The 143,163-nt window shown below is 38.2% G+C and overlaps 9 protein-coding genes and 1 long non-coding RNA gene across 54 annotated transcripts in view; 8 read left to right on the top strand and 2 right to left on the bottom strand.

Moving 5' to 3' along the window:
* The first annotated feature begins 2,224 nt into the window (after nt 1-2,224).
* Nucleotides 2,225-5,697, top strand: setb (SET nuclear proto-oncogene b). Of its 2 annotated transcripts, none has more exons than XM_077248612.1 (8): nt 2,225-2,549; nt 3,461-3,518; nt 3,608-3,750; nt 3,844-3,947; nt 4,038-4,151; nt 4,233-4,403; nt 4,499-4,634; nt 4,857-5,697. In XM_077248612.1, the coding sequence occupies exons 1-8, from the start codon at nt 2,477-2,479 to the stop codon at nt 4,859-4,861; spliced, it is 804 nt and encodes a 267-aa protein (XP_077104727.1). In that variant the 5' UTR covers nt 2,225-2,476; the 3' UTR covers nt 4,862-5,697. The 2 variants fall into 2 exon arrangements, with proteins under 2 accessions (XP_077104727.1, XP_077104726.1); XM_077248611.1 differs by having other exon boundaries at nt 2,228-2,549; nt 4,499-4,639.
* Nucleotides 5,698-7,338: 1,641 nt separating this feature from the next.
* Nucleotides 7,339-12,097, top strand: dync2i2 (dynein 2 intermediate chain 2). The gene is made up of 9 exons (XM_077248653.1): nt 7,339-7,722; nt 7,830-8,081; nt 9,115-9,224; nt 9,309-9,466; nt 10,541-10,650; nt 10,732-10,899; nt 11,081-11,313; nt 11,422-11,579; nt 11,758-12,097. The coding sequence occupies exons 1-9, from the start codon at nt 7,645-7,647 to the stop codon at nt 11,994-11,996; spliced, it is 1,506 nt and encodes a 501-aa protein (XP_077104768.1). The 5' UTR covers nt 7,339-7,644; the 3' UTR covers nt 11,997-12,097.
* A 2-nt stretch (nt 12,098-12,099) lies between these two features.
* sptan1 (spectrin alpha, non-erythrocytic 1) lies at nt 12,100-46,187 on the bottom strand. 37 transcript variants are annotated; one of them, XM_077248631.1, is made up of 57 exons: nt 46,039-46,158; nt 35,207-35,446; nt 34,553-34,678; nt 33,977-34,117; nt 33,585-33,865; nt 33,066-33,210; nt 32,743-32,897; nt 32,493-32,628; nt 32,167-32,268; nt 31,910-32,047; nt 31,683-31,793; nt 31,501-31,578; nt 31,211-31,366; nt 30,894-31,098; nt 30,497-30,678; nt 30,112-30,355; nt 29,856-29,978; nt 29,495-29,712; nt 29,153-29,245; nt 28,897-29,031; nt 28,651-28,799; nt 27,878-27,937; nt 27,247-27,445; nt 27,026-27,130; nt 26,214-26,246; nt 26,051-26,086; nt 25,750-25,797; nt 24,977-25,068; nt 24,708-24,852; nt 24,435-24,616; nt 24,213-24,312; nt 23,863-24,060; nt 23,618-23,764; nt 23,403-23,506; nt 23,142-23,304; nt 22,882-22,896; nt 21,217-21,348; nt 20,988-21,125; nt 20,788-20,892; nt 20,485-20,693; nt 20,264-20,384; nt 20,017-20,138; nt 19,686-19,818; nt 19,435-19,533; nt 19,136-19,295; nt 18,929-19,005; nt 18,597-18,806; nt 18,208-18,504; nt 17,537-17,649; nt 17,063-17,080; nt 16,677-16,739; nt 15,634-15,688; nt 15,114-15,310; nt 13,117-13,170; nt 12,895-13,041; nt 12,668-12,815; nt 12,100-12,559 (listed from the first exon to the last, which is right to left on the bottom strand). In XM_077248631.1, exons 2-57 carry the CDS (start codon nt 35,441-35,443, stop codon nt 12,434-12,436), a joined length of 7,506 nt encoding a protein of 2,501 aa, XP_077104746.1. In that variant the 5' UTR covers nt 35,444-35,446; nt 46,039-46,158; the 3' UTR covers nt 12,100-12,433. The 37 variants fall into 37 exon arrangements, with proteins under 37 accessions (XP_077104746.1, XP_077104743.1, XP_077104747.1 ...); XM_077248628.1 differs by lacking the exon at nt 46,039-46,158 and adding an exon at nt 43,032-43,079; XM_077248632.1 differs by lacking the exon at nt 46,039-46,158 and adding an exon at nt 42,526-42,667.
* Nucleotides 46,188-47,563: 1,376 nt separating this feature from the next.
* LOC143758674 (THAP domain-containing protein 1 B) lies at nt 47,564-48,442 on the top strand. The gene is made up of 3 exons (XM_077248659.1): nt 47,564-47,644; nt 47,716-47,899; nt 48,118-48,442. The coding sequence occupies exons 1-3, from the start codon at nt 47,580-47,582 to the stop codon at nt 48,421-48,423; spliced, it is 555 nt and encodes a 184-aa protein (XP_077104774.1). The 5' UTR covers nt 47,564-47,579; the 3' UTR covers nt 48,424-48,442.
* A 7-nt stretch (nt 48,443-48,449) lies between these two features.
* odf2a (outer dense fiber of sperm tails 2a) lies at nt 48,450-64,571 on the bottom strand. 6 transcript variants are annotated; one of them, XR_013211685.1, is made up of 20 exons: nt 64,102-64,571; nt 63,250-63,369; nt 62,994-63,098; nt 62,668-62,841; nt 61,055-61,242; nt 60,838-60,970; nt 60,573-60,704; nt 60,388-60,462; nt 60,235-60,306; nt 59,199-59,315; nt 58,868-59,053; nt 58,102-58,211; nt 57,844-57,979; nt 57,572-57,682; nt 51,754-52,017; nt 50,469-50,569; nt 50,071-50,233; nt 49,848-49,973; nt 49,470-49,766; nt 48,450-49,362 (listed from the first exon to the last, which is right to left on the bottom strand). XR_013211685.1 is itself a non-coding variant. In XM_077248657.1 (19 exons), the coding sequence occupies exons 1-19, from the start codon at nt 64,102-64,104 to the stop codon at nt 49,593-49,595; spliced, it is 2,469 nt and encodes an 822-aa protein (XP_077104772.1). In that variant the 5' UTR covers nt 64,105-64,571; the 3' UTR covers nt 48,450-49,592. The 6 variants fall into 6 exon arrangements, 5 of the variants coding, with proteins under 5 accessions (XP_077104772.1, XP_077104770.1, XP_077104769.1 ...); XM_077248657.1 differs by having other exon boundaries at nt 48,450-49,766; nt 62,689-62,841; XM_077248655.1 differs by having other exon boundaries at nt 48,450-49,766.
* Nucleotides 64,572-65,411: 840 nt separating this feature from the next.
* On the top strand, nt 65,412-85,024 carry fam219aa (family with sequence similarity 219 member Aa). Of its 2 annotated transcripts, none has more exons than XM_077248662.1 (6): nt 65,412-65,666; nt 73,123-73,222; nt 74,854-74,956; nt 76,679-76,759; nt 79,512-79,566; nt 80,348-85,024. In XM_077248662.1, exons 1-6 carry the CDS (start codon nt 65,607-65,609, stop codon nt 80,504-80,506), a joined length of 558 nt encoding a protein of 185 aa, XP_077104777.1. In that variant the 5' UTR covers nt 65,412-65,606; the 3' UTR covers nt 80,507-85,024. The 2 variants fall into 2 exon arrangements, with proteins under 2 accessions (XP_077104777.1, XP_077104776.1); XM_077248661.1 differs by having other exon boundaries at nt 65,467-65,666; nt 79,512-79,587.
* A 326-nt stretch (nt 85,025-85,350) lies between these two features.
* On the top strand, nt 85,351-95,119 carry LOC143758716 (BOS complex subunit ncln). Of its 2 annotated transcripts, XM_077248663.1 has the most exons (16): nt 85,354-85,600; nt 86,301-86,472; nt 87,729-87,919; nt 88,081-88,225; nt 89,063-89,160; nt 89,273-89,350; nt 90,246-90,349; nt 90,531-90,619; nt 91,432-91,571; nt 91,682-91,860; nt 92,444-92,531; nt 92,658-92,696; nt 92,963-93,135; nt 93,504-93,557; nt 94,643-94,721; nt 94,868-95,119. In XM_077248663.1, exons 2-16 carry the CDS (start codon nt 86,328-86,330, stop codon nt 94,922-94,924), a joined length of 1,659 nt encoding a protein of 552 aa, XP_077104778.1. In that variant the 5' UTR covers nt 85,354-85,600; nt 86,301-86,327; the 3' UTR covers nt 94,925-95,119. The 2 variants fall into 2 exon arrangements, 1 of the variants encoding a protein (XP_077104778.1); XR_013211776.1 differs by lacking the exon at nt 94,868-95,119 and having other exon boundaries at nt 85,351-85,600; nt 92,963-93,204.
* A 2,643-nt stretch (nt 95,120-97,762) lies between these two features.
* On the top strand, nt 97,763-99,531 carry LOC143757094 (uncharacterized). The gene is made up of 4 exons (XM_077248081.1): nt 97,763-98,013; nt 98,155-98,311; nt 98,592-98,726; nt 99,040-99,531. Exons 1-4 carry the CDS (start codon nt 97,908-97,910, stop codon nt 99,131-99,133), a joined length of 492 nt encoding a protein of 163 aa, XP_077104196.1. The 5' UTR covers nt 97,763-97,907; the 3' UTR covers nt 99,134-99,531.
* Nucleotides 99,532-100,356: 825 nt separating this feature from the next.
* Nucleotides 100,357-110,750, top strand: myorg (myogenesis regulating glycosidase). The gene is made up of 3 exons (XM_077248664.1): nt 100,357-100,489; nt 105,826-106,307; nt 106,946-110,750. Exons 2-3 carry the CDS (start codon nt 106,048-106,050, stop codon nt 108,738-108,740), a joined length of 2,055 nt encoding a protein of 684 aa, XP_077104779.1. The 5' UTR covers nt 100,357-100,489; nt 105,826-106,047; the 3' UTR covers nt 108,741-110,750.
* A 27,853-nt stretch (nt 110,751-138,603) lies between these two features.
* LOC143757108 (uncharacterized) overlaps nt 138,604-143,163 on the top strand; it is a 10,731-nt gene continuing 6,171 nt past the window's right edge. The window contains exons 1-2 of the long non-coding RNA XR_013210406.1: nt 138,604-138,741; nt 141,898-142,001. This is a non-coding gene — a long non-coding RNA (uncharacterized LOC143757108). The remainder of the gene's footprint in view (nt 138,742-141,897; nt 142,002-143,163) is intronic.

The raw sequence follows: 143,163 nt of genomic DNA on the forward strand, positions 1-143,163 counted from the left end.
TTCGTAAGAAAATTGTGAATACAATAATTCCAATAAATCAGCATTAGCTTTATTCTAATCAATAGATTAAGTTAACATGTTAACAAACGCTAATGGTAACGGTTACGGTAATGTAGGCTAGTATTTGAAGTTAATAGAGTGCACAAGCTGTGTTTCTATTAAAGGTGCAGTGTGTGACTTTTAGCGACATCTAGCGGTTCGGTTGCGAGTTTACACTAAGGCTCACCCCTCCCTTTCGAAGAAGCTACCGTGTCTCAAACGGGACAAACATCGTCGTCTGAGACTGCAGAGAATAACCAGAGTAAACCAAGTTTCTGTACCACAGTCCATTTTAAACCACATCATGGATAAAGTTTACAAAGCCATAGTCAGGTGAGGATCAAGGGTCTTAATACGTAATATAATAATAGTAATTAGTTGATTGTCTCACGAACGTAACCAGCACATTTCTCCCCACATAGCAAACCCATAATACAGCGAGGGAGAAGAACCACATGAAACTATGCAACTATATATTTTTTCTAACAGGGTAGTAAAAGTTTAGATGGCTAATATGAGCTGTTACTGTGGCTGAGCTGGTTAAAGCGTTAAGCCTTGTTTAAACTCGACGCGTCCGCATGAGCCCAAAGGTGCGTGCGGCAAAAATGACGTGATTGTAACAGCGCGCGGGCCTCGCATCCCCTAGACACCATTAACTACACACAATAGGCTTTTTTTCTCTGATTTTGGAAACTCGATCGACTTAAAATGCTTCCAAGATCGACGGGTTGGTGATTCCTGTAACTGTTTTACGGTCAATGACAAGAGTACTAATCAGCTGTCTCACAAACGTAACCAGCACATTTATCCCCACATGGCAAAGCCATAACACAGCGAGGGAGAAGAACTAAGTTACATGAAACAATTCAACTACATATTTTACACCACTGATAAGGGAAAAGTCACTACTCACGGTGTTTATGGCTAGCTTCTAGCTTTCTGCGGCTTCTCTTTCAAGGTAGTGACGAAACGCGCTGTGTGTTCGCTGTCGGCTACGGTAGAAACATGACGTCACAATATGTCGACCTTCATAGAAGGGGATTCCCGCGCCTATGTAGATATAAATCCCTCATTCTAAGGTAATAAAAACATTACGGTTTATTAAGTAAGTTCTTTATACACCACTGAACACATAGTTATGGATGTCATATTGCATTTCTGTTAAGATACTCAAAATTTTTACACATTGCACCTTTAACCAATTAAACTAAAGTAGGCACAGATACACTGTCTCTAACATAAAAGTTAAAACCCAATTTATAGAACAACAATTATTTATTAATCAGATAATTAATTTACGAATTTACCGCACCAAAAACCGACACCATTAGACACTAAAGATTCGCCGGCGCCACCATTGACCATTGGCTGCTGTCGCTTGACTTCCAGTTACATGTGATTGGTTCCTGCTACGTTGGACGATACTGATTGGCCCTCCTAATTTGGCATGGCTTCCGGTTGTCAATGGCAGCTACTACCTGCTGCCAGCTGCCGATTTTTTCGCTGAACCCCTACTGGTGTAGCCTGGCAAGCCAGAGCTACATCAAGATGCACTTTGCTGCAAAATAATTTTAGAAATAAAAAGAAATTAATACTTTTACTCAGCGAATACGCATTAAATTGACCATTGACAGTAAATGCATTTAGAATGTTTTAACAGATTGCTATTTCAAAAAGCCTAAATATGGTTCTTTTGATATTTCTATTCATCAAAGAATTCTGGGAGAAAGAAAGTATCGTGGTCTTCATGAAAATATTAGGAAATAAAACTGTCTTCAACATTGATAATAATAAGAAATGTTTAATGAGCAGCAAATCAACTGCAGCCCAGCTGGGCATCAGATTTCTGAAGGATCATGTGACTCAGAAGACTGGAGTAATGATGCTGAAAATTCAGCTTTGCTACCACATGAATAAATTACATTTTTAAATATAATAAAATAGAAAAACAATTGATTTTAAATTGTAATAATACTTTCGAATATTACTGTTTTTTAATTGTATTTTTCAAAAACAATGAAAAATCGTACCACTTTTGATTGATAGTTTCATAACCAATGTTCGATATTTAATTTCTATATCCAGAGCTGCATACTTCTATAAATCCTGTTCTGTGCACATATTATTTTATATATTGGAGGAGGCGTGGCTCTTAATTCTCCTAAAGCTCGTTCACGGCACGGCCAGAGGGGGCGCGCATGCGAGCACAGTGGCGGGTGTCAGAAAAGAGGAGGCGCGTGGTGTGATACGCATCTCTCATTTGAGTGTGTGTTGTATGTGTGGAGGGGAAGCGCAACACACGTTGTGATATTCGCACTTCTAAACTGAGCTAGAACCAACTTTATTTCTCCTTCTTTCGCTTTCCTCGAGCGGAGGACGACGTTCCGGAGTTTTTGTTTCAGGCGTAAGAAGGCAAATCCTCGGCTGTGGGGGAATAATGTCGGCGTCGGCGGCGAAAGTGAGCCGAAAGGAGCAGAACTCGAATCACGACGGAGCGGACGAGACCTCGGGTAAAGTAATGGCGGCCTCCTGCGCACCGCCATTTTCAGTAATTTACACCTATTGCGTTTAAAGAACGAATATTAATTTTAATTATTCGCCTAGTTTTTAAATTGATCTTTAATGAAAGCTCGAATATGTGACCCTTTAATCTAACATAAGTCGATTTTGCGTTGTAATTTAAGTAAAAGGATGCCGCGCGCACCGGAGGCCATGATGTTTTCTCGCGCGACGGCTTTATTGTGCCACGCGCGACGAACATTGCGCTTGCGAGCCTTTTGGTTTATCAAAACGCAAATTTCCTTATTGTTTCCACTCATGTGCTCGAGCGTGTCGTTTTAAACCCATAGTGACCCAAATAATGCGTGCGTTGTATTAAGCCCATGTTGTATGCTAATAAGCTAACTGGTTATTGTGTCTACCCGCCATCACGAGCCATTTACCCATGTGTTGCTAAACCACGCTGCATCACATATCGCCGTAGACGTGTTTCAATGACGTTTAAGTCGGTCGAAATTAGTTTCTGAACTGGTTTAACTTTTAATGCACGGCAGTAATGTGTATTCATTGTGAGAACGGTAAATGTGGCCCAGCGCGTGGCCTCCACCGTTTAAACCTCGCGGCCTCGCGCAGCTGCTGCTGAAACTACAGGATTGATCTGGTCGTCCGTTATTACACCTCGCTTTCACTAACTTTTCCATTGTGTTTTTTAATTAGTCCAAACTAGCATAAACATTTTTTTGTTTTATGATTTACGAAATACATCGTTTACTTTGTTCATTTTATATATAGTTGTATTTGAGAGTAAGTTATAAAGTCACGCTTTTGTCACAAGGACTGCATACGCGTGCTATTTTATCCCACTACATTTCATAACGCATTAAGAATATGGTTAATAAGTTATTACTTAATTGCATTTCAGAAAAAGAGCAACAGGAGGCAATTGAACACATCGATGAAGTACAGAATGAAATCGACAGGTAAGCTTGCCAGTGCTTCTGTCTGAAGTATAATTTGTAAGTGCACATATAATGCATTTGTTTAATGCTGCTTCTGTTGCTTTCCACAGATTGAACGAGCAGGCAAGTGAGGAGATTTTAAAAGTAGAGCAGAAGTACAACAAGCTACGTCAGCCATTCTTTCAGAAGAGATCAGAACTCATAGCCAAAATTCCAAACTTCTGGGTCACAACATTCGTCAACCATCCACAAGGTCCGATATTGAAACTCATTCTTGCTGTTATTAAATATGGTTGGTTTGTTTATATATTCAATTCTAATATATTGTTTTTGATTTGACTAATAGTCTCAGCCTTGCTCGGTGAGGAGGATGAAGAAGCACTTCATTACCTGACCAGAGTGGAGGTCACAGAGTTTGAGGACATCAAATCAGGTTACAGAATAGATTTTGTAAGTGAATAATTTCAACATTTCTTCTGGTCAAATTTAAAAGTAGTGCACAACTAAATTGTCTGACCTGTAATATTATATTCTCTCCAGTACTTTGATGAAAATCCATACTTTGAAAACAAAGTCCTCTCAAAAGAATTCCACTTGAATGAGAGTGGTGACCCATCTTCAAAATCCACTGAACTCAAATGGAAGACTGGAAAGGTGGGTTAGCATTTTTTGGGTTGGTTTTGGACTAATGCTGTTCCTGTTTGGATTACTATTAACCGATTATGTATGATGCAGGACCTGACGAAGCGTACTGGACAGACACCGAACAAGGCAGGGAAGAAAAGGCAACATGAAGAGCCAGAGAGCTTCTTCACCTGGTTTACCGATCACTCTGACGCGGGGGCTGATGAACTCGGAGAGGTCATTAAAGATGACATCTGGCCCAACCCCCTGCAGTACTACCTGGTAGGAAATATTATTATTATTATTATTGCTAAACGCTGATAAACACTTGCTGTAATGACAGTCAGAACTTGTATTTAACCTCTCTCTCTTCTTAGGTGCCTGATATGGATGATGAAGAGGGTGAAGGTGAGGATGATGATGATGAGGAAGAGGAGGAGGGTTTGGAGGACATTGATGAAGAGGGGGATGAGGATGAAGGAGAGGATGATGAAGAGGATGATGGAGAAGACGGTGAGGTGAGATACGCTATATTCAAAGCTTTGGCTTTAATATGAGGGCAAATTATACAATTATTTGTGGTGCATTAAAATGCATGTCTGTTAGTGTGGTTTAGGACATGGAAAATTGATGTAAAGTTTACTTGTATAGTGTTTGCATTTTATTATTTGCATAGAATTCAGAAATTGACATGGATCATAAGTCTTTTTCCCCCCCTCTACCTCCCCTTTTCAGGATGATGGTGAGGATGACTAAAGGCTGATAAGGACATATTCCATCTCTTGTACCTGTACTTTCCTTTTTGAAGTCATCCTCTAATCATGGGAGCAAAAAAGCTTTGTTTTTATTTTATTTTTTTTTTTTTGTGCTCCATGTTCTGTTCTACTGAAGCCTCTCCTGTCCTGACCATGTCTAAACCCAGTTAGTTCCCTGGACATTCAATACCTTCATTGGAAAACTAGTGGCATCTCGTTGCTCTGAAGCCTCTTGCGTCATCTTTAATTACAACCATCTCCAAAGACAAACACGAAATATTAACAATCTGCACGTCATCCTCTATAGACTAAACTGAAGTAAATAGCAGTTTATATATTAAGTATATAAGTGATTTTTTTTTTTCTGTGAATGGTTGTGAGTTGAAGTAATAAGCCATGGTGCAGTGATCTAATCATAGCGTACATACCTAGCCACATTTTTTTTTCCTTTTGTATATTTTCTTTTATGCAGAGGTGGGCCCCAAAGAGTTGACACTGTTTTTCCTATGTGATAATATTGGACAAAAGGAAAGCACCAGCTAGCTCCTGTCACCTCTTGTAAATGATTTGGGGTCAATATCAGGGTATGGCAGTTATTATTGTTGACAGTTCAATGGGGTCGGGTGGGGCAAGTGGGCATTTGACGCATCAACATTTGGGTTTATGTTGATTGACTTTTCATTGTAATGTTTTACAGACACCCATGAGGTTTGAAACATTTTTAATAAAAACAAAACACAAAAAAACTTCCTCTTGTAATTTTGAGCTTGGCTAATTAAAGGATTATTTAAATGAGATAATAAAGCCTGTAGAATCTTAAAGAACTCTATAACTTGTCTTTCCTCCACCTGTTTTCTTTATTGGAGATATACAAATGAACACGAGTACAAAGTGTTTTTATATAGTTTTATTTTTAACATTGTGTTTTGGTACATCTTTGAAAGTTTTTGTCTTTTATATCTAAACAGGTTTTTTCTAGACAATTTAGCGTAATTTTCATTGGTTTGTCACAGTGTAGTCATGACCGTAGGGTTAATGTTGGTACAAGTACTGAGTTATTGCAGACAGTTCATACAATTTATTGCCATTTAATTCTTTTATACATATAAATGCATCTGTTACATTTTAACTGCTTATATCTAAATTGCTTTGGGCCTAAAATTCAAATTTTTTGGATATTTAAATCATGATTATTATACTGAGTGATATATTAAGCACTATCATTACATTTTCATCAATGGCATGTGAAAATTTAAAAACTTTTAAATGTTCATAGTTTATAATTCTATTTTGTGTGTTGAGTTACTGTCCGCCTCAGTTTCCTGATATTTTGACTTAAGAATTATGTATTGATGACATGGATAAGACATCAGCCTTTAAGTAAAAAAAAAAAAATCTGATTTTGTGATGCCAATTATTTATGGGCAAGCAGAACATGTACTCCAGTTACAGGAAATACAGGGTGAACTAATTTTATCAATGTAAGTTTTATAACTAATTTGTAATAAGTATAACTATGGTGGCTTATTCACACAAATGTAATCAATGAGTCCACCATGTCACCTCAAATGAGAACTTCGGAGTTTGACTGTGAGGAGGAAGCAATCCATATCTACAATTAAACAGTCTACATCTGAATTTAAAGACTGAGTGAAATGTTACTTTGTGTGTCAATGAAAGTATCAAATTATTCATTTATGCAATGTTTTCAGCTGTTATGCTAAATCCTAAAGCTACAACAATTTTCATGGTCTTTTTTAACTTTGTAAAATGCATTCATTTTTGGTAAGATTTTTTAGAGGATAAAAAATAACTGAGAAGTAATCTAAAATGTGAAAAATCAATCATTTAAATGTTATTTATATAAGTTAAGCATGTATCACAATTCGGTGTCTTATCCAACCTCATGTATTGATGTTTTCTTATATATAAATCATAGTTTAATAATATCAGGAAAAATGTGTTTGTTGTCAATGAACTGATACAGAAATGTTTCTTTTAAAAACCACATTAGTTCTACTGGTTACGCAATTATTATTTTAACAGATCACATGACATTATAGATCGCAACATATGTGAAAATGTTCTGTGATCAGTAATGTAATATCAAATAAAAACAAAAAGAAAGAAAAAAGTATTAAGAAGTTTATATTACACGTTTGATACTATTGTTCATTATAGGGTTTGTGGCAGTCAGTTATTTACAATATATATTTTTATACAATATAATTTATTAGAAATTAACAGAGCAGTCGTTGACACGTTCATGTGTGTTTTTATGATGGAAAAAAAACCTTTATTAACCAGATTTCTTTCTTGGAAATGTTCAAAGACCGAAAGGCACCGAATTGAACTTATGAATTGAACGAATGAATGACCCAGTACAAAGGGGCTTCATTAAAATGAAAGTGCGGAAATTAGGTTGACCAATCAGAAGCTAACACCAGTGACGTTAGGCGCACAGACAGCCATTGATTTGCTCACGGTATCTATGGCAGCGCAGTCACGGATGTCACATCCAGCATAATCATGGAGGAAAGAACTGCTCTGTACAGTGGCCAAATACAATAAAATATCTTACAAAATTAGCGATGCGTTATTTCCCCCCATTATAGAGGCAGATTTGGATTCGGCGAACACATAACAGTCCTTCAATATGATGAAAAACCGTTTGCTTCATAAAAACAATCGCTAGCTCCCAGCTAACTGTAACGTCTTATTGATGAGACTAAGCATTTGGTACTCTAGCTTGCTGGCAAACTTTGATCATGTTTACGGATGAAACGCTTGACTTAATTGGCGCTGAATCGACATGGAGAAAGTCACATCAGCAAATACAAGAAACAGTAAGTTAACATGTTTGCTTAACTTCTCAAACCGGAATATTCATGCGCTTGATGAAATATCAGTCATTTTTTGTGATGTGTATCGTGTTCGTTTTATTCCTTCCCAGAGAAGCTGTCAAACTCTTCCAGTTCACACAGCAGAGGCTGAAACTCAAGCCAAAGAAGTGTTGGAAAACAGCACCCAGACACAAGACCAGACCATCCAGACACTCGCCCTAGATCGAGACATTTCGGACTTTCCTGGATTGGTGGAGTTCTTGCGTAGAGTTGAAGATGTGGTTATCAGAGAGCTGGTGAAAAACTCCAAGAGTCACGCTTTTGATGGGTTCGAGGTGAACTGGGAGGATCAGAATGAGTCGGTGAGACCATTGAATGCAGAATAGTATTAATAATGGATTATTAAAATAGTAAATTGTGGAAGCTTGTTTCCACCACAGAAATTTGCTATTGTGTGTTACAAAGTCGGAATTGTGAGATATAAACTCGTAATTCTGAGAAAAAAAGTCTAAACTGTAGGATATAAACTCGTAATTTTGAGGGAAAACAGTCCGAAATGTGAGATATAAACACACAATTGCTATTTATAAAGTCAAAACTGAGATATAAACTCATAATCGTAAAAAAAAAAAAGATTTGTTACGAAAAGTTGCAATTGCCAGTTATAAATTCAGAATTGTAAGATATAAACTTGAAATTGAGAGAAAAAAAGTATGAATTGTGAGATAAAATGTCGCAATTAGCCTACCTTTTTGAATTATCTCACAATTCTTACTTTTTTCTTGCAATTCCAAGTTTTTGTCACAATTCTGATAAAAAAGTCTGATTTGTGAGATAAAAAGTTCAAATACGTAGTCAGTTATAAACTCACAATGGCTAGCTATAAAGTTATAAAGTCAGAACTGATATATAAACTCACAATTACGAGAAAAAAGTAAGAATTTCCTAGTTAAATTATATCTCATTCCAATCTCACAATTCTGAGAAAAAGTCTGAATTGTGAGAAAAAAAACGTGCAATTGCGAGTTATAAAGTCAGAATTGCAAGATAGCCTATAAACTCACAATTGCTAGTTATAAAGTCTGAATTGTTAGAAAAAAAGTCAGTATTGTGAGATAAAAAAAATCACAGTTGTGAGTTATATAGTCTAAATTGCAAGATATACTTGCAAAAAGTCTCAATTACCTTTTTAAAATATATATCACAATCCAGACTTTTTTCTCGCAATTCCAATTTTTTCATCTCACAATTCTGAGAAAAAATGCAAGAATTGTGAGCTATAAACTCGGAACTGCAAGAAAAATATAGAGATAAAAAGTGTAAACAAGATTTCATAAATAGTAGTAATAATTGAGTTAGTTGAATTAGAGTTCATCGTGGTGATTTCTTGCACAGGTGTCATGCATGTACCGCCTTCAGCATGTTGATGCTCAGGAAAGGGGTCTGCAAGTCACCAGTGTGTCCTGGAACTGCACTGGCTCAGTCATAGCCTGTGGATTTGGCCGGTAACAGTCCTTTCCTCATACAAATACATTAAACCACCTGCAGTATTTCTAAAAGCAGTTTTAATGATGTATTTCTGGGGTTAGTGTGGATGATGGTGATTGGAGTAATGAGAAGGCTTCTGTGTGCACGTGGAACCTGGACCGGCAGAACCTGAACCCAATGCAGCCAGATGTGATCATTGATGTGGCCACTCCCATCATGTGTTTGTGCTTCCATCCTGTGAGGCCGTCTGTATTTGCTGGTACACATTAAATGAAACACATTTAAAAAATGCTTTTAAGATTTTCTTTTCTCTTAAAGGGTCAATGACACATACATGTATAAGTTTATATTTAATCTCAAATGGAAAATATAAAAACATAAAATGTGAAGTGTTTAACATAAAGACATTAAATCAAATTGAAGGACATTTTTGGCATTGTAAAATCATTTTTATCATGTTAGTTAAATAATACGGAATTAAAAATCTTGTCTGGGACACAATGCTTTTTTTTCTTGTAGCAATTTAGCAATATTAGAAGCAGTATAAAAATAGCACTATATATATATATATATATATATATATATATATATATATATATATATATATATATATATATATATATATATATATATACATACACACTAATGTTCAAAGGAGCAGCAATTCGGCATATTAGAATGATTTCTGAAGGATCATGTGACACTTAAGACTGGAGTGCTGAAAATTCAGCTGTCATCACAGAAATAAATTACATTTTATGAATACATTACATTTTACATTTTTTATAAATATATCACAATAGAAAAGTTATTTAAAATTGTATAAATATTCCATACTATTACAGTTTTTTCCCCTGTATTATTAATAAAATAAATGCAGCCTTGATGAGCACCAGAGACATTTAAAAATGATTAAAAGATCTTACCGACTCCAAGCTGTTGAACGACACTGTCTTTTTTTAATGTAAATTTAATTTTTGCAAAAGAAATTAACTTAATTGTCATGAGAATAATGCAACAATGGCAAACAATCTAAATAGGAAATAGACTTAATGTTTATATTCCAATAATTCTTAATTATAATTCATAAGCATTATTACTTCTTAAGCATCCTGAAAAGAGCCATAAGAACCAAACATTTGTCAATAAATAAGTCTGGAAATCAACCATCTCAAAAAAGTGATATTCTCTGAGTAGTTTCATACTGCATTATTTGACAATAATATTCCTAAGTGTTAAAATGGAAAGACACTCCGTTATTTATTAGGAACAAATACCTTTTAATGGCTCATATCATCAAAATAATTTCCCTTCTTCTTTATTGTGGCATTAGGGGGGCTGTACAGTGGCGAGGTGGTGGTCTGGGACACCAGCCGCTCACAGGACCTAATTTTGGCTCAGACAGGAATTTCTGCAGACACCCACCGTGAACCAGTTTATCAGGTATAGACACTTTTATGACTGAGGCATGATGAACAAGCATTCAATGATATATGAATGAATAGTATTTCTGTGTGTAAACAGGTAAACTGGGTCCCAGGAGCTCGCCGAGGGGAGTTTGTTGTTCTGAGCGCCGGTTCAGGAGGTAGAGTTTTGTTATGGACTATTGATGGAGCCGGAGCCAAACTCACTTTGAGTTCTGGATATGCCCTTGTCCCACAGCAAATGCCGCAGAGTGGAGCAGCAAGCAAAGTGGGTGTCATAATAAGGTCAAACTGTTTCAGTAAAATGATATCTGATCCTTGCTAAATCAGAAAAGATGCAGATTTAAAAAAAAGAAAAGTAATACAATTGTTCGATTTAAGGATTAAATATGACCTTGACTTTTTTTGTACAATTCAACCTAATAATGCTTTTGTTTCTCTCCCTGAAGACCCGAGGTGGCACCACTATAGGAGTAACCTCTGTTGCACTTTCCCCGTGGGACCTGGACACATTCTTGGTGGGCTCAGAAGGAGGCCTTGTGCTCAAATGTTCCTTCAGCAGTGGGACAGTAGCAGCAGTGCCCCCTGATGGTGAGAGCGTGACTCTGCGCAACCCAATGCAGTTCTCTTTCTCACCACGAGGGGGTCCTATACACTCAGTCCACTTCTCACCCTTCCACAGGTGAGCGCTGCTATATTTTCCTGTACTGTAAGTTTTCTACTTTGTGTAATATGTACTTTAAGGCTAGCCGGCACTAATTGTGACATCTCTGGGTGTTTCTGACTTTAGGAATCTGTTTGTAAGCGTTGGGACAGATGGTTTAGCTCATCTGCACAGTATGCTCCAGCCGCACCCCCTGCTGTCTATACGGGTGTCCGACTCATATGTGTTTTGGGTGAGGTGGTCACCTACACGCCCTCTAGTCTTTGCTGCAGTCACAGGACAAGGTGGGATGTTTGTAATTCTCCCATATATATATAATATATATATATATATATATATATATATATAATATATATATATATATACATATGTGTGTGTGTGTGTGTGAAATAAAAGCATGGTCTCTAATTTTTATTTCTAAAGTACATTTAATAATTTCAAATTTAATTTGAACTCCGGCAGGTTTGGTCCAAATGTTTGATTTGGGTAGAAGATCTTTAAGGCCAACCTCCACAATTGACCAGAACACAGGAGGCCAGCCAGCTTATTGCCTGGAGTTCAACCCCAAACACACAAATCTGATGGCAGTGGGCAATGCAGATGGTAGCGTCAACATCTGGCAGCTCAGTGCAGAGTTAACAGAACAAGGTGCAAAGGAAACGGCAGTACTGGAACAGCTGGCCAATGAGGTGACAGACTGAGACTGTTTAAGATTTTTTCTTAACTCATTTATTGTAACTTGTATATATGCATTTCATGTTAAAACTGTATTAATGCTCCAAATAAAAACACACCGACAACACGTTCCAGTTATAACCAGTAGCGTTTATTAAAGCACACTGCAGTCTTGTGGGTGATGTTACAGCATATCCTCTCTATAGGTGTGTTAAACAAAGCAAAGCACTTAACAGCTAAAACAATCACAATAAAATGCAGACAGATCCATTACACTATTGTCAGTGAAGCATGAGGAAGTGTCAGATAAATACGCAGGGTTAAGAGTGATAGCAAGATACAGATATTGCTATACTGGATGCTATAGAGAATTTTCATTTCAGATCCATGCAGTTTGGCCTTGTGTTATTGTGAGGGGCAAAACGCATCCCGATTGGTCACTGGCAGGCGGGGGGGCGGGGAATCAGTTGACGAAAAGCGAGCGGGTGAATTCCACAAAGTCGAAAGCTGATGGGATCTCGCGGCCCTTGCTGTCCAGGTACGGCTTCATATGGGAAATGCAGTAGTCTGCCTGTTCCTTCGTCAGGTTCTGTAAACACAGAAGGTCATAAAGTTCATCTTTCTAACACCAAACATGAAGCTGAGTCCAAAATTGTCCAATACCAGTTGTAAATAACATAGGTTTGTTATTTAGTACCTGGTAGAGTTCTTCCTTGGTGACGTAAGGTTTGTTCTCGGCGCTGAGAGCACGGAAAGCACTTTCGATCTCTTCGCTTGACTTCACATTCTCCGTTTCTCGGCTGATCATGAAGGCCATGTACTCCTGCAAGGACACGTTTCCATCCCTGAATAAAACAAAAATTATTTTAGCTCATCAACAGACAGAACACAATATTTATCACATCCATAGAAGAGGTTTCTCACCGGTTTGGATCCACTATGTCCAGGATGGACTCAAACTCTGGGTCTGGTTCTCCTTCTTCAACCATGGGCAGGTCGTATCCCAGAGACCGCAGGCAAGACTTGAACTCCTGATGGTTTAGACGTCCAGATTTTTCTTTGTCGAAGTGCCTGAGAAACAAACACTTGCATCACATTTTTTAAGTTTAGACTTGTAATGTTTTTTTATTTAAGTGGAGAACTCACTTGAACATCATGCTGAACTCCTTCAGGGCCTCCTCTGTTACTCCTGTAGTATTTCTAGAACAGAATTGCGAGAAAAGTCAGTCAAAGTAAATTGCTGGTTACTCAGGGAAAGTTATGGACTCGGAACTAATTAAAGTCCCTGTAAAGGCAATTAAAAAAAAAATTTCTAAACACATTATAAATGTATTGCTAAAACATATTACAAAGACTGTGAACTGTGAAGTACTGAATTGTGGAGTTAGACCGTTAAACAGTTTTTCACCATTGCTATTTTCCGGATTTTTCGGGCGGGTCTAAAACAGGACTCGATGAAGGACTGGAGCCCCTGAGCTCCTGGACACGCTAGGGGTGTGAACCTACACTGGTCTCACGGTTCGGTTCGATTACGATTATCATGTCATCGATTCAGTTCAATTCGATATCGCGATGCATCGCGGTGCACTGCATCTGCAATTTAAATTTTTACTCCAAAAGTGATGTGTGCGTGCGCGCGCACGTGTTCACCTGTTCGGGAAGTCGCACTGACAGAAACAGTGACATTCCAGTTTAAGTTTCAAGGGAGTAAAGCCTGTTTATGCCATTTAGTAAATGAAATTGTGTCAAATAAATTTTGTTGTAAAGAAATGTTCATTTAAAAGCAGCGCTCATTCATCAGTGTATAATGTTACCATAGAGATGCGCGCATCAACCGTCGCCGAGCCCGCTGTTGAAGGTAACGATCATCCATTTATAATCACGCGTAAAAACACAGAATAATTGTAATTTGACCATCGGGTTCGGATACTTAAATCAGCTCTATGTGTGGGTGACATGAGCGTGCACAGCGCGTGTCTTCTCCAGGTCGTGCTTACCAGGGTTGTTCATTAGAGCCGAAATGTGCCCAGAATAGATGTAGGCTTTTAAAGTATTCGGAGCATTTTTAATTACTCGCACTCGCCTCCAAAGCCATTGTATGCTACCGCGAAAAGCACAAACGCGACAAATGACGTCAGAAAAGCGTCAGTATAACCGGTTATGGTCTATTACTGAACCGATACCGAATCGTCCTCGTCTGCATCGCGATGCATCGTAGAAACGATTAATTTCGACACCCCTAGGACACGCCCCTACACGATGACGCACTAGAGCCACTGAGGCTGGCCGCTCCACTAACTAAATGGAGCACATTCGCATCATTTTGCCGCTCAATCGCGAGTTACTGTCAGTACTATTACAGTTACTACAGCGTACAGTTTGCTAGTTATGTCTTCGTCACGGAAATGCGTACTTCCTGGATGCGATCATGTACAAAACAGATCGGTGTCCTAATATAAATTTCCTAAAAACGATCACATCAAGAAGAGGTGGATTAATTTTGTGAAGAGTCACCTTGATGGAGAGCTGAGGATCACCACCAAAAACCCGCCTCTGTAGTGATTATTTTACACGGGATAGTTTTGTAAACTTTCGTCGGAGACAACTGGGATTCACTGATAATCCGCTGTTACTGGTGAATGGGGCCGAACCGAATATCTCCCCTCACGGCCTTCATCCTCCCGTCGCGCCGACAACTTGTGCCATCATCGGCAGTGCGTGCCCACCAATGAGTGTAAGTTTGTGTGCTTATGTTACAACGTTAATTAACCTAATAAGCTGCTAGGAGCATCCATTCCGGCTGTAGCGGGTGACAGTTGAGTGTGGCAACGGCAGCTTTACCGCGAGTGGACGTGGTTTCAGCGCAGCCAGCGGACATGCCCCCAGGGTTTGAGAGCAGAGACTACTGCTCATTTTTTCAAGATTTTAATAGCTTCTTTTATGTACTAGCCAGCTTTTTTAGCATTCAAATTTGGCTGGGTGGCTAATAACACATTTTTCTGTGATATGACCAACTCAGAACACATACTTAATTTTGACTTTACAGGGACTTTAAGTTAATCTCACTCTGATCTGATCTAAAGAGGATCATTAAAATATAATAATCTTAATATCGCATTGTAGACTGGTTTCTGAGGTGTCACCTGGCTTGGATCTGTTGTTCCAGGTTGTGTTGCATCCTCATGCCCAGCTGGTCGAGTTGGTCCCACTGTTGGGCCAGACCCACGGTGCTGTGTTCTGTGTATTTGTTATCCAGGATCAGCGCCTCCTCCATGGCTGCTCCCAGATCCTCGATCTTCTTCAGCTGACTGCGCATGGCACGAATCTCCTGGTGCTTGCGCTGCAGAGGAACCCAAAGGGAAAAGACATTTAGAACAGAGCAGGGTGTCCATTTATCTGTTACAGTCTCAGGTTTGAGGCTTATGCAAGTGTTTCAATGTCCTCTTTCCTGCAGGCTTAAACAGTGAAATTTAAAACACATTTTATGGAAAATGAAAAATGACTTTTATTTGTGATTATTTAACAATGAAAAAATTCTTACTGACCCAAACCGTTTGAACTGTAGTGTACTACTGATAAACTACAGCATGATTTAAAACACTAATACTAATTAATTTAGCGTTATTCAAAATTGAATTACCCATTCACTGCTCCCAAACTCACCTTGGTAGCCTCTAGCTGCGACTCTAGAGTTCCGGATTCTTCCACCATGCAGGACCTGCCCACACACCAAAGCAATGAAACCAACAGCAGAAGTCCGAGAACACATGACACATCCACCCAGAAACATCTCACTCACTCCACATGCCAGTCTACACCTTACAAGAGCGGCTCTCACTACACTAGGTCAGTTATAAGGTCAGCTATCATTAAACATATATAGTAATTTCCAGAGAGTTAAAAAGGTGTATTTTTATGACTGAGTTATACTATATTGTTTAAATGGGTTTGTACAACCTCTGTCATTACTTCTAGAGCTGTAACCTACATCTTCCTGGATTTCTTGTACATGACAATATGACTTACCAATTGTTTTGTAGTAGATACGGAGTACAAACTATAAGCCACCCCCAGAATGCAACTACAATAACCAAAGTCATGCTAACAAAGCCAACTTATATCCATGGTAATCCAGACCATGCTTGATTAGGGCTGCTGTCAACAGGGTTAGAAACTGCTATATTTGTACCACCGCTTAGCTTTAGTTTAAAGTACAGATCTTGCAAAATGTGCAAAATCAAGATTCAGAGTTCCTTGACTAGCCATATTATAAATGTAAGAGTCCAAAAATGTTAATGTACACCTGTTCAAATTCAGATCAGGATATTTAAAAAAGTCTAATCTTGGAAATCACATTGCAGTTTCCACCCTGAATCTGGTGCATGAACCTTTTCCCAAAAATGAAGAAAAAACTTAACTGAAACGGGGAAAAAATAATAAAAAAAGGTTAAATAATGAGATGAAGTGTTCACACTCCTCAACACTGGTGCTGAATGTAGCCAGGCTTGTTGGATTAAGAAGCTGGAAGGGTTCATCTAAAAAAAAGCCTCGCAACGCAGTGAATGTTAGTAAAAGGGATTGAACACACACACACACAGAGCCTTTACAGTGGGGATCAGACTCAAGTGCATGAGGAGAAGAAAAACCCAAAGAGTGTGGGGTGAAGGGTAAGAGGCCAATCAGAGGAGGGAAAAAAGGGAGAAGACCTTCCAGAAAGATCATCATCGACTTCATACTGATAGACACGGATTACCCTCCGATAGGCTATGCTATTCAGAGATGGGGGAGTTGGGAGATGAAGAGGGAATGGAAAAAGAGTGTGAAAAAACAAAGGAATACATCTGGAATTTTTTTTTTTTTAAACATACGGTAAAATATGCAAAATATATGTAAAGTGAGATTCTTCTTAATGGCACCCTGTATTAGTTCTAACCAATCATTGGTCTATTCTGCCCTGAAACTCCCAAAATTCTGATTTATTTTACACCACATGTGTGTTTCTATCATGACAGTCCCTAGACATCCATTTGCTGACAAGTAAATTCATGCACACTCACATACACACACACAATAGTAAAACTGTGATATTCACCCATCCAGAAGGTATGTCCTAATTAGAGAAATGATCCCAAGCATCAGGGTAGCAGCGAGTAAGTCAAAGGAATGGGGAGAAAAAGAAACAGTTAAAACATTGAGCCGTGACATTAATGCCACTACTCAATACTCGCATGAAAGCACATGTGACCAGCGCAAAGCACTGCTGTTGCATATGAAGCCCAGGTGGGTTTAACCATGTGTGACCATGTGAAGAGCTTCACCCAAACAGACAACATGGCAAAGCAGGCAATGATTTCAGACTATAAAAACAGTGGATGAAACAAATGAAAATGGCCGTCTACAAAAGTTACATGGAAATCAGGAAAGCTTGATTAAATTCAAACAGATGTGTGTGATGTCATGAAGTGGAGTCAGAGGTTTTGCATGCTATGTGTGTTTAATCCGCAAGCATAACTCAACTATAATGAAAGAACAGAACACTTAAGTGGTGCATGATGGTCCCCTGTACCTGGTCTCCTGCAGCCATTGGTGGAAGGCATTGGCATGTTGGGCAAACTCTTGTCTGAGTTTATCATTCTCTTCCTGTCTCCTCTGCTCCTTCTGTAGCTCCAACTCTCGCTCCTATAAAGAGACAAACTAAGTCAGTTATAAAATGTTAATTTCAACCTATAATAATAAATTTAGAAAATCTAATTGTTGCACATGTGATCTTGTTTATTGAACTGTTGTATAATATCAATAAGTAAATATTGTGTTACATTTTGGACACAATATTGTCAGTATCGTCCGTTTTTGCTCAATTTTGCCAATGAAAACAGTTCCAAACAAAGCCACAGCAGAACTGTTGTGTGCAATGCTTTTCTTATCTAACAAAAAAATGGCTTTTTTGGGGTATATTTTCCAGCCAAAATTGATGTGTGACGTCCCTAGTATTTATATTGACTAACATTAACAAAGATTAATAAATGCTGTAAAATACATTGTCAGTTCATGTTAACTACTAATGCATTAACTTATTGTACCTTATTGTACAGTGTTACCATACATTAAAATGTCACTGGCATCAGATATTTTCCGTTACAGATATTCAGCAATCATCTCAGAGTCAAATGTCATCCAAATAATATTGGTTTACTTCATATGCACAAACAATAGAAAGAAATTATGCTTCAGGATCACCTTGATGATCTTCTGAAGGTTCCTCCAGGTCTCCTCTAGAGCCTCCATGGTAAACCATGTGTATGGGTTGGATACCACTTGGTAACTCTTGATCTGGCGATCAAGTTCTGCCAGTTGGCTGAAGTCAGCCTCTGCGGAGCTGAGAGAGGAGCGGAAGGCATCATGGGCGTCCCGCAGGGCCCTGATTTCTTCCAGAGAGTTGCACCGTACAGGGTCTGTCAGATCTTCCTCAGCGTTCTCAAACCAGCTGTTGAAGGCAGAAGCCTTCTTGGCAAAGGTGAGGAAAAGATCCTCGACCTGGATTGAGTGGCGAACATAAGAACAAGCGTTACAGACATACAAAATATATTTTTATTTCCTCACTTTAGGCAAAATTCCATTCTTCACACCTTCCTAAAGTGCTCCTGGGCTTCCAAAAGCTTCTTCTTGCGTGAGGCTGAGTTGGACAGCAGCTGGTTCCAGCGCTTCATCAGGGTGGCATGACGAGCCTCGATGGCCTTGGACTGCACGTGTTTGGCTGCCAACAGCTGGTCTTTCAGGGCTGTGATGTTGGTGATGCCCTCCTGCTGGAAAGCCTGAAGCCCTGCATCAAAGGTTTCCTATGGGTAGAAGAAAGATGGTCAGATTTAACAGTAAAGCTTGAAAGGATTTGATGTGCTGAATGTAGAATATGGTTTACGAATGTGTTATGTTGATATGTTTGTCATATGCAATGTCACACCTGTTTGGTGAGCAGAGTCTGCACTGAGGAGAGATCCCGACCGTAGTCATCAGTCTTCAGGCTGTTTTCCTTCTCACCTGATCAACCCAAAGACACAAATAGGTTACAGATTACAAGGGTGAAAAGAGAAACTAACAGTTTATTTCTCGCCAATCATTCTTTTAAATGAAAGTTTCTTCTTATTTGCATGAAATATCAGTAACTCACCAATCCAGGACTCCACCACATCAGCCTTCCAGTTGAACTGCAGGAAAGCAGAGTTCTCATCCAGCTTGGCCTTCCTCTGAGCTGCGGCTCTCTCAAGCTCTGACACCTTCCCACGCAAGGCCTTAATTTTAGCCATGATGTTCTCCACATTGTGGTTCTCCTGCAAAAAAAGAAACAATATGACAATGATACTGCCATCAGCGCACTTTAAAATTCATTGACCCTTTAATGCTTAATCACAGACAAGTTTCTAAGGGCCAAATTTACAGAATATGGACTTTCTAATAGTTGAACTATACCTTTTTGATAAGTTCATCTCCATTGGAGCAGACATCATTCACTCGGTCCCTGTGCACGGTAAAATCGGTTTCAAATGCTTCATGTTTCTTCAGCAAGCCCTGAAAATGAAAAGCCAAATTAAGACAGTTATGACACAAAAAAGAAATAAAAAACCAGCAATATGAAGGTGTGTCCAAAACCAAGCTATAATCTTGTGTTTTTTTTATTTTTCCCATTAAGCTCATCTAATGAATACTATAGTTTTTCACACCTGCACAGCTGCCAGCGTATCACCGTAATCCTCACTTCCGACTAGGTTCAGTTTCTCATTAATCCAGGCTTCCTCTTCCTCCACATTCGCCACAAACTGCTGGTATTCCAGCGATTCCTCAAGCCTCTGGCCGCTAACAAATGGCAAATTAAACAACTTTCAAATTCCTGTCCAAGGCAATATACACTACCGTTCAAATGTTTGGGGGTTGATAAGATTTCACAGAGACTGAATTTATTTGATCGAAAATGAAGTAAAAACAGTAATATTGTTTAGAATATTACAGAAAAATTGACCATAAAAAAGTAAAATAGTGAAATACAGTTCTCACCGAGCAGCAGCCAGATCTTTCAGTTCCTTCCAATGCTCCACAAACTGGGCCAGCCTCTGCTGGATCTCCTCCTGTCCTATGGTGTTGTCGTCAGACAGCTTCTTCCCAGTCTCCAACACAGACTGCAAGGACAAAAAAAATACCGTTATCATTTAGAATAATGATTCACTTGACTTTAATACGCTCCAGTTAAGACCTTTTCATTTCTACAAATCGATATGCAACAATGTTGCAGGTTTCTCCTCACCTGAATGGCCGGCTCGTGTGCTCCCAGCTCAGCCTCCAGCCTCTTGTGCTTCTTCCTCAGATTCTGTACTCCTGTCAAATCACGTCCGTAGTCCTCCGAGCTCACCAACAACTTCTTTTCCCTAATGGAACAGAATGAGTTAGATCTAGTATACAGCCTCAAAAGAAAAAAAGGTTAGAGTGTGATCAAATTTAGACCACTCAGAATGATGTAAACCATACTTGATCCAAGATTCCTCATCGTCCAGATCCCTGAAGAACTGGTGCAGACGATGCGACTCGTTCAGCTTGGCACGGCGCCCAGCAGCCATGCTCTTGATTTTGACGAATCGTCCGTTAACGGCATCACGCTTGTCCTTGACCAGGGAAGTGTCGAAGGCATTGCTGGCCATCAGGCTGTCAGCCTGGCCATTAAGATCCTTCAGACGATCCTATAAGAGCACAACGACACCAAAGAGCCATCAGAATGTGCTAACTGCAAAAATAAAATTATGAGTTTGTCTGGAGTTATAGTCAGTGAGCTACCTCATGAGCAGAGATGTCAGCCTCCAAAAGCTGGTGCTTTTTAAGCAGATTGTTGACTGAGGCCAGATCTTTCCCATAATCCTCAGAAGCAAGAAGAGCCTCAACCTAGGAGCAGAGGAAGAACATCAGAATTTTTGGAATTATTCTAGTTAGAAATTGTACCAATAACTATCCTAAGTAGCTATTAAGTCACAAAATACCTCAGACAGCCAGAAGTCAAAGTCCTTGATGCCAGTGTTGAAGTTCTGCTGCTTGTTTGCCTCCTTTAGTTTCTGACTCTTCTCAGCAGATTTGTTGACGAGGAACTGCCACTGCTCATCCAGAGCGTTAAGACGAGCCTGTGAGCAAATATGAGCGCGGCCACAGCAAAATGAGCACAGACCATAACTCAGCAGCTGCCTATTTCTGAAACACTTCGGAAACTGTTACCTTGACAGCATCCTCACTTCCAGCACAGGCACCTCTCTGGATGAGAGCATTGCCCGTGTCGATCACCCCCCGGATACGATCAGCATTAGCGTGCAACTCAGCCTCAAAAGCCTGGTGCTTCTGGTGCTTGCTCTGAAAGTGGCAAGAAGGCGAAATACAGCTAAACTGAGCCACACTGTGATGTCGTGCAAGGGTGCAGGTGTAAAAAGAAATAGCTGTTTTTTTTTTTTAAATCTACCTCAGTAGATGTGTACAGGAAACTGATATAAACATCTGTGTAAAAACTCTATATCCATGAAAGCAGTGCATATTCAACGCTACTGTAACATACATGTGTGCGTTTTATGTGTTTGCCTTTGTTTAGACTGTCTGTGAAAAGTGATGTCTTATCTGTAAATCCCAAAAGTGCACAAATTTCAAAATAAAAATGAAAATGTGTACATTACACAAAAAAACTGAATGTGAAGTGACTGTGAATTTACAAATCACCAAACAAGGACCAAACACGTAACGTGGAACTCGTTCTATAAACATGACACATTCAAAGCCTGATGAAACATTCAATAAAATGAAGTGGATGCCATCCAGCACATAAATAACTCTGAGGAGAAATCTAGGAGTTGGGATGTTTTGTCTAAGATCATTCCACATTTTATATTTCCCAGAGAGATGGACAGAAGGAACCAAGCACTTCCAAACGGCTCATCTAAAGCATTTGCTGAGACGCTCAAAATAAGCCGGGCTGCTGGAACCATAACTGAATATGGATTTTGGTCGTAGCACACATGTAACTGATTTTGTTATTTTAGCACAGTATTCCACAAAAAGCAAAGCAAAATTAATAGTTTGAAAGCACTTCTCCTTTTTTGATACAGTATTGTGGCTATGTTCGGAATAACACCCTACCATACTATAACATACTACTATTGCAGCATGCATTTTAGTATTTTTTATGCATGTAATATTGTAATACTACATTTATCAAAAATGTGCAGTACAATTAGCACACTGTGTGGGATACTGTGGATAATGCACTCAACTAGACCTTTCATGTAATAAATAAATATGTTCAAATAAGAAAAAAAAATTATTTTAATATTTTATTTTAAAAATAAAATAATGAATATTCATGTCATACTTGTATTTTATAGTATACCTGTAAAATTAAAATACAAATAATATGTATGGCTGTCTTCAATTCTTCATTTTCAAATATTAAACCATCAAAATGAACAGAGCTGCACTTCACTGTAAAACACACAGCTTATATATTTACTTAATTAAAATCACATAATGAATAGTATGAAGTATTCTACTATGCTATTCCAAACACAGCCAAACATCTTGACTTACTTTTGTCAAAGTTTGCTTTTAGATCCAAAACTCTGTGAGAACCACAGGTTTTCTGTGAGGAATAAATTTAAATCAAAACATCCCAACTTCAATGACACAACATGAATATGGAGGCCACACCCAGCAATTAAAAATTAAGGCTCCAACGATGATGAGCCCTTAACAATGACAAACAGCTGATGATGCTATACAAAGCAAGACATTTAATAGACATACGGAACTCAAATACACATTTACAGACAAAACAATAAGACAATGGACAAGTGGAGAGACCCTACTGGGGTTAGTTAGCTTTGGCACTACTGCACTTACCAGCAGCTTGGACAGCTAGAAACAGACAATGGGAACACAGACAGAAGTTCAGTTTAATTTCCTTTATAATAAAACACTTGGGATTGGTTGAGGCGGGGATAACAAGAGCAATGCATTTTAATTTGCACTTGAATTTATTATGGTATTAATAGATTTACAAGGTTAGACTTAAGCGGGATACTGATCTTTAGAACTTTAGCATGTCTGAAAAAAGGTTGGCAGGATCTGTTCTGAGACTAGTGCCTGAAGTGTGATGTTACCTGAATGTTAGTGGGGTCCTTGTAAGACTCGTCGGTGGCGGTCTGTAGTTTCTCACTGATCCACGCTTCAATCTCATCTACGTCTCTGCTAAACTGCTGTAGAGTCTGCGACTCACCCAGCTTAGAGCGTTTCTCAATCATCTGAGCCTTGAGACGGCGCCACCTGGAGGTCAGAATTAAATAAAATCACATGAAACCCACAAATATTTACATGGTATGGATTCACTCAGTCTGAGCAGTATAAAACAGAAGGCGCCGGACCTGTCCAAGACTTCATTGCGGCGAGTGAAGATTTCAGGCTTAGCGTAGTGGTCAGCACTTATGAGCTGGTCAGCAAAAGACTGCAGTGCTGCAATCTTCTCTTCCTGCAAAGACAGACAAATCGAAATGATTAGCATAAAACAATTCCACATTCAAAAATCACTTCTTTTTTTTTAGATTGACTGCATTGTTATATCATAATGGCACTTGCTGACCTGCACATTGATAGCCTTGTCAAAGTCTTCGTGTTTCTTGATGAGGGCCTCCACACTGTCCAGGGAGTCTCCCTTGTCATCGCTGGCCAAGAAGGCCTCGCGAGCTGCCATCCAGTTCTCAGCCTGCTCGCAGTCACGGTTAAATAGCTGCAGAAGACAAAAAGTAAACATATAATGTCATTTGACTGTAACATTTCCTAATGTCAATGTTTTGTGTGTTAAAAGTAAACATGATCCCTGCTGACCTGCAGTTCCAGACACTGGTCCAGCATCATCCTGCGCTGAACCCAGGCCTTCTCCAGGTCAGCACGCTCCCGGTCAAGAGCCTCCAGCTTCTGTTGGATCTCAGGGCTGGCGTAGTGGCCACGGGCAAGAAGCTGCTGTCCAAATTGCTCAAAGGCCTGGAAGGTGCCTGCACGAGCATCGATCTCTGTACGGTGTTCCTACAGAATGGGAACGTGATTGTTTAAAAAAAAACAAAAGTTTCCTTTGCAAAACTGTTTTTAGTCCATGAATAACTAAATCGTATTATTAAAAGTAAAACAGTAATGTGACAAAATACAGATCACAGATGTTTTTTGGCAGCATTCAGTACCTGATGTCTCTCCAACAAGGCTTCAGCTCCAGTGACGTCTTTGGCCAGCTCGTCAGAAGACACGAGTCCTCTGATGCCATTGATCCAGGACATGAGATCCCTGTGAGAAAGAAGCACAGATTTATTTAGAGACTTCTATACTACTGCTTTGATACCATACAGTTTATCTAACTTGTTCCTTTTGGCACCTCTTTGCAATCTCTTTTTATTAATCCTTCTCACCTGAAGTCACTGAGGAAGCGCTGCAGGTCGTGAGAGTTGCCCAGTTTTTCTTTGCGTTGGTCAGCACGACCCACCAGGCTGCTCCAGGCTGTGTTCAGCTCGGTGCACTTCTCCTGGATGTCATCCACAGCCTCAGGATGAGACTGAATCAGACGCTCTGCAGTCTCACCCAGGGAGTTCACCTGCCACAGGGAGAAGAGGATATTTAGCTGATGTTTTAGGCAAGGAATGAACCAAGAGAACTCAAACTAAAACAATGAAGATGAATTTTACCTTGTCTCCTAGAGCGGCCAGGTCTCTCTCAAAGCCTTCGTGCTTCCGCTGCAGAGCCTGCACACTGGCGAGGTCATGGCCATAGTTATCGGTGTTCAGGGCTTGGTTCTTCTCTTCAATCCATTCCTTGGTCTCATCTGCATCCCTGTGAATCACAAACTAGCTGAATTTCTCTGCATTTCAGGTGGCTCGAATCGTACAAGTATAACAAGAACCTAACAGTATGAATGACAGATAGTTTTGATCTGTTCTATGAATGCCATATGTACCTGTGGAACCTCTGCACTTCATGAGCACTACCCAGCATGTTGCTTCTGTCTTCAGCCAGCTGCTGCAGGGCCCTCCAGCGGTTGTTCAGCTCCTATACAACATAAAACCCATTAACAGCCGATCAGACCTTACGTTATTGGTCTACATAAGACAATGATGTGATCCTTGACAGCAGGCAACAGATTTATCTTGAATGATATAAAACGACTGTTGAGAAACAAAAATGTTTTGGCAATGTATATTTAGAAATACGTTTTACAACCAATCCACTATCCAAAGCACTACATAAATGCTTCTAAATCCTTCGTGTCATACTTTGCTCTTCATTTCAGCAGCAGAAGCAACAGTATGGATTAGAGGAACAAACATAAAGGCTACAACATTTAAGCACATAGGATGAGTGATGGCAGTCAGCAAATATGGAAACTGGGGTGGATGCATCTGCCACAAACTGAAAAAAGAAGCGTTAATGCATTCTAGAATGGCTGTTATACCTCCACCAAAAATCAGATGGTGTCCAAAAATCAGATGGTGTCAAGACATAAAGGAGTTATTTCAAATGGGCAACATGTACTCATGAAAGGAAAAGGGGGGTGGGGGGATGCAACTGCACAGTTGGTTCAGGAATGAGACAAAGGGAATCAGAGACCATAGTAAAAGTACAAGACCACCACAATGAGGTAGTCCTCCAGGTACACAGGCAACAATGCAGATTTAGTGGGATGGGTTGTGGGACGATTTAAAGATTGCAACGAAGAACCTAGGATCTTACCTTAATAGTATTAAAGTTGGCCGTTGTTTGAACAGCCAAGCGAACAGACTATATTGAGTTGAAAAATTAGCAAAAGAACAGATAAGAAACACACTAATCAAGAGAGTATCACCATGTGAATTAAAAGAACCAGACAGTTCTTTTCTTTCTGTAACCACAGTCTACAAAGAACACTGTGGTTAACATACAGGTCAAACAAGACCCTGCATCAAAACTACACATGCATCAATCTCAAAGACCAAAGATTAGATGAAATAATAGATTATGTCTAAAGCATTTGTAATTCAACACGCTATATTACCTTCCATGGAGATGCACTTTTAGAGTCAGCTTCATCCTGTGAAATAAATTAGGAATACAATCAGTTCAACCCACAAAAACATCACATGATATTCTTGTTTTTGTTTCATGCAGACACTCCAACTGTTGTAGAGACAATATGAATGATATAAAATAATAATGACCTTGCCAGGAGCTGAGCCCAGCATCTCTAGTTGCTGATGGTAGGATGAAGGGATGGTGGGAGGAGGGAATGGAGGGTTGGAAGGAGAAAGGGGGACAAATAGGAAAGGTCAAAACAACACCACATCTATGATGCTCATAAATGCCAATCAGTCATACAAATAAGCATACTACTCTAATGTATGTATACTCCCACATTTCGATGTAAATGATGATGAGCGGAATGACTAATTTAGAAAATATCATGATTCACTCTACCATTCAAAAGTTTGAAAAAGTTTTTATTTTTTAATACTATTATTCTGTAAGGATGCGTTAAATTGATCAAAAGTGACTTGATAGACATTTATAATGTAACAAAAGATTTGCATTTCAAATAAATGCTGTTCTCTTAAACTTTCTATTGATCAAAGAATACTGAAAAAGAATGAATCAGTTTTGACAAAAATAATATAAGTGCAAATGTTTCCAACATTCATAATAATAAATGTTTCTTGAGCACCTAAGCAGCATCTTAGTATGATTTCTGAAGGATCATGTGACACTTATGACTGGAGTAAAGATGCTGAAAATTCAACTTTGATAATAAAAAATAAATAACATTTTAAAATAAATGAAAATAGAAAACAGCTATTTAAAATTGTAACAATATTCCAAAATTTTACTGTTTTTACTATATTTTGATTAAATAAATGCAGCTTCTGTGAGAATAAGAGGGAAAAAAAATCTTACCAATCCCAAACTTTTGAACAGTAGTGTATGTATGTGTATGTATAATCAAATTCACTGTGTGTATAAAGTGTTTTCCTCTCACCTGGGCCTGCACAACCGGAGCTTCTTCCGCCATCAGTCCTTCAGACTCCAGCTCAGACGCCACCTTATTTATGTCCCTCAGCCGAGACTCATTTGCTTTCAGATCCTAGTAAACAATAAAACAAAAAAAGACAAAACAAAGAGTTTATAATTAGGAAATATGTACAAGCCAATGCTAGTGTCCGATGATAAATGTGTCACATATGTGTAGCAGAAACATACCTTCTGGAAGTCATCAAACTTCTTCTGCAGCACTTCCACTTGCTCCAGGTCAGAGCCGACCTCCTCATTAGTAAGCGCTGACTCTTTCTCATTGATCCACTGCTGCAGTTCGTTCGCCTCACGGAAAAGCATGAACTTCTTGCAGCTCTTCTCCAGCATGTCCTTCCTTTTCTCTCCCAAGTCTTGCAGTGTACCATACCTGATAGAGAAGGAGAGAGGGATAAAGAGAAAAGTCAGAACCTTAAAATGCAACTCCCACCTCAACACAGGGACTGAAACATCTCCCTCTAGGAGAGGAAATGAGTGGTGGAAACACAGACGGGGGTTCATCTACTGACGAGAAATCTGCATAGTCAGCTACTGAAAATGCAGAATGAATTCTAGACACCAATTCTATGAATGGAAAAAGCTCAGAAGAGATGTGAACTTCTATCCCTTGATGAAATAGAAGAGTTGAGAAGGAATGAGAATTATCTGGACAGAGGGATATATAATAGGAAGGATAGAATGTTAGAGGACTTAAAGTGTGACAGAAATCCCATATGGATGAGCGGAATGAGGATAAAGGTTTTGCAACGATTGATCAAAGGCTTCTTTGATCAAAGGAATGACATGGGTTAGGCCTACTCACAGTTCCTCCACCTGCTTCATGCGCATAGATACGCTGCACACCTCCTTGGTGACCACAGTCCTGCCACAGGGCAGGGCAAGCAGACACATGCAAGCATTTAAATGAAGAAAGAAAGAAAACAAGAAAGAAAATAAAGGATAAAGAGGAGTAACGAGGGGTCAGAAACATTATTGAGAGTTAGTTTTTAACAGATGCCCTTTTTGAGCTACATGAAGAATAAAGATGCAAAGATCTTAAGAGGCTTTGTGTTAAAAAGAAATGATTTTATTGGAATGTAAGATGTGAGGTATAAAAGCAAGTACACATACATGTTCACATTAGGGCTTTCAATCGATTAAAATTGTTTAGTGAATTACACGCTATGCGGATTAATTAGTTGAATGAAACCGCATGTAGCAATTGTACTGTTTTCCAGTTTAATATATTTTAAAATGTAATTTATTCCTGTGATGGCAAAGCTGAATTTTCAGCAGCCTTTACTCCAATCTTCAGTCACATGATCCTTTAGAAAACATTTCTTCTTGTCAATGCTGAAAACTATTTTTTTAGGATTCTTTCATGAGTACATGAATTTATCCTGATGAATAAGTTCTTTACTGTGACTTTTGATCGATTTAATGCATCCTTGCTGAATAAAATAATTTTTTTTTTTTTTTTTTGATTCAAAAGAATCTTACTGACTTACATTGACAGCACTAATGCATATTACAAATACAGTGAGAAATCTGCCCACAATCATTTGATAAGAAAACTGAAAGCAGAATGACTCTTACTGGTTGTCAATCTGATCCTGTCGCAGAGCGATGCTGCCCTGTTCATCTAGCAGATTCTCGCGAGAGGAAGATTGAGTCGGGTCCAACTTCTTCACGTACGCCGCGGGAACAAAGCCCTGTCTGTCATTCACTTCCACTTTCCACCAGTCCTGAGGACAAGATAAATATATTACTTAAATGAGTTCAAACTTTCATTTAGATCCAAACTGTCATGCTAAGTAACATTTAGCATGCCCTATTAGTTACCTTGTTGGTGCTGTTGAGCAGAGTGAGGATGTCGCCCTTCTTCATGGTGACCTCACGTGGACTCTTCTCCTGGTAGTCATACAGAGCAAGAACCAGCTCCTTACCGGTCTCATCATCAGTGGGGGCCACTTGTTGCTGTTGATGAAATCCATGAAAAAGGAACACATTTTCATTGACATGAAATGAACAAAGGGTGCGCATGTAGTCCATGTTATTTCCTTTTGGTCAATGTAGTAGTGTTGTTATGTGGTCTTACTCTGCAGCCCTGAGCTTGTTCTTTTAAGGCCTGGATGCTGCTGCCATATGCACTCAGATCAGACATCAGTGCCTCATGCTTCTTCAGCAGAGCCTGTAAATGATAACAATGAGACATAAAACTGCAATATGAGACATTACAAAGCAAATTAATTTTAGTTCTGCCAATTAAAGATCTTGTGAATGAGAGATGCTATATGAAACAAACACCAGAACAGTAAATTAATTACTTTTCTCCCTTAATTTGCAAGTTTTGCTTAAATATGAGGTTATAACTAATTTCAGGCCTCTAAACCCAAAATAGGTCCATTCTAGATAAATTCCAGTCCCCATCCTCGTTTACCTCTGCAGAGTCCTCGTCTTTGCCATAGTCAGTGCTTCCTACAATGGGCTCCTTCTCTCTCATCCAGGACTCGGCCTCGTTGGCATCAGCGAAGTACTGCTGAGCCTGAAGGGAGTCCTCCAGATCCTGTCTACGCTGGGTTGCTTTTCCCTTTAGTCCATCCCAGCGATTGTGCAGCTCTTGGAGCTTAGCTTTCACATCCTCCCCTGCAAAGTGACCTGAAACGGTGGGGAAAAAAGCATTTTTAAATTTCATAAATACTTCAAATTTATTGTTTCTACATTGACTAAAGGTGTTTAATTCTGAAACAAAGCCTAATACAAAGTCAATGTCTAATGAAAATGCTAGACATAAATCATACCCTCATCAACCATGGCCTCCCCCTTCTGAGAAACAGCCTTGATTCTGGGCTCATGACCAGAGATTTCTGCCTGCAGAGCCTGGTGTTTCTTCAGAAGGTTCTGCACTCCAATAAGGTCTTTTCCTGAGAGGGTACAAGACGATCATTGTTATATGAATGTCAACACTTTATAGTTATTTTAGATAGTCTGTAGAATGCCAACTTCTTTTGACTAAGACCTCATTTCATGTAATATGTCATGTTTAATTACACTGACCCCTGTTGGTGGAGGAAGCAATAGGTTCCTTCTCTCGGATCCAGGTCTCCTCATCTTCTACATCCCTGAAAAGTTGCTGAAGGCGCAGAGAGTCTGAAAGCTTCTGTTTACGGGCGGACATGGGCTCCTTTAGGGCCTCGTAGCGTGCCACCAGAGCCTCTTGTTTCTTGCGGATGTTATCAGCATCAAAATGGCCGGCCTCCTGGAACTGCCTGGCCTGGATGGTTATGCCATCAATACGGTCCTGTCAAGAGGAGAGAAACAAACTGTCAGTTAAGATGAAAGAAGTTTAGATGTTTAGCAAAACAGCCAATTGTATAGAATCATACATGAAAGTCTACATATCTTATATCAGTTATTTTCAAAATCATTCAGACATTGTTACCTGGTGGGCAGCCACATCAGCCTCTAGCAGAGCATGTTTCTTCTGAAGGTTCTGGACGCTGGTTAGGTCTTTTCCAAAGTCATCGGAGGCCAGGTGTCCCTCCACCTCATACAGCCACAGCTCGATGTCCTCCACATTACGATTGAACTGCTGCTGCTGGTTTGCTTCACGCAACTTAATCCCTACAATGGTAAATGATGTGATATCATTAAAAAATATATATTTTTACTTGTGTTATGTTTGCCACAGTTTTGAACTAGAGGCAAGAAAAAGTTATGGTTTCATAACACACTGGTAGAAATAAATGAACAGTGGTTGTTACATTAATTGTCAGTCAGATAGTCTCCTCCAGTAATTCTTGTCCACGCTATATTCAAACTCTTGAGCATTTTCTCACCTTTGAGCTCAGTTGCCTCTAGAAGTTTCTTCCACTGAGAGCTGACCTCATCCATTCGGGTGGACACCTCACTGGAGGCATAGTGTTTCCTATCAACCAGCTCCTGGCCTGACTTCTGCAGAGCATCAATGCGGCTCTGATTAGCAGAAAGCTCGGCCTCGAAGGCCTGGTGCTTCTGTACCTTCCCCTGCAGGTTGGATGGGTCCTAAAAAAAAGAGGGAACAGAGATGGGAAGGAAAATAGGATGAGAAAAAGAAGGAAATATAGACTGAATCCAAATGTGCAAAACAACTTGTATTAATTCTAGGACATCATACCTTGTAGGCCTCGTCAGTGGCGGTCTTCATCTTCTCATTGATCCAGCTCTTGAGCTCATCTGAGTCCCGGAAGAACTGCTGCAGATGGAAGGAGTCCTCCAGGGCGGCACGGCGAAACTGAGCACGCTCATGAAGAGCGTTACGCCTGCTCAGCAGCTGAAGTAGAAAAAAAGGCGTTTAAAAATATAGTATTACCCGTGATTCAGCACTTCTGTCAGCAATAATTGAGAGGAGGAAAGTGCTTGCGAGGGTGAAATGAGGGACATTTCAGGGTGCTAATCTCCACTTACTGCATCTCTGCGGGTGGCCACATCCTCCTTGGCGTAATGATTGTTCTGGATCAGTTTGGTGGCAAACTCATCCAGGGCCTGTACATTTCAATAGAGAATTAAAAGAATTAAAAATTCTAAGATTTATTTTAAATAAATTGTACCAGGCCTTGATTTGTACATCAGAATGTGTGATTCCTTACGGTGATTTTCTCTTCCTGGGCACTGAGGGATTTCTCAAAGTCTTCGTGTTTCTTCAGAAGAGCTTCAACGCTGTCCAGAGAGTCACCTAAATCTTCATTCAGCAGGAAAGCCTTGAGGAAGACAGATTGTGACATTTAAAATCTTTAAAACTAAATTTTTGTTAAATGTTTGAGAGAAAGTGTGATCTTCACAATATAAGATGAATGATTTCTACACAAATTCGTACCTCTTGCTTGCTCATCCAGTTGTCAACCTGCTCGGTGTCCCTGTAAAAGAGCTGCAGGTCCATGCACTGCTCATATTGCTGCCTGCGTAGCTCCCACAGCTCCAGAAGAGACACTTTTTCTTCAGAGAGTATGCCCAGCTACACCGACGAACACAAAATGGGGGGTCATTCAGGTGCTGCTCACTTTAGATTTACAAAGGCTTCAATTATGAGTTTGCAAATAGTCTACAAAAACACAGATCTGTGGTCAGACATACCTTTTCCTTGACTTCCTCTGAAGCATAATGCCCAGTGTTCAGCAGAGCTTGCCCAGCCTCATCAGTAGATTTGAAACTGTCCTCATGAGCATCAATCTCGCCCTGATAAAACATTATGGACACAATCAGTCTTTCAATGCCAATCATCCTTGGTAGAACAACACTGTAAGAGCAATTACAATTGCAATACTTAATTAGTAAATCACACTCAAATATGTTTGTTTCTATAAAAACAAATTTTAATAGAAAGAAAGGTTGTAGATCCAATTTTCAATCCACACTTAATTTCCCCATGTTGCTCTACTTGTTTAGATTTAGGATAATACCTTATGTTCCTGGTGGCGGTCAAGCAGGGCCTCAGCTCCAGCCACATCGTTGGCCAGCTCATCTGCGTTGATCAGAGCCTTCATCTCGGTCACCCAGCTGGTCAGATCACGGAAATCTGCAGTGAAGCGCTGCAACCTAAAAAAAAACAAAAAAAAACATAACATCACAAGCTAGCAGTGTGTAAGCTAAGCGTAACATTAAAATCTCAATTTGAAGCGATCAAAAGCAAAAAGGAGTGTATTAATCCACCTGTATGAGTCATTGAGGCGAGCGTGTCGCTCAGCCGCCAGGGTACGGATTTGCTCCCAGTTGGTAATGAGTTCGTCTCTTTTCAAGTGGATCTGAGTGGCGTTTTGGGGGTGTGTCTGCTGCAGACGGTCAGCCTCACCACCAAGAGTGTTTACCTGAAGATAGGAGAGCATGTCTATATCATACACAAAGAATGATTGCATATAACAGAGAATGAATTAAATTGAACGTACATAAAAAAAAGAGAGAATAAATGTATAAATTTGATTTGGCCTGTATTGTGAAATAGAAAAAAAAAAGTTGTTGGATAGGCTGACACTGACCTTGTCCTCTAAGGCTGCCAAGTCTCTTTCCAGCCCTTCGTGTTTCCGGAGCAGGGCTTGAACGCTGGCGAGGTCACGACCAAAGTCATCGGACGCCATCAGCTGCTCCTTCTCCTTAATCCAGCTGATTGTCTCATCCACATCCCTGTAGGTAAGAACAGAAAATTTCAGTAATTAAAGACAATTTTTTATAAAAAGTAGTGATTTCATCAGGAAATCCCATAGAAAGATGCATAAAATACAGCCGAATACTGTACAAATGTCTTGAAAAACAAAATCTATATTAGCATCCACATCAAAGCATTATAACCTTACATTTACTATAAGCACGTTCTGCAGTTACATCATCTGCCGTGCAATTTAAATGCTCAAACTCTTTAAAGTATGTTATTGGCTGTCAATGTTTTTATTGTTCATCATGTGGAAAAAAAAATTTCAAAGTGGTGTGGACTTCCCTATTCTCAGGGAAATAGAAAGATTATTAGAACTTTATAGTTGTCGTCGTTGGTGTGAACTTACCGATTGAAACGCTGCACCTCAGCAGCTCCAAACAGCTTGCCCTGCCTCTGCTGAGCCAAGCCCTTCAGCCTCTGCCAGGCAGCGTTCACCTCCTCCTGCTTCTTCAAGATGAGCTCAGCTTCTGGGTGGTTCTCCTGGGTTAGCTTACCAGCTGCCTGGTTCACCTCATTCACACGCTCCTCATGGGCTGCCAGGTCTGTCTGGAACTCCTCAAACTTCTTCTGTAGAACTTCCACATGCTCCAGGTCCTGTCCAAGCTCCTCTGAGGTGGCAATCGCTTCCTGCAAGAAAGTTTTGTCAGTGGGTCTTCAAATATCTTGGGTGAATTTTTTTTTCAGAATTGACCAAACACGCCTATAGCACAATATATGACGCCTACTATTGTTTCTCACCTTGTCACTGATCCAGTCCAGAGCATCCTCGCACTCACGGAGATACTGCACCAATTTCTGGGCCTGCAGGAGACGCACTCCCTTCTCTTTAGTCTTCTGCAGCAGCAGGTCCCACAGACGGTGAAGCTCCTCTAGACGGGTCTGAGTTTAAAGAGGGGACAAAGACAGAGAGTTAGGATCAAAACAAAATGCTGTCACACAGCATCACACATATTTTTTCTAGGACAGCTCAGGTGAAGTCTAGAAATGTTGTTTTCTGAAATAGAAAGTCAGCTTGGACTGATATAGAAAGACTGAGTAAGGAAGTTGAGGTACACTGAAAAAAAACACTTCACGTAGTTCTTTCAAGGGACATGCACTGTTAAAAGAAGCAGAAGAAATTCAAATTAAACATGTTTCACTGCACTCAAGCACCTACTTGAATGAAAGCGCCATAATTGACACTTTTTACTATTGGTCGCTGAGAGGTCCGGTAAGGCGTGAAAGACTGATCCATTTAGGTTAAAAAACAATAAATTACACTTTTCATCGTTATGGAAATGTAGCATGTGGTATTAAAAAGAAAGAGTCTCTTACTCGGATTGTTTCAGATGCAAAGTGGCTCTCAGATATCATGAGGTTGCCAGTGTCGTCCAGTTTGATAATGGCCCCAGCGTTAGCCTGCACCTCTGCCTCAAAGGCTTGATGTTTCTGGAGCTTTCCCTAACAGATGGCAAAAAGAAACCTCCGTAAGAAGAAAAAAATGGTAAAGTCGATGCATACTATGCAGCTTTTAACTTCTCGTTTTTAAACAATTTATTTTGTGAAGACACATTTCTTTAGAGAGCTTTGCGACTCTGTAACGCCTAATTTCAACCAACTCCATAATCATATGCATATGTCACAATATACTTTTAATAAAAGTCATTGTATGTTATGTGCTCAATATGTATACAAGCTATTATAATCTGATGACTCAACACATAAATTTACTGTTGATTACAGCAGATACCCAATCAAGGAATTTACAGCTTAAGGGAGGAGTCACTTCAGGAACAGTGGTGATAACACATTTTAGTACTTTATTTTTTATTTGTTTCCCTGATTGATTTACAAGTTGTTCATATATTTGAATATATATATATATATATATATATATATATATATATATATATATATATATATATATATATATGTATGTATATGAGTAGAAGAGTCACTTTGGGAACTTCTAAATTGCTTTTCTCAAACCTGTAGGTTACTGGGGTCCTTGTAGTTCTCATCAGAAGCAATCTGTAGCTTCTCTTGGATCCATTTCTCGAGCTCATCTGCATCTCGACGGAAGAACTGGAACCGGTAAGAGTCCTCGAGTTTCTGTCTTCGCACAGTAGACAGCTCCTTGAAGCGACGGTACCGGTCCAAAACCTGCTGTCGGCGCTCCTGAATGTCGTCTGCCGACTCTAGAACTTTGACTCCACTGACATCCATTTTCTAAAAGAGGGCAAAGACTTTAATAAATAAATCTCCAAGTGCCAAATGCCCTTCCACATGAATTTGGGCTTAGTAAGCAAAAAATAAATTTTTGAAGAACCTCAGTGTGTTTATCTGATCAGAAAAGAACAAGAGTACAGCAAAAGAGTTCTAGGAAACAATGGGAATAACTTCCAGGTAATAGCAATAAAAGGACCAATTAAAAAATATTTCACTGTAAAATTGCAACAAAGTTTTCATTAAACTACAGTAGTCAACATTTGAAGTGGATCAAAACCTTTCATCAAAGTTATACATGAATTTTGAACAATACCCGTTCTTGTCTTAGGACAACTTTGATGTACTTGTTTTGATCAACTTCAAATGTTGACTACTGTATATTATATTTATGCAAATTAATTAAAAAAATGACAACACTAAGTCTTTATGAAACAAACACTTAATCGAGGGAGGTACCTAAAACCAAGTGGATATTTGATGAGTTAAAAGACACAACTCTCCCCAGCAATGGTCAACAGCTGAGCACATGGGGGGCCAGGCGGACATTCCTCACGCTTCTGAGCAAACCAGCACAAAGAGAGTGCTGCCATCAGCCCCCCACTGATCCACAATCCAACTGCAACTGTCAGTAGGGTGGGGGCGGTGTGATTTCAGCTGCATTTGAGGGTGGAGGGGATGTTAGAGTCCAGAATGACTGAACCAAAGATGGGTCCCACCCAGGTTACAGCAAATGTCTTTAAAATGTTTCCACAGCAGAAAAAAAGAGAAACTGGCTCCAATACCGGCTTGCAAAACTGCTGTTCTTGAACCAGGATCCATTAATGTTATAGGTGGTGTGGGGGGGCTTGTTTGACATCACTGTTTTGGCGCTTTTCCATTACCAGTACCAGCTCGACTCGACTCGACTCGCCTTGGCTCGCCTCGACTCGGCTCGCTTTTCGTTCCGTTTTCCATTGCAGAAAGTATCGCCACAAATAGTACCCGGTCGTCATAGCGACGCCTTTCGTTCCTCGTTGCCCCATCAAGCTCTCGCTGGATCCTCTCTTCGGCAACCAAACAAAGGAATGTCTGCACCTCCTCGTTTGACTTCTTCCGAGTTGCCATAATAATAGTAGTAAGTTTAGTAACTATCTCTGGCTAAACTATTTTAAAAAGGCGGGGTTATTCTGGATACTCAATCTGGCGCGTGCAATGATGACGCAGTGAATAGTGACGATTCTCTCTGACCAATCAGCAGTCGGCATTGTTTTCACGTCACATTTTAGTATCGCCTTAGCTCGCCTCAGCTCGCTTAGAACCTCGCCGGAGGTGGTACGAAAAAAAGTACCCGAAAGCAGATACAGGTACAACTTTTACACAGTGGAAAACCAAACAAAGGCGAGTCGAGTCGAGTCGAGCCGAGCCGAGGCGAGCTGGTACTGTGTAGTGGAAAAGCGCCATTAGATGTGAAACAAAACTAGGTTGTTGTTGACACTGGAAACATTATCTCAAATATTTTCTTAGAAATCTTTATACTCATAAATAAAGACCATGATGTGTCATGTTTATTTCTAGTAAGGTAATATGATGATGAAAGCTGTTATGAGCTGATTTTCAGAGAGGTTCAATCTCGATCTCCAGACTGACTGGGTTTCTTGGAATGCAGGGTCTGCTGCTGAGCCACTTAAGAAGAGTCTGAAATGAGGACAAAGAGTAGACGAATTCACTTCACACACAGGTGTGAACATCTGGAGTCATTCCACACAGATGTGTGAACAAATGAACATTCTTCATCTGTTTCAGTAATAGCATGGCAAAATATTAACCCTTTCTGTGTGTTTTCATTTATTAATTTATTTTAAGGCTAAATGCTATTTTCATGTGTGATGTCGCCACACATGATTGGTCACTTGTTTGTTGCCTGGCTGCCAGTTTCTCTGTAAATGGCCAAGCGCACTATTTGAGCGAAGTTAAGGATAAAAGTAAAATAAATATTTGATCAGCGTCCATAACACGGTCGCTAATTACATCTCTTATCGTCTGTAAAGCAATGATTTTGTTCAATTTTGTATTCACAGTGGAAAATTAAACCATATCTGTAGCGGCAGGGCCGGATCGGCACGGAATGGAACGGTTAAGCAATAGGCCTATGTCACACTTCCTGCTTCCGGAACGCGGAGTAGGGATACAGAACTTCCGGTCAACAATATTTCTAGATAAGGATTTAGATTATCAGCCATAATGTCTAAACCATCCTAAGTAGACTGACCACAAGCTATGAGGTTGTGAAACGAAGGTTTTTGCTCCTGTAGAAGCTATAAGTTCGTATGAAATCAACCTTGTTTTAAGAAAAACATGTTTTATCCGCGATCTTATGAAAAAAAAACTACACTACCCACAATCCTAAGCGTAGCAGCAACGTCTGCTGATTGGTCCAACTCGCTGTTACCATAGAAACGTTTACCTTACTGGCGAACGGCTAGACCCGCAGCTGTTGTTGTAGTGTACCAGGTTGCTCTGCATCAGGACGTAGACAGCCATACCTCAGCTTTCACGCTTTCCTGAAGGACGAAACACTCCGCAAGTCTTGGGTTAGGTTAATAAGGAGGGATGAGGGGCCTTCTTTTAATATTCTCCGGGCAGCACTTTCGTTTGCAGTTTGCATTTTGCATTTTGAAGAGGAGAGCATCTACGTCTAGGAAAGTGGTCGGAATAGACTTAAAGCCAATACTATACCAACCCGGTTTCCCTGGAATAACTGGGGGGATAATCAGCCCCGTCATCGGTCAGTTTTTGACCGTGTTAGGCAGGTTGCGGAGAGATTTGGTCCAGCGGTATCTATCGGACTCCGTCATTGTAAAAAGCTAACCGGAAGAGCTGTATCCCTACTAAAAGACGTACTTCCGGTCTTCAATTTTTTCGTGACATAGACCTATAAGAAAGGTTTGGCCCGATGGAGGAAAAGCAGCTATTATGTTCTAAAATCGCTCAAAATATCAAACCTGTTTTATATCTCCAACTGGATGGAATCAAAGTGTGGCCATCGTACACAATATGATTTTCTGTGAAATCTGTCAATTCCAACTGCCCAATATCTTCAGACTGGTGATGACTTTAGACAACTAGCTCATCCAGACAGCAAATCGGGACAAAAATCTGTGCAAAAGTCATGTAGTGTATTCCAGTCTTTGCAAGACTATAAAAAACAACTTCATTCAATTTCTAAATTTGACAAAAGCATTGTTGTGTGACTGCATGTGGATGTTGTCGGGCATCACATGCTAAGATCATTTGAGGACCGTGTGCTCCATTTGCTGAAGCTAATCCATTATAGGATGTGTTTGGGGAGGGTTCAAGCTAACCCAAGGCCAGAGAAACTAACAAAACAGCATTTTTAACAATGTGAAGAGTGGCCAGACTATGGAGTGAGCCATATAATGCACTGTCAGCCTGGATCAATACAGTCTTTTGTTATGCTGGCCAGAACTGCCATCTTTCCATTATAACACATGTAGATAGAAGAAATGAGGGAAATAAAGGAAAATATGGTGGAACGGGGGGGGCCGAATGGGAGGAGAGAGAAGATGGCGGTCATCATGCTAAATATGAAAGAGACAGAAACAGCAAAGGTTTATGAAGAGAATGAAGAGAATTAACCACAGGAGATCAGCCCAATCAGTGGCTGCTATGTACAAAACATCCGCTTGATATAATGACAGGAGAGTAGAAAAGAGAAAGCAGATAAGAACGTGATTAGCTAATGGCTGATCCATTAGTGAGGTCCTTGATTTAATCATAACTTCAACCCATCCAGATGAGAAATGTGATGAACGACCGAAGATCTAATGCACAGCTTGTGCTTTACTGTGGAAACATTAAGTTTTTGTCCAGATCAGCTGGACGCATGCCACCCTCCCTCCCCCCCAGCCTCTCCCAAAACAATCCCATCTCAATGTCCGCTCAGACAGGAGATTACGACCAGCTCAGCCTGGTTTCAGTCCGACAGCTCTGTGGGGTTAGGTGTCATGACCACAAATCTCTACCATTAAATTAAGCCGGCAACTGTGCGTTGGAAAAAACGCAATAGGCCACACCCATGTGCAGATCAAAAGTCAGCAGACGTGCACACTCAACCCGTGATATGTCTTTAAAAACCATGCAATCTCAGTATTCATTTTGTGACATTGTATTCAAAATACTTAAACATGAAATAAGAGTTACAAAGTTAAATACACAAACAATGTAATAAAAACTCACTGTAATACAAAGCTGCACGCTCACGAGTGCCTCACTGCAGTCCAGCTGTAGCAACAGATAGCACTTCTCAACACGACTGCGTACTAGTGATAATACAAACTCACACGTTCTTCTCCCTCCTCGTTCCCTCCTCGCACAGCACTTCAGTAACTGCCTCTTACATTCCCAACACATGATGACACAGCACAGAGGCAAAGTCCAACCTCTCGCCCTTCTATGATACAGTGGCCATTTATGATTTATGAACAGGCAACCATTACAAGAGCTTTAGAACATGACATGTTGAAAACCATTTCATCTTCTGAGGTTTGTATAATAAAAAAACAACAACCATCTTTGCTGTTTTACAACCATAATGGTCAGAACCACAAACCAAAAAAGGAAGTATGAGCAGTCAATGTAATATTAAAAAACCTATGGGAAAAAATACTATGGAAGTCAATGGGGTCCATCAACTGTTTGGTTACCGACATTCTTCAAAATATCTTCTTTTGTGTTCAGCAGAAGAAAGAAATTCATACAGGTTTAAAACAACTTGAGGATGGTAAGTGATGACAGAATTTTCATCATTTTCTGTAAGGATATTCCCACTCCACCCAGACAATCAGGATTCTCTAATAGCGACAAGACTGTTATTCCCATTTTCCTGATAATGAGGTTGTCCTCTGATAGACATTCTTAAGATTCTCTCAGAGAAGGGCTGTGATATAAATAACCACAAGCCTGAAGGTGACACAGATTTCCAAAGCAGTATACATATGACAGTAACAATGTGTGAGACTGAACCAATCAGGTAAAACTAGATCATAAAAAAAGTCAATTATAAAGCCCCGTTCACACCGTCAGGACACACAGTGAGTTTGAATCATACATTGATAATTTGTGTTAATTGTGTCATCAATTAAGCAGCGAGCAGTTTAGCATATTAGTAGTTCATATAATAGTTTCCCCTGCATTATGTTTATTATTAGGGACAAGAAAATGTATTATTTGTCGGTTTCGAATGATGTCATTCGAAACTCGATGATGTCATCGAGAGAAAGTCATTTTTGGCAGAATGAGTGAGTTTAAGGGGGCTTTTCCACTGGGCTCGTTTGCTGCGGTCCGAGCCCGGGCGCGATTGTTCCCGGCGCCCCCCGCAGCGTTGGTCTGGTTTCACACTCAACTTGATTCTATCGAACTCTGGTGCGTTTGCGTGCATCTTACGTCATTGCAAACGTGCACGGCGCATGATAGAAAACACGACGCGGGTCAATATATTGTGTTTTTTATTAATTTGGTGCCATTATTCATAGCTGAGTAAACAACCCAGGTTAACTGTGTGTGTGTGTGTGTTTCGCATAAGCTGTTTTTCCGCTGCTTGCAAATGGACTCTTTTGAGGAGACAGTGGATTTCCATTAATTTGTTGCCCTGATTGCACGCACTATGCGCGAATACACTGCAGACTCACTCTTGCTCGTATCCAGGGTAAATCTTCATCCCTTACGTGTGTTTTATTTAACTAAATACATCATAATCGACTAAAACGCATGCGCAGGATACTTTACTTCCTGAACAAGTGCGCACCCGAGTCCGTGTAGTTTTCACATACACGCGAATCGCAGCACGGTTCGGGAGCAACCGAACTCAGACCACCTCCTCCAGGTAGTCTCGGGTTCGGTACCCCAGTGCGCACCCGGGTCCCATGACAGGGTTCACATTAGCGATTTTTCATGCGAACAGTGCCCCGTTCCGAACTAAACTGCCAGTGTGAAAGCCCCCTAATTCGTTGATTGATCGATCGTTAATCTAGTTAATGATTTAATGAACCGAGCACTGCTTCAGTTTATATCACAACACTCTCTAACAGCAAAACGCTACTTTTAATTCTTTCAAATCTAATTCGTAGTCAAATTAGAATGATAGCTAAGTTTTATATAAAATTTGTGATTGCATTTTCTAAAGATATATGGACAGACGTGCAGTCTACCAATAACATTAGAGCGACAGCACTGGGAACGCCCACCACAAGAGTCTTCACAGAACAGAGACTAGCAACATATAACGACAAAGTCGCTGGTGGTGTGAACACGGCTAAAGGTAACACTGCTAGGACAACAAGATTCTTATCAGATCACAAGGTAAAAAAATGCAGTGATGTAATACGACACCCATTTCCTCAAGCTTTCATTTCTCATAACACGGATGGATACCATACTCCAAACATCAGTGTGCAGCAAGAGTGAAGCACTTATAATCATTAAACTCACTCCCACTATCAATCTGGGAATACTGAGAACTAAGTAAGGTCACGCTGAAAGCCTGGAAGTTTCCATGGTAACACATCTGTTTCTGAGGGGCGCTGACGTCTAAATGGGAGGATGCAGGCCTAAGGAATTTAGAACAAACGGTCGGGATGTCTCCAAGGATTTAGTTTGGCTAATAGTAACTGTTCGAAGAGTCCAAAAAGCTGAAATAATAGCTGTTTGAAAAGGCTTCTTTATTGATTGAGATTTGAAAGCTCCACGAACTTTCCCGAGAATGATGATGCACTCAAATTGAGCCCATCCTAAACATGAAATATTTATGATTATAAAAAATATTTATGATTATATTGAGCTGCAGGGAAAAAAAAGGTTCACTTGCAGCCTTTCACAGCTGCCCAGGGATCAAAACATCACACGCAGGCGGATTTCAAGAGATTTAATCCGTGGCAGCTACATCATGCAGAACACACCCACTCAAACCATGCAACAAACACACACAACCTATAATAAACCAGCACTTCCATGCATTAAATATAAAAAAAGAACCCAAAGAACTCACAAATTCATAATATCCTGTCACATATCCTGTTACTTACTTTAAGCCCAGGTTCTATGTGTTTCTTAAGATGAAGATGAGTGCATGAGTATGCAGAAAACAAAACCTCACTCTCACTGCATTTGTCTAACCATCTCCTCTCCCTCTCGCTGCAGTGCTGACAAAAGCATCAGCGCTGCAGTGACGGCCTCTGTGGGGAGACAGCCAAGGTACAGCCCAACCCATGCGTCTCCCCCTTTTTGATAGAATAAGGAGAAGAAAAAAACTTTCACTTTCTTCCTTTCTGCACTGACAATGCAAACACTTTACATTTATTTTCTCATTGCTACTTCACAGCAAATCAGGGCAGAACACAAAGATACCAACACAATCTCATGGCAATTTGTGACTATTTTACATTTTGCCAAATTGGTGGCTAATCCGTGGGGTGGACCTTCATGCTTGCTTTTTTCCGAATAATCATACATTTTTGAACGATTCACAAATAGTAAAATAGTCACGTATTCCTGTGAGATCAGGTTGGAGATGCAAACTCACATATTTTACCTTCAGTTTGGGTTTAAGAAACGTGGACATGGTAACAGGTGTCTTGGGGATGGCTACAAGGCGTAATGTAAAACATTATTATTCATTAAGACATTGAGACTGGTTAATAAAAATAGAACCGGGACAAATGCACATGAACCATTTAATATATTCAAAATTCACTAATTATGTGAGTCAAAGTAGAGCATCTTATAGCGGTCTTATAGCAGCTCATGCAACACAATAACACAACACAGACCACAAAAAAAGAGGCCATCTGATACATCAAAGAGACAACATAGACCACTTCAGGTCTGTGTTACACCAGGATGCAACCTGAAACCAGAACAATAGCACAACACACAGGCTTTGGTCTGTTTTCTATCATGTGCAGCCTTACAAGACGCCATCCATGTTTAAATATGCACCAATAATGTGATTATTTCCAAAAAACAGATTATGGACTTAATCGAGGAAGATGTTTACACGAGCAAACCTTTTGACTCCCATTTACATGCAATTTTCATTATTCTGATTATACACACCGATTTGTTCGCCGGCTCTTTGGTATCCGGTTTAGTGACGCTCCTAAAAATGTCTCCATTTCAATGTTTTTAATCATCAATATACTACATTTTATTGGTGACATGCAACGTTTTCAACATGAATTCATTTTCTTTAGCACCCCGAAAATACACATGCGCACTATGGTCAGAGTGGATTAAATGTGATTAAAGTGTTTGCATGCCTAAATAACATAATAAACGTTTTACTACGATTATGGTTGCTACAATTATGAGTGTCGTTATAGTACTACAGTGTAGTTTAATCTAAATATTGCCTAAATGTGAGTGTGTATGATGTAAACATAGTCAGTGACTGGTCACTGCATCATTATGAACACAGAGCTGCTATAAATTTAATAATAAAGTATTGTTCCAGTTACACCTTAATGACCTGCACCAACTGTCTCTTAAGTAGTCATAAGGGGAAAAAAAAAACATATTAAACCAAGATCTCTATAATATTGTGGTGTCAAACAATTATTTGCCTCATTTATTTTCAATAAGCAGCACAGACAAAGTATGGGACCCTGACAGTTGGGAGGGGTCAACCAAAATAGTTATGCAGCTGCACTTACAATGGCAAAACGTCCCAGAGGACACCGACCCCCACCCTTACGAAGACCCTGCGTGTTATGGGTTACGTTACGTTATGAGACAGGAGACCACACCCTTTGAAAGAATCTCAACAATTTCAGCATGCATGCCATCAGCCTCTGAGGAAACAGATTGGGGAGTGAACACTGGTGTTTGTTTCCACTAGACAGTCTACACGGTTAAACAGAGACCGACAAAAGTGCTAAATTCCAGACGCTGACAGGCAGTGCAAGGTTATTTCATAATGCTTAATTTCACTAAGGCATCAGATCTGAAAACAGAAACTAGGCCTGAGGTGCTGATTAAAGGTAACTAAAAATCTGACTTGAAAAGTCATTATTGGAGATTGACGTTATAGCTTTTTATGACCGATATAGATTAGTTATGTGCAAGTGTCTGATAAAAGATATTCGTAACAAAATTTCAACTACTGTTTTTTTCTGCTTTTTGGCACAATAATTAATCATTACACCAAAACAACCAATGCTTAAATATCAGTAAAAAATAAAATACTGATCAAACCAATTGTTGGTATATCTATCTCTAAATATTACAATGAATAAGGGGCCCAGTGTGAAACTGTGAATATTGGACAGCTTATAAGCAATGCATGCTAATGTCTGAACACAAAAAAACATTCATCTTTTTGGCTTCAGGGGCTTTTTCATGAGCTCAGCAGTGCTGTCGGCATGTCAGCAGTTGGCATGCATTTTAAGTCACTCACTGCTTCACCATAAAAGTCTATGGGTTCAAAAAGCAATGTTACAAATCGTTAAAAACCTTGCAGGCATATTCAGAGGCTGTAATATTTTTTTCCAAAGAGTTAACATAAACCAGAAGACAATGAAGTGGAGAATTTAATATACTGACAATATAACAAAGACTACACTTTTCCTGCTTATATCCATTCACACGATTAAGCCTGATATGTGCAATTTTAAAATAATTATGACTTTACTTGACAGAATTTATATAGCACACTTAGTTTATTAATAATAATTTAAACATTGTTGTTATTAACGGTTTTCCAACAGTTCAAAGTAACCATCATCCACTTAAAAACACAGTTATGGTTAAGTTAAGTATGCAACTGTGTTAATAATAAACAATGTGCATGGTAAGAAGACATCAGAACACAATAAAAAGCAGAGCCAAAGCCCAGGCCTCATATCAGAGCAATAATCCAATATAAGACCGGGAGAGAAAAAGGCACTGGGCGGATCCTCTCTAGCCTGAATGTATATATGTCTATAAATGTACATTAACCCAATGAAAATACACAAACTGCGTAGAAAAATTCTGTATCGGTAGAACATGATACGTTGTTGAAATAAATGTCTTTCTTTGGGAGAGCATTTGGAATTGGAGGAGGTTGCTGGTTTATTTGCATGTACAAATGCCTTCCATATAAACCCAATTGATGTAATTAAATAAGGTTTTTATGTAATAGTTTAAAACGTCTCCGTAGTCCTAAAGATTTAAATGAATATTGTTGCACATTGCACTGTAACCGTGCAACTTATAATGTTTAATTTTATAATCTAGCCGTGTAAAATGGGTTAGCTCTGCAGCTAACGTTAACGACTCCATTGGGCTGGGCAATGAAAGCTTGTCGGAGAAATGGTTAACGCGTGATGTTCGCACAACAATGTAATAACAGTATATTTATAACACAATGAGAGAAATGTGCCGTTCTAGATAACATTAAACAGATGGAAATGGTCGCTAAAACGCCCAGCACGGCCCTCGGCATAGCAAACGCGACATACAACAAACCATTGTTTTAGTTTGGAATAAAACGTCCTGTAATTGTGTTTTGTTTGTAAAAATGAAAAATTGCACAAATGAAATGTTCTGTAATAGCCTACCTTGCTGGAGGTTTTGCTCTATTTTTCTGAGGCTGGGTGGCAACGGGTGGCGACCTGAACGAATGAAATAGCAGCGTAGCCCGAGCTATCGAATGAAACGAGCTTCTCGAGACAGTGACATCATGCACTGCAGCAACCAGCCGAACGCTAACGGAAAAAGCCGAAGCGGTCTAGTGCGCCCCATAGTGCTCCCCTTCCAGTCAAATTAGATTTCAAACCTCTGTGTTCTAGGGTACATTAAACAAAATACATTTATTTATAGTCACATATATATAACAGATATAAATGTTGGCTCAAATGATTTTGCAATTTGCTGCTGAAAGTCAATTTGGCATATTTGATAAATAGCTATCATTTGGTGAATTTCCTGACTGTACCTAATTTATTTAATTGATTCTGCGTCTTTTTTTAAATTCCTGGCACTGCAGTTATCCCGGTCCGGAAAAATGCTGCTATGATAAATTTGGTCTCTAGGGTTTCTGCTGTACCACAGTGTCTTGGCACATCCAGATGAAAGTTTTGAGAAATGGCTATAAATAAAACAAGGGTGATAGTAAAATAAAATAAAAATCGGAGATCCATTGGAACAGTTTCTGAGGCAAAAACAGCTCTAGTCAGAAGTGAGCACAGATGACAATTTTCGTTCCTGAGTCTGACAAAGCACAATGTTAAAGTAGAACCTTGTTGAAGGGAGTACTGTAGGCTAATTAAATGAGAAAATTTTGTAAAAAATAATTATCTTCCGAGGAGGGAAACGGAACAAAGAATTCAAAAGAGCCAGAAATATCATAAAGAAGGCTAGAAGCAAGAAGAGCTTTGGCTTGTAAAAAGAATTTGTAATGACACACAATAATTAGAATAGCCTATACATGTTTGAAGTTAAATGCAGTCCTCTTTTTTTGTAAGGCCTGTATTCACACATCTTTTGCAACCTTAAATTGCAAATCACTCAAGTCTGGAGCCGTTCAAAGTTGTAAGGTTCCCGGTTTCTTTCATGGCCCAATTTTGTCTATTGTTTTGGAGACTTATGCTGTTTTGTTTTATGTCAGAGACATGAGGGGGGTAGGCCAACAGAGAATGTAGCAAGGAGAAGCAAAATAGTTGCAACATCTGCCTTGAGAAAACAATGTAATTTTGAACAAAGTTAAAAATAAATGGAATCATTAAAGACACAAGTTTAAATCAATTCAGGGCAATTTATATTTTAAATGTTAAGTTAAGACTAAGTTAAGTTTCCCTAACAAAAAAATAACCCATATTCGCCTACATACATATGATACTTAGACTTTTAGTTTTAAAAAAAATATATTTTATCTGTTGATTTGTGGTGCCGAAGTGTTGCAAACAAAGGCCCAATCCTTCAACAATTACATGTAAATACAACACAAATGTCTCTATTCACGTTTTTTTTTGTGTAGATCGCCCATTACCACCTCTTACATGAACGAGAACCATCAATAGCCTCCCAGTGTATAAAGCACAAGATTCCTCAGCAGGCCTTCATTACTCTGATCTCTTATTCTGTAAACAGAGTTGAGAAGATGCCATCGTGTGATTTCTGCGGATACGGCCTAGAGGAGAGTATCGACGGTATCTCATTCTACAAGTAAGCATGTGATCAGTTTGTCTGATGGTAAAACAACACCTTTCTGTTACTGATGATCCTGTTTCTCTCAGATTCCCATTACAAGAAGAGCATCTCCGCCATTGGCTAGTTAATATGAGGAGGGATGCTGAATGGACTCCATCTGAATCCTCTTCTCTGTGCTCCGCTCATTTCACTCCGGATTGTTTTGAATCTGGATCTGCCCGTTTACACTCAGACGCGATTCCGACTATATTTAATTTCACACAGTACACGGTAAGTCTACCTATGTATTTATGGAGGACAGTTTTTGTTATAGGCCTAATCGAGTAATGTATGTGTTTATTGACACTGAAATATTGTGACTAGTCCCTGCCTTACCTATGTGTAATATTTTATCCACGAAGAACCTTATAGCCTACAGAAGGTTCTGGTTTAACAAACAATAATGTCAACATTATATTTGATAAATTATAACACTCTTTGTGTTTCAGAATCAGATTCTAGAAACTATCCTTCCACACCAAGGAGCATCTGAGTCAACCAACTCATCCAGATCACCCTGCTGTGGCTGTTATAAACGTCTGCAGGCCACAGAAAGAAATTACCAGCTGAAATTAGCTGCTGCTCAACTTCAGATAAAAGAGTACAAAAAGAATCTAGTGGAGGAGTCACGGAAAGCAACGCAATGGCAGAAGAGAGCAATAGTTTTGCAGAGTGCAATCAGAGCAATGAAACAAAGGGGGACAATACCTGCAACAAGAAAAACGTCTACACCTAAAACTAATAATTTGGACTGAAACATATTTGGACATTGATGATTACATGGAGAAACAAAGCATTATATTTTGTTTTGGTAGAAATTGCAATAGAATCAGTTTTCTTCAATCACACAAAGTGGGTTAATAAAGCACATAACATCTTTCAAAAGACTATACACTTCAGTACAGTGTAATACACTTGATATGTATATAAAATATTGTTACCAATTAAAAAATGCATACCATTGCATTTCATACAAGCATGAACATTGAAGTATTACTGTTTGGTTATTTTTACATGATGGTACATCAGATAAATAAAACAAAAATACAAAAAAGAACAAGTATGACCTTAAACAAAAAAACAAACAAAAAAATGGATCATTACAGTAATATAAAAATGTATAGCACCAATAAACATTTTATTACTGGAATTTTATGCTCTAAGCCTGAGGAAGACAACAATTTAACATACGTCTTGACTCAAAAGATGCTTTCTACATTGTTATTATATAGAAGGACTCACATAATGACCCTGTAGTAAACAAAAACTTTGGCTAAAAAAAAAGATAAATCCTGAGTTTGTTGTCATTTTGTCTCTTAAACCAATTCAAGTACTAAGCAAATTCAGATATGAGCAGGTGATCATGACGGTTTAAATGGCATTTTATGGATATAAGAGATTATGATTAAGACTCTTACTATGCCTCTCACAACCATCATCACACTGTAGATACTGATATTATTTAAGCTGAAAGCAATTAGATAGTACAGAGGATCAAATCAGATTCTACAATTAAAAAGCAACTTGTATTATAACCAGATGAAAGTAAAAAAAGATCAAAGAAGACTAAATCGACAATAGACATATTACTGTAAATGCAGTAAAGCCTTCCTTATTGCCGTGGAGATTAAGGAAGAAGAGTTATCCATGAAGATAATAATAGCTTGAAGTCTGTTTTATCACATAACGACCACCTTGAGACAGAGCAAAATAAGACAAGATAAGAATGTGTCTATAAGAACACTGTTCTCATTCTAGGATGGATATGTAATACTAAAGAGAACTCCGTCTTAGAACTCACCAGAATGACCATGTCCAATAAATAAGCATTTTAAGAGTAAAGTACAAAGCACAGCAAAGTCAATAGGTCATCAGTTGTGACAAGTAGACTAATACATGTCTTAAAAGATTTCTGAAAGAATTTTCAGATTGGTGATGGCGTACGGAACGAGGACCCAGTGAGAGCAGGATCTCCAAACACATTGACGTAAGAAGATTTAAGGAACTGGACGTAGTTCTGGAGGCTACGGTTTGTGCAGTCGGACTGCTCCAGTCTGTCCTTTACGTCTTGTAAACGGCTCTGGTATCTCCGTTCAGCCTGTAAGGAAGTTCATGGATGTTTTGATGAATTTGACAAAAATATTTGAAAGTAATTCACAAATGGGGAAATTTCACTGACCTCCTCTTTGGCTCGTTGTAACTGGTTCAGTTCTGTTTTTATTCGGCTCAGTTGAGTCTCTAGGTCGACAATTTTGGACTGAGTAACTCGCTCTTTAGAGACTGCTCGCTCCCTGGTCTGGGTAACCTGACAATCAACAGGGAATACTCAATGAAACAAACAAAAACTTTGCAAGATGAAAACATAGATTGAATCCATGAGTTCATTGCAGTTAGGGCCAGACCTGCCGACGAGCATCTTCCAGGGCCTCCTCCAGCTGTCGAGTCAGAATACTGCACTCCCGAGACTTTTCTTCCAGACGCACCTGGTTGCTGTGAATAGTCTCTTCACGTTTTGAAATCACCTGTATGAGGTCTCGATTTTGTGAGCTAGCCTCCTCTAGCCTCCTGTTGACAACATGGGATAGAGCATGTTAAAGGGAAATTGAAAATTGTGTCATTTCCTCACCTTCATTTCGTTCAAATCCAAACCTGTATAACTTTGTTGGGAACCAAACATTGGAACTAAAGAAAGTCATACAGTTTTTGAACGACATGAGTAAATGTTGACAGAACTATACATTTAAGAGATTAAAATAAATGACAGAAAATTAACAAGGGATAAAATGACGAAGTGACAGACCGTTCAAGGCCCTCTGCTTTGTGCTGAAGCTGCTTGTTTTCCTCCAGTAACAACATGTTCTTGTGTCTCAACATCTCTGCCAGACTTCCCTGTTGCTCCGCCTACACACAATCACCAAAATAACACAACATTCTACCAATAAAAACATAATTTATGTACCAATGAAGGTCACTAAAAATACAATTCTTTTACAGATTGTTTTTCTCTATTACTTCATTTTTTTATTGAAAAAATAACACCAAAATTAAACCTTCAAAAATGTTAACGGACCATATTCTACCCTTTCGAAGGAACTCATTTTGCCCCACTTATGTTAGACAAGGTTTCTTGCAACAGAAACTTCATAATTTAGCTATACACAATTCTTTCCCACCATTTTCCTTTTCACTGACCCTTTAGAATCAAATGGGCTCTTCCTGCTACTGTACTTAGTACTTATGTATTTAAATTTTACAGCCTGTGAGGAATGACTAACCTATTTGCATATGAAATCAGAAATAACAGCCCTGCCAAGTTGCTAAAAACTGAATAGCCATTGATATGGTAAATGTAAGCAGTCACATGCAGTGTTGAGGAAAGCTACTTTTAAAAGTAATAAGTGATAATTTTGCATTTCTCCCTAAAAGTAACTAATTGCTAGGTACTTTTTATACAATATAATGTATTGTTACTTTTGCACTACTTTTTCTAACCTTACTGAGGCCATGCAGGGGTTTGTCAGTGTTTAACACAGTAATGCATTTAACAACATAGCCTTTTTTTAAAAAACACATTTAAAATATTATTATATTCTGAACAAATTTCTGAACATATTTCCTGTCCGTTAGTGGTATGCATGCCATACAAAAGATCTCTTTTTAAAAGATTAATGATTATATTACCTACTGTACAATTCTTTTTATTGAAAGTTATGTGGTGTTACTTTTGTACATCTGTTCCCACGAACACATGAGTGTGCATGTCTAACTGACAAAGTCATGGCAAAGAGAGAGAATATTATACAATTTCAGTAGTTTAAAAAATGTACTGAAAAGTGAAATGTAAAATGCATTATTTATTTTAAAAAGTAACTAAAATATTAATGTCAATTAAAAGTAATGAGTTACTTTACACATTACATCTCATAGTGTTGTCGATACCATGCAGAACATTTGTAGCTTTTTCAGTTAAGATATTTTTGTTGCACCACCAACAATGTTCTTCCAGTATTTTTTTCTGGAATAACTGGCCGTGTTTTTAATATTTAATGCAAACTGCTTTCAAGGACTTAAGCCGAACAACACACCTTGATGCGTAGCTCTGCAAGAGAGGTGCTGAGCTCTGCATTTCTTCTCTCTTGCAAGCGTTCTTTCTCGTGAGCTTCCTGCAACTGGAGTTCGGCATGTCTCAGAGCTTCAGGAAGTGGCTCCAGATCTGCCAGACGACCGTGAAGCTGCTTCCTGACCTGCTGGATCTCCTGGTCTAGCTCGTCTCTTACAGTCTGAGCTTCACTTTCAGCCACCTGCAGGCGTGCAGAGTACTCGTCTGCTTCGGCACGGGTCTTCTGAACCTATGAATTTCAAAGAAACAGAGCAGACTTTATAGACGGACACACACACACACACACACAAAAACGTACACATACACAGAGTGTTAAGAATTAAACAACTCATTTTTCTGAAGATATTTACAATTTAAAAGAACTGTTTTCAATTTTAATATGTTTGAAAATTTACTTTATTCTTGTGATGACAAAGCTGAATTTTCAGTTGCATTACTCCAATTATAAGGGTCACATGATCCTTCAGAAACCATTCTAATATGATAATTTGGTGTTAAATTATTATTATAATTTAATATTTGTTAATAATTGTTCTCCCCAGTATTTTGATTATTTTGATGATTAGAAAGCTCAAAAGAACAGCATTTATTTGAAATAGAAATCTACTGTCACTTTTGATCAATTTAAAGCGTCCTTGTTGAATAAAAAGTATTCATTTCTTTCTTTTCCTTTTTTTTAATGAAAGTTTACCATGGTTTCTACAAAATTAAGCATTAAACATTTTTTTCAACATTAAATAATATTAAGAAATGTTTTCTGAGCAAACAAGCATAATTATACAGGTCCTTCTCAAAAAAATAGCATATTGTGATAAAGTTCATTATTTTCCATAATGTAATGATAAAAATTAAACTTTCATATATTTTAGATTCATTGCACACCAACTGAAATATTTCAGGTCTTTTATTGTTTTAATAATGATGAGTTTGGCATACAGCTCATGAAAACCCAAAATTCCTATCTCAAAAAATTAGCATATTTCATCCGACCAATAAAATAAGTGTTTTTAATACAAAAAAAGTCAGTAGTAGTAGTAGGCCTCCTTCGGTCGTTTGTCGACCATGGGTATTGCGCCCTAAGAGTTCGTAGTGTTGCGACTAAAACAGCATCGTCGGTGGCTGGTGAGTCCAATGCGGGAATGACAGTCTCTGCTGCACAAAGTGCAGATGTAGTTGGTCGTGGCTTGATGTCCGTGTGTGCGTGTCTTCCGACTAGTTCTTCTCTCCTCTGCTAGCTTCAGATCTTCTCCTCGCCTGTATTTAGCTGTTTCTTGAGCATACAGCGCCAGCTGCTGCGGTTAGCTGCAATGTCCTCCCAGATATCTGTATTGATGTCCAAGGCTTTCATGTCTCGCTTGCAGACATCTTTGTATCTCAACTGGGGGCGACCTTTGGGTCTTTTGCTGTATGCGAGTTCACCATAGAGGATGTCCTTGGGGATCCGCCCATCTTCCATACGGCGTATGTGGCCAAGCCAGCGCAGTCTGCGTTGTCTGAGCAGCGTGTACATGGTGGGGAGGCCGGCACGGGCGAGCACCTGGGCGTTGGGCACTTTGTCGTTCCAGCTGATATCAAGGATGCGGCGAAGACATCGCATGTGGTAGCTGTTCAGCTTTTGCTCTTGCTTGGCATATGTTGTCCAGGATTCACTCCCGTACAGGAGGGTGCTGACTATGCAGGCTTTGTACACTGCCATCTTGGTTTGGGTGGTCAGCTTGGGGTTTTCCCAGACGCGAGTGGTCAGTCGTCCTAGAGTTGTTGTAGCCTTGCCGATACGTTTGCTGATTTCGACATCTAAGGACAAGTTGTCGCTGATGGTGGAACCCAGGTAGGTGAACTGGTGGACCACTTCAAGTTCGTAATTGTCGATGGTAATGATAGGTGGTGTGTCCACATCTTGGCCCAGCACATTCGTCTTCTTCAGGTTGATAGTTAAACCGAAGTCTTTACAGGCCCTGGAGAATCTGTCCATCAGACACTGTAGATCTTGTTCAGTGTGAGAGCTGACTGCTGCGTCATCGGCAAAGAGCATGTCTCTAATGATGATCTCACGCACCTTGGTTTTTGCTCTGAGTCTTGCGATGTTGTAGAGTTTGCCGTCTGATCTTGTGTGCATGTACACCCCTTCGGTTGAATTCCCAAAAGCATGTTTTAGGAGAAGGGAGAAGAGGATTCCGAAGAGGGTTGGGGCAAGGACACAACCTTGCTTCACGCCGCTTTTGATGTCAAATGGTTCAGACATGCTGCCATCGTACTGGATGGTTGCCTTCATACCGTCGTGAAAAGATCTGATCATGCTATGAAGCTTCGGGGGGCATCCAATCTTCAGGAGGATGTTGAAGAGCCCATCCCGGCTAACTAGGTCGAAAGCCTTGGTCAGATCTATGAAGGCGACGTAAAGGGGCTTCTGCTGTTCCCTACACTTCTCCTGTAGTTGGCGAAGGGAGAAGATCATGTCCACTGTAGAACGATCTGTTAAGATGCTACAGATGCTAACGATCTGCTAGCATACAGTTTTCCCACAATGCACAAGAGGGAGATGCCTCTGTAGTTGTTGCAGTCACTCCTAGCGCCTTTGTTTTTGTAAAGGGTGACGATTTTGGCGTCTATCATGTCTTGCGGAACACCGCCTTCACTCCAACACTGACAAAGGATGTTAAATAGAGGCTGCAAAAGGGTGGCCTTGCAGTGCCTGATCAGGTCTGGGGGGATGCCATCATTCCCAGGGGCTTTGCCGCAGGCTAAGCTGTTGATGGCTTTGCTGAGTTCTGCCAGTGTTGGTTCAGCGTCTAACTCCTCCATGGTGGGCAGAGGATCGATGGCGTCCAGTGCTGAGTTGACAACAATGTTCTCTCTGGAGTAGAGCTCTGAATAGTATTCCACCCATCTCTCCATCTGCTTGGTTTTGTCGGTGATCACCTTTCCGCAGCTGGTTTTCAGGGATGCAGTTTTGCTCTGAGTTGGTCCGAGAGCTTTCTTGATGCCCTCGTACATGCCCCTGATGTTACCTGTTGCTGCTGCCTTCTGAATGACGTGACTGAGCTCCTGCAAGTACTCATTTGCGCAATTTCTTGCTGTCTTCTGTACTTTGCTCCTGGCTGATCTAAGTGCTTGAAGGTTTTTCCCACCTGGTCAGCGTTTATATTCAGCCAGGGCAGCACGCTTCGCTTCAATAACAGGGATCAACTCCGCAGACTTGGCATCAAACCAGTCACAGTTCTTGAAGGTCTTTCTCCCATAGGTAGCAAGAGCTGATTTCTGAATTGCCTCGCACAGGAGGTTCCATGATGCGGATGCGGTGTTGCATGGGTAGCCTGCAGACAGAGCATCCCCAAGAGACTTTGTGTCACGATTGATGAATTCACTGACTGTTCCTTGCGCTGTGTTTATGTGTGTGTATGTGCACGTGTGTGGGCGTGGTCGCTGATTATCCTCCCGGAGAATCAGCGACAGGTGATACTCGTTTCCAGTGCCTATTTATACTCACCTCATGCGTCTTGTGTTTGTCAGATAGTTGTTTGTGGATGTGTCTAGCCTGTTCCAGTTCCTTGGGTCCCAGTCTGTTTCTTCGTTGGATGTTCGCCTCGTTTCATCGTCATCGTGTCTCGTCTTCACGGAGGAGTCGCTACACACTGACCGTGCACCTCTGAGTTGCTCACGCAAGCCTGCGTTGCCAACGCTTCTGTTCCTGCTCTGTTTCCATTGTTTCTGTGAGTTCGTGAGATCAACTACATCAGACTGAGACTTTGTTCCGGTTATCTTCCTTCACGTTTCTGAGGCTGGCTTGTCTTATGGTTCAATAAAGACCAGTTTTACTTGCACTTGTCTCCTCTGTTCACTATCCGTAACACTTTGTGAATTCCTCAAGCCTCTCTGAATGTTGCATCTTAGTTGTGTCAATGCGTGGCTTCCCTACTTGTTTGGAGCGGTAGAGTTTCTTTGGTAGCAGCTTGATCTTGCAGCACACCAGTGAGTGATCAGAGTCACAGTCAGCACTATGGAATGAGCGGGCGAGAAGCACATACTTAAGGCTTGTACGTCTGGTGATGACCATGTTTTTAATACAAAAAAAGTCAACCTTCAAATTAATTATGTTCAGTTATGCACTCTATACTTGGTCGGGAATCCTTTTGCAGAAATGACTGCTTCAATGCGGCGTGGCATGGAGGCAATCAGCCTTCGGCACTGGTGAGGTGTTATGGAGGCCCAGGATGCTTCGATAGCGGCCTTAAGCTCATCCAGAGTGTTGGGTCTTGCGTCTCTCAACTTTCTCTTCACAATATCCCACAGATTCTCTATGGGGTTCAGGTCAGGAGAGTTGGCAGGCCAATTGAGCACAGTAATACCATGGTCAGTAAACCATTTACCAGTGGTTTTGGCACTGTGAACAGGTGCCAGGTCGTGCTTAAAAATTAAATCTTCATCTCCATAAAGCTTTTCAGCAGATGGAAGCATGAAGTGCTCCAAAATCTCCTGATAGCTAGCTGCATTGACCCTGCCCTTGATAAAACACAGTGGACCAACACCAGCAGCTGACATGGCACCCCAGACCATCACTGACTGTGGGTACTTGACACTGGACTTCAGGCATTTTGGTATTTCCTTCTCCCCAGTCTTCCTCCAGACTCTGGCACCTTGATTTCCGAATGACATGCAAAATTTGCTTTCATCTGAAAAAAGTACTTTGGACCACTGAGCAACAGTCCAGTGCTGCTTCTCTGTAGCCCAGGTCAGGCGCTTCTGCCGCTTTTTCTGGTTCAAAAGTGGCTTGACCTGGGGAATGCGGCACCTGTAGCCCATTTCCTGCACAAGCCTGTGCACGGTGGCTCTGGATGTTTCTACTCCAGACTCAGTCCACTGCTCCCGCAGGTCCCCCAAGGTCTGGAATCGGTCCTTCTCCACGATCTTCCTCAGGGTCCGGTCACCTCTTCTCGTTGTGCAGCGTTTCTTGCCATACTTTTTCCTTCCCACAGACTTCCCACTGAGGTGCCTTGATACAGCACTCTGGGAACAGCCTATTTGTTCAGAAATTTCTTTCTGTGTCTTACCCTCTTGCTTGAGGGGGTCAATGATGGCCTTCTGGACAGCAGTCAGGTCGGCAGTCTTACCCATGATTGCGGTTTTGAGTAATGAAACAGGCTGGGAGTTTTTAAAAGGCTTAGAAATCTTTTGCAGGTGTTTAGAGTTAATTAGTTGATTCAGATGATTAGGTTAATAGCTCGTTTAGAGACCCTTTTCATGATATGCTAATTTTTTGAGATAGGAATTTTGGGTTTTCATGAGCTGTATGCCAAAATCATCAGTATTAAAACAATAAAAGACCTGAAATATTTCAGTTGGTGTGCAATGAATCTAAAATATATGAAAGTTACATTTTTATCATTACATTATGGAAAATAATTAACTTTATCACAATATGCTAATTTTTTGAGAAGGACCTGTATATATTATATAATAATATTAATATTAGAATGATTTCGGAAGGATCATGTGACACTGAAGACTGGAGTAATGATGCTGAAAATTCGGCTTTGCCATCACAGGAATAAATTACATTTTAAAATATATTAAAACAGAAAACAGTTATTTTAAATTGTAATATTTCACAATATTACCGTTTTTACTGGCGGTCTTTTATCTAATAAATGCAGCCTAGGTAAGCATAAGATATTTCTTCCTAAAACATGAAAAAAAAGTTAATTTTTCCAAACATTTGACTGGTAATGTAGTACCTGAAATTCATAATATTAATCAATGAGTTAGTTAGAGTTTGAGGACCACACCTGGGCTTTATAGCTGTCCACCAAGCTCTCATACTGTTTCACGGAAACTTTGACCTGCTGGACCTCAGACTGGGACAATGACAACTTCTCTTCCAAGGCAGACGAAGTGGCCTGCACAAGCACAGCAATTCAGCTTTCATCTGTATCATTTGCCATATTTATTATAAAGGCACGAGGACAACTGAGGGATTATAAGTAAAATTAGATTGGCAATCAACTGGAAAAAAAGAACAAATTGGAGATTTGTACAGTATGGCTGCAAATGGACAAACCTTAAGGCTCTGGTTCTCCAGGCGTATAGCAGTGTTCTCGTTATTGAGCTCATGAAGGCGATCTAAGAGTCCTTCTTTCTCAGTTCGGGCTTTCTCTTCCTGCCCATGCAACTGTTCCGTCAGGTCTGTAATACGGCTAAAAGACACAAGAATGGTTTGCATGGCTTTCTTGGAGGCTTTTTACATCTTTTTCATTGTTTATAATTATTCAGAATAAGGATTTGTATAATCATACAAGGGACACAAATCCCTGCTGACCTGTTTAACAATGCAAACTCCATCTCTAGCTGTGCTTTATCCTTCATCTCTTTTGCGTGGCGACTGCTCCAGTTCTCTGCGGCTGACACAGCATCTGCCAACTGTGCTTCCTGTGAAAAGATTAATTATTTTATATTTTTATATTATATGAGACAAAATCTATAATAGATTTCAAAAGTTTGGAGTCAGTGAGACTTTATTATGTTTTTGAAAGAAGTCTCTTTTGCTCACCGAGGATGCATTTATTTGATATAAAATACAGTAAAACCAGTTATATTGATAAATACGATTACAATTTAATATAACTATTTTAATATATAGTTTATTCCTGTGATGGCAAAGCTGAATTTTCAGCATCATTACTCCAGTCTTCAGTGTCACATGATCCTTCAGAAATCATTCTAATATGCTGATTTGCTCAAGAAACATTTTGTATTGTCAATGTCAAAAATAGCGGATTCATATTTTTGTGATACATGATGATACATATGTATACCATTTTATGTTTCACTCTTGATTAATTTAATGCATACTTACAAAAAAAAAGTATCTTTCTTAAAAAAAAAGAAAGAAAAATCTTACTGACCCCAAACGTTTGACCAGTAGTGTACATAGTAAACCTTCCATTTCCAGAGAGACAAATTAACCAGAAGTGATGTCAGATGTAATTTTTTCAGCAGCATACTACTGTTTGAAACATTTTACATTGCAAACTGTAATTTGAAAAACCTGTAAGCAGTATACACATTGAGCTCATTCCACTCACTATCTCCATGAGCTGGGCGCTGAGCTGTCCGACAGTGTCTTCACTGCGCTGGGCCCGCTGTTTCTGAGCCCGTGTGGCTTTCTTTAGCCCCTCCTTATCAGCCTCTGCTTGCTGCCTGAGGTCTCGCAACTGATTCTGCAGGTGATCTACCTCCCCCTGCTGCTGGCTGATGGATCGCTCTAGATTCTGAACCAAATGGATTTTATATATCATTCATGTTTTATTATATATGAAGACAATATTTGAATTATATAGACAATATCTGAAATCGTCTAGACATGTCTTGTAGAATAAATACTATAAAATAAGATAATGATGCTGTATGAATTACCCTTATCTGAACATTAAGGCGGTTATTCTCTCCCTCTTTATTGCGCAGTTGACCCTGCAGATGTGCTCGGGTGGACTCCAAGACTTTGGACAGTTCGCTGGTGGTCTTTGCACTCTCCTGTTACAATGGGAAATGATAAGGGCTCAAATAAATGACAGTCACATGTCTAAAACATTCTAAAAATATTGTTTATTAGGGCTGCACGACATTGGATAAAAACATATATTTAAATATATTTAAAAACTGAAAACCAACATACATGTTTCACGTTCTTTTTGTGAGAAGAAAGCATCACTACAACTTCTGAAATTGAATGGCAGTGTTTTACTTACTGTAGCTTTACATAAAAAGTAAAAAGTGTCATTTTAACATCAGTGTAAACCAGGGGCTTTAGGATTTCGGGTAGGCCTACTTTAGATTTATTTAATAACAGAAATTGAATAATCAAATGTAAAAATAAAGTGATTCATTTTTAAATTAATTAAATACACTGATTCTTATTAAAGCTAGAAAAGTTCTTCAGTCAAGAGCAGTGAGTGAATTCCTATTTGTCTTTTGCTGTTTGATTAATATTAAGCACACAGAGGGAAGAAGGTTTATTAGGCTGCTTTAAGTCACTTTAAGAGCTGCAGGGATCCTATATATTGTTACAAGTGCGCTTTCTTTCTCAACCGTTTAGTCCACTTTAGACATAACTGACTGTTTATGTGAATACTCACCAAGACGGGCATTTTGACAAAATTTTGTGTGTATTTTTCCATATAAGCTGTGGAAAGGAACAGAATTCGAGAACACGCGCTGTCCGACAGGTGGCTTTTTGTGCGCATGAGTACTTCGCTTATTATTGCATTTAATGACATTAAGCATGTCACATGTATGAAACAGTCATGTGTCCAGTTTACTCTCTGCGATCTAAAACTTGGGACTTTTTGTTATCTTTTTGGGTATTAAACTCAAGCAGTAATCACAAGCCATTGCGATATGCATATCGTGATATTTAGATAATTTTGATGTATCGTGCAGCCCTATAGTTTACCTTTTCACTCTCTAACAATGAAGTGAGCTGGTCAACCTCTCTCTCTTTGTCTTGAAGCTTTACAAGAATACGCTGGAAGACGGAAAGGAGTTCAGCGTTAAAACTAAGAAATCAAAAATAGCGCAGCATTCTTTATGCAAACGCAACACAAACCGAATTGTCTTCTTCCACATCAGAAAGTCTTTTCAGAAGCTCGTCTTTCTGCTCCAAGAGTCTTAGTGAGTCCATCTGTTACAAAACAAGTAGTAAAAAAAACGTTATTAATCTTTAAGGTTTTTAGTAGTGAAATGTAATTGTCTAATTTACTTTGAATTTATTGGTTAGAGGCAAAGCAGTACCTCTCGACTATGTTGTTCTCTCAGAAGATGTCTGAGGGCTCTGTTAGTGATCTCAAAAGTCTCCAGTTTCTGAAGCAAGAGTTCTTTCTGTCGGGCCAAAAGGGTTGAATCCGATCCTGACATCTTTTTCTCCTGTACAAATATATAAAAAATATTATTAAAGCATATCCGATATTGTACATGATACCGTACAACATGTTTCAAAGTTCTGTAGAGAAAAATCTACCCAGAACTGTTCTGAAAGGTGTATTTTGCTCACACTCACACTCCTGGACATATGGCTGACCGTTTCACGGAGAGCCGACACCTGCTTGGCGGCTGCACTGCTGTCCATCTCTGCTTCCAGCAGCTTTCTGAGTAGAACATCTTTGTCTAGCTGCATACTGTCCCTCTCTAGTCTAGACCAGAAGAAATGGTTCAAATTATATTTGAAATTTAGTTATATGTAATAAAATGTTTAAACGTCAATGTTTTCATCATACCTCCCAAAATCATTCTCCACTAGCATCTTCCCCATGGACTCCCGTAGGCGGGAGTTCTCCTGCTCTGTGGCCTCCAGCTCCCGGGCGACCTCTGCGAGCTCCTCCTCCTGCTCAGCAATGACACGCTGTGATGCGCTCAACCTCTCTGACTGACGCTCTAGCAGCTGCTCCTTCTTACGAAGCTCAACCTGCAAACACAAACATCACCATTTGCTTTTATTTGTTCACATGGGCAACAAATTAAAGGTGGGGTAGGTAATTTTTGGAGAGGCTAGCAATAGCGAGCTAGCTTTGAAAGCATACGATCCCACCCTCCCTTCAGTGCGCTCTCTAAAACCACGCTTCCTCAAAAACACATGAACGCGTACAGCAGGGAGCAAACAAAAGCGTCACGAGAGAAGCTGTCAAACTACCTCATGTCTCAGCGCATAACATTACAATAATAATGAACAAACTGACCTGTACCAGCTGACTGCTGCACATTCATTTCGGCATTGATAGTGTTGCCAATTGAAACACATAAATTCGAGTCACAAACAGCTCAGAGTATAACGTCACAGGTTTTCATCTCTTCCAAATTACAGCAGTTATGGGGTGAACACAGCATAAGCTCATTGTTTTGGTTCAGGAGGAACTGTTTCGGTTGCGGTGCTCGGTGACTGACATCGGTCTAACTCTGCATAACATAAAACACGCTTATGACGTGTGATGTCTGAGCAAGCAGGGTGCGAGGAGGTATAGAAATACAATAAGTTGACAGGCAGGTAGGACATCGTATCATTTGGACCGAATACAATGATTGGACGAACATTTGATGGTCTTATGCCTTCCATAGACAATACATTGCCTACATATAAATACATTTAAACCACTTAACTTTGATCGCTTTCAGGATGTGAAGAGATTTTCAACCAGCATAACAAAAAAAATTCTGGAACAGATCCCCTACCCTGCCTTTAACTGTTAGTATTAATCAATTCTGTACATGTGCGTATACACACACAACCAATAAATAGTTTGGGGTAAGAGGTCAAGACTTTTTTGAAAGAAATTAATACTTCTATTCAGCAAGGGCGCATTAAATTGATAAAAAAGTGAAAGACACTTATAATGTTACAAAATATTTGTATTTTAAATAAATTCACTTCTTTTGAACATTCAATTCACCAAAGTATCACATTTTCCATAAAAATAACAGAATAACAACAGAAAATGTATCTTGACTTGAGCACTAAAGCATATTAGAATGATTTCTGAAGGATCATGTGACACTGAGTACTGAAGTAATGATGCCGACACAGCTTTGCCATCACAGGAATAACATTTAAAAATAAATTACAATAGAAAACAGTTATTTTAAATTGTATCATTGTATTTTAAATTGTATCATATTTACTGTACTTCTGAATAAATAAATGCAGCCATGGCTGGCATTACAAACTTCTTTCAAAAACATTACATAAATCTTACCAACCCCCAAACTGTACAGTAGTACAGGTAATAAGGTGTTTAAAAATGAATTAATATTTCCCAGTATATAAAGTAAAATATTTCTCCCTTGAAGAAAAGAATGACAGAGAATTTATCCATTTCTCCAATCTCTCTTTTCTCACCTCATTTTTTAGAGAGCTGACCTCTGTCATAAGGCTGTCAATCTTCCTCTCGTACTGATTGATGCGTCCATGCAGTGCCTCTTCCTCATCAGTGGAGAGATCTTCTATTCGGAGAGGAGACTGGGAGCGTTCAGGTTCCTGTGGAGGCGTTATCTCCAGACGATGAGTCTGTCCCTAAAACATACATAAGCATTAAAACATCTGAAATAACAGAAAATGGTTTTCTTCCGTAAAAGACATAAAAATTACACTCACTGCAGTGTGAAATATTTCAAGTGAATTGTAAAAAAGCACAAATGGGAATGTATCTGTAATATTTGACTGACCTCCCACTTATATGAGGTCTCTCTTGTTGAGGCCTTGCCAGGTGGGATCCACGGGACCCTTGTCTTTACCTTAGCAGTATGATGCAAGCCACTTTTTGTCTTAACCTGGAACATAAAAGACATACAAGTCTCATGGAACTTTGAAATGAAATGAAAGTGAAGCCGCACAACTTTTTGGTTTTATAATAGGTTACTATAAATTCAAGGGTATTTTAAGGATGGGTTTCAATGCACAGGCTACAAGATGATGCTATACCTGGGCTGTCTTGGTAGGGCTGCATTTTGTGCTCTTCTTCACATGCACGTGCACAGGTGTGGTCTCGTTCACATGCACGTGCAGAGGTGGAGAGGAGGAGCTTGTTCTTGTTGCTTTTTTCTGCATAAAAAAGATAATAATAAGATAACATACAATCCTGCACATCAGGTCAACTATCCATTTACATGAAGAGCACTGTTATAATTATTAATTTACATGTCATTTGATCATATATTATTTAAGAGGCAGCACTTAAAAATGCATGTAATATTAAAATAAATTGTATATATATACACACACACACACACACACATATAAATAAAATATTAATCAGGTCTTTGTTTATGGATTGGGAACACATGGCTAAAGTATAATTTAACTGGTTACACATCTTCAGGTCATGTTTCAGAGTTCAGTACACAAGACTATCAGGGGTAAACGAGGCTACCACAACAGACACTCTTACAATCATGACAGACATTTGGCTTAATGTAAAGGTAACAACAAATTCAAGATATGCACGTGTAACTTATGTACATAACCATATTATATAACGTTAGCACCATCAATGGATTCAGAAGTGAATGAAAGCCAAAGAGAACACTGAGCTACAAGCTTACAGGCAATATACCTGCTAGTGCTAGGAAGCAGAAGATAGCTTTCAGACAACATATAAACAAAGACAACGAAACAGAAATAAAGTAGAAATCATGAATAAAACAGAGAAGCTGCCAATGCAGCTGGAGAATTGTCCATATATCAAGAGAAGTATAGTTTGAAGATGTCTATAATACATAACAGTTAGTAGTTAAAGCATGAAGTGAAAACGTATTTATTTGCAAACCATCTTACCATGCGAAATTACAAACATTCAAACGACGATATGGGTAAAATGTACATAAAAATAGGTGCGAACTACTTCAGTTTTCTTGTCATCCCAGAGTCTCCAGACCATTTTCCGGTGGGTAATCGGTCTTTCATTTGATTGGCTGATTCAAAATGTTTCGTTGCCGGTGCGTGATCGTGATTGGAGTAAATCGCCTGACCTTGCTCAACGTTATTGTAGTATAGCAACGGTGTCCCTAGAAACCAAGCCTAACAAAGGCCCAAGCTACAGTTGTTGTCAAGGTAGGATCAATGAGTATAGAAGTACTTCTATACTCTATGGTAGGATAACAAAGATACCAATATCATTCCGTAATCTTTGCCGACAACACAAGAAAAAACAAACATGTCTATCTCTTATTTTGTTTCATTTTCCGTTAATAAACCGACGCTGGAGAGCTCACAACTGCAGCAAAATTGAAAACGAGAAGTAGCCTAATGTCTGTGAAGAGTTTGTTTTCAAAATAAAAGCGTTGAAAATTTAATTAAATATTTTATTTTGTATTTTATTTTAATATGTAAAATCAAAGCTGATTGATATTGTGTAAAGGAATAGATGAATAAATAAAAGAACAAAAGCAATTAATTTTAAAGTCAAAATTAAAATTTGTAGTAAAACATCTTCAAATGTTCAAAAAGATTTACATATCGTTCAGTGTTGTTGTTTTTGTTTTTATTTTGACTATATGATGTTTTCCACAATATAAATAATGCCTTTGGCATGAACATAATCAAGGCTTGCTGCAGAATTTGATTCTTGTGGAGAAGATTGTTTCAAAATAAAAGTCCTTTAAAAAGCAAGGAGAAGAGGAAATCCTGAAACACAAGATGGTGATAGCGAGCGACACGCATTTTTTTTAATTGACACTTGTCTTTCAAAGTTTCATAAAAGCTGAAAAATGCAAAAATCTGTTTTTGTCAACACACAAAAAAACAAACAACAACAACAGCAACGTTGTCATGTGCCATTACTTTACACGCAAATTTAAAATAAAACCATAGTAAAACAATAAAACAAAATATTGAATGTATAAATAATAATAAACTATAAAATTAATATTTTGGCACTTGCCTCAGTATTAATTTATTATAATACCAATGTTTGCACGATTGTTATATTTGATTTGCCATTAATCCAAAGCTTTGCTGTGTTGCTTTTGATCAGCAAATTGACCCTTTTAACAATCCTTTTATCTCACAGTAGCTGTTGATTATTATGATGATTTGTCAGCACGACCGAATCGAACTGATGAATTATTCAGTATGGGAGGGGTTCCGGACCCGGAAGTCAGATGTTGCTGTTGTTGAGTCACCCCTGACTGGTAACAGCCAGATAGCGGAAAACAACTACAGATGATGCTGGAGAGCTCGGCATCTTTGAACCGATCCAGAGAGTGAATAAATGCGGGTTTCAATTAGGATATCGCCTTAAGCATTTGTGCTTCACTTTACAAGACTGACGTTTTATCAAAATGATGGAAGAAATTGACAGATTTCAAGTACCACCAGTAAACCCAGAGATAAAGCTGCTGGTAAGTGACACTCTCACTTGAATGGAGAAAAACACTGTGTACCTTTACATGTCGTGCTAAATGACACTATGTGTAAAGACAGTAATTCTGTATTATCTAACTTAACCTAGCCCACAAACGCTGGTGGGTTACAGATGTCATCCAAAGCATCCGACAAATGCAGTTGTCTAGAATAGATTGATAACGTTACAATGTCAGCTGTTATTGACATTGACTCAGTTAATAAACAGAATATGAGCAGAATGTTCCGGCCTTTAATGAGACTAAATAAATGATCTCACATTATAACTTATATATTTTATATTGTTTAATTTGACAGGAATGCCTCGTATCGTAATGATCGATGTCCAATCCGTAAACGTGTGTTCTTTTGAATCGGATCTTTTACTTGAAGCGGTCTGCGCTGTTTGATCACGAATCGGATTAAATCGGTGCGACTCACTATGAATTGGACCAGTAAAGTCGGTTTGTTTCAAAGTAATAGAACAGATTCATAATAAGCTGACAACGAATTGATTGAGATTATGCTTGTATCATTTATGTGATTAAGTTAGGTACTTTACAAACTGATTAGTATTTTTTTTTCTAATTAACTACACTGGAAGGTTATTTTTTTGTGCTTCATAGGAATGTAAGGTACCACGCGATGGTTCCATACGTCATGATGACACAAACGCATTACAAGTAACGTTAGTTACATAATCAAGTAACGAGTAAAGTAACACATTACTTTGAAATGCACAACAAAATATATGAGTTCATTTTTCAAATAAGTAATGCAAATGACCCCCCCCCCCCCCCCCCCCCCATTTATTGACTGACAACTCTCCTGTCCCCATGTTGAGATAAAAAGGGAGTGAGGTTCAGAGTTGTGTGCGCTGGCGCTGTGTAAACATGATGGCTATGGTATTTCTAGACTAAATGTGAGCTTGCATTTACTCATATCACAGTGCACAAAAATTGCACAAAAACAGATTCAGTATTGCAAACTCAGAATATTACGCAAACCTGCAGTAATTATATGTTAAATAACACAAATATACTTTATGTAATTCATTTCAATGTCTTTGCTGCTGACCTTTGATGATCCAATTAAACCATACAAATAACATTTGTTTCATTTTGTTGTTGTTATTATTAAGTGTTGTACTTTCTTCTCCTGTATCATTTCAATTTCAGTGTGAAACTGACCTTTACCTTTGCCAAAAACTATTTTTTTTGTTATTAGAAAACAAATAAGCAGGCCCAGCCCAAGTGAGGAAAAGTAACAAAAGTAACTTAACACATTACCTTCCATAAAAGGAACTATAACGCAATCAGTTACTTTTTCAGGGACTACACAAAGTATCAGTTCTTTTAAGCATCAGTATCAATTTGTATATTAAGTTAAACACAATACTGTAGAATTTAACATATGTATACAAGAAAACACAAGGATGATAATCACAAACAATACAAGTCTGAAAGCACTTGAATTGTATAGATTTGTTCTCGTCTGCCCATTCAGACAGTATTAGCAGCAGACACATCTTGGATTTATTATTTGTTTTAGAGCTTTTGTAAATGCATTGATTTCCAGTGAAGTAAGTAGGTTTTCATTCAGTTAGTAGCCTGTATTTTCTGGGTGAACTGAAATCCGCACCTTAGAATATGCTGGATTTGTGAGATACAGCCTGGAGTGATATTGTCCTTCTTTTTTCATTGGCGCCTCACTATTCCCAAAGTGCTGAAGACCCAGCTGTTACCCTATACAACAAACTGTGCTTTCTCATGCTAATTCATTCTTCTGTGGGCAGAAAAGGACAGACCCACTGCAATATGGCACCTGCTTTTCAAAGAAGAATGGTTATCCTTTCAGGAATTTAGTAGTTATTGGCTTTCCTTTTTATTGTAATAATCACACATTTTTCTTTTTTTTAGATGTCTTGTCTATACAAAGATGAATATGACATTCTATTAGAGCTCATAAACGAGTAGAAAAAAACAAGCACTAATTGTAATTTCAGAATGTCATGTGCTTGGATAAAAGGAGGTCAGTAATAACAGTACGCTACCACGGTCCTTGCTAGATTTTGCAAGTAGGGCATTTTCCTGGATGAGCATCTTTTGTTAGTCCTAGAACAACATTCCTGTCAAACTAACAGGGACAGACCACACAAAAATGATTCACCCTTATGCCATTCCAAACCTGTATGACTTACTTTCTTCTGCAGAGAACAGAAAAATATATTTTGAAGAATGCTGGAAACCAAGAAGTTTTGGTTCCCATTGACTTCTATTGTATTTTTTGGCCTCACAATGGAAGTCAGTGGAAACTGAAACTGTTTGGTTACATACATTCTTCAAAATGTGTTCTTTCATGTTCCACTGAAAGAAAGTCATACAGTTTGGAATGACATGAGGGTGAATAAATAATGACAGAATTTTCATGTTTGGGTGGACTATCCCTTTAAATGAGTGGGAAATTTAATTATATATATATATAATATTCTGGATTTATTTTTATGAGACATCTGTTTTTCCGTTGTCCCTATATACTGTAGATATAGGAAGATATAGAGCAACTGTTAGTCATCTTATGGATCATGCTTTGCTGTGATTGGTCCTAAGTACATCATCTCATATAATCCCACCAATCCTTTTTTATCTCTTTAGCTGTGTCAGCATTCGCTCATCTTCATCTAGTTCATCAACCTGTATCACCAAAATGCCATATTGCCATGACATGGGGTCAGAGAGGCGATAAAGATCCTGGTGTTCAGATCATAAGATCCCACATGACATCATTAGCCTATGTTTGCTTGATGTTAAAAGTTGACCTACTCATTGACACCCATTTTAAAATCCTTGAAACGTTGTGAGAGATTTATTTAGCACAAGACCTACAGTGTGGACAGCGTCTTGTTTTTTATGTTTTTCTATGGATTTGTGAGTCTTGCATTGCTCTAATGTAGTAGACTCACTTCATGGTTTCAGTTCTGATAGTTTCTATAGATTTCTGATCAATTTAATCTTGTGACAACATGCTAAATCAGCTTTAAACCATGAGAACAGAGATTGGGGTTCATGGCTCTGAAGCATCACTCTTGGTTTCCTCCAGTAGATGTTGCATAAATTTCACGAGCAGTTGTACACGTAGCCATGGAATATCCATGACTTTGATGTTGTGCTAGGTGGTGTTGCTCTGAGATTTGTGTAGCCTGTGTTGTCTAACAAAGGCTGTCTGGAAAGCTCAATACATCGGCTTACACAACAAAGTCCTTTGTAGACCACAAAATCCAAGGACAGATAGTGTTTTTCTTTTATTTATGTTGATGTGAAGCATTACCCCTTGCTTGTGTTGTGTTCTGATGCTCGAAAAAATGAAAATGATACTGTGGTTCCAGTAACAGCTTCAGATTGAGATGACAGTGTACTTTATACTCAGCATATGATTAGATGCTTCAGGAGCTTGATGGTATCCTGCTGGGCTATTACCCACAATCCCCCGCTGGTCTCTTTAGCTGGTGCTGAGCTTAAAGGGTTTGTGAGAACCCTGCCAGGCCTACAGCTGGCACTATGCCACCGCTGAGCCAGTGGGCAAAGAGGTTGCCTTCAACAACAAAGGCTGCTTCCTCCATGTTTGGGAAGCAAATTTCATTATGGTATAGCTTTTTTTTAACATCCAATGACCCCTTCAAAGGTTTTAGCATCATTTACTCACCCTTAACATGAGTTTGTCATGTTGACCCATTCCAGACGTTTCATATTGCCTTCTGATAATGGTATTTCCGATAGGTGGTCAGTGGAGAAGTTTAGAAATTGTGTGTTATTTTAGTAGACTGTTATATATAGCATTTATATAGTATGTATTTATGTTTGAATTAGCTTATTTTTAATATTTTGTTTAATTTTAAGTTTTAATAGTAAGTATTTCTATATAACCTTTTAGTAATTGTAGTATTTTTATTTTATAATGTACAGTATATATTTATGTAAATTGTAACTATATTTTATTTAAAAATATACACGATGATGGCCTAAAGAGTCTCAAGTGTCCACATCCAATGAAGGCAGGCTTTTTGAGGTCACAATAGGCGCTCTGTTGGCTTGGGTGTGCTCTCTACATTTTCTCCAACAAGCTCCCTCTGTTCTGTCTCTCCCAGTCCCTGGTGATGTCACAGAGCACTCAGACCCTACATATTAAAGGCTCAAAAAACAAAACATGTCTGGTGTCATGCAAGCCAATTATGCAAGAAGTACCAGTCGGTTACTTTGACAGCTAGAATCTCCCTCCTTTTATTCATCTCTCATCTGAGCAGCTGTGCAGAAAAGAGGCTGTGGAGAAGAGAGGGTGTGGCTCAGACTTTAAGTTTAAGAAGTAGTAATGAAGGCTGGTAAATCTTATATTGTACAATAATATGGTAATATATATCCATCCACCCGTCTGTCTGATATAATATGTATAATAGGGGTGTAAAGGTACACAGAAGTCACGGTTCGGTACATACCTCGGTTTTGGGGTCACGATTCGGTACAATGGGAAACATTTTCAGACTTTAATTTAGGGTCCAATTAACTACGACTTTTGCCTCAATAAACTCCTAATTACAGCTTAATAGTTAGCAAGTTAGTTGTTTAGTTTGGGTATTGGGTAGGATTGAGACTGTTCAATTTCTAATTAATGCAATTATCTAATCAACCAATCACATGGCAGTTGCTTCAATGCATTTAGGGGTGTAGTCCTTGTCAAGACAATCTCCTGAACTCCAAACTAAATGTCAGAATGGGAAAGAAAGGTGATTTAAGCAACTTTGAGCGTGGCATGGTTGTTGGTGCCAGACGGGCCGGTCTGAGACTGAGTATTTCACAATCTGCTCATTTACTGGGATTTCCACACACAACCATTTCTAGGGTTTACAAAGAATGGTGTGAAAAGGGAAAAACATCCAGTATGCGGCAGTCCTGTGGGCGAAAATGCCTTGTTGATGCTAGAGGTCAGAGGAGAATGGGCCGACTGATTCAAGCTGATAGAAGAGCAACTTTGACTGAAATAACCACTCGTTACAACCGAGGTATGCAGCAAAGCATTTGTGAAGCCACAACACGCACAACCTTGAGGCGGATGGGCTACAACAGCAGAAGACCCCACCGGGTACCACTCATCTCCACTACAAATAGGAAAAAGAGGCTACAATTTGCAAGAGCTCACCAAAATTGGACAGTTGAAGACTGGGAAAATGTTGCCTGGTCTGATGAGTCTCGATTTCTGTTGAGACATTCAGATGGTAGAGTCAGAATTTGGCGTAAACTGAATGAGAACATGGATCCATCATGCCTTGTTACCACCCTGCAGGCTGGTGGTGGTGGTGTAATGGTGTGGGGGATTTTTTTACGTAGAATTAAGGCAGTTCTGAAGGCGAAAGGGGGTCAAACACAGTATTAGTATGGTGTTCCTAATAATCCTTTAGGTGAGTGTATATAGTTGGTATGTAATGTTGTAAGAAGTTTGAATTGTATTTTTTTAATTTTAGTACAAGAATTTGCCCCTGACTATCTAGCCTTAAATATAAATTTGTAATGTTATTATTACTATTTGTAAATATTAATTTAATAATAATTGTAGTAGGAGCCAAATTTATTCAGGATAATGTAACATTATTAATACTATTTGTAAATATTAATTTAATAATTATTTTAGTAGGAGCCAGATTTATTCAGGATCGTTTAATTAATCTGTTAACCAGTACATTTGTTTACACAGTTTTCGACTGCACAGGCCCGAACATTTATCTCTGGTCTCAGAATCAATAAGTCGCTGCAGCACACCTGTGAAAGCAAATCTGAGACGTTTTGAGAGAGATATATTAAAATGACCCGTTCCAGCAACAGCATAATAATAATAATACATTTTATTTATAATGCGCTTTTCTAAAACCCAAAGCGCTACAAACAATAAGTAAAAAAACAGAAGTACAAGAGTAATACAAAATAGTCATTACAGTACACATCATTAAAATACTAATCATAACAGTCTATGTAAGCAATTTTAATAAGGTGTGTTTTTAACAACTTCTTGAAACCGGCTAATGTAGGAGCATTTCTAACAGTAAGAGGAAGTGCATTCCATAACCTGGATGCCGCGACAGAGAAAGCTCTCTCCCCCATTGATTTTAATCTACAGGGAGGTTGCTGAAGAGTAAGAGAATCCGTAGACCGAAGTGAACGAGAAGGCGCGTACAGGCTGACTAAGTCACAGATATAAGAAGGAGCTATTTCGTGCATAGCTTTGTACGTTAGTGTGAGAGTTTTAAAAGCAATACGTGACTGGACAGGTAGCCAATGCAAACTATAAAGCACACCTGTTATGTGCTGACGTGGTGAAGTGTATGTCAGCACCCGTGCTGCTGAATTCTGGATGTACTGCAGGAGTTTTATAGATTTAACAGGTAAACCAACAAAAAGTGCATTACAGTAATCAATCCTGGAAGTAACAAATGCATGAATAAGCCTTTCAGCATCTGGTAGAGTAAGATAGGGCCTAATTCTTGCAATGTTTCTTTGGTGATGGAATGCAGATTTCGTAATACTCTTTATGTGAGAGTCTAGTGTTAGATGGGCGTCAAAAATCACACCAAGGTTACGAGCACAAGAAGATGGAGATAAAACACTATCGTCCATGATCAAAATAAAATGTCTCCCTTTGTGAGTAGCCGTGGGTGGAGGAAATCAGTTTTAAAAAATTATGATGCATCCACGTTTTTATTTCCGGCACACATTCCGAAGAATTTGGAGGTGACAGTAGGATCAGATTTAGAGCTGATGTAAATTTGAGTATCATCAGCGTAAAAATTATACCCCAGACCATATTTCCTAATTATTTGCCCCAAAGGAAGCATATAAACACTAAACAATATAGGACCCAAGACTGATCCCTGAGGAACACCAGAACGGACTTGTTCAATGTCAGATTTGTTTTTTCCCAAGACAACAAACTGGGAACGATCAGTGAAGTAAGATTTGAACCAATTTAATACAGAACCAGTGATACCAAGCCAGCTCTCCAGCCTATTTAGCAGGATAGAATGGCACACTACAGCTACAGCTACAACTACAGCATGGTGACATTGTGCTGACTCGTGTTATTTTACCAATAGAATCAACACCCTTTATACACCCTCTGGCTCACCAGATACCATTACTTACTACCAATCCGATATTTGCTGTCGGTTTTTTATCAGCACACTGAGCTGAGCATGGTTGAAATAGATAAAGTTTTGCTTTTTTTTTTTCAGATTTGGAAAGTTTTTCTGTTTACACCCTGAACTCATATTGAAACCGCTTCCTCAAAATCCATTTGTCAATTGATCAATTTTGGAAATATGTAGTTTTGCACTTTGCTAATAACTACCAAAGTGCAATGTGCAAGTTCTGCCCTTGGGAATAGTGTTACATCTGATTGTGCTTTTTTCTCCAGGATCCTGCGGAAACGTCCACTTTGGAGGCTGAAACTGGAACGAGAGAACCAGAGTCAGTCGCTATCAACTACAAGCCCTCCCCGCTGCAAGTGAAGATAGGTAAGGCACTTTCTCATTCAGCCAGGGATCTGACTACGCCATATCGTCAACAGTGTAATTTACCCATTGGATTGTAAAAGTGACTGTATTGATTGATTGATTTTCCCGTTGATACTGTGATTGTGAAGCAAATGGCTTGGAGCGAGAGTTAAGAAGCGGCCGTGTGAAATAGATGGCCATGATTTTCGATAAGCAGAAGTGTAATGAGTCTTCAAGTCTGACTTTCTCTGAGAAAATGTAACTGCCGTCTTTCAAATAGAGTTGTGGAGCTTTGTGGGCTTTCCCTTTCTACAAGGAAATTTGAATAACATTAATTTCTGTGTAATTTGGGAAAAAAATATCCTTCTGTTGAATTAAAAAAGCCCAATTTAAATGTCAATATTTTAATAATAAGAGTAATTTATATATTATGCGAAACATATGTTATAAATAGACATCATATTAGTTATCAGAAATAACATTAAAATTATTGCTAGTCTGTATTGGGGGAAAAAACTTAACAGTTTTATACCATAAGGTGTTATATATATATTTTTTTCTTTTCATTGAATTTTATATTTTAAAATCATTGTAATATTTAAGTTATATTAATTTTATTATTATATATTTTTATATTTCTATTTAGCTTTAGTCTATTTTTATTTCAATTTTAGTTTTAGTAATTTATTTATTTTAGTACTTATTTCAGTCAGTTGCCAAAGCAACATTTCAAATTTTTAAAAGTGTAAGTTTAATAAACAATAACAAAATTGCAAACCTTAACAATAAGGTTATTGTTGGCTATCAGTATTGTCCAAAGAGAAAAGTAAAAAAAAAAAAAAGGAGGCTTTGTTTGAGGGGTAGAAATAAAGTCCATTTAATGTCTTGAACTTATAGATCCTCCATGATTTTCAGAAAAAAAAAACATTTCCCCACACTAAAAGAATATTTCACTGTTTCATTGGCTAACAGCAGAAATGAAAACAGCATTGCTTATTGCTCAGCCCTGTTTCTGTTTAGAGATGTTCGGTTAGGGCTTCCTGAAATACGGCAGTTGCTGTTGTTAATTAAACTTCACTTTACAGTCCTCCCTCTGACAGCCTTATTACTTATGGCACCGCAGAGAAATCTCTCACTGTCACACACACACACACACACACACACACACACACACACACACACACACACACACACACACACACACACACACACACACACACACACACACACACACACACACGCAGGCCAGTTTGTGTAAGTCAGGCTGAAGTCAACCTCAGACTTCATGCCTGAAGAAACTGTTCTCCAGCCAGAGAACCACGCAGAATGGAGAATATTAATAAGACTGTAGTCTCAACGCATAATAAAACTGTATGTGTTGCCATGGTATTGATCTGGATTTAAAAGAAGACTGTTGCAGTGCAACTGTGGTTAAATATGTTTGCAGGGGAGACTCATGCTGCATTCCACGTTACATACTAAGTTGGTTTTACTTTTGAATTTGAATTTATTTTGCGACTGTTAAATGAGTAAGTTATATATATATTATGAATGTGGATAATATGAATGAAATTCAGAACATTCTATCAATGTAAGTCAATGGGAGGTTTTCAAAATTGATCTTAATTGTTCTTAATTCATTATTTTGGTAGAGAAACAACGAGAACTCGCGAGGAAGGGCTCGGTGAAGAATGGAACTGTGGGTAGTCCAGTCAATCAACAACCCAAGAAAAATAATGTTATGGCCAGAACAAGGTGAGACTTATCCACCCTAATTTTCATGAGTTATTACTTATAAAGGGTGTTTTCACACTTCTAATTCAGTTCTTTTGGTTCGTTTTGAAACAGAACTTACCAAAGATCCAAAACAATGCTATGTGCTGGGCTAGATGCGCTCGTTGTATGTGCGTACACATGGTGGTATTTTTACCAGCTGAGAACTCTCGAACAGCTTATGAAATGTCTAATAGACACAAAACAGTGCCAGGAATTCCTCCAGTACACATAAAATGAAGATCTGCATCAAGGAGGCGACAGTTCCGACACCTGTACTGAAATGTAATGCTCTACATAGCTTTTATGACGAGAAGAACCAGATACATGTTTGAGCATTCTGTTGTTTTTAGGGTCGCATCTTGTGACATTGTTTTTGTTTTGTTTAGATGTCTTTGTTAGAGGTCTGTGTTGCATTTGTCAAACCACACCAGAGTTCGTTTGGAAGCGGACCGAGACATCCTGAAAAGGTGGGTCTCGGTCCACTTGTTTGGCGCACACCAAAGTTCGGATGGCAGCGCTCACGCTTATAAAAAATTAACCATAAGTGTGAACACTGCCGTCTGAACTTTGGTGTGCGCGCTAAACAAGTGGACCGAGACCCAACTTTTCAGGAGGTCTTGGTCCAGAGTTAATTTTAATCAAACTAAACCTGCCAAGTGTGAAGTGAAATCACCCTAAAACTACTTTCTTACCAAACCAATGAATGGTTCTCAAATTAAACATTTGTGCATGAGAAACACCATATATGTTTTTATTATTGGAAAAATTTTAAATAAAACAAATATATGGCCTCATAATAATGGTTGATTTTAGTACATCAAAAATATGAACAGCAACAACATTAAATCGTATAAACAGCAGTTTTATATGAAGGCTGTACAATCTGTGAATGTTAATTAGTGTTAGTGCAGTTCTTCTGCCATCTCACCGGTCCCTGGTGCCCTGTTAGGATTAGCTCAAATGCTAGAACCCGTCCGCAGGCCTGTTTTAGAGCATAGCATTAGGCCTGAAGATTAGCTGCACACAGGCCTGCTCATTCTAAAAGTCTGAGGGCCAGAGATTAACTTCATCCTGAGAGGAGGAACAAAAGATGCTCAAGCTCTGGCTAATGTAACATGGTTTGATGATGTTAAACTCTGCCATGCCCCTAATTTATATGATTTCCCTGGCCAGATTTGTCCTAGTACTTAAAGGATTTGGAAAAATTGGATGTTAAAATTAAAGGTTAATAGATCAAAATGAAACCTAAAAAAAAAAAATGACTGCCTCTGTTTTTTTGAGGGTTTCTGATAGTGATATGTAGATAAATCAGGTAATATGTGGCCATTTTAGATGAATGGTATTGTGCCTGTGGATAAAAAAGGAAAGTTTTAATTAGATTTTTATCATAAAATGTTATCATCAATTGGATTTTACCACATATACACAATTACTATTTACTATATTTACAATTACAATAAGTTTATATGTATATAAAAAGACAAATTGTTTTAAATAATACAAATGCAAAATAGAAGAATATAATTGTCTCTAGCGGAAAAACCATATCACCATTCCAGTCAATCACTGTGTGGCAGATCATCATCAAAGCAATGTGTATAAGTACCTATATATATGCATACATTCATATGAATATGAATAGACATGGGCTTTGATTTCAATGGCCTGACAGCCTCTTCCTTTTTCCCACTTTCATTACAGGTTGGTTGTACCTAATAAAGGGTATTCCTCCTTAGACCAGAGTCCAGATGAGAAGCCGCTTGTAGCACTGGACACTGACAGGTATGACACACTTCACATTAAAAACTTCACCCTGTTCTTCTCTGCTCTGGAAATCTTTCGTGATTATTTCAGAATGCTTCACATCTAGGGAAGGATTAGAATGTATCAAACGATGAGATGGAAATAAATTCTCTAATTAAAACTTTATGCCATTTTCCTAGCAGATACAAAGCCAGCCATCTCCATCTGAAAAGAACCTGACATTTAATCAAAATACCAGCTAATTTTAAAGTGACTAAAGCTGGTGCACTTCAGACTGGTGTGAGAAACTGGCAAAGCATAAAAGATTTAAAATGAATGTGCTTTCCTGATGGCAAAGCGAGACCCTTAAACTTCGGCATTTTAACATGACTGTTGTCCACATGATCCTCCAGAAATCATTCTAATATACGGATTTGAGGCTCAAGAAACATTTCTTTTATTATTATTATCAATGTTAAAAATGGTTGTGTGGCTTCATATTTTTGTGGAAACCATGATGCATTTTTTCCCCCAAGATTCTTTGATGGACAGGAAATTTAAAAGAACAGCATTTATTTGAAATAAAATCTTTTGTGACATTATTAATGTCTTAAATGTCACTTTTGATCAATTGAATGTAAAAAATAAAAATAAAAAAACCCTCTGACGCCAAACTTTTGAACGGTAGTTTATGTAAACATGCTCATTGTGAAGTTATAACCATATCAATTTCGTAATAATGTGTATTTTTCCAGCTTAATTTTCATAACAAGAAGATTAAGTCTCCTTAGTACAAAGAATTATTTTATTTAAAAAACAGGGGAAAATCCTACGGCATACATGCGTCACTGGTTACTCTTGTGGCGTAAGTCGACTTGCGTAGTATGCGCACGGCCGTCTGCCGGAAGCTAGTTATTTTAGTCGATATGGATATTTTTCAAACACAAACGCATCGTTTCAATTCAGAAGGCATTTATTAACCCCCGGAGCCGTGTGGAGCACTTTAATGATGGATGGATGCAATTTGATGGACTTCAAAACAGAAACTGCCATTATAAAGCCCGGAAGAGCCAGGACATTTTATAACATAACTCCGATTAAATTCATCTGAAAGAAGAATGTCACACCTAGGTTGACTTGAGGGTGAGTAAATCATGGGATAATTTTCATTTTTGGGTGAACTAACCCTTTAAAGGGATAGTTCACCCGAAAATGGAAATTCTGTCATCATTTACTCACCCTCAAGTTGTTCCAAACCTGTATGAATTTCTTTCTTCGGCTGAACACAAAAGAAGATATTTTGAAGAATGTTGGTAACCACGTCAACTGTCTGATTACCAACTTTCTTCAAAATATCTTTTTTTTGTGCTCTCAGTGCCATTAACACCATTGAAACACCATTAACAGTACAGTTATGGCCAGGATATGTCTTGTGTCTGGGATTCTAGCCGTGAGAGTTGGGAAAAAGCAAGTAAACATGTTTGTTGACAGCAGTCCAAAGCACTTGAAGTCATCGGTATCATTTGTGTTGCCTACACCCTTCTGTAATGAGATGTGTCACGGCATGTGTTCAGCCATAATAGCGTGGTTGCTGTTCAGCTCAGATGGTCAGGCACAGCGTGCAGCGTCTCACACAGATGGGTGATGTTTTCGGTGCTGCCAGCTGTCTACTGGATATCTGTGACCTCAGCTGCCTGCACTTGTGATTAAGTCATGTTTTAGGTCACCCGTCCTTCATTGTCTCTTTCTCTGTGTTTTTCTATTTCAGCCTTGCTGTATATAACACTCATTCCCTGACATTTAGTACGTACACCCACTGTCTGTCATATGCTCAGACGTTCTGTCCATCACACGCCTTGTACAGACTCTTCCAACACTCGTTCTTGCTTGTGTTCTTGTTCGTTTATTGGAGAGCTCAGCTTGTAATTACACCAGAAATCGAAAGAAGGCTCCAGATTGTCGCTGTTGATTTTTCCTGATAAATTAATTTGGCTGAAATATCTTCACATTCCTCTCTTTCTCTCTCTCTCTCTTGCTTAACTGTGACTAAATAAAGTCTCATTTGTAATTATAAAAATGTGCTAATATGACTAGAAACATAAGAGGAGTCCACATGTTGAAAGAAATCACAACATTTAATGTGACGGCTGTATTTGATATATATCAACAGAAGTTTGGTGACTCAAACTGATCTGTTAAATGGTGCAGTCTTCATTTTATGTATTTGTATTTATTTATATAGCACCTTTCAGGCTACAAAGGTGCTGTACAATGCAAATAATATAAACAATCAACATTAAATACAATATAAAAATAAAGAGAACAGAAAAAAAACACAACAAAACAATAAAATAACTATTATAATAATGTCAAAATGCAAGTGAGCACAGGTATGACTTCAATGGTCTTTAAAAATATTTCAAGTTGGGGAAGATCTTACCCCATGGGCAGGTTTCACATAATCTTGGACCAACAACAGAAAAGGCGCGATCACTCTTCGATTTGAGACACACTCTGGTAATTGTTAAAAGGAGCTTATTTGAGGATCTTAGCAGTAAGCTTTAATTATAAGGCTTAATAAGCTCAACTAAATATTCTGGAGCCATTACATAGATTGCTTTAAACATTTTGTAATTTATGTGTAGTTTATGTGAGCATTCTTATGAGGTTTGCTGCAGAAGGGCGGATTTCATTGGTCTGTTGCTGTTTATCTGAAATGAAGGTGTCCAATTGTGACTGTGTAATAATTCCTGTTGTTGTTGTTGTTGTTGTTGTTGTTGTTGTCTTTTAGTGACGATGACTTCGATATGTCCAGATACTCATCGTCTGGATATTCCTCAGCAGAGGTGAGATGTCTAAGGGGCCAGGTATTTATGCACTGAAATAGCCACTTAACCATTTGCCATCCCATAGCCTTAAACTGTTCTCTACAGTACACAGTTACAATAAATTGACTGCTAATTCAGTGGCACATTTACAGTCTCCTATTTTATTTTATTTATTTCTAAATTGGCATCATGTCATAGAGCATGTCCTGTCATAGAATAAACCCTAATATTTTAAAGGGGTCATCGGATGCAAAATTCCCTTTTATATGTCTTTGCAGTGTGTGGACACAACCACCATACAATGAAAAAAATCCATTCACTCCTCTTTTTTTAATCCTCAAAAAGTCTGAACACTCTTAATAATCAGGCCGTTTGGATTTTCTGAGCACTATGATGTCATAATGCTAATGCTCCGCCCACGACCACTGATGGACTGTCCCGTATAAGCATATTTCTGCCCTCACCCATTCGACACCCCCCATGGAAGAGAGGGGTGAGCAGTTGCTCATTATCATTTAAAGAGACATGCACCGAAACAGGTCACTGTGAACAAAGCTGTTTTTGAGGAGTTAAAAAGGGTGTTTTACACAACCATTGAGGAATTTTAATCAAAGTATGAACACCCTAAAGAATCATACCAACTTCCCCCATAAGATGACCCCTTTAAAGGTTTAGTTCACACAAAAAATTATAATTGTATTATTAATTTATATAATTTTTCATATTATATTTTTTTACCAAAATTATATAAATTCTCTGATTACTAACATTTTAGTTTAATTCTGTTTCTTTGCCACAGCAAATAAACCAAGATTTAAACATTCAGCTTCTGAAAGATGGCTACCGATTGGACGAAATCCCCGATGATGAAGACCTGGACCTCATCCCCCCTAAATCAGTCAACCCTACTTGCATGTGCTGCCAAGCCACTTCCTCCACAGCCTGTCAAATTCAGTAACCCCACCCTCACTTGAACCCCTCTTGTCCCTACCCTGTGAGTTAAGCTCACAGTTAGTATCCTCAGCATAGAGTAACTGCTAAAGAAGTTAAAAACAATAGAATGGGTGAATTAAAATGAGTATAAAATAGGGAAAATAATGAATGAAAATGCACAAGAAGTATGTAAGTTTCATTGGTTCCTCCTATGGTAGGATGCGAGTCTTTGTATCATCACCAGAGGGTGCTAGACTTAGGTGTGGATAGCTGTAAGATTAGTCAAGCATGGTGCAACATTAAAAACAATACAGCTGCTCAAGTATCTTTTAAAACAGAACAAAAATTACCATTTCACACTATAGATTAATACCCCAAACTTTTATGTCTTAAAAGGGTCATGACATGGATTTGTTTTACATTATTGCAATATGTTCCTTGAGGTTCACTTATAATGTTAATACAGTTTTTTTGCACAAAAAACAAACAAACAAATATATATGTCAGGGCGGCTACTTTGAGGCTTGTCATTAAACGGCCTCGGTTATGATTGGCTAACGTCGTTGCATTGAAACAGTATGAGCGGTCACTCGATATTGCACGTGACGTGAGTAAGTGTTTTGAAAACATTATCCATATAAAACTATCATTTACAGACAAAGCATTTATGAAATCATTTAAGCCTACTTGCGCGTTGTGATGCAGCTGCTGTCAGATTCAATACAGCTGACTGCTTCATCTTTCAACAAAATTTTATTTTCGAACTTTCCATTACACTGTGCCTCGTTTACCAAACAATCTGCAGTCAAATTATCTGAAGAAACATAATCCTCCGACGCGATCCAGGACGCCATTAAAGATAAACCATCCAATTGTTCCTGATGCTGGTATATTTCTAAAGTCTTTACAGAGACGCAAACCAGTGTTTTAACAAGATCGTTCCTTAACAGTTCTATTTACTCTTCCATTTGTCGTCACGTGGAGTAAATTGAACGGGCATCTGTATACTGTTTCCAGTGTAGACAGCGTCAGAGATTATAATGGATTCTATTTGCTTTTGACGCAATGCTCTCATCCAGTGTAGGCAAATGTCAACTGTTAAGCGCCTGAATGCCAGTGGGCGGGGCCTATGGGGCGATGATGTATAACTATTCGTCGATGTCTTGCTCTGGAGGCAGGCTTTTGCAAATGTATTTGCCCGTGTGACATCGCAAGTCCACCCATATCAAAACAAGTTGTTTTTGAAGCTTGATTAAATAAATGCTTAGTTTATAATGAGGAGGACATTTTAAGCTCTGAAACGTGCAGGATGTTTTAATAGTACAAAGAGCTCTTATATGTTCTCTTGTCATGACCCCTTTAAAAAAAAAAAACACAGTCAATCAGGAAGGGCCTCTTTACAGCAAACCAGAAATGTGTTGCTTCTAACTTAAACTTATTTTAAAAAGATATATTAATTTAAAGAATAATACTTAGAGAATTATTTTGACCTTTTGTCAGACGTAATAATTTTATTTTTATTTAAAGTCATTTTTATTTATAGGTTTAACCAAGCGAAATCAAAATCTTTTTTTGGGTATCACTGCTCTAAAATATCTGCCTTTGTTTAGCTGATGCTTTATAAGGACATATATGGACAGATGTGCTTTTTTTCTAATGAAAGGGAGTGTATAGTGACCAGGTGAATTTTTTTTCTCAGATCATTTAAGTTTTAAACTTATGTATTAATATATTATCAGTAGCTTTGTAGCAAACACTAATAAAAGGAATACTCTTAGCGTGTGTTCACACTTGGCAGGTTTGGTTTGGTAAAAACAAACTCTGGTGCGATTGTTCCGTCAGTGCGGTTCATTTGAATAAGCGTGAACGCGGCCAAACAAGTGAGCCGAGACCCCTGAAAAGCGAACCTCCAAACACACTCTGGTGAGGTTCGACGAAAATATGAACGCAATATGGACCAAAGGCATCTAAACGAACCAAAAACAGGACGTGATGTCAGTATGCGACCCTAAAAAGGACAGAATGCCATGCACACCGAAGTTGCCCATTACAGTTCTATACAGGCGTCAGAATATCCTTCTTGCAGCAGATCTTCATTTGTGTTTAACAGAGGAATTACTAATTATGTTTTGACTCCTTTACACATTTTCTAAGCAGTTCAAGAATTATCAACTGGTAAAAATACCATTATGTGTACAGCACGCACATACAACTAGCTCATTTAGCCCAGCACACAGCATTGTTTTGGATGTTTGGAAAGTTCCGTCAAAAAAGCTTCTTTTTTTTAATCTTTTTTTTTTAATCTTTAGTGAATGCTAAGTGAACCAGGACTAGCTAACTTTATGTATAATTGAACCGAACTACAAGTGTGAACACACCCTGAAATTGAAATATAGAAGACACCAATCTGCTACGATACTGACAGCAGATGTAATTCTTACGTCAGGGAATCTCATTGAATAGTTGAGATGTGTTTACTAATGGAGACTCTTAACTTATTTTTTGTTTTTATCATAAAGTTTAGATCAGGGTTGCGGTTGCTGGACACAAACCTAACACTGTTAAACTGGACTAAGGGAATTGTAATCACCTTAAAGGGATAGATTACCCAAATGAAAATTGTGTCACCATAGTATTTTCTTTCCTACTATGGAAGTCATTGGGGTCCATCAACTGTCTGGTTACCAACATTCTTTAAAATATCTTCCTTTTGTGTTCAACAGAAGAAAGAAACTCACACAGGTTTGGAACAACTTGAGGATGAGTAAATGATGACAGAATTTACATTTTTGGGTGAACTATCCCTTTAAATACTAGTTTTCAAATATAAACTAAAAAGGTACCTCTAGATAAGACAGATAAGATAATTCGGTACAATTTTCTGATTCAGTGCGTTTCATTTTTGTAAGCTCCTTGTTTTGAGAATTTTGGAGGTTTGTTAAAGGGGGAAGAACGCTTGCATTGATTTACTTGAAGATAAAGCTGCCTGATACATATCCCATAATAGATACAATACAAACGATTTTATTCATCTGATTTGTGCCAAAATGCGTAAAATGCATTGTTTCTTTATTTTAAAGATGGAACGGGCATGAAAAGCATTTGGCCAACATTCAAAATGATGCCAGAAATCAATTTTACACTTCAGTGCTCTCGCCTTTATGGTAATTTTAAAGTGCAATACCGTTTTGTCAGAGATTAAGTGTTGTACCCTGGGATAGAATACTCTGAGTTCGCTGTTTCGCTTCAATTTAATGCCTTTCTTTATAAACATCTTTATAAATTCATCTCAGCTGTGTGGCCAAATCTCTATCACGTCTGTTAAGCAACATCGAGCACTCAGAGTATGAAGGTCCTTGCGTCGATTTGAAGATTGTACTGTTCTGTAGAGTTTTGTGTCTTCTGTGTGTCATGAAACTGTTGTTGATTTTGTACAACACTCGAGAGCACCTTATCGTCTTGCATGTACATCGCCACCCAGTCGCCGTTGCCAGCTGTATTTATATGCCCCTTTACACTAAGCACATACCCTAGTAACACTCCAGTATTTATCTATGATATCTAGAGTACTATATCATGCTTTATATGCTGCTGTTCAAAAGTTTGGGATCAGTAAGGAAATCTTTTATTCAGCAAGGATGCATTAAACTGATCGAAAAGTGACAGTAAAGACTTTAACATGGTACCGACCCCACACTTTTGAACAATGTAGATATGATGTATAAATTGACAGTCTTTTTATTTTGAATATTGTGGTTCATTATATCACTCTTAAACTTCAGAACAGTATGATGACATATTTTCTTTTTACTGTGGATAACTCTGTGCAAACTCCCCAAAACGTACATTGCTGTATTAATATGCAGGCAAATATTTCATACTACACTGCCGAGTAAAGGTGCATTCACTAAGTATTTTTTTTTGTATGTTATGGTGTCACCTAGTGGTTCGAACATCATGCAAATGTTTTCAGTTGCCAATGCCATTGTTAATTTATTTGACAAGGGAAAATGCCATGTTTCAGTGGTATAGCTCTTAGCGTAGCAATAGAAAACCTATAAAATGCCTGTTCTATAAGCTCTCAATAGATATGTAAGTGAAGAATTTGATTGCAAGTTCCCTTAAGCCCCTCGTCTGCCGTTTCTCTCATGGTACTTATAGACGTGCCATAAGACTGATTGATCTGTGTATGTGATGAATGAAAATGTCTGTCATCCTCTGCGTCTCTGCTTTGGTTCGCGATAAACACTCCGTTGTGTAACGACTAAATCATTGTCCATTCTCTGTTACTACACTGAAGTAGAGTATGCCTTAATTGAAGCTATACAAGGGGTAATGTTATTTATTGCAAGTGGTGTGCATTTCATTCATTTTTTTTAACATTTCGTTTTTTGGTTCATTTTCTTTCCTTCATATTTTCCCCCCTTCTGTCGATAAATATGATTGTAAAGACATGAACAGTTTCCATACCAGTATTTAACAATGTTTGTTGTTCTGTGTAGTGAATCATATCAGTAAATACACCTGACATATACAATTGCAACTCCCTTGTCCTGTGTATTTTTATGCCATCAGAAAAAAACTGACACGCTTGACTAATTATGCTAAATTAGAATTTATAAAATAAAATAGTATGTAATTATTCTACAATATATATATATATATATATATATATATATATATATATATATATATATATATATATATATATTTATATATATATATATATATAAAAAATATATATATATATATAAATATATATATATTTATATATATATATATATATATATAAGAATGAGTAGATCTGGACAAACTTTTGACTGTGTCCCAACCCCCCCTCAGAGACATATTTCTTCCAATTTTGGGGTTTAGACTTAAGTGACATACAGAATATATTGTAACAAATGGGAAGAGGAGTTTGGAAATGTTGTATGTTGTCTGGGATTGGAGGGGAGGACTGATTATCTTAGCTTTATCCCGTCTGGGCCAGATGGTACACTAGGCTTACCTGAGGGCCTCTCTAAGCCTTGTCCCCGGCCATGCTTTGGACACCACATCCTGCTCAAACAACAAGACAAATCGTTTTTTCACACTTTGGAAGATCTAACGTGGACTTTAGGTGAGTTACAATCTCAACTAGGGCCATGTTTGGCGGCTTGGGCCTTTATTTTCTGCTAATATCTAATTCCATCTGTTGTACTTTCAATTAAAGTTTACACATGGCAGCAAATCTCAAGTGCAAAGGTGGCATTGATATTCAGCAAATATTGTTATTGCGCATTACGGTGTGTCCATATTCTGCATGATTACAGAAGTGATGCCATGCTTAATCGTCTTTTTGCTGTTAGATGTACAGTATTGCAATTTTTAAATGGCTAATTATATTGCAAAGGCCCAGGTAACGTTACCTTTTCAGACTCACAGCCAACCCATTGTTACAGTTACATCTGTTTTATACACGTTAAAGTTTTTTCAAGAAGTTGGAAATGTCTACAATCTTAAAAATAAAGGTTCTTTATTGGCATTTAGAAAACTGCTATTTCTAGTTCTTGATTCTGACTGGTCAATGTTTTTTATTCACAATAAAACACTGCTATGACTGTTTCACCCTTAGCAACCACTCTAAGCAAGTAAACTGTTTGTTCTCAATTGGTATTGTTTATTGAAGCTAACTGTATTATGTAGAAGAGTATATTGTATACCTTAATTTTTTATAATTTTTTATTATAAATGTTTCTATGGACCTCCTGTAATGTCTTTGTGTTCACAAAAAAAAGGTTTATTATTGTTTTTAATATTCCATCTTGCATTTTTCATAGACGTGTTGGTTCTTTGGGCGAACTCAGATGTGGGGTATCAACATGACTCTTGTGGCGGCACTGCTGCTGCTTTCAGTGCATCTCCTACATGCATCTGCCCTGCCCGCTGCGTCCTCCTATGGGTTCAATGCATACAGGATGCAGCAGTACAACTTACATCAGGACAAACATGGTAACACAATAGTTTAAAAGGATAGTTCACCAAAAAATTAAAATTCTATTATCATTTCCTCACACTCATGCCGTTCCAAACATGCCGTGAATTATTCTAAGTCGGTAACACTTTACAATAAGGTTCGTTAATTAACGTTAGTTAACTACCTTAGTTAACATGAACTCAGAATTAACAATACTTCTACAGCATTTATGAATCTTAGTTAATGTTAATTTCAACATTTACTAATACATTATTAAACTCAAAGGTTGTATTTGTTAACATTAGTTGACGCACTGTGAACTAACATGAACAAACAATGAACAGCTGTATTTTTATTAACTAACCTTAACAAAGATTAGCTAATACAGTAACACATGTATTGATAATTTTTAGTTCATGATAGTTAATACATGAACTAATGTTAACTAATGAACCTTATTGTAAAGTGTTACCTTTAGGTCTACAAGTCAAGCACAAAGCATTATGGGAAACAGGCAGTATGCTACTTCAAACATAGCCTTGATATCCTTTTAAAGTTCCCCTATTATGCTTTTTAAAGGTTTCTAATTATGTTTTGGTCTCCTTCAGTGAGTTTACATGCATCCAAGGTCAAACAACTTTAATTTTCTCATAATATACATTGCAGCATCCTCTCCTTTCCGAGAGCCTACACTGCTCTGATTGCCTAGACGGCCCAGCCTAGTTGAGGGTTCCTCAGCACTTGATATACAGTGATACGAACAGTAACGATGGTGTTTGTTTTACTGTATCAATTTGAGCCTAAATTCTCATCCTTTGGAAGTGCATGCAAAGTTGATTTGATTTTTGCCGCGCAGAAAACAGTATCTTTTCGACAACACAAACCAAACTCTTCAAGGCCTCAGCTACAACCATTTTTTGAGGGCGGGTCAAGGTAGATGTTTTTTTACGGGCATCCAATGAAGACCATAGGCTGGCATTATGCAAATTTGTTACAAAACTACATAGGTTTGTGCAGGAAGTAAGACTGGAATTACGGATGACTCATTTCAGGCAGGCAAACTTTGCAAACCTTAAACATTCACAAACAGCGATATAACACGGTAAAATCTGTAAAAGCATAACCGAGGCACTTAAAAAAGATGGCAAACCACAGAATTTGACTTATTCTGAATTCCTTACTGATGTAGTAAACTCTTTTCCTGATTTAATTAAGACTGCACACACTCATGTCACTATATCAATGGTGCAAAGGTGATCGTGACATTTAGACTCTGACCTTTGACCCTCAGGTTGCCGTGGAGCTATTGTGGTGGCAGAGGCACGATCAGCTGCGGACTCGATGCTGACTCGCCGCTGTGTGATCATGAAGCTGCCTGATTTCACCACAGAGACCTACTTAGAGGCCAAAACTCAGAATGCAGCAGCGGTTTTGATACTGCTACCCCAAAATCTCTCGTCTGTACCAGTGGATATAGTGCAGGTCATTCAGGAACATTTTTGCACAGTTACGGTTGATATGTTGCTGCTGATTCATTGTTTCTTCCAGTAACTAGGTTATTTGTGATCAGCGAAGGAAGCAGATTACATCAATTCCCCAACCTGATTAGCTAAAGGTCAGAACATTTCCCCAACCATCTCTAGGGCTTCATGGTGGCGGAATCTCAGGTCCTGCAGAAGGAGACCCTCATGCCTGTGTATGTGGTCCCAGAGGATGACCAGCTGCTCTGTATGTATGAAGAAGTCAGTCAGGCTGCAGCAACAAAGTCTGCTTCTGTACTAGTGAGAGGTGAGAGGGAACTGCAGAGAGCCAGCAGACATAAAAATGACAAAATAACCTTCCGGTTGTAAAAAGCTGAAGACATTCAAATGTATTAAAATGCCCGGCCAAAAAAAAAAAGTCGCTGTTTGGATTTAAATAGGCAAATACTTAAGAGTCTATGACTAGATCATTATTGCTGTGAGGATTATGTTTCTAGCATGTTTTATATGTTCTACATGTTACATGTTATCTAACAGTTCTTCTAACCCTAACTGATGGAGTGTGTAGCTTTTTATTTCTTAAACAACCATGTAGGTAGAAAAATCATGGGCATATTCCATGATGTCAAAGCCAAGATTCATCAGGCTTAAATTGTGAAAGAACGGTTGGGAGGGAGCATGAAGAATCATTTTCACACATGAATTGGCACTTCTGAGTCCAGACCTTAAATTCATTGAAAGTCTTTGGCATGTGCTGGAATAGACTTTACAGAGTGCTCGACTATTGCATTGTCAAAACAAGACCTTGACCAAAAATTGTTGCACCTCTTGATGGAAAAATCATCACAACATTTATTTCCAATTTCTGTTCAAGATCTTTTATTGACTATGCAAGTGGTGAGTACTCTGTAAAATTTTACTCTAGCACATCCCAAAGACTTTCAATTAATTTAAGCTACTTTATTAGTTAGATTAAAACAGTCTAATCCAAATAAATAGAATTTATACGCAATTCAAATACATGAATCTTAAAAAATTTAGGTCTGAATATTTTTGCATGTACTAATTGCTATTCGTAAATATTCATGAAAGCGGATTTACTGTAAATTTTAAGCCATGTGAATCAACTTTCTCTCTTTCTCAGTTCTCCGTAGTATCATCACCGCAACCGCCTTCCAAATATTAGTAAGCAACAACTCCCCCATCAAGCCTATTACTGATACCACCATCATTACTTTAGAGGTGAGAATGGCAGCTGGCCACACACAACAACTCTATCCTTTTCTGTACAATGCAATAGTGTTCAGCTATAATTAAACCTGTCAGTCAAGTGGATGTTTTGCTTCATTTCAAGGGAGTACTTCCTGGAGCTGGAGAAGACCCACCCACTATTGTAATTACTGCCCATTATGACACATTTGGTCTTGCTCCCGTAAGTCACCCTCGTTAATGTCCACACACATACACACTGCGAGATCAAGATCGAAGGAACATTTTTTCAGTGTATATTAATATATGCTTAATCATTTTTTGGTCACATAATATATCACACTCCCCTCAAACATGATTCCGAATGATTTATGCATGTTGTCAATTGGCATGGTTCACTTGCTGTGGGAACTGACCTTTACTCAAACACCTTGGTCAGAAATTAACATATTCATGTAACCGGCATCTCAAAGCCCCACCAATGAAAATTGTATTGAATTATAGTGTTGGGAACTGACAAGTGGTTGTAACTTGTAATTCAGAACCTCCAAATCTCTTTTCATTATGTAAAAGTGGTGCCAGTGAATCAAAAACATGCACCACAACCAGTCCAATTCCCGAAAGAATGAGTCTTATGAGTTTACCTTTTAAGTGAATCAAAAACATGCACTGCAACAAGCCCAATTCCCAAAATAATGAATCTTATGAGCCGGAAACTTCAAGATTTTTAGAGATATTAATCATGCAGTAAATTGTAAGTCGTGTGTTTGATTCACTACAAAGAACCCGTTCATAAGATTCATAAGTATCAGTTCATGCATTTCCATCCATGGGAATCAAACCCATCACCTTGGCATTGCTAGCCCCACACTCTACTGTTTGAGCTACGGGATGTTTTGATTTGCTAAAAAAGTACAGGCTCACAGAAAACAATGTACTTGGCTGTATGCTTAGCATATCATTGATACTTTATCTCTCCTTTGCCCAAAAGAATAGGGATCATTTTGAAATTGTATTTACTGAAGCGCAGTGAAATTATGAGTTTTTTTTCCTACCCATTTTAGATTGTATTATGAAATTGTACGTGTGAGTGATTTGTGTACCTATGTGTGCTGTAGGGGCTTGCGTATGGTGCGGATTCTAATGGCAGTGGTGTCACCATTCTTCTCGAGCTGGTTCGACTCTTTCATCACCTCTACAGTGATCCACGAAACCAGGCTTCGTTAGTTCATTCTGTATTTTACCACCTACAAATATTTGGAAAATAATTAGGAAAATAGTTAGGAAAATAATTTAAAAACTGGCGACATGAACACAGTAGCTTATATATGTGTAGATCAACTGATTAATTTTCATTATTTTTTTGCATTTAAGTTTTGCATCACATTTCCAAAATCTTTTAGGTACCACCTCTTATTCTCTCTGACTGGTGGTGGTAAATATAATTTCCTTGGCACCAAGCATTGGCTGGAGGAAAATATGGACCATGCAGGTGAGTAAATTATTGCCAATATGTATTCTTTACACACATTTTACTCTCCAATCAAAACTCTTAAAAATAAAGATTCTTTATTGGCATCTATGGTTTTATGAAGAACCTTTAACATCCATGGAAACTTTCCTTAGCATAAAAAATTCTTTATAGTAGAAAATGGTTGTTTAGATTATATAAAATGTTCTTCACATTAAGAAAAAAAATGCTTCTTTTAAGAACTGTTCACTGATTTATTGGAGAACCCAAAACGGTTCTTCTATGGGATCGCTGTGAAAAAAACCCTTTTGGAATCTTTATTTTTAAGAGTGTAAAAAGTATGAGCCCTTGTACTATAAAACATTAAATACAGTATAGTCACCCTTTAGATTAGGGTCCAATTCTCACTATTAACTACAACTTTTGCCTCAAGAAACTACTAATTACTGCTTATGAATAGTTTGTAATGTAGTTGTTAAGTTTAGGTATTGGGTACGATTAAGGGATGTAGAATATGGTCATGCAGAATAAGGCATTAATATGTGCTTTATAAGTACTAAAAACAGCCAATATTCTAGTAATATGCATGCCAATAAGAAACTAGTCAATAGTGACAATTTGACCTAACATTTATTTTCATTTTTGTTTCTTGAATCTGATTTCAAAAAGTTTTCATGTTTCCTTTATACCAAGGAATAAAATATATCTTATTCATCATAACTATTGCCTGATAATATCACACTATTGTCAGTATTGTCAATCCAAGCAAGAGGCATTTAAACAGAAGAAATACAGAATCTTGATGGAATTCATTTTTTTATGACTCTATGCAGAATCCAGCCTTTTGCATGACAATGTGGCATTCGTTATATGTCTGGACTCTCTTGGCACCGGAGATGAGCTTTTCCTACACGTTTCACGGCCACCTAAGCCTGGAACGCGTCAGCACAGCTTCATTCAGCAGCTAGAGCAGGTTAAGTTAAATTATGCATGAAGTGGAAGTCAGTCTATGTTCAATGAAAAAAAACGTTGGTGATTGGCAATTGACCCTCTTGTACATCTTTTCCCTTTCTGTGTTTACAGATAATCTCTACCAGGTTCCCCTGGGTAAGATTTGGAACAGTCCATAAGAAGATCAACCTGCAGGAGACCAACGTGGTTTGGGAGCATGAGCGCTATGGGATGAAACATATCCCAGGATTCACTCTGTCGCATATTGAGAACCCTAAATCAGAGCTGAGAGGATCTATCCTGGACACCATGTGAGAAAAATCTACCAAATCTTTCCAAAGTTAAAGTTCTGTAAGCAAATCCCATTCTGGAACGATTGGCAGATGGAGCCAGTGAATTAGCCACGTCCACTCTTTTCAAAATCCACCCCACAAAGAAATCCACAGCTTCTTGCACAACTAACTAAAGACTGACACCTACTTATGAACCTGAATATGTTGTAAACCTGAAGGATTCACTTCAACTACCACTCAGCTTTTCCTGGTTCCCATATATTGTCTGCCTTTTGAATGTGCAAAATAATTGACAGGTGGAAAGAGCCTAAAAGGCTTCTGATTGGCTGAACAAAGTTTCTGAGTGTGGCCTCCAGTCCCTTTTTTTCAGTGACATCTGTCAGGTTAGATAAATATTTTCCAGTACCATTCCACAAAAACAATCTCTTTCAGGACCTTTAAATATTTTTTTTTTAATCCTTGAAACAAGTGTAAATCAAGCTTTCTATCCAATTGTTTTGGACTACATGAAATGCAACTCTGTTATAGCAGACATTTCAGACTACATTTTAAAATGACAGATGCACCATTTCTCATCTCACAGTTTTTCTTGTATATTTAGGGCACAGGTGGAAATCAGGAAGCTCAAGCGGAACGCAGTTATAGTTGCGGAGTCCTTGGCAAGATTCATGTACAATCTTTCAGACAAGGTGAGACAAACGTTTGGAGAGTCTCGCCAAATTTAAATGTCCACGGCAACCTTGAAAGCACGTACAGACCACTTTTGTCTTTGTTTCCACTTTTCATTAATATATATCATCTTTTTTGTGCTGTAGGGCTCTGCTAAGGACATGCAGGTTTTCAAGGGCAGTTTGGTAATCATTTTTTTCTGCTCTGTTTTTTATTTTATCAGGCTTAATCAGCTAAAACTTTGTATTGTGAAGTTTGAAATGAGTCTCTTATGCTCACCAAAGCTGCATTTATATGGTCACAATACAGTGAAAACTGTCAATATTATTCCAATTTAAAATAACGGTTTGATATATTTTAAAGTGAAATTTGTTCCTGTAAAGGCAAAGCTGAATTTTCAGCAGTTGTCCCAAAATTGAAACTCGTCAAGTAACCTTTATGTGCTATGTAGGATATTCAAGACAGCCATTTGTCTGCATTGATGAGCATGATGACGTCTGTTCCCCGAGCCGTTCAGTTGCTGGACAGAGAACCAGGACAACTGCGCCTGATCAGCAGCCTGGAGCAGGAGTTCAAACACTATCTAAAGCAGGTCCATAGACACACGTTCCACCTGGACAGAAGGTACACACAGACACAATATTTCACCTCATCAATTGGCTGAAACAAGACTTCAAAAGACTTCTGTAGCAGGTTTACAGATGCATATTTTACTAGAGTTTGCACATACGCATACACTCACAGAGCCTTTTTCATCTTTTTATCTTGCCAGTTGCAAAAAAGTTCAAACAGTGTTTACAGACATACTTTCTGTAAAAAGCAAAACTACAGCACAATGTACACACACACACACACACACACACACACACACACACACACACACACACACACACACACACACACACACACACACACACACACACACACACACACACACACACTCTCTCTAGTAGATACAGACATAGTAAGCTTGTTTTGTCTGACTTTTATAGGGATCCTGAAATCACGTTCTTTGATCAAATGAGCCAACCAATGATGATGTACAGGTGAGTAAGTCTTGTGATTGGTTGGTTGTGATTGGTCTTGTGATGAAACAGCATTAACAACCCTTTTCAATTTAGAGATGTGATGCATTTCCAAATGAAATGTTATATTCAGCTAGAAAAAGAGGTATGGATGAATTTTATCCATTGAGAATTGATGGTCTGTAAATGAAAGATGGTTGCAGGGGAGAGGTTGAAACATCAAAGGTAGAGCAGAAGTTACTACCTTTTAATGAAAGATTATGAATACCAAAATTACAGACACAATTTGCATCAATGATTACAACTGTCGGTGCGTCTGAAATTGTATACTGTCTTAGTAGGTACTACAATTGAATTTAAACTTATTTCACGACTGTTAAAAAAGTTTGTTCTATGCTGTTACTGCCACGTGACCAACCAGTTTCAGTTGCATAAATCCTCTCCCGTGGCCTTATGGGATAGTAAAGTGTCCATCAAATGCACACTTCAGAATCTCGGCGGAAGTAGCTTATTCAGGGACTTTTCGCCTCCTATTTTTCGAATACTATGTATTCAGACAAACTACACTTTAGGCTTACTGTTTTTCACATTCTATACAGTAGGGAAGTTTTCGATTTCGGACGCCATGCATAAATGTACATTAATAAAGTAAATAGTGTTGACTTTAAATCCCTTACTGTACTAGTTGGATTCAGACCCTGGGGTATAATAGTTTAATTTCAATTGGTTACTTTAGTTTTAGTATTTTCAGTTTTCTACTTTCAGTGTATTATTTTTATTTATTTATTAATTTGAGTTTAATAATACACTATCTATTAAAAACTTTTTTTTTTTTTTAGCTTTTTAGGGAGACGGCCACCATTCAACCCGAAAAGAGTCATATAACCATTCCAATTACTCCAAAGCTGTTCAGTTAAGCTAAAAAAAAAAACTGCATAGTGCCGCTTTAATTCATGGTCATTTTTCCTTTATTTTAGTAAGGTTTGGAGTCATTATGACAAAATTTCCAGTAACAGTAGTTTTAATTTTAGTAAGCGAAAATGTTTTCAGTCAGTTTTCTTTTTAACACCGATCCTTGATTTTTTTTATAATTGTTTTTTTTTTAGGGTGAAGCCGGCCGCCTTTGACCTGTTTTTGGGTGGCTGTATAGCTGGATACCTTGGAATAGTCTATTACGCAATCCAGGTGAGCCGTGGATAATGTTTACCAAACTAGAGACCTGAGGTCAATACTATATCTTTATAGGCTAGAACTGAATATCTATCAGTAATCTCAATCTGTAATCCCAGAGGTTTCCTTCATTTGTTTTGATCATTGCTTTTTGTTTGCAGAACTTTGGGAACATCTACACAAAACTGAAAGCAACCATGAAAGCCAAACTCCAATAAACTGGACTACACACATCAAAGAACCAGTGCAGAGAAGTCTAAGAGAAATCCTCACAATGTGTTCCTGTGAGGACTGAAAACTTGAAAACTTGAATTTAAAGTGGCTACCTTGTGTTTAATAATTCCCTTGCCAGGATTCTGTTTGATTTCTTCTTCTTTTTTTAAATTAAAGATCACCCCTCTCTTTTAGAATCAGCTATACTTTGCTCTATCTAGAATCCCTCTGGAACTGTACTGTATGTTTACACTTTAGACTAAATTAGACGATAACCCCATGCAAATGTGATATGTCGGGAGTAGAACGGAACTCATGGATAAATCATGAGTCACTTTAAAAAGGAACCTGACGCCAAGTAAGAGTGAGCGGATCTGTTGAGTGTGGTCACCTACATGTAGTGGAATTATGGTCACTGAACTCCTATATGAGAGATAGATTACGAACACCAGTCGATAATGTTTCAAAGATAAATATTACTGTGTTTTGTCAAACAAACAACAAAAAGTACGTTGGAGCTTAATGATAGACAAATATAATTAGGTTATATCTCCATTTGAGTTATTATTTAAAAAGTAGTTCTGGACAGAAACCTCCATTCAAACCCATTTTGTTTCAATAATTATGAATGGAACGTTTTTTTCCCTGTGGAACTATCTGAGTAACCTCAAAGCTGTCCTTTGCATAATAGGTCGCTGTAAGACATATTTGATTTACTTGTGTTGGCACAGACAAGGAGGATTTTTTTTGTGGATAAGTGCCAGTTTTGCTCAGTTAAATGATGACTGTCTTGATTATCTCTTATGAATTAAGAACTCCTTTCATTCATATAGGATTACACATTAATTACTGTCTTCCACAGTATTGTAGATACAATGACATGAGCAGATGTATCATAGTTATTTTTTAGTGTCAGAACATGTCAGAACATTAGCATTCTGTTATGGCATAGTGGTATGATTCCTTCACAGAGAAAATGTACTAATGTTCAAAATCTTAAATGAAGTCATTTTAAAGATCAACAAATTAATACTTTTATTCAGCAAGGATGCATTAAATTGATCAAAAGTGACAGTAAAGACATGTATAATGTTACAAAAGACTTCTAATTCAAACTAATTTTTCAAAACTAATTTTCAGGCATTTGTCCAGTCCGATAAACAGGTCTTTCCTCACCTGTTTAACTCTCAGTCTGGCCCCGCTGAACAGGGGCCACAAAAGACACACAGGATCTAATGGTTGAATTATTGATCACTGGCCGAGGGGGAAATTAAAACAAGGGCAGCTCAATCCTGGTGACAGACGGATGCCTATGCAGATTATCCAATTCTCTTTTTCTCTCTTCAGTGGAGAGTCTAACACAGTACCGGGCCAGAATAACATCACATATGATTGCTTAAGATGTGCTTTGTTTGTACTACAATTTCAAATGTGATTGTAACCTTTAGTTTGATCCAGTGACATCTAAAATGTGTAGGTAGAAAAGGGGCATTTTAAATTTTGTTTACTCAATTTTATGTAGTTTTCAAATCTATAGAGAATGAGTGAACAATGACAACATTTTCTCTTTTGAGGCAACTTATTTGAATACTTTTCATGGAAAGATGAAAGGATTTAGGGTACAGGAAGAGATGCATGACCGCACAAGAGCAGAGAGGCTGAAGAGAGGGAGGGGGTGAGGTCTGGTTGACAGCAGTCAAGGAGCTCAGACACACTCTTACTGTACACAGAGGAAATGGGTCCTCAGCTACACTTCAGCAGCACCTACTCAGAGGAGTTCAGTTACCCAGCCCGGGTCAAACCCACCCGGCCCAGGCCGTCCTCTGCATATCGCAGGAACAATCCTCATCCACGGCCGGTAAGAGCTTCCTGGACAATTATAGCACGATCACCAGCATAAATGAACATTTCTTTTATGGTCTCATTTTAAAACTTTTCAGTGGTATTTTTATTTGCCAAATTCAGGGGATAAAAAAAATATATCATACTTTATGTTTTTGAAAAAAGTGACCTTTGCTCATCATTGCTGCATTTATCTGATCAAAAATGCAGTAAAAACAGTAATTTTGAGAAATATTATCACAATTTAAAAGTTTTCTATTTTAAAATATTTAAAATTTTTATTAATTTCTGTAATGATAAAGTTGAATTTTCAGCAGCCATGTTTCCAGTCTTCAGTGTCACATGATCCTAATATAGTTATAATATGCTGATTATTATAATCATCACAGTTGAAAACAATTTTGCTGCTTAATATTTTTGTAGAAACTGTAAAACCTTTTTATTTTCACGATAAATAAAAGTTCAAAAGAACAGCATTCATTTAAAATAAAAATCTTTTACAGCATCATAAATGTCTTTACTGCCACTTTTGATCAGTTTAATGTCTGCATTAAATTTATTATTTTTTTTTTTCAGATTAGAGAAGTTATAAATATTTAAATTCAGATTTTAGGGGTTAGATATATCAGATATGTGTGATAAGCATTTACACCTAAGTCTCTAACCACAAGAAAATTGAGAATCAAGCACTGGTGTGCTACATTAATTATTTACTTGAATTTTATGTGGATTTTGTGTGGTGTTTGTTTGCATAATCTTGACTTGCATTATTTTATTGCTGACGTGTGAATGACATGTTTTAGCTGAATGAGCAAAACAACTGGGTTAAAATGCAGTGTTGAGGTAAGAAATGTGCTGTAAACAACAGCCAACATTTTTCAATGAATTGAACTGACAAATCATAAATAATTCACCAGGCCTGGGAACATTGTAGCCGCTTGATTCTGCAAAACAACCTACATGTAGGGGGCTTTGTACAGGAGGCTCCGATTACACTGTTTCCAAACCACTGAACAGGGATCAGAGGTTGGGATCAACTCTCACTATGTTAGCAAAACAATCTAACCTCTTCGGGATCAGTGTTACAGGCTATTAAGTGCCACTTAGGGTTGGTTTCTGAATCCCTTTGCCATCCAGGACTTCCTGATGCCAAGAATGCTGCAGACAGGATATGGCTCAAGGAAACACTTTCAGATGACGGCTCCTCCAACCTCTTTTCTACCTCCAGTCAGACACATTATCCAGTATCCAGGTATACCAATGCAATCTGTGTCAGCGTTGAGCAAAGGGTTGAGCAAATCAGTGTATCAGTTGCACAGCACCTGCTTCAGACTAATATATAAAATGTATTTGTATATATTATAACTGAAAAACTATTATCATTGCCCTCAAGACGAGCAGACAGGACACCAACAGACGATGCAGAGCTCATCGCAAGAAGACTCCAAACCACCTGAGGTCTCCTCTGCAGTTGGTACACTGCCACCTGCTGCCTGGCTCAAACCACAACAAACCAACTTTGCTCATGCAACAATCACAAACACACAAGGGTAAAACTTTTGCAATTATATCTGATATACATGGGCATTGCAAAAGTAGTTTTAGTTTAACTTAAATGCTATTTCATGACTTTATGCATCTGAATAAAGAAGATATTACCCTGTATCGCAGCAGTGTCTTTAAAAGTAAAATGCAATCCAATGCATATCTGATGTGTGTTTTTCTCTGAATACTATATTATAAATTTCTGAGATCATGCTGATTTTGTCCTCAAATAAGTTATCTTCATGTCTTGCATACGACTTAGGATCATTTATTTTTTGTATTCAGGAAATATTCAGACACCGATCGTATCAGATCAGCTAGGAACCAACAGATGGACATCATGCCATCTTTAAAACCCTTTAAACACCAGGTTACCCATCATCACAGAAGATCACGCTCAAAGTCCACTGCTGATTACAGGTATTTTATTCCCAATTATATATATATATATATATTACATATATATATATATATATATATATATATATATATATATATATATATATATATATATATATATATATATATATATTACATACACACACACACACACACTGATCTGATATACTGATCTTTCAGACATATAATTCAATGTAGCCTAATCTTGAAAATTGTAATTTAATCTTTTATTCTGCTAAGCTGTAAATGTGTTTCAGCATAAACATGGCTCAGTTGTCAATGCATTTGAATGTCTGAGATTATCCTTCTTAAATCTAGATGTTTTGGTTTGCAGTGAAGGACACAGCTGTTTCCATGTGGTGAAGCCATATAAAGTTGGACACTACATCATCCACCCTGAGTTTGTTTCCGAAGCAAAGCACTACTAAAAGCCAGTGTTTGTGCATTTTTTTATAATGTTTTTCTCTCTCTCCATTTATTGTCAGTTTGATAATGTCATTTACAATGTATTATTGATGTACGTTACGTGTTTGGAGATCCTGCCTGGTAAAATATGCTTGGGTGCGCGGCGTGCGCCCATTAAAGTGTGTTATTTTTGCCTTACCAACATTAGGCTACCTGGGTAACCTAGTTTGCATACAGTGTAAATGCAACAATTCAAGCTTGAACTTTAATAATTTAGCAGAAATATATAATTAATTCATTGTTCTTGTTCTTCATTTTAATGTTTGTTGTTAATTGTTGTTTTTATATGCTGCAGACTGTATTGTGTCACAGAGAATTTCGTTGTGACTCTGTTACAATGTCAATAAAGAAGTCTATGTCTAAGTCTAAGACACTTTTATTAAGTGACTTACAAGTGAGATGAGCAATAGAGTCAATCAAGCCAACAATAGGGCAATAGACAGCGGAGTGTGGCCCCATTTAAGCCTGTTTTATGCTTCTGCGTCGAATCGACGGCTTACCCCCGCAGACCCGTAGCTCGACCTGCACCTCCCAAAAATTGTAACGAGGCGACGCAGACCACAAGGGCTGTGATTGGTCAGATGCACCGCGATGCAACTCAACCTGACGCAGAACCATAAAACGGCCACGACGCCGTAGGAGTGCCGTTGACGCAGAAGCATAATGAGGCCTTTAGTCTTTTTAAAATAGATATAGCCTTAGATTGGTTTTAGTTTTAGAATTAAAGTATGAAATAGTCTTCAGCCGTATCTTGAGCTAGGCAGGTCATTCTAACTGCTTGGATCAGTCAAGGTTTTTTTTTTGTTTTTAGTTTTTTTGGGCCCATTTTAGCTAATAAGTGGCAGAAACCTCTTTTCATAAAATAGGCAAAATATTTTACACCCTATGCAAATCAATGGATGATCCACATTAAGATAAAGCAGTGTTTTCATTTTAAAGTATGGTTGCAGTAACTGGTATTTTGGCAGGATTTGTTTTGTAATTTTTGTTTAGAGATTGACGGAAAACAGCGTTGTTTTATAGCCTAGAATAATAATAAAAAAACTTAAAATTGTACAAATTTTCACAAAAAATATATCTTCTATAGGCTATGTTCAGCGGCTGACATTTACTGTCTATGCGGCAGACGGCCAGACAAAAGCACACCACGACACTTTCTCACTCGCTGAGGAAAACTCAATTTCCCAGAGTTGCAGAGTTTATGTGAACAGCGAGTCACCCAATAAACTCCTCCCATAACAAGACACGGAGTTCAGCGTCTTGAATCGTTCAAGAGAGGGAAAACGGCACACGAAACCAACAGTAGCCTACTCAAGCTGGTAAGTATGATATTTCATGTAACTAGAAATGTTTAACCATTTAAATAGCAAAGTCGTCCCGTCACCCGACGAATTTAGGTCCTGCGTGTGTTTTAGCCTAACGTACAGTCGACACCCCTTTGCCCGACAGCCAACCACTGGCTGTCTTGTTGTCTCACATGTATGTTGTTTCACATATATTCCCTTATGTGATAAAATACCGAACTGTTTTGTTAAAACGTTTTTTTGTGTGTGTGTGCCGTTTTCCTATAATAATGTGACCATTTAAGGAGTTTTAGACCTATGTTATTGTAACTTAGTGGCTACTACTACATGTCTTAGAACTTGTTACACTTTGACCCTCTGTGTGCTAGCTCTGATATTTCCTGAGTTATCAAAACGAGCATGCAAACATATTTTACTGCTCAGCCAATATTATTCTTATTGTTTCTAGTGCTGTGGCTATTTTAGTAAAAGTTGACTTCCGATACAACTCTCTGACCTATTTATATGTCCGTGTACAGTCAGTGCCCTGTTTGAGTCTCTATTTGGAATAAATTATGGTTGCAAAGAGATCGAAGAACCCCTTTTTAGCATTTTTAAGCATTCTGAATAAGACAAATGTTGCTTATTTGAGTGCAGTGTAAGTGTACACGATTGCTTCATCCCTCCAATGTTTTCTTGTCAAGATAGACTTCTGTAACACTGTGTACAATTCAGCGGCGTTAAACCATTAGCCTACATTTAATCATTTGCCTGGCAAAGTATCCTCCTTGTTAAACATTTCTATTTGTTGTCAAATATTCACCGTTTCTTCTTCAGTCAAGCAAGATCTTCTTTCATTTAGGGAAGAACCAAAGTGACTGTTGTCAGAGAATCACATGCCTCTTGTTACCAAAGACAATGTGCATTATCAGCAGTTGTTCTGAACATTCTAGAAGCAAAAATCAATCAACAATTTTCTCCAAAAATAATTAGATTTACAACGTGTACACTTTGCAAGACAGACCTACCATGATTATACAGGTCCTTCTCAAAAAATTAGCATATTGTGATAAAGTTCTTTATTTTCCATAATGTAATGATAAAAATTAAACTTTCATATATTTTAGATTCATTGCACACCAACTGAAATATTTCAGGTCTTTTATTGTTTTAATACTGATGATTTTGGCATACAGCTCAAAAAATTAGCATATTTCATCCGACCAATAAAATAAGTGTTTTTAATACAACAAAAAAAAGTCAACCTTCAAATAATTATGTTCAGTTATGCACTCAATACTTGGTAGGGAATCCTTTTGCAGAAATGACTGCTTCAATGCGGCGTGGCATGGAGGCAATCAGCCTGTGGCACTGCTGAGGTGTTATGGAGGCACAGGATGCTTCGATAGCGGCCTTAAGCTCATCCAGAGTGTTGGGTCTTGCGTCTCTCAACTTTCTCTTCACAATATCCCACAGATTCTCTATGGGGTTCAGGTCAGGAGAGTTGGCAGGCCAATTGAGCACAGTAATACAATGGTCAGTAAACCATTTACCAGTGGTTTTGGCAATGTGAGCAGGTGCCAGGTCGTGCTGAAAAATGAAATCTTCATCTCCATAAAGCTTTTCAGCAGATGGAAGCATGAAGTGCTCCAAAATCTCCTGATAGCTAGCTGCATTGACCGTGCCCTTGATAAAACACAGTGGACCAACACCAGCAGCTGACATGGCACCCCAGACGATCACTGACTGTGGGTACTTGACACTGGACTTCAGGCATTTTGGCATTTCCTTCTCCCCAGTCTTCCTCCAGACTCTGCCACCTTGATTTCCGAATGACATGAAAAATTTGCTTTCATCCGAAAAAAGTACTTTGGACCACTGAGCAACAGTCCAGTGCTGCTTCTCTGTAGCCCAGGTCAGGCGCTTCTGCCGCTGTTTCTGGTTCAAAAGTGGCTTGACCTGGGGAATGCGGCACCTGTAGCCCATTTCCTGCACACGCCTGTGCACGGTGGCTCTGGATGCTTCTACTCCAGACTCAGTCCACTGCTTCCGCAGGTCCCCCAAGGTCTGGAATCGGTCCTTCTCCACGATCTTCCTCAGGGTCCGGTCACCTCTTCTCGTTATGCAGCGTTTTTTGCCACACTTTTTCCTTCCCACAGACTTCCCACTGAGGTGCCTTGATACAGCACTCTGGGAACAGCCTATTTGTTCAGAAATTTCTTTCTGTGTCTTACCCTCTTGCTTGAGGGTGTCAATGATGGCCTTCTGGACAGCAGTCAGGTCGGCAGTCTTACCCATGATTGCGGTTTTGAGTAATGAAACAGGCTGGGAGTTTTTAAAAGCCTCAGGAATCTTTTGCTGGTGTTTAGAGTTAATTAGTTGATTCAGATGATTAGGTTAATAGCTCGTTTAGAGACCCTTTTCATGATATGCTAATTTTTTGAGATAGGAATTTTGGGTTTTCATGAGCTGTATGCCAAAATCATCAGTATTAAAACAATAAAAGACCTGCAATATTTCAGTTGGTGTGCAATGAATCTAAAATATATGAAAGTTTAATTTTTATCATTACATAATGGAAAATAATGAACTTTATCACAATATGCTAATTTTTTGAGAAGGACCTGTAATTCTGTATTAATCATATTAATTGTTTTATTTAATTTAGAGAATATTTTAATTTGTATTATATTAGTGTTGATATTATTTTTGATGTTTTAGGCCCTGTCCACACGGACACGGGTATTTTTATAACCGTGACTTTTTTTACGCGGTTCGGCCGTTCGTCCACACGAAAACGCACTGAAACCGAACATTTTTGAAAACCCCTGCCAGGGTGAGGATTTTCAGAAACGCCGGTTACAGTGTTGTCTTGTAGACAGTGAAACCGGGGTTTTTGCCTTGCGACGTCAGAGTGTGCGCCGTTATCAGCTGTGTTTGACATCAGATTTGCGCTTCTGATTGGCCAACGTGGCTTTAGGGTTAAGGTTTATATCACCGCCTGCTGGCGTGGCATGCTCTTGACCGCGCTTGATTGCGTGTTTTTACGTTTTCATGTAGACGGAGACCGAGCATGTGTGGACGGGATTTTTTTAAAAAACGCTGTAGGAAAAACTACGGTTATAAAAATACCCGTGTCCGTGTGGACATGGCCTTAGAAGTTTTGTACTGTCACATCTTCCAATTTCATCTCTGTTAAAACATTGTTGCTACAGCTTATACTAGTCTATAGCCACTAGTCATTCTAGTTATACTAGCCACTAGGCAACCTACTAGTTGATTTTAAATGCAAAATTGATGATATTTGCATCGTATAGCTAGATGTATGATTCTTTCATGTAATTTTTAATCAAAATGCTGTAACTACTTATTTTGGTGCAGTTCTCTGTAACTTCTTTCTGGTGACGTATGCAGGACTTCTCCAATCATTTAGTCCGCTAAAGCTGTGTCCCTGCAAGCACACGTTCATCTGCCTCCACTTTTTATTGCAATGCCCATATACCAAAATCCAATCAACAACCGATACAAAGCACCAAGTCCCTGTCCCACATTTTTTCTTGTTTGATGATCAGATGTATGTCACAATATGGAAGAAAAGATCTGAAACTACCTCCATTTCATTGGGCCTGCACACCCCTACTACCCACAATCATAAAAGGCGATCTGCCAATCAGATGGTGCTTAAAGGGATAGGTCACCAAAAAATGAAAAATCTGTCAGTATTTACTCACCCTCATGTTGTTCCAACCCCGTAAGACCTTCGTTCATCTTCCGAACACGAATTAAGATATTTTTGATGAAATCTGAGAGCTGGATCACTCCTCCATACTAGTCCATAGTCTTCTTCAGGGATTGAAACTTGCCAGCCCCGAAAAGTTATTAAAAACATCGTTAAAATAGTCAAGTGACTACAGTGGCTCAGTCTTAAGTTTATCAAGCGACGAGAATACTTTTTGTGCGCAAAAACAATAATAACAAAAAGCAAAAATAACGACTTTATTTCAACTATTCATTTCCTTCTCTATGGGCCTCTAGTCAGTTAACTTGGTGTGATTCCGTAGAGCTACGTCACACGTAGGCTCACTATTGGCCGGCGCTGGTTATGTGGGTGATGCGTGTGACGTACAACAACAGAAGCTTACGCTATTATATTAGTGAACTGACTCGAGGCCCACAGAGAAGGAAATGAATAGTTGAAATAAAGTAATTATTTTTGGTTTTTTTGCGCACAATATGTATTCTCGTCGTTTGATAAACTTAAGATTGAGCCACTGTAGTCACTTGGACTGTTTTAACGATGTCTTTAATAACTTTTCGAGGCCGGCAAGTTCAATCCCTGAAGAAGCCTATGGACTAGTATGGAGGATTGATCCAGCTCTCAGATATCATCAAAAATATCTTAATTTATGTTCCGAAGATGAACGAAGGTCTTACGGGGTTGGAACAACATGAGGGTGAGTAAATACTGACATAATTTTAATTTTTGGGTGAACTTACCCTTTAACAAAGTTAATCTTACCATGGAAATGTTCATAGCAAAAGGCTCAAAAGTGACAGCGCACTTCCATAAATCATTGCAAACAACATTAAGTCAGTCTCCTTACACCCTCACACAACTATATAAACTTCAAATATATAATGCATTATATTTATTATCAATAATTTATAGAGAATAACTTAATATTGTACCATTATTTGTGATACGATTTGGCTACATCATTCATAGTGCTTCATGGGATAAGTATAGTACAATTCCATGATTACAAGTACAACTTGTAATGTAATGTAATGTTCAAATTTTGCAATGTTCTGATTCATATCGTTGATTTAATTCAATTTAGTGACTATTGACAAAATGAGATGCTTCCAGAATGAAGGCCACTGAAAAAATGTGCAGCCACTGTCTGTTGCGCCTTATTAGTGTGCTGTACATATCCCTCAAAAACAGAATGCGAGACCATCTGAATTAGCAGTTCAGCTCTTCTAGGTCTTTCTTCAGTAGAAAACATTGTCAGTTAACTGTGCTTTTTATTTGAACCAAGTGTTTCTGGTGGCACTTAGCCAGTCTCAAAATTCTGCAGGTGTGGCGTTGCATACTGCAGACCCGGAGGCCCTTGTGTTGTCCTCTGGTGCAGTCAAATCACACAGTGCCACAGTGAGAAACCTTGGCAGCATGAATATACTGCTTTTGTATACGCCTTTACCTCCCAGTAGACCAATTCAGGGCGATATCAAAGCTAAAACTATAGTGTTTTCTGAATACTTAATGCTGGAATTTGTACTGTGATTCCTACATCTGCATAACAAGTAGATTTCTGTTTGGACTTTGTTTCAACCTTTTACATTGACACTCTTTGTCACTCCTTTCTCAGGCTCATAAAGGATAATGAACAAAAAGGAAAATTCTTCAAGGAAAAATGGATGCAAGACTCCATTTTGCACATAATTAGCAAGATATCCACTTTGGTGCTCTCCGCTTCAGTTTCTCACATAAGTCTACCAAATGATATCTATATTAGTGCATATAACATTTTAGCTTATAAACTTCATCTAAACAACTTTTTAACTGTGAATTCAAAAAACAAAGACTCAGAATGTACCAAGTTGTCCCAGGAGGCGCAGGAGGAACGATCACGGATGTGCCCATCAAGAAGATGAACAAGGACAGTCGCCCTCTGGTGGGGGCTGGAGTTATCGGTGTGGTTCTGGTGATTGCAGCAGTGACTGCATGGTGTTACTATATTGCCTCCCTTCGTAAAGCTGACCTTCTGAAGACAGAATTGCTTGATCTCAATAAGGATGGCTTTCTCATCCGCAACCAGGCTGGGGGGATTGTCTTGAAGATGGGCTTCAGGTCAGTATGCAAAGTGCTTTTATTGATACCATAGAAAAAAACTTCACATAAAGAAATTTTGTAGTACAGTGGTTCTCAACTGGTGGGTTGTGACCCAAAATGTTCTGATAGCACTAGCACACACAAGTAAAATGGGTCATTGACATACATGTATAAAAGGTGGTTTCATATGGGTTTGAAAAATGTTTATACCATTTTTAAAAATGTAATTTAATGACTCAAAAGTCAAGTAAAGTCAAGTAAAAAGTACTAACATATTTAGTTTACAACTTCAATGCATGTAATCATTGTTTTCAAAATATTTAAAATGTATTTTTCAAACAATTTTGTATAAAAAAAATTACATGTCTGGTCAAATGCAAACAATACATGAAATAAACAATACATTTATACAAATAATACATAACTGTTTTTAGGGACATTTTTGTTGTTTTTTTGTATGATCAATTATTGATTTTTTTTTGGGATCATATCTTGGTGTCCACTGTACAATCTGTCTGAATGCAGAACCAGTTGAGAATCAGTTTATTGATAACTAAATTAAGTATAAATTTTTCCACTTATAAAAGCTTTTCTTTTTTTTAATAATGTGAGAAATATAAACCTAAAAGAAACTGCTTTATGCTTGCTGATTTCAGGTCTGGCACACTTGATCTCGACTCCTGCTCGAAAGAGGATGTGATCCTTCGCTGTTCTCGTTCGTTTGCTGGCAAGGTGAACTTCTTCATTATGACAGTGAAGCCAAAGGAGACAGTGGTGTGTTACCGTGTGCGTTGGGAAGAGTTGGAGTCGGATCGACCAGTGGAACATGCCATGTCCTACAATGAATCATACTGGTATGGTGGTGCTGAGACCGCTGTTCAGCATTGGCCTATTTCCATCTCGGGTCAGCAGGCACCCAAACCTTTTGTCACTAGTGACGTGTACTCCAATCGCCACGACTTTGGTGGCATCCTGGAACGCTACTGGCTCTCATCCAATGCAACTGCCATTAAGATCAATGACTCTGTGCCCTTCCACCTGGGCTGGAATGATACAGAGAAAACCATGTACTTCCAGGCACGATATCAGGACAGTCCATACAAACCTGCACCTGGAAGACCTCCCTATGCTGAACTTAGTTACAGAGTCTGCGTGGGCCCAGATGTGACCTCCATCCACAAGGTCATGGTTCGCCGATACTTCCCCAAACCTAATAAAGTTCCCGCCAAAGAAATGTTCCGGCATCCAATATGGTCGACCTGGGCTTTACACAAGACTAACATCACCCAGGAAAAGTTTTTAACTTATGCCGAGAACATACGCAAATATGGTTTTAACTGTAGCCACTTAGAACTTGATGATCGATACTCCAGTCAGTATGGGGAGTTTGAGTTTGACACACACAAGTTCCCAAATGCTTCTGCCATGTTTCAAAAGCTCAAGGCAGATGGCATCCTAGTATCCCTGTGGACACATCCCTTTGTGAATTATGATTCCGCTAATTTTGGGCCATGTGTACAGAAAGGCCTGTTCGTGATGGAGCCGACAGGCCAACTTCCTGCCTTGGTTAAGTGGTGGAATGGCATCGGTGGAATCCTAGATTTTACCAATCCAGAAGCTCGCAACTGGTTCACATCACAGCTTCGCTCTTTACGCCACAAATACGCCATTTCCTCCTTCAAGTTGGATGCAGGCGAGACCAACTACTTGCCCTGGCAGTTCAGAACCCGAGCCCACCTCCCTGACCCAAGCACCTTCACTCGCCGCTACACCGAAATGGCCATCCCTTTCAACGAGCGTGCTGAGCTCCGGTCTGGCTATGGCTCTCAGAACATCTCCTGTTTCTTCCGTCTGATCGACCGGGACTCCGTGTGGGGCTACGAACTTGGCCTGAAGTCCCTGATCCCAACTGTACTCACCATTAGCATCCTGGGCTACCAGTTCATCTTGCCAGACATGATTGGAGGCAATGCCTATCCTAACCGTACAGATGGAAACGGCAAACTACCAGACCGTGAGCTCTATATTCGGTGGCTGGAGCTGTCTGCCTTCATGCCCTCCATGCAGTTCTCCATTCCTCCATGGGAGTACGATGATGAAGTGGTGGCTATCGCTCAACGGTTCACTGAGCTACACGAGACACTTGTGGCTCCCAGGGTCATAGAACTGGCTGGAGAAGTTTTGGACACCGGGGACCCCATAATTCGCCCATTATGGTGGATTGCCACCAGTGATGAAACGGCTTATAGAGTAGACTCACAGTTTCTGATAGGAGATGACCTGATGGTAGCACCAGTCCTGGAGCCGGGCAAGCAAGAAAGGGATATCTATTTACCAGCCGGACGCTGGAAAAGTTACAAAGGAGAACGATATGACAACAAAGAGCCAATACATCTAACAGATTATCCAGTTGATCTTGATGAAATTGCTTACTTTGAATGGGTTCAGTGAGACTAATGGGAAGCATCTGGAGTTTCGAGCATGTCTTCCATTTAAAGTGTTTGAAGTTGATTTTTCTTTTCAGGGAATTAGCAGGGTTTAAATTCTACTATGTAAAAGAGGACAATTTAAGAAGCAAGGTCCCAGTTGCACATTTATGGTTCTTCATCAGCTTGGATATGATTGTTTAGCACCATTAAACATGCATTACATATCTGAGACTAATGTCCTACTACGTGCCTTGCATTTAAACAGTGAATGTCTTCAAAAGACTGGCACAAAACCTTAAAGGAATGAAGCATTGATATGCATGTGGCCAAATTAACCAATTTTTAGGATGTTAAGGATGTATTGAGGGGCTGTGACAGGTAATTTTGCACAATGTATGCTTCATGTTCTCTCATCTGCATTTTTAAAAAGGGAAACTTCTGCACAAAAGCCTTCATCTTACAAGGCGTACTTTGAATTACTTTCTAATGTTGTCCGCAGAGCGAATCAATTGATTTCTCTGAAATGTACGATTTTGCAAATGCATATATAACATTAATGTATGGCTTTTTAACTGCAAGCGATCCCAATGCTACAACCCATATATTTAAACACTACAGTAAAGTTAGGCTGTGCATGAATTTTGTGCGCATAATCCTGCCATACTAATAATCACATTAGAATTTTGTATGAGTAATGGGTGTCTGTGGCTGCATTGGAAATGACCAGCAGTATTTTTTTTTGCTCTACTGCTATACTATTTCATCATGTAGTGCCAAATACATCACCAACAGGCCTTGGTCAAGAATTACTCCATTACTGCCACATTTACACAACAGTTTCCTGCCCCATAAAATACAGAAGTTAGTTTTCCTGTTAATATTAAATTGAAAGTGTGCTGCTCATCTTGTTCTGATTATGTTGTGCTGACATTTTTGTTTTGCAATAATGGCACAATGCTAATAGTTTAGTCAGTTCATTTTTATCAGATTATATATTTTTTGCTGCGCAAGGGTCACCTTTGTGTTTGTTTAACGCTCTTCCAGCATGTTCGGCAATCGACTCACTGCAAGCTTTCTCTAATCTATGACCTTCAAGCTTAATTTTAGCTCTTCCCAAACAACTGCAAAAGCACACTCGTCCACTCCGTTGAAACGATGAATCTGTCAAGCAATGTGTCTGATCTGAAAGCAGCTGCAGAGTACGTAGACATGTGGCAGCTGCCTTTCCAGAACTTGTGTACCTCAAATAACAGTTTAGAGTGTTGCTTCTTGGTATGTTAATAACTTACTTGTAGAGAGATGTCTTCTGTTTTGGCTAATTTTCTTTGCTAGGACTATGTTCTTGTGGATTCTACCCTGAGGAGATCTTGTTGATAGGTCCCTGACAGTGTGGGCCCCTGGTTGACCCAGTCAGACTGCTGATGTTACAGAAACTCACCAGAGCAAAACCACTGTCAGCTTTCATCAGACCGGAATTTCATGCTTCTTTTCTTTTGTTTTTGTGGTAAAAACAGATTGTATGAACATATACATTTCCAGAAGCAAAGATGCTTTCTTTGTACATCTCGTAGACTCTCTCTCTCTGTGTGTGTGTGTGTGTGTGTGTGACTAAGACTAATACACTTCTTTTTTTTATTTTAAAACATTTTAGTGAATTAAATTATTTATTCATTTTGTGCATATGCATAGTTTTTGTTTAAACCAGTGTTTATTTGAGTTCAGGCATGTGTGTTACAGGCATGACTGGGCAGAATTTACATTTTATTTTGAGTTTCATATGTCCTGGTAAAGCCATGCTAAATGTAATCATCTTTCAGATGTTTTTTTTTTGACCAGCTGCCCTGAAAGTATTGTTCTCCAGAATGTCACAGGAGGGCAGTGTTCACCTGCTTTTCTAGTCCTCCACTTTAAGCTTGTGAAGTGTGTTGGCATGACAAGAAAATCCTGTACTTTTATTTCAGTATTTTTTTCTGAATATAATTAGCCTGACATTGAAGTAAAATGGTACCATTAAACTTTTGACCTCTCTCAAGAGTTATGAGTTATTAATTGTACTTTCTCCTCAGCATGAATTGTACTGCCCCACATTAGCGAGACAGTCTTCATAGGTCGAATGATGCCACCCACTCATTCAGTTCACTATTTTCCCGTTTGATAGTGTTGCTGGACTATCAGCACATGGATTTTGGCACTGATACGATACAATTTTGGCTTGTCTTTCCAATGGTTATTAGTTTAGTTTATTTGCAGTTAGTTCTGCCAGCCTCAGCCCTCTGTATCTTAGTATGGATTTCCACCTTGTTTCTAATTTGTGTACAGTAAATGAAAAAGTTAATGACGTTTATGGCATGGTTTTGGTGACTTGTCACTCAAATTATAATGTGTTAAGTTTCCAAAATCAAGTGCAATATCAGATGTTTTATCTGAATTTTTTGTGACATCTTTATCTACATGCTTCAGTATGTCTTTTAATATATTTGGCTGCACGTGTGCCATGATAACATAAGATGGTGACTAATAATTTAGATGTAGTTAGTTGCGAAGTCCACAGGTTACGATGCAGTATGAGTGCCGGTTTGCCAAGTCTCCATTTCTTTTTCCTTACTGGCGGATTGGGCCGCATCTCTTCGCTAAGTTCAAACAAGGCTTTCAGGCAGGGCGGTCATGGGTCCGTGGATTCATTGAACCTAAAGCCTCCACTAGTCTCTCACAGGAATAGTAATTATTGCAAAGCAGGTTAAGCCTGATCAAAGTTTGAATCAGACTTTGGTCCAGCATTGAAAGAAGTCTCTCCTGAGAGGCATCTTCATGGTTTTTTGGGCCCTGCTCATCATTGGTAGATAATGACACAGTGTTGAGGTAATTTACAGGTTATATGGAGGTTGCCCTGGATCAATAAATCATTTAGTTGAGTTTGGGACAGAGGTGGAGTAGTGATTTGATGAGCAGGAAAGGGCAAAGACCAAGGGTGCCCTGACAGTAATCTGTTTGGCCCATTTGTTGGACGAGACTTACAACACAATACCACATTAAAAGAATTTAGAGTTTTTTTTGTTATGGCTTTATATATATATATAAATATGTATAAATATATGTATGTGTATAAATACAGGTATATTATGTGTTTATGCAGGTATATTATGTGTATATATACAGGTATATTATGTGTATATATACAGGTATATATACAGGTATATTATGTGTATATATACAGGTATATTATGTGTATATATACAGGTATATGTATATCATAGATAATAAAATGAATACTTAAACATATTCCATAAAGTTGAATCAACATATAATTATAAAAGAAGCTGTCTTTTTTTATTGAATGTTTCTGGATTTGTTGTGCATAATACATTGGTGCAAAGAAGAAACATTTTGTCTTCATAATGTCATCAAAATATAATAACTTGCTCCTCCTCTGAAAACAGTTTCCTTTTCAGTTGACGTCTCCAAGCACTCTTAGTTCTTTTAATCTTTCTGCCTGACTACCTATCATTTGTACAGAGCCCCTGTAGGGACATGGTGAAGGAAAAGAATATTAGATGGGAGGAAAGAAATTCACTGATTATGTGTTCTCTTGCAAACGTTTTGCGTTCATCAGAGAAACTGTGTTCACTTGCAAAGAACTCAGGGGAATGCAAAACATTTGTGAGAAACGTAAACACTTTAAAATATAATTTTCCTCCTCATCTCATTTTTTCCCATCTCAACTATACATTTGAGACTACTTTTCAGGCTTCAATCGATTGCGGATGGATAAAAAAAATCCTACTTGCCCCTACTTGTTTTTTTTTAAAACCATGATTTTAAATGCAGCTTCCCCAAAAAAATCTTAATAATTAAAGGGATAGTTCACCCAAAAATGAAAATTGTCATCACTTACTCACCCTCATGTGTTTTCAAACCTGTATGAGCTTCTTTCTTCTGTTCATATTTTGAAGAATGTTTGTAACCAGACAGTTGAAGGTAGCCATTGACTTCCATAGTATTTATGGAAGTCAATGGGTGCCATCAACTGTTTGATTACCAACATTCTTTAAAATAATTTATTTTGTGTTCAACAAAACACAAAAGGCCGGGTGAGTCAACAAAACAGGTGAGTAAGTGATGACACAATTTTCATCTTTCATCAACTATCCCTTTAAGTTGCATGATTGTTTAAAAAAAAAAAAACAGACATATGAATCCCACATTTAGCCTACATATTTAAATGAGCTCAGTCCAATCGTGTCGCACCTTCTGCTTATAATTTTCTGCTAAACAAAAACTACCAGTATACAACCCCGCTAAAGACTAATTTTAAGAACTGCCAAGTTAATAAAGTATTTTTATCTTCTGGTCACGCTTGTCTTGCCTAGGGCTCCAGGTGAACCAGGAGAATCAGTGCTGGCCCCTAAAAAAACAGGTGCATGATGCCTCAGGATAAAATTAAGTCCTGCCCTGCATCATCTTGCATTGGATATTCCATTTCCCTTTAAAATACACATTACAAAAGTAAAATAGTATTTAACAGCATGAACGTTTACTTGAAGGGATAGTTCACCCAAAAATGAAATTTCTATCTTCATTTACTTACCCTCATATCTCAACCTCATGCACAAAAGGTATATTTGGATGAAAGTCTCGTTAAATGATGAAACTTCTCTAACCCCTTGATCTGTTAGATGATTATTTAAATTAGGTCTAATGTTTAAAATAAGCAATTTGTTGTGAATGTGAGTGTTCGTGGTTTTTTTTTTTTAACAAAGTGATTTTGACAACATGTGCCCCTTCTAAAATGTTGGCGGTAACCAGGTCACTAACTGTGCTATAGAGCAGGTTTACTTTGCCTGTCAATGACGCCTCCCTGACATTGATTTGCACTCACGGCTTGCGCAGAAGACACACACTCATATTGATTAGCTGTCTGTATTCCATTCCTCAGAAATCAATGCTGTTTGTGGCTTTGCCCGTCTACAATGATATAGTTTTTGGGTCTAAAGACAGCATTCTAATAATGTTTGAAATTAGCCTAAAACGCGTCGTGGGAGGGTCGTTTTAACGAAGTGGGCGGAGTCTGCGATACTCTTTGGCTTTTGATAACGTTCTCTGACAAATAGTTTTGTTTTTGCGCGGCTGTTGTTTATACCAGCAGAAGCTCAATGACTCATGGTGACACATTGTGAGCAAGCTCACTTGTGCCCAAAAACAACAAACAATGCGGCTGTTCTCATTTAGACCTAATTGAAGCTCTCGTTCCACCGCTTGGTGATGGAATGACCTGTTAGAGATGAAATCTGTTCAACATTTACTCCAACTGTGCATTCATATCTTTTTCATCTGCTATAAATGGATTTTGTTTGCTGTGGAGCTGTATACATTTTTATTATAAAATACTATTTTAATATAGTGTTTGCTATAGGCAGTTACATGAAGCTCCTTTAGGGGGCAGTACAGCTTCACATTGATTCCCTTTTTGATAGCATTGTGGCCCTCAGCCCAGATGTGATCAACTGGAAAAAAAGAAGTGCACCTACTCCAAGCTACAAGGACGACACAAACCTGGCAGAGGCCCCCTGCCCTGCCTTATGCCCACCTGCGTGCCCATCTGCAGAAGAGCCCCGCCAGTTGTTCTGTTTTTGTGCCAGGGTGAATCAAGCCCATCGGCTCCACTCCCAGGTGTGTATCTGGCTGTGTTTGTTTGTTTGTTTGTGTGTGTGTGTGTGTCCCAACTCCCTGATATACTGGTCTTCCTGGGAGGAACCAGTGATCAGATGTCTAAAAGTCCACTTGTTGTATTGTGGTTTATGAAAAGGAATGGAACCAGATTGTGTGCTGGCTGGTCCAACTGCAGTTTTGGCTTCAAACCTGCAGTTTGCATGCCGTCGGAGTCGGAGCAAAGATGGAGTTTTATGCTCCTTTATATATGCAATATTTATGTATGTACAAAATGAGAGTTTTTAGAGTGACAACTGCTGTGTTACATATCCTTGTTTTCCCCCCTAAACAAAATTGCTTTCATATCATGTCCATAAATGTCTATTTGTTTAAACTGACCTTTAAGTCAACATGACATCAAAATTGCCTATAGGCAAAAGAGCATTTTGACCCTATTTACTTAAAATACTTTTAAGTATTTAGTGAAATGAAAATTAATTTATTTTCCAAATGTAGATTGTTGATTAAATTGTAAGTGATTCATTGTCATGCATTATTATTTTTTATTTTTGACCTTGTAATTTAATCAATGTCATAGCTCAATAATATGGTGAAGTGTCAGACTTCTCTCTGGTGACGTACATAATGCCAGACTTCTCTAATCATTTTGTCACTTTGTCAAGAACCGATGAACTGAGTCTTTTTTTACCCAATAATTCATTTTACTCTGATGAACGCCACCAATATGGAAGAAAAGATCGGTCACTTCTGTTTCATCTTAACTTGAATTTGCTACACTCCTGAATGACTTGACTTTTCTGATGGTTAACATTTAGCCAGTGCAATGTTTACCAATAGTTGTTAAGTTGTTTGCATTCTATTTGTTTTGTTTAATTGTTTAGTTAATATTTAATTGAATAGCATGTTTCTCTTGAGAATATGTCAGTAACTGAAAAAAAATGGTGGTGATAGGTTTTATAATGTCTTAATTATAGGTGCTTTGTGTTTGTGCCATATGGAGTTAGAAGTGCCAGTGTGTGCTGAAAACAACAGCTTAAACTAGGTATAGGCGGTTATCTAGTCTTACAGCCAGACCGATTAGCCCAAAAGTGCCCCAAAACCTTGTAAAACCATCAAAGCAGACCATCTAACTAGCTTGGCCAGGCAGAGACAGCAGCTAACTCACCTTAGGCTGTTTTTTTCCATGAGGGGAATAGTGGAAATCTCCAAATTGTGGCAATCATTTTTTTCCTTTATTTCAAAATCAATGAACATTCGGTTGTGCATAGCAAATAAAAGAAATGAGCAGCCATGAATGATATCCTCAAGCTAATGAAAACTGATTATCACTATCTAAAAAGCTCATCTGGTGGAATGGTACATTAAATGATATATTCTGTGTGGAGACACTTTAGAGCACCTGTGGCCCTGCTAAACCATTTCCATACATGCACTCTTTCTGAAATACTAATGAGTGGTTAAAAGCATGCTTTTAATAGATTTCCCTTTTCTTGCTTCACAGTTGAAGATGAAGATCCCTTGTGGCAGACATGCCACATTTAGCATCACATATCCACAAGCTCCCTGAGCGATGACGCATGTCGGGCCTTGTGTGAAAGGTAAACTTAAGTTCTGGTAAAGGGTTGATGATTTAATGAAATATGCATTGATCTAACTTAATTTAGTGTTGAATTTTTAATCAATAGTCATGGGGGGAAGGAGATCATAAAGACGGGGCTATTTAATGAGACTGATAATGGGCAGGATCTCCACAGTGGATCATTCATGTTTGAGAACCCAGCTGTTCTGATGGACGAGCACGTTAAGCTTTGAAACTTAGGAATGGGAGGAGGGGGTTACTGCTGGAAACAGGACCTTGGCTGCTCTGAGAGCTACTTGACCTTGAGTAATGTCATACTTTATGAACTGTGCCGAAGTAAAACTCTGGTTCACCAACTGCGATGCCTCTCAAAATCAGTGTCTGAAAAAATGAGGAGATTGAGAAAAATTAGCTGTAATTTCTGAAGCTGAAACTTTCAAAATGTCATAAATGGGTGCTTATTGAATGTGACATTGATTAGCCAAGGGAGCAATGAAGAAAGATGGCGGACTGTTTCATTAATTATACAATTTTATGACATTCAGAATTACACTGATCTAAAAGCGGAATTTATTTTACTAAATGGATAACATTTTCTTTTTATTTTCGATGGTGGATTATAAATCATTCAAGTATACCTTTTTATTCATTTTTAGGTAGATGCAGATGGTGGGGTGGGGAGCATTTAATTTCTCATAACAACCAGAGGCACAGATCTACTGATGCAATTTAATTAAGTCTGGCCATGTGCTATAATTAAGCCATGGCTAACACTGAACTTAAAATATTATAATTTACTTGCCCTCACATTGAACTAAACTAATATGATTTTCTTTATTTTCTGTAGACCATAAAAGAGATCCTTGGAAGTATGTCCATGTTGTTCCAGAGGCTGCCAAACTCAACTAAAGTACCATAATTCTGGCCCATATGACTTGTGCTTAATTTCCCAAGTCTTGAAGCCAGCTTTATGTGGGGAAAAGATAGAATCTTCCCAATTGGATATGAAATGCATGAGAACCAATGGTGTTTGGCATCATTGCCATATTTAAAGGTACACAAACTTGAATGAGATGAGCTTAGGCAGTGAAGTTAATGAATTACTTTCTGCGTAAAGGGTTAGTTCACCTAAAAATGAAAATTCTGTCATAATTTACTCTTGACGTTCCAAACCCATAAGACATTCGTCCTTCATTTTAAGTGATTGTTTCTTCAGAAGACTTGGATGAAACTGCTCGATTCATATGGATTTGTTTTATAATCCTTTTATAAGCTTATTTAAACAAAGTTTTGGTGGAACAGACTGTTGTGGAATGTACTGAGTGAAATCTCTGATTTCTTTAGATCAACGTGAGAGTAAATGATGACATGACAAATTTAATTTTCATCTTTTTGTTTTGGGCTCTACAGAAGAAAAGCAACTCTTAACGTTTTGAAACAAAATGAGGGGTAGTAAATAGTGACTACATTTTATTTTTTTAGGTGAACGGTCCCTTTAAGAGCAAAAGCTGTGTTGAATAAGCTGTCAATTCCAGAATTGTTCATCCTGATGATTCACTATCCAGTTTCTGTGTTTGATATGGTTAGACTTTTGAGAATTGCAGGGCTGCTAAAACCGCTCTCAGTTGAAGGTTTCCCGCCTTCGCAAGAGTGACCTCCCATCTGCTGAGTCGTGTCTGAGGGGAACTTGTCTGTCCTTGCTGGGTAACAAATGACCCTGACACACCAGAGACTATGGGCTTGCACCTGCTTAACTTTTCTCACCCGTCTGTCTCCCATCGCGCCAGACTGACAAAGCTCAGGGCCCAGTGGGCTCCAGACGATACCTTTCGGACCGAGTGGTGTGCTAGCAGGCAAGAGCGGCTTACTCTAGCTTTGGCAGCATCTGTCAGCTCTGGGGTTGGTACAACCCTTGGGGGGATGATAGAGTTGCTTATAAATAACCCTGAAATGAATTAAAAGAGATAAAGAGGTTCCTGTTGCCGAGGAGACGGAGAGCTCACAGCTTTGGCCAGAGGGCGCAACGGGGGCGTCGGGACAGGGCGATATAGTCGGGAGGGAGCGGGAGGTATAATTGAAACATTGCTCCATGGCAGAGTGGCCTTTGGTGTGATTGATACCGTTTTAGAATACTCCTGTTCACTCTGGCTCTGGGGGATTTACCTGAGGCAGAGAAGGGAAAGGGGGGTGTTTAGGTGGCTCATCTGGGTTTGGCAGAAAATTGGTGCCATCCATCAAGAACCAGATTTAACGAACGCTGAAACCGGACCGCCCGGCAAAGGATTCTTATTTAAAGCAGTGAACCAGGAAACGTGCAAGGGGCATGGACTGGTGCAGGTCTATCAATCAGCTAGTCAGCTCCTTTATTCAACAAGCGAGCGACAGCCCCTGAGGCCAGCGCATGGGGTTCCGGCTTGTTGGGCTTGCAACACTCTCCCTGAAGGGAAATGGTGGGAAGTGAATGCGAAAGAGAGGTAGAGAGAGTTTTGGGGTGAGGGACAAGAAGAGGAGAGGCATCAGGGCTTGGCCGTGTCCCCTGATGAGCTAGCATGCTTCATCTTTCTTGCGCGTGGACCTGGAACTGCGGCTTGATGGGATTTTCAGCACTGTGGCCTCCATGCCTCACTGGCTAGCGGTCGGGGCCCTAAGGCCAGGCGCCCGAGCTCTGCGGCAAGGCGCCGATGCCCTAGCTGACTCTCTTAACATTGCGTCACCTTTGCCTGAACTTGCAGAAGAAAATCCAGAGTGCAGGATTTAATAGCTACGCAAGAGTGAGAAATGAAATGCAACTTCAGATTTTCTGTGCTTGTAGAATGCCAAAGCATGGCTGTAACCCTGGGTCTCAAACTCAAATTCCCCTGGGGCTTCTAGCCAGCCTCCATCAGAGTCCAGTTGAAGAGATACACGACTCAGAGTTTTAACTATATAAAGTTGTTCAGTAGGACATATATTCTAGGTTCCTTGTTGTTTCAGAAAAAAAGTCTATAATCATCAACACCTCCTCTCCTCTGGCTCCTCTTTTCACAATCCAGTCAATTCCTGATGTTGACTTTAAGACAACGTTAGAAGACAACTGCAACTTGAAAACCACTGCATGTTTAGCAGTAGACATTCAGTTGAAGTCCAGTTTTGATTAATGTCTTGTTTAGGATGGTGTTGATGGAACTCATACATTCTGCAGGATGAATTGCAGACTGATGCTAAGAGGACACTTGTATGCACGCCTTGTGGCACAAAGCAGAAAATGGGCCAGTTTTATTTTCTTACCTCTCTTTGTCCCTGGTTCCCTTTTCTTCCTTCATTCCCTAAGAAGGTTACATTTTTTTCTTCTATTTATCTATTGTATAGATTTTTCCACCATCTTCTGTTCAGATAAAATGCTGCCCACTAAGAAACCGTGGAGTAAACATCGTTTCATAGCTTAGCCTGAAAGACAGGAAGAAGGAGGCGAGCGAGTAGAGACTGAGAGGGCGGTGCACTCGCAGACACACAAAATCAATGCTGATCAATGTTTTATATCACCAAGATGCTGCTCCTCTCGACCTGCTCCGGCTGGAAAAAAACACCTCCCAATCACCTCTCCTACAAGAGGACGTCAAGTCCCTCTGGTGTTTTACTCAGAGTTCAATAACCTACTCCGCCCTCAATCAAGAGTGAGAAAAGAGGACAACAATAAGGAGAAGCTGAGGACACTTAACAGGCATGTAAAAGGTTTGTCAAAGTTACCAATACTAAAAACATACTGTGTCAGTGAATCACATACATCAATATATTCTCCCGAAAATACTCCCTAAAAATAAAAGATTTAAAATTATGTGTGCAGGTGTGTAAAGCATTGAATAGATATTACAAAAGATGACTATAGAGGTCTATATTGTTTGTTCTTTTTCTTATATGTATACTGTAAACAAAGCTGTGACTTGCCTAGGGTCCACAGCAATTCATATGGCATTTGAGTGAATCTGTCCGCGGTGACTGATTTGACAGATTTTTTAAATTTTATTTATAATATATTAATTAGAATAAAAAAATTTCAACTATGTTGAAAACAGTTGAGCTGTTTAAATTTTTTTTGTGGAAAAATAAATCTTTGCTGAATGAAACCATCACTTGACCCCAAACTTTTAGATATGGGGTTCGAATTGTTGCATTATTCCAAATAAATAGATTAAGATTGACTTGAGTAAACGGTGGGTAGAGTCCACTTATTGGGGGATTTGTCTGCACGTTTTGACGCTAGAAGTGTTTCAAAATCCACAAATGCGTACTGTGATCTTCAAATGCACAAGCAGCGATCCACAAATGAATACCAGGCAGAGTTGTTTTTTGTGACATAAAACACATTTGTAAATATATTTTTTTATTGACAAATCTTATTTTATTTATTTCTGAATTTCACTTTGATTATTTCAATTCCTTTTTGTGAATCTCTTTGTTTATTTGGGAACATGCAAACTGTTCTAACCCCATATTTAGATGATAATGTATATATAATATATGGTAATTCTAACTTTAAAACTTAGTTTATCATTCAATTATATTTATATAATTCTTTTATTTATTTACCTATTAATTGACGGTTTTAATTGTCTTGGAAATAATGCAAAACATCAACGCAATGCTAGCCTGGGAAAACCCAGACGAACTTCCCGGAAATTTAGATTTGCTCTGCTAGTTAGTCCGGCGAAGAGCCCATTCAAGCTCATTTCCAATCTTTCCAAATGGAGGCACCAATCATAAACGTTGAGGCGGGCTTTACAAGATGACGATCAATCTGATTGGTTTTAAGTCTATCCAATTGCGCCCAGGGGCATTTGAGCGACGTCCGTTTCCAAATCGAGGCACCAATCACAAACGTTGAGACGGGCTTTACAAGATTACGATCGATCTGATTGGTTTTAGGTCTATCCATTTGCGCCCAGAGGCATTTGAGTGACATCCGTTGGTGACGCCCCCTTGGAAGTGAGCTGTGAATGAACCTTCTCCAGACCCAAACTTAGTTACGACTGAGAAGGGTCTGGTTTTAACCAGGCTAATGCAATGCAGAAAAGCAAAATAGTTTCTTTAATGATTTTTTAATTACTTTTTTTTCAGTAATTGATTTTTTAGGTTTTCCACAACTTTCACAATATGTCGTCATAGCACACTTATTTTGTGATTGATTATAAAAAGCTCATGGTAGGATTTAAAAAAATACTTTCACATGCAGAAGATGTCTATGGCCGGGTGCTTTGTCTTGTTGTTCTGCAGCATATTGTTCCATGAACAGTGCGGTTTTCAGATGCTGTATGACGTTGCATTCTGTTGTGCTCTGTTTTTGAATCCAAGAACATGTCTTAATCACATTATATGAACATATTCAATTGATAGCCCTATAATATTAACTTACTTTTATGCATTTTAAGACGACACTGTTATTCCTTTTATGATTGTCCTTTGGTGAAGGAGTTTGGCCTTATCTGTTAACAAGTGCACACACCCGGTGAGGAGGGAAGGAATGTGATTGGTTTTGGCGATACGGGAAAAACATGTATTGCATTCACAGATAGAGTTGGAGTATCCAGTAAGGAATATTACAGACCAAAAAGATAAGATGTAGCACAATTTGTGTAGCGCCGCAAGCTTCTCTGTTAACACCCATAAATAAATAAATAAACAAAAGATCCAAGATATCCCATGTAATTTTCTGCCCGCCTGTGCTAAAGAGATGGAGCGTGCGCGCTGTGTAAATGGCCCAATATACTACCAAGACACTAAAATTCAATACCATCTCCCCTCACACAGTAAACAGTATTTTTTAAAAGCATGACCAGCAAACACAGAGACGAGCAAATTTAATCCAGAGTTTTTTAACAGGTCTGAGTGGATCAATACCGCAATCCCTTAGACGCACAGAGCATTTCTAAAGCGACAACAACAGCAGGAAATAATGATACTTGGGGGGGAAAAAAGGAGCAACTGTCAGAATAGAGGCTGGCACATCGGCGATGGTGTCTGTTCTCTCTAATTAATTTTCTCAGAAATGGAGACAAAGTGTGCCAGAGTTTTATTTCCAAGAAGCTAATGAGTTTCCTACAGAGCAAAGCTGAAGATAACCAGGAAGGGGTTTGCGGGGGGAGGGAACACATGCATACCATTCCAACTTAATGTGCTTCTCAAATGAATTTCCTATCAGCTCAACTTGTGCCATAATGGTGATTTTATAGGTCCTGGAGCTTCAGCAGTGGTGAATTGTGTTGCGGATTGTGCCCAGGAGATAAAAACCTTAGGTTGCTTGTGAAACAATGCAAATGGGGAAATGTGCGGTCTTTCTGTGAGTACTGCTTCTGATGTTGCTGTTTGTAGTCATGCCTTCCAAAGTTTGAACAGCAAATGTAGAAATTCACAAGTTTTTAAAGGAATAGTTCACAGTTCTGTCATTTTTCAGTGAATAATATTTTAAATTTTGGGTTGTTCCTCCCTGAAATTAATCATGTGGCTACCCCTGGTGTGTAGCACACAAGTTGTATGATCACCGTATGATACTTTTTTGGGGCTTTTGCATTTAATAAAAAATTGCCATCGTTAACACAATCTTTAAAAATGTCTATAATTTATGTGTTGCACAGAAGTGATACAACGTTACAAGTTAGAACAACGTAAGTGTGACTAAATATTTGGGTAAACTATTCCTTTTAAGGAGCTTGTTAGGCCACTTTTTATAAATAATTCTCACCAAATCATTTTCAGGTCACATTTCATAAAGACTGTTAATACTTTATTATTACTATTATTATTATTATTATTATTATTATTATTATTATTATTATTATTATTATTATTATTATTATTATTATTATTATTAACAGTGATTTTAATCAGAGTATGTTTTTACACAAATTAATTAATTTTTTTTATTTGAAAAATCAGTACAACAAATACAACCATGAAGTTTAATATGTATACATTGTAATTTTCTTTATTATGCTTATAAGAATGGTATTTTTTGCATTTAACTAAGATTTTAATTATTTTTATGATCATACATTTGTAAAATACAACTTTAAACAATTAAAAATCATTTATTATTATTATTATTATTTATTTTTATATTTGAGTCAAATATGACCGGAATGTGTTCTTGACAGATTTCCTAGATTGAACAAATAATACAAAAAAACATTCCACAGCTCTCGCTAGATGTTGTCAGAGCACCTAGCATGTTTTTCATATTCATTATAAAAAGCTGATGGTATTATTCCACAAAATGGCTTGTGGTTTCTTTGTTTTCATCCTAGTTATAGCCACATGCAGTTCACTCCCTCTTCCACTTCCTGTGGAGAAACTTTCTGTAGCCAGACCTTGATTTATGTCTCAGGCTTTGCAGGCCAAACAAAGGTTCAGCGGCACAGGGGATCGATGGGCAAGCCACAAAATAAAAGGCAACAGACTTAGCAATGAATTCAGTGCTGCATACTGAGTGAGCATCTCTCAGCCCCCTTCAACTGAGACGGCGCCCTCCGTGGGCATACTCTGATTTGATGAGGTCTTAATAAGCACTCTGGAAACACTCTGAGTTTAATGAATGAGTCAGTCGTTCTGATGGCTAAGATTGTGTTTTTATTTTATTATTATTATATCTAAAAAGAATGTGCTAGATCACATTGTGACTGCCCCCTTTCCTGCTTTGCCAGTATGTGAAGGTGATTAAGTCCGAACATGGCTGTCTTGTCTGCAAACTGATTATTACAGGTTGGACAGTGGTACCCACCCCATAATGTATGACGTGCCATCATGCATGCATCTGTCTGATTCTCTCCCTCTTTCTCCACCTTGTTTATTTTTAGGTAAATGCCAATGGGTGGGACTCGCATGCTGATGGAATGATGGTTGTCAGAGGGATTAAAATTAAAGATGAACCATGTGGGAGTTTCCTCCAAAGAGCCTGTGGTAAATCTCATTAGCAGATCGGCTCTGTGGATTGCTGTAAATTTAACGAATGACATGCTGTCATTGGATTGTATTGGATGAGGTTGGTTGAAAGCAGAGGGTGAATAAACAGGCAGAAGTAACGCCACAGTGCCAGTAAGACTCCACCTGCCCATCATTAATCTTTAGAATTTCACTTTGCCAGTTTTTGTGCCATCTCCAAGCCTTCAGAAACCATTAAAGTTCTGGTCTCAATACGAAGTTTGTACATTCTCTACTTTATATGCATCACCAAAGGGTCAGTGTTAGGTAGGGTGACCACCATCAAACAAACCAAATGTGGGACAATTATAAGTTTGTGTGGGTTAATGTGGGACATACTAAAACACAACCTGAAACTGTTATATACTGTTTTTCTAACTTAATAAAAACATTTCTATTCTGCCTTTCAGCTGATAAAAATGATTTATTATTTAGTCCCTTCCAGAAAACACCATTACATCACAATATGTAACATAACATGTCTTTATTTTAGATGACGTTAAAATTCAACATCACTGAGCCCAAAGGCAGCAGGCATCATGCAGATAACTATTTTTGAAATATTTCTGACCAAGTCTAATTAAAATCCAACAAAATAAATAATGAACAAATAAAATATAAACCAACATGAATTTGGATCATTGACAGTCTTGTATATTAAGAATATATTAAACCAAAAATGTTCATATTTCTTTTTAGAAAGGATGTGAATTAAAACAACCACAGCAGGCAACAAGTTGATAAATTCTGTTAAATTTAAAACTTAATTGACTGAATTATCCATTTGTTTTTTTACAGGGAACACATGGAACGAATCACCGCTCCACATTTTGATCGACAGCCGTCACAACCTTCTAGTGACCGTGTTTACTCCTTTGCTTTCAACCATTGGATAGGATTTTAAAAACGGCGGTTGTATTTGTACATCTGACGAAGCGCTGTTAAATATAGGTGAAAAACTACGCTGCAAAAAGAATAAATAAAATGCATTCGTAAAAAGGCAAAAGAACGCATGCACGTTTTCTTAATATGATAATTAAAAACCAACAGACTGATGAAAATGCGAGACATTTTCTCAATATGGACAACAGGTGAAAATCCTGGGCGGTACAACGCAAAGCGGGACGGGTGGCATAGGGTTAGGCTGGCCTGGTTAGCTTCTGCTGCTACTGCTAGAGACTGTAAATACACATCTAGTTTTAAAAATCATCTTTCTCCATTGATCATTTGAAAGTAGCTGTTTATTCTGACACTAGATACACACACACTGATGAGCCAAAACATTTGACCAGTCACAGGTGAAGCGAATATCGTTGATCATCTCCTAACAAGGCCACATATTAGGGCCTGGGTAGATTAGATGGAAAGCAAACAATCATTCTTGTAACCAGTGTGTTGGATGCAGGAGAAATTGACAGGAATAAAGATCTGAGTGACTTTGACAAGGACCAAATTGTTATGGCAAGGTGACTGAGTCAGAGTATCTTTGAAATGTAAGGCTTATGGGTTGCTCCCAGTCAGCAGTGGTGAGATTTTACCAACAGTGGTCTGAGAAACAAACCAAAAACTGGTGACAGAGTGCTGGGCGCCCATGGCTAATCGATGCACAAAGAGCAACAAAGGCTATCCCGTCTGGTCCGAGCCAACAGAAGGTCTACTTTTGCACAAAATTTTTATGATGGTTATGGGAGGAAGGTGTCACAACACAGTGCATCGCACTCTGCTGCGTATAGGGCTGTGTGTCCACAGAGTGCCTATGATGACCCCTAGCTACCTTTGGGGGCCCTAAGCTGGTACATTTGTCATCTAAAAAAAATAAATAATTTAAACTCGATTGGGGCCCCAAGAAGCCGCTTAGTTCGCTTATGCCTCGGGCCGGCCCTGCCCTGGTGTTCCCTGGTGGAAGTGGCCTTTTTCAACAGGATAATGCACCTTGCCACACTGCACACATTGTTCAGGAATGGTTTGAGGAACATAATGAAGTGTTCAAGGTGTTGCTCTGGTCTTCTGCTGTTTACATTTGGTAATTGTGTGTCAGCAGCCAATGTTCTGTGCAGAGTTCATACAACAAGACAATAACTTTTTTTCTTGTTCGAAAAGCTTTATTTAATTGCATTGAAAACTTTTCTCCAATTAAGCTTATTGAAAGAAAATATTTTTAAATACATTTTATGTAATCTGTGTTTGTTTTCAAGAGATTTATTCACCTTTCAATTTCCTGCTCTCACTCAGACCCCTGCTACACTACAAAAACATCTATTGTAGTTTGCTTTTGTTCACTCAACATAATGCAAACTGCTTATTGAGTAAGGGAGAGTGCAGCATACATAAGTGGTCACAGTTAGTAATGGAGGTTTGAGTTGGAGGTCAAGTAGGATTGCATATGTTTTTGTGTAAAGGGAAAGATGGAGAAAAGGCACTGTTCTGTCTCACTCTACATCTCCTTAGAGATGAACGGTCTGGTTGCCCATGATAGCTTAGGCCAAGGTGCCATATTGTAGCAATTGGTCCTGCATGCTGGTGGCTGTCACTCAGCTCTGCGTGTGTGACAGCCTGTGCTCTCTGTCTGTCTGCCAGGCCTCCCTGCACACCACCCCCTATCCATCTGCTTTCGGACCCACTGAGATGGCACCTTGCACCCAGGGGCTTATCTATCTCGCTATGGTTCCCATGACTGCATTATATATCGAACAAGCAGCTCCAAGCAAAGTTCCTCACCCATTGTGCAACATTGCCCAAGTTGCGTTGAGCAGAATCCATCTCACCCCCCTTTCCTGAACGTTGCCCACCTGTGGTCCCTGTGAAGACAAGCCTTAGGGGTCTAGGTTTGGCTGATGAGGTGGCCCTTGCTGGTTGATGGAATAACTACACCATCTGCGGGGCAAGTAGCATTATTCTCCTTTGATGACTATTCAGAATCAGATTTTTTTAGTTGCAATCATCTTATTGCTAACATTTCATGTTATGTATCATGGTAGGTCTTTTTCAGAAAAGTTGGGGTAGTTCACCAAAAAAACTCTTCTGTGAAACACAAAATAAGATCTTTTTTTTTTTTAAATGATTTTTGCCCATACTATGCAGGTCAATGGGATCCAAAACAACAGTGTATCGACAACAGCATTCTTCAAGATATCGTCTTTTCTGTTCCAATGACATTCGAGTGAGTAAATGATGACAGAATATTCATCTTTGGGTGAACTATGAAATGAACATTTTGGAATGTACTTTCACTACTGTTTAAAAGTACTCAAGTTGCGTAGGGCTCCCGAACCACCGGGGGGCCCCTTACTCTCAAGAATGAGGGCTGTGTTTTAGTTTAGTTTTTGATATCGTCTTCCAACGATTATAAAAACATGATGTCGCTTTCCGTTCCTTTCCGTCCCCATACATAACATCCAAATCAGTTGAATCATGTTACGTCACGTGTAAAAGTGTATTGAGCTGCGAAAGAGATGCTGTTCATCAGGTGGCTTTCTGTCCATGCGATCCGAAATGGAGAGAAACACGGACAAGTACATGCTACTTTGGGCTTTCAGGTGTGTGCTTAAACGGACTAAAAATAAAAAAAATATGTCAAAATGTCCGTTTTTAACTTAAGCGCATTCAGTTATGTCTATAGTGAACATAAACAGTTGGGAAAGTAATTGAATGCTTGTCAGTTTATTAGATCTGTGCATTTGGTATTAAAGTGACAGCAGCCTAATAAACCTGCCGCTGTCTTTGTCATTTAATGTTAATCAAACAACAAAAGAAAACGAGAGAATCATTCACTGCTCTTCACGGAATAACATTAGTAACTTTAATAAGAATCAATGTATATTTAAATAATACAGTGAGGACTATTCAATGTTTTATTTTTGATTTTTATTTGATCACTTTATTGAATTTCTGTACAGTAGGCTATTATTAGTAGTAGGCTTAATTGTTCAATTCATTCATATCTTTTTTCTGTTGTATTTGTAAATGGTTGTAATACTGAACGTTTCAACTCACTGTTGTTTGTTGACATTGAAACGGCTCTGAAGGAATAGATTAAGGGGTTGGGGGCCATTTCTTAAAATAAATATTTTACTCTCCCCAGACTATTTAACAGTAGTGCATGTCTTCTGTCTTTCATATCACAGAACAAGATGGTCGCATATGGATTTGGGACTGTACATGTCCTTGTGGTGAAATTGGCCCTGGCTGAAAACAGTTGCTGGTTTGATTTCAGCATGGAATGATCTGGTGGGATTGTCCTTGTCTGTTCAATGACTACTTACTTTCATCAAAAGCTGATAAGGTACTTTGCAATGGCTTTGGTCCACATTAACTGGCCATGTTTGATGTTGTTGAATCAGGGCGAATAGAAAATTCAAATACTTTGTAAATGAATTGAAACCTCATTGAGAGGGTTTCTTTATTCATGCTATCGTGAATCCAGACACATTATTTGTGTCAGAGCAAAGCGTATCATCTCCAGAGTTAAAGTGAGTGACTCCGAAAGTAAGTATTGCCAGAATTCAACACTTGCTCAGTTTCTGAGCAGCTATTTTCCAGGCTGTCTGCCGGCCGCCCGTGCCAATGAAAGACTCCGGTCTGCAGTGCGCAAGCCATTTAATGAGAGTTCTTTGCTGATCTGAGCACAAATGAGCCAGGGGAAGTTTGATGTGCCACTCAAAACGGGTTTTCCATCATTATCTAAATCTAGCATAAAACCCCCCATAACTTTGAGGCTCAAATTAGTTTTAGAGAATTTTTTGCTCATTAATGTCATGTCAGTCTGTAAGATGTATCCAAAAGATAAATGAGAAAATGGAAATTGTACAGCACAAAGGACTTCTCTGTTGAGAGATGCCGGGTGTTGCAATCGACTTTTCACGCTCGTGTTTTAGTAAGCCTTCCAAATAACCTTTTTGTAGAACTTACTTTCTTCCTCAATTAATTCCAGGGATGTTGAATATTTAGATGATACCTGTCCATGGCACTGTGACCTAACACTTTGTGATTTGCGAGTTCAAAAAGGTCATAAATATCTTTAGAAATGCTCGAGAGTCTGTCTTGGGGATTATGTCGGCTTGGAAAAGTAATTAGTTGCACCATAGATGTATTGCAGAATGACTCTGGTAGGGAACTAAGAAGCTTTTGGGGCTCCAATTAAAACTTCATAGGAAACTCAGATCTGTATATTACATTTGGAGAGTGCTAGAGAAAAGACACCAGGTAGGGGAAGATAAGGTTGATTTGCATTTGTTCTAAATATACTGCTTGTACAGTGCTGAGGTTGTTGGGTTTGCATTTGCACTATATGTTTTAGCTGCATAATTTTGAGGCCTCACAAAAGGAGGCAGATGTTATTTCAGATATCATTTGCTTATCATTATGTTTTCCTGGAGAAAAGTGAATAGGCTATTGACATTAATGAGCTAGGTCAGCCGCAACCACTTGTTAAGCTATGCAGGGAATATTGACCTGTGTAAATGTCAACAACTGATGCCTGGAACTGAAGTGAGTTCCTTGAAATGAGCATTAAGACTGTGTATATATAGTGCCGTTAAAAAGTCTGAGACATAATCTGTCATTCATATTCAAATTTTTGCCTGCAAAGAAACATTCATAATGAAATGAAAAAAATATATATTATAATATATATTTAATACTAATAAAATATACACTTTTACGGGGCCCCTAAAGGGACAAAGTTTCCTCGCAAAAACGTTCGCGCTCTGCCATGAAACTTTGCGTCTTCGAAACCTTAGAATTGCAAAGTTTCTTCGGGGGAACGCAAAACATTTTCAGAGCGAATGCAAAGTTTCTTCGGGGGAACGCAAAACATTTTCAGAGCGAATGCAAAGTTTCTCGGGGGAACGCAAAACATTTTCCGAGTGAACGCAAAGTTTCTTGTGGGGAATGCAAATTTTCTTGTGGTGAACAAAGGTTTTGCGAGCGAACGCAAAGTTTCTCGGGGAACACAAACCGAGCGAACGCAAAGTTTCTCGGGGAACACAAAGGTTTTGCGAGTGAATGCAAAGTTTCTCGGGGAACGCAAAATGTTTTCCAAGCAAACGCACATTTTTTGGGGGGAACACAAAGGTTTTGCGAGTGAAAGCAACGTTTTTCGGGGGAACGCAAAACCTTTTCCGAGCGAGCGCAAAGTTTCTTGGGGGAACGCAAAACGTTTTCCAAGCGAACGCAAAGGTTTTGCGATATTATTTTAAAATATTTGCGAGAGAACGCAAAAGCATTGACTTATTATTTTTCCTCCCATCGCATATTTGTTTCCACTACCATGTCCCTTTAGGGGTCCATACACTTCCGATCAAAAGCTTAGGGTCAGTAAGATTTTTTTCTTTTTTAATTAATACTTTTATTCAGCAAGGATGCATGAAATTGATCAAAAGTAACAGTAAAGACATTCAACATTTCAGCATTCAGCTTTGCCAATACATCATCTAAAATAAAATTTCAGAATATATTAAAATTGAAAATAGTAATTTTTAATTGTAATAATATTTAATTATATTACTGTTTTTACAATTAAATGAATGCAGCCTTGGTGATCCTGAGAGACAATTTTTTAAACGGTAGTGTATGAAAGTATATTTAAGATTGTACACTATTTCTAGTTAACTAATATAAGATAGATTGTGAATATCCTTTTCACAGAAAGTTTTGTTTATTTTTTGCCCTTTAGATCATTCTTAAATCATAATGTATAACAAAAATCACAAGTTACAATATATATATATATATATATATATATATATATATATATATATATATATATATATATATATTAGTATGATACTAAAGTAATTCTGTAATTCATGTTAATTTTTCAGTTTAACTCATTATATAACTCATTATACATCTAATGAAAAATAAATGGTATTAAATTAATTTTTTTCAGAAAAATGTAACTAGTATTCTCAGATTTTTGGACCCCACTGTATATTTTCCAATTTAATTGTGCACATAAATTTTCCGCTTATTTTTTAAATCTTTGCCAAGATATGAAGCAGTATGTGTGCAAAATGTAACTGGATTAGATTTCGCAACAGAAAGAAACCCCTTAGCCTGTTTACCCTGAACACCTCCACTTCTTGATTACTGTTTAACTACAGTTCTCATACACTGTATTCTAATGTAAATGTGGTAATTAATTCAAACAGACAAGGACTTGTAAGGATGTTTACTCTCTTGTTCAGCAAGAAACAAAATCACTACTTTTATCAGCTCGCTCGCTTTAACAAGTTGAGCCAGAACCAATTTATTCATGAGTAACTAGCAAAAAACGTAGTGCAGTATATGTGTGAAAAAGAGAAAGAATAGGGGCTAGAAAAATGGAGGGATGTGCAAATACATGCAGCAACTCTAGAGCTTTCGTGGAGGAAGCGAATTAGAGTTCTAAAGATGTCACACAAACCAAGACGTTTCAAAGGAGCCACGACAGGCGAGATACAATAATGTCCAATAATCGGACAGAAGGCACCAAAGGTGGCGCAATTTAGGATCAAAGGAGTGGTGAAAAAATTGGAGATAATCATTCCATCTTCGGTTTGATACAAAGGGACCATGTCGGGAGTGTGGAAGTGTTTACACTCACAGTAATCAGTATCCATCAAGAGCTGGCCTAGAGCTACAGTGCTGGCTTCTTTGCTCTGTGAGATGGTTTCAGTCACTGGAATCGCTGGTAGAGGTAGAGGAAGAGTCTTTGATCATTGCTTCACTAACTACACAACCTTCTGCCCTCAAATAACCTTTTTTCAGTTTTCCAATACTGTTACTTCCTTCATTTCAACATTTTTGGTGTCCTTAAGCCTTTGAAATGACCAATGTAAACTTCTTTATTAATACTGCAGCTCTTTTGTTATGGTCTTAGGCAACAGAGCTGCTATGCACAAGATGTTCTCTCCCAACTTCTGTCCCAAAAGATCATAAACTGAAAAAAATTCAGTTTTTTTAAATTCAAATTTATTTTGAAACCGATTTCACTGAGAAATTGCTTCAAAGCATTGACAAAGATGACTAAGATTACAAATAAATGGCACATTGTATTAAATGTGAAATATTGAACTACAAAGACTGATATAGTATTTTCTTCTAATATTTACTCCAATAATATTTGTTTATTTACTTTTTTTACAGTGTTCTGGAACTCGAAAAATATTGGCTGAATTTGAAATGACTTAGTAGCAAACTACTACTTTTCCTATTTTTACCATTTGTCAGAAACAGTAAGAGTATTAAGCTAGTATATTCTGAATTAATCCATTGTTATTGGATCTTATAGAGGGCAACAGTAGGGTTCTGTAAGTAAAACTAAACTTTTGTTGAAGCAACCTGTTTGTATTACTTCAACTATTTAAAAAAAAAAAAGTTTAACAGTATGTATATATTGGCTTGGTTCATGGCTTGGTTCAACGCATTAACTTCGACTTTTTAAAAATCCCCATGGGAAAAATGAATGGAAAAAATACATATTATTTATGAAAAAAGTGGGATACCAGAGTGGGATACTATTCTATGTATAATTACCTCTTTTTGTATTTTTGTATACTGTTGTATATTGTAAATTGTTGTATATTGTATATTGTTGTATATTGTAAACTGTTGTATATTGTACATTGTATATTATTTATTGTTCTGTTAGTGTATATGGTACTGTGAGTAATTGTGCGCACATTAGATGTGTAATCTATGTAAATCTGATGTTTGCTGTAATTGTTTTCGTCACATCGTGTCATACTGCTATGTTGCTCGGAACTGCACCTAAGAATTTCACCCACTGTTGCACTTGTGTATATGGTTGTGTGACAATAAAAGGATTTGATTTGATCGCATCATCCAGTGGTCATATATTTCTTAATATTCAATGATGTCCATGACATTGTTGTATAACGTTAATGCGGGTAACTGAAACTTTAGTAAAAATGACCACAGTATTAATATTATTCTAATATTGTTGCTTATGTGTTAGATTTACCATTTTTGCATCACAACAAATCCAACTTAAAACGATTGTATGTAAAACTAGCAAGAAAACCTTTATTATATGCACTTAAATATGAGTTTACTCAACGTTCTTTACTTAAAAATATCTAACACCAATAGAATCTACCAATTAATAGCAAGCTGTGTTAACTTAACATTTACTTTGTAAAGGGGTATTTATTCTTAGTGGAAGATCCCATACACAACATAACATAAATGCACATTATTGATTGATTGAACATTTTGAGAGACTCAATGTTTCTTGCACCAGTCACTGCTTCAGAATCTGTTGTTAATGGTTGCTGTGAGCAGTAAGATTATGGCTAATATATTCCAGAAAGGGTTTGCGCTAAATGACAAGCATTGTCCCACTCTCCTGCAGCTCTCTGGCAGTCAGGAGATCGGTGGTCCATGCCCTTCTTTATTATGCCACAGTGTGTGCAACTGCCTCCCACCGCACTTCATTAGTTCCCTGTGATACTTAAGCGCAAACACACAGTAGCTCTAAATAAAACAGTTCTGTGAGGGAGGGGGGTGTCTGAACAGTCTGTAGAAGTCCAGGATCAATTGGCCCACGCTGGCATCTTGCATTTGAAATCTTTCCTTGTTTTCAGACTCTTTCAAAAGAGTTGGCTACCAGAAAATCTGAATTGAGATGATTTTAGGCACATAAAAGCTCTTTCACCTGCTGAGAAACATAAGATATGCATTAGAGTCAGCTAAAGGAATGCAAATCAGTTAGTTGAAAGAGTTTGTATTCAGTTAAATGCTTTTGCATCGAATATATTCTATTTATGTGGTGTTATAATGGAGACGTAACCCCGAAAGCAAAAAGGCAGACCAAAAAAACCTCAACAAAAACCCACACAGGGGTTTGGTAACAATGGACAAAGGTCAGTGTTCGGATTGAAGGGAAGGTAAATAAATGTAATTGCTCCAAGGTTAATGTTGACACACAATAAAATGGATTTGGTTTCAAAGGCAAGCTACCCGGTGATTTGACATAGAAATATAGGCCCTGGATTGAAAAACAAAACTCATCCGTCCATCCATCCATCAATACATACATACATACATACATACATGCATACATACTCACTGTTTACCATTAGAGGAATTCTGACATAACATAAAATTAAAACTACAATTTTTGTCTTTTTTTTGCTAGCTTTGAGGAAATTGATATGCTATTATAATTCTAAAAGTTGACAACAGTAACTTTTAGATGATATACAAAAAACATTTGTCTTTAAAAAACTTTAAAGTCTTTATTTTTTTTGGAAAACTAGGCCAAAAACATTGAAAGTTTTCTTTTCTTTTTCTTTATTTGGACAGCCAATTTTAGATGCCTGTCATGTACCTGAGATTTTACATTATGCTAACCTTTTAGTAAATATACATTTACATAAAATATAAATGTGTAAATAACAAATTCATGTTTTGTGAAATAATTTTATTTTACCAAATAAGTTAATATTTTTTATAAAATCATGTAGATTATTCTATGTAACCCTGTTCTATTTTAATAGTTTTTAATTAAATTTTAACTTTATAACCTATATACTAATATACTTATATTTAATACACTTATTTTGGCATTTCTATCACAATTTCATGGATTCCCTGTTGTTCTTAAGTTTTCAGACTGTTCCTGGCAAAGCTATCGACTTCAGAGAACATATATAGGTAAATAAAGGGTTTATGTCATGTGGACCAGGTTTATGATACTCTTATGGTGCTTCTGCATTGTCTGTGTAGTCTGAAAGCCTCAGTTCCATTGGGGACTAATTGCAAGGAAAAGCTCAGTAAAACTCTTTGAAGAAGTCATACAGGTTTGGAAACGTCATGTCGGTGAGTAAACGAAGACACAAATTTCATTTTTTGCGTAAACTATTCCTTTTAAATCTACAATCCTTTCTCATTGTGAATGAATTTCACCCTGTGATTTCATCAGGGATGCAGGCCTGCTGCAGTTCTTTCCCTTTTTCACTCTCCCTGAAGCCCCAGACAGAAGCTCCCTGGAGACTTTTGCTTCCTAGTTTAAACCTGACACAAATTCCATGTCACAATGCCCAGAGTGACGGCGCTTGCAGGCACAAAAGCAAATATTTCCGTTTCTGGTCGTCCCCAACCCCCTTTACACGTCCCTACCGACACCTGAACCCTCCCTTTCCTCAGCAGTTTTAGCACTGCAAGCCAGCCATTTGTCACAAAGTAATTATAGAATTATCGATTGGCGAGCAATTAACAGTCCCTCCCTCTTCTCTATTCCCCCCTCCCCGTCTTTTAATTTGCAGTCAGAATGGCAAGAGCAAAAAAAAAAACTTTAGGAGTAACACCGTTAATCCCTTTGGGATTTCTCTACAGTCTTCAGATTAATAGAGGGACAGGGACAAAGGGCCTTTTTTTGCCTGCTGTTTCCTGCTGTCTGGCTGCATGTTTCCAGGCCCTGGCCCTCCATGGCAGAGTCTCTCATGCCTCCCACAGACTTGCATCCAAAAGCTCCTCGTGTTAGCATTACGATGAGATGTACTGTTGGATATCTGCTGAATTTGATAAACTCTGAGTGCGATGCAATATAAAGGAATGAGGCTGTACTTCCCGAGGCTGTGTAATCCAACTGACCGTTCTGATCATTCGTGTGGGGGAAGGGTATATATGAGCATACTTATTACTTATGTGTATTGTGAATGCAGAGTGCTTTAAGCTAACTTTATTCTCACACTTGCATCATTTCAAATGGTTTTAGCTGTTACAGGTTAACATTCAAAGGTTATGATGACACAAAATGAGGAGATGTTGTGTTTTCTGTTTCTTAGGACATTACTGAATGAGTATATTAAAAACCTACACACAAATAAAATGGTTTTAATAATATTTATTTATCTCAAAATAAATTAATTTAAAGTAGGCTAATATCGATTTGATGATAATAATAATACATTTTTATTTATTTGTTTTAAAATAGATTAATTTTAATATTGATTTTATAATAATAATAATACATTTATTTTAAAATAAATACAATTTAAATTAATTTATTTTAAGTAATAATTATTTGATTATTTATATATATATATACACATACATATATATATATATATATATATATATATATATATAACATTTCTATTCCTCCAAATGTACATTACTATATATATATATGGTGCAGGCAGTAGAAGAAGGAGAATAAAAAGTTCCAATGGAAACTTTTACTAACAATATATTTCAAACAGGCACAGACAGGCAGAAGGTTCACAAACACTTAGTAGGATGGAGATCGGACAAAGATTATTATTAATAATTATTAATAATAATAATAATTATTAAGATTAATAATTATTATTATTATTTATTTTAAAATTAATAATGTTTAATCAATAATTTAAAGTAATTTTCATTTGAATAGGCTATTATGTATTTAAAAAATACATCTTAAGTAATATTGATTTTATAATTAATTATTTTACAATAAAAGTACAATGATTTTCAAAAGTTTGATCGATTTTTAATGGCAGGGACATTGTGAATTCAAAAAGAACTGGAATCTTTGTTCCGCGGATAATATTTGGTCCATCAAAAGAGGTTTGAGTTGGTTTATTATATCGAGAATTCAGGTGTAAAACACTAAAAATCAATGGAAAAGCATTATTTCCTTCGTGGAGGTCTCAAAATGAATGCTATTTATTATGTTAACAATTATGAAACTGTTACAATAGAAATGTTCAAATTCAAGAGCTGTACCAAAGGAAACCAATGTGTTTTAACTTGGCTTGGGTGGTTTTTGAACACTAGCAGGAAAAAACTCTCTATCTCTGTGCATACGCAGTGATATATAAAGCATGACAGATGATTCTTCCTACAAAAACACTGGAGGAACTTTTTTCAAATACATATAAAATGATATTCTGTAGACAGTTCAAGTGAGATATCAATTTATCTAACAAAACTTAAAATAAGGATAAAAAAAAAAAAAACCCTCCAGAGCTGCATATTTTCTTTTCTCAGTAGTCTGTAACGCCTACTCTCACTTTTTCAGCCATGCCCAGATAAGCATGCAAAGAGCCAGCTAAGACTCTGGAAGCCCAAGAGCTGGCAGATATTAAGACTGGGATCGATTTCATGGAACATCACCTTGGTAACATATGGCCACAGCTGAGGAAGTTGATTTGCTTTCTGTCGTCCTTTATAACTCAAGTCCCCCCCCCCAAGTGTTTCATAGCATTCATTTTTTCCTTAATCCTTCATCTTGGCAGCCCAAGATGTGAGGTTTTATTTTGTTGACTATGCATACATTAACTACAAAAACATTATCACATTTGTTTTAATGTGTCATCTTGTGTGTTTACGTTCGGGCCTTTTGCACAGATAAAGATCTTCTTTCATATTATGTATTGTAAAAATCAATACTTTCATATTCATTGTAAAAATCCAAAGCGTGTGAAGGGAGACGTTATCAGGATAATACAATATCCCCTTGCACATACACGGTTGGAAGACACTAACAAACATGCAGTGAAAAGATTTCTACCATTGCCACCTGATAAATGAGAAATTTTTCAATATCCAGGAAACTGATTACCAATTTACCGCTGTCAACTTCCATCTCTGCACCAATAAGGACGTTCTCTCAATGCATATTGCCATCTTAGAGGATATTTCTCTACATATTGCAAATATGCTCTCTCAGCTAATGTAATAGAGCCCAATAGCCGGTGTGAATTTTAGTTTTTTGATTAATATGATGTCATGTACAACACTCTAAACAAGCTGCTGAGGAATTGCAGAGCGTGACAGGATTGCAGACGGTCAGGGTCATTTTGAAAGGGCTATAGTATTAGTCTATAACATTGAATAACAGTAGCGGGTAGTTGCAACACATTTTACTGTAACATCTGCAACTCAGTGTTTGTTAGAGCTATTTTAATCTCATTTTCACACATTTGTCTGCTACAAATTAATGTTGACTTGAGATGTATAACTTTTCCCAAAGCTCTGTAAATGAATGTAAAATAGAAAGAGTCCTGTTGTTTCAACCTACTTCACTACTGGGTTTAATAGAAAACATGGACATCAATTTAAATTTAGCATATGCATATAAATTAGGGCTGTAAAATCGCATCTAACATAAAAGTTTATGTTTATAATTATATATATATATATATATATATATATATATATATATATATATACACACATATATATATATATATATATATATATATATATATAATATCGCAATTCTTCGATTTTACAGCCCTTATATAAATGCATTTTGTGTGTATTCAATTATTTAAGCATGTTCATTGAAAAATCTGTAAGCAAATGAAAAAGAAAAAATGCCATACATAAAACAGGGACAAACAATTATAATAAATAAAATATTTCACAATTGTGAAAGTGACTACATACCCATACACAGACTATTTTTTATTTATTTTGTATTAATAAACTTATTTTTTAAATTGTTTATAATTATATACTGTGAAATGAAATATTCAGTCTTTGTGGGTCCAGTAGAAACAAATGGATAAAGTCATGTTACGACCCTGAAACGTTTTATAAGTCGTGTTGTAACTCTTCGCGAAAGCTTCAGTAGTAAATTTTGTATCTGCTGATTAAGATGAAATCAGTTCAAAAGTGCATTATTTGTTAGTTGTCAAGAATTATAATTCCGTTTCTTGTTGCTCTCTTATGCTTTTTTTTAGAGCAATGAGCTGAATCAGCCTCCTACAGATGGTCTGGCCAGTGGACGGATGGAAGAGGACTGGATGCTGGTGGGCTGGGCTCATCTCCGAAATATGAGGATATGAAGCAGTGGAGCTGGTTTTGTTCCAGTCAGGGCAGGTCCCAGGTGTGTCACCCCCTCATCTGTCTACTGCTCTCTTCCTCCCCGTTCTCTTCCTCCATTCCACCAAAGGCCTCATTTTCTGCATGATTAGGCCTCCACCTGTCCTGCTCTTGGCCCCTGGCCCTCGCCTGAGCTCGAACACACCGTCAATTAACACGAGCAAGTTTCTAGCTGAGTCACATCAAAATTAAAGCGAAAAGTCGGGGAGAATGAAATTAAAATATGAAGTTGAAAGACTGGTAGGAGAGTAATGCATTCATTTAGCCGCTTTATTAAAATCTTCAGCCGTAAACATGGTGGCTTTCTAATCTTGTTGTTTTCAAGCAAACATGCATTTGGTAATTATTTTTTTCAGTTCCATCTCTGATTAATCTGATTTTGAAACCTGTCCATGTGATGCATAATAAGCCTCATATTGGCAAAATAGCATTTAGGCTTCTTTTGGCCCACAACCAAAATTGCTAGAGAATGAAAGGACCTGCGCCAGGCCTTTAATTTCACCCCTGTATAATGAACCAATGAGCTAAATAATCTAGCTGGCCCTCATTGTTGCAAATGTGACACCTGTTGTAAGTGGCATGACTTGTGCCAAAACACTTTTGTAGAGTCGCTTAGTCTTATCATTCTGATTGGTGTCGTGGGAAACAAGTGAAAAGATAAAGGAGAACAACCGTTTTTGTCCAAGCAGAGACAAATGGTCTTGTCAAAGTTACACTTGTTTGTCAATGAAGCTAAAAACACTAGGTGTTTGTGCTATCAGGTTGCAGAAAACATAAGGAGATTGCAATTTATCTAGATGGATTCATATTGAACTCATATGCTATATTCCAGACAATGGCTTGTTGTGAGGAACAGACCAAAATTTAAGTCATATTCAAAACTTGCCATGTTGTAATTGGGTTACACACATGAGGACCAGACGTTGACATGGAGGGCAAGATGTAATTTCTTCACATAAAGCTGTTGTGACTTATATAATATAGAACACAACTTGTGTGGACCATTGTGCATTCTTTTTTTGTTGTTTCTGGAGTTTGGCTAAACATCTGCTTTTCTTGTTTGGGACAACATGATGGTGGACTAGTCCTAAATAAAGGTTGAAGACAGGGCTTGAGAATATTTGGTATAGTTTAAGCAGATAATTAATAACTAATTAGTAAGTGAAAATTACTTTAAGATGAATCAGATGCTATTTAAACCATTTAATTAAAGTGTTTTTTTTAAAAGAATCAGTAAAAGGAGGGGCTGCCGACATCAATTGTCTTCTATCTACTCAAAAAGTTTCTCTCAAAGGAAGTTCTACCTGTCAGTGAAGTAAATTAAATGCTACTTATCTACCTTGTTGCCTTGAAAGCTGTTTATCTTTCGTCTGCAATTCCAGTCAACTCTGTTTGTCTTGCTTATCGTCAAAATTAAACATGCACAGAAATATTAAAAGGTCATTTGCCTTAATGAAGCCATAAATAAGTAAGTCAATTATAATACGAACGCTGAAAAGAAGATTGAGAATGATTTTAGCATAAGATAAGAACAACTTGGACAACCACTAAAGTTCACCTCTGTAAATGCCTATTATTGTCCATTATAAAAAGTAATTAGAAAAATGCATTTTAAACAGCCTTCATTACAAAACAGCAAATCTTTGTCATTATTGTTATAGTTTCAAACATTCAGTATTATGTAACATTTCCACCAGCCACCAACGGAGGGCGATATGTCCCATGAAATGCATGTATTCTCTCCATCTATGAGGCTAAATGGAAAGAATGGGCCAATAAGATTTTTTCCCCTGCTGATAAACTGCTTCCAGATTACCATACGTTCATAATATGTCCAGAAATTGTTGATGAAGTCTTTGTTTCTTGACTGTATGATGTACGTTCTGTATTTATGGAGGTCTGTAGCATAAATAGGTTGGCATTTTCCTTTGACCTATATTTTTTGAGCTATGACGTATTAACAACAGCCATGAAATAATTTGCTGCTATAAAATCATTAGCTGAACCACAAGAAATGCCCTTTTTTTAACCTATAGCACTCAAAAAGAGCTGTCAATGTCCACATAGCAAAATGTCAACTAGGATGCTTCAGAATCCCAAAGGATGAAGTTAGACTATAGAGAGATGAGTTATGTTAAATACAAAACTGACAGATATAAGATTTTCTAGATGTGTGTATTTTATTAATGTTTTTCTGCTTTACATTTCAGGCAGTTTATTAAAAATGTTTAATGTGACAGCTAATATATATATATATATATATATATATATATATATATATATATATATATATATATATATATATATATATATATATATATATATGATGCTCAATGTTAACTGAGCTGTTGATAAGCAATCATAAACATGTTTTTTAAATCCAATTTCATAACTGCAACCGGAACGTTTCAAACAGGTAATGTCGGGTAATTTCGATCCTTTTATCTCTGCTGAATTTACGAGCCCCTTTTGAACCAGACAAGCTTAGATTTCTTTCAAGTAAATGCCAACCCAAAAAAGAGACCCAAGCGTGTATACGCAATCAATATATTTGTTCTCAAATGGCCGTGATGTTCTGACGTTTCACTTTTTTGTGCACTCGACGCTTTGATTTGTGTTTATCGCAGAAGGTCAGATCTCATAGAAGAACAGATCGTGCACGGTGCGAAGCAGAAGGAGGGAGGGAATGGAGTTAAATTAAGGATAACATTGGACTGACAGTGATCAGGGCACCTCTCGTTAAGATCCTCGGCTGTCTGAGAAGGTCTGACTCTGACGGTGTGATGGGGAGGGGGGAGGCGGCAGTAAAAAGTTTTCCGAGCCGTCGTCCCCCTTCAATTTGCATGCTTAATGATGCTGAGCAGGAGTTAATAGTGGGTGTAATGGCTTCTGACTGACCGGGCTCTGGAGTGGACCACGGGCTGGGCCACCGGAGCAGGGGTGGGGAGGGGTTAACGCACACCATACGGCTCCTCTCTCTCTCTCTCTCTCTCTCTCTCTCTCTCTCTCTCTCTCTCTCTCTGCTGTCTTCCGTGAGATAACAGAGCTTGCCGCTGTTGCCTTGTCTTATTAAACATGTTATCATTGCCTGTAACCTTTCTCTCCTCTCCCTTCCTTTTTCAAAATAGAGGAAAAGCTGCTTTTGTCTGTTTTTATTCAGGGACCTATCTGACCCACCGCGAGAGGAGAAAGAGACCTGAAAGAAATCAAATGGCAATTCCTGTCTACATTAATGTGGTCCTTTGTTCTGAGAGGGACGCCTTTGTGCGTATTCTGTACACTTTGTCCGTTTAGTCAGGTAGTGGATGTAGCCTACTCGATTGTCAGCAGCATGTCCTCTGTAGATACAGCCATCTAAACACAGATCAGCCACTCCAAATCACACAGGAAATACAAGCAAAGGAAAACTCGTTCTTAGATAAGCACCAAAGGGCAAAGTTCAGTAAAACCGCTGTAATATTGAAAAGATAACGATATTGTCTGTAAAACGCTTGTGGTGTGAACATATTTATTTGTATAAAAATTCTGCACTTAAAGGGACAGATCATCCCAAAATAAAATGGTTCCAAACCTGTATGAATTTCTTTCTTTTGCTGAACACAAAAGAAGATATTTTGAGAATATGGTTAACCAAACAGTTGATGGACCCCGTTGTTTTGCATAGTAGGAAAAAATACTATGGAAGTCAATGGGGTCCATCAACTGTTAAGTTTACAACATTCTTCAAAATATCTTATTTTGTGTTCAGCAGGAGAAAGAAATTCATACAGGTTTGGAACAATTTGATGTTGAGTAAATTATGACAGAATTTTCGTTTTGGGTGAACTATCCCTTTAAACATTTTTACAGCATTGCACTTACACTGGGATAGATTTTTCCAGAAGTTTTAGAAGCACAAATGAGCAGTTGTATCATGAAAAGTGCTTATCTTCCATACAGATTGTGTTGTTCAAGCTGCAAATACCAGCAAACCTGTAACTTATACATAATACACAGAAAATAACATTTAGACCAATGGTCTTTTCCATGTATGTAAACGTTACAGTTTTACTGGTGTGATGTAGTTATAACTTTACACAGACAATGATAGCAAGCAATTTTATCAAGTCAAGTCACCTTTATTTATATATCGCTTTATACAATACAGATTGTTTCAAATCAGCTTCACAGTGACAACAGGAAAATGATGCATTGTGGCTTTTGTTCAAAAGAAGAAGTTTTATTTATATAGCGCCTTTCTCTGCAGCTCAAGGTCGCTTTACATTGTACATTACACATTTACACACACCCATTATCCAAAATACATATTAAATAGATATGTTTTTAGCTGAGTCTTGAAGGTCAACAAAGTTGACAAATTACGAAGTGTAATTTCATAATTTAGGAGCATTAACACTAAATGACTTTCCACCTACACTGGACAACC

The sequence above is a fragment of the Siphateles boraxobius genome, unplaced genomic scaffold, assembly GCF_051911475.1.
Source record: "Siphateles boraxobius isolate OS27281-9 unplaced genomic scaffold, OSU_SipBor_1 11, whole genome shotgun sequence".
NCBI lineage: Eukaryota > Metazoa > Chordata > Actinopteri > Cypriniformes > Leuciscidae > Siphateles > Siphateles boraxobius.

Bases quoted from the DNA above. Each gene is read 5' to 3' on its own strand.
- odf2a (XM_077248654.1), bottom strand. The intron at 59,054-59,198 runs GTAATTCATACA...CATTTGGTTCAG, and splicing joins GCCTTAATGTTCAGATAAGG to AATCTAGAGCGATCCATCAG. The intron at 58,212-58,867 runs GTGAGTGGAATG...ATCTTTTCACAG, and splicing joins GCGCCCAGCTCATGGAGATA to GAAGCACAGTTGGCAGATGC.
- dync2i2 (XM_077248653.1), top strand. From the start codon at position 7,645: ATGTTTACGGATGAAACGCTTGACTTAATTGGCGCTGAATCGACATGG. The intron at 9,467-10,540 runs GTACACATTAAA...TTGTGGCATTAG, and splicing joins GAGGCCGTCTGTATTTGCTG to GGGGGCTGTACAGTGGCGAG. The intron at 11,314-11,421 runs GTGAGCGCTGCT...TTCTGACTTTAG, and splicing joins CACTTCTCACCCTTCCACAG to GAATCTGTTTGTAAGCGTTG.
- myorg (XM_077248664.1), top strand. From the start codon at position 106,048: ATGTACCAAGTTGTCCCAGGAGGCGCAGGAGGAACGATCACGGATGTG. The intron at 106,308-106,945 runs GTCAGTATGCAA...TGCTGATTTCAG, and splicing joins GTCTTGAAGATGGGCTTCAG to GTCTGGCACACTTGATCTCG.
- LOC143757094 (XM_077248081.1), top strand. From the start codon at position 97,908: ATGCCAAGAATGCTGCAGACAGGATATGGCTCAAGGAAACACTTTCAG. The intron at 98,014-98,154 runs GTATACCAATGC...ATTGCCCTCAAG, and splicing joins ACACATTATCCAGTATCCAG to ACGAGCAGACAGGACACCAA. The intron at 98,312-98,591 runs GTAAAACTTTTG...TTTTGTATTCAG, and splicing joins ACAATCACAAACACACAAGG to GAAATATTCAGACACCGATC.
- LOC143758674 (XM_077248659.1), top strand. From the start codon at position 47,580: ATGCCATCGTGTGATTTCTGCGGATACGGCCTAGAGGAGAGTATCGAC. The intron at 47,645-47,715 runs GTAAGCATGTGA...TGTTTCTCTCAG, and splicing joins GACGGTATCTCATTCTACAA to ATTCCCATTACAAGAAGAGC. The intron at 47,900-48,117 runs GTAAGTCTACCT...TTTGTGTTTCAG, and splicing joins TTAATTTCACACAGTACACG to AATCAGATTCTAGAAACTAT.
- LOC143758716 (XM_077248663.1), top strand. From the start codon at position 86,328: ATGTGGGGTATCAACATGACTCTTGTGGCGGCACTGCTGCTGCTTTCA. The intron at 90,620-91,431 runs GTGAGTAAATTA...GACTCTATGCAG, and splicing joins GGAAAATATGGACCATGCAG to AATCCAGCCTTTTGCATGAC. The intron at 93,136-93,503 runs GTACACACAGAC...TGACTTTTATAG, and splicing joins ACGTTCCACCTGGACAGAAG to GGATCCTGAAATCACGTTCT.
- sptan1 (XM_077248628.1), bottom strand. From the start codon at position 43,061: ATGTCCACGTTTCTTAAACCCAAACTGAAG. The intron at 30,679-30,893 runs GTGAGAAAATGC...TTACCATTGTAG, and splicing joins AGAGGCAACTGAGCTCAAAG to GGATTAAGTTGCGTGAAGCA. The intron at 26,247-27,025 runs GTGAGAGGAAAA...TCCTACCATCAG, and splicing joins CTCCGGTTGTGCAGGCCCAG to CAACTAGAGATGCTGGGCTC.
- setb (XM_077248611.1), top strand. From the start codon at position 2,477: ATGTCGGCGTCGGCGGCGAAAGTGAGCCGAAAGGAGCAGAACTCGAAT. The intron at 4,152-4,232 runs GTGGGTTAGCAT...TGTATGATGCAG, and splicing joins TCAAATGGAAGACTGGAAAG to GACCTGACGAAGCGTACTGG. The intron at 4,404-4,498 runs GTAGGAAATATT...CTCTCTTCTTAG, and splicing joins ACCCCCTGCAGTACTACCTG to GTGCCTGATATGGATGATGA.
- fam219aa (XM_077248661.1), top strand. From the start codon at position 65,607: ATGATGGAAGAAATTGACAGATTTCAAGTACCACCAGTAAACCCAGAG. The intron at 73,223-74,853 runs GTAAGGCACTTT...TTATTTTGGTAG, and splicing joins CCCGCTGCAAGTGAAGATAG to AGAAACAACGAGAACTCGCG. The intron at 79,588-80,347 runs GTATTTATGCAC...TCTTTGCCACAG, and splicing joins TGAGATGTCTAAGGGGCCAG to CAAATAAACCAAGATTTAAA.